The 144,179-nt window shown below is 43.6% G+C and overlaps 1 protein-coding gene across 2 annotated transcripts; it reads left to right on the forward strand.

Annotated features, from left to right (window-relative positions):
• The first annotated feature begins 19,400 nt into the window (after positions 1-19,400).
• On the forward strand, positions 19,401-80,422 carry PLA2G4A (phospholipase A2 group IVA). 2 transcript variants are annotated; one of them, XM_062497585.1, is made up of 19 exons: positions 19,401-19,472; positions 26,277-26,379; positions 26,537-26,645; positions 32,912-32,993; positions 45,812-45,960; positions 48,461-48,574; positions 50,977-51,014; positions 52,712-52,850; positions 57,959-58,095; positions 61,696-61,918; positions 62,641-62,755; positions 65,157-65,294; positions 65,632-65,724; positions 67,463-67,534; positions 69,244-69,495; positions 74,600-74,784; positions 77,620-77,815; positions 77,968-78,125; positions 78,965-80,422. In XM_062497585.1, the coding sequence occupies exons 3-19, from the start codon at positions 26,613-26,615 to the stop codon at positions 79,094-79,096; spliced, it is 2,256 nt and encodes a 751-aa protein (XP_062353569.1). In that variant the 5' UTR covers positions 19,401-19,472; positions 26,277-26,379; positions 26,537-26,612; the 3' UTR covers positions 79,097-80,422. The 2 variants fall into 2 exon arrangements, with proteins under 2 accessions (XP_062353569.1, XP_062353570.1); XM_062497586.1 differs by lacking the exon at positions 69,244-69,495.
• The last annotated feature ends 63,757 nt before the right edge of the window (positions 80,423-144,179 follow it).

Genomic DNA, 144,179 nt, shown 5'->3' on the forward strand with positions numbered 1-144,179 from the left:
GTAGGGTGTTTTTGTCAGGTACTCATGCTTTAGGATTTTTTTCCTGCTTAAGCTTAGAATGGTTTTCACATAGAGAATGCAAAAATTATTTGGTCTTGGAAAAAATGAATGTGTGAATGAGAATTAATTCCCCTGAGGGAAATGATCCCATAGGATTCAGAAAAAATAGAGAAAGTGGCCATTTGTGACCCATTTCAGACCAGCTTTTAAGCATAGAATTAAAATTAAGCATATGTTTCTATTTCTTTGACGTCAGTGGGATTTCAACAGGGTTTAAGTGATGTCCTGACTAGAGAAGCTTCCATCACCTCATAGTGCTGACAATTTAAACCTGGACTGAAACAGACGTCCTTAAAGCCTCCATGCATTTTTATGCAATGTTCAATCCCACTGGCAAATGTGCACACAGTAGAATTAAAATGTAGTACCAAGTCATATTCAGAACAAGAGCTGACTGCAGGATTAATGGCAAGATTTTATACAGCTTTGTCACAGTTTGTCTCCCCAGGAAGCTTTGTTTGGGGGTGTACAGGGAAAGGGCTCATTAGGGAAAAGGCAGCAGGGAATATTTTTACATTCCTTTAATGAGATGCCATCCTCCCACATGAAAAGGGAAGAGGTGGCCAGCAAGGAAACACAGGCTTGTTCTGATAAGCAAAGTGCTGGAATGAGCTCTGTGTGCTTGGCATCAAATGAGAGGGAATAAAGCTAAATGTAAACTGTGCTGAACCTGCTCTCAGGGCTGGTTTGCTGCTTGCTGAGGTCTGGGTATTGACAGTGATTGCTGAATGCTGGTAATGGTTTATGGTACTTCTGTGCTTAAAAAAAAGGCAAGCAGAGAAAAAGGAGAAAGGTTGGGGTCTGCAGGCCCAGGAGTGGAGGGTGAAGCTGCCTGTGAGGGCCCTGCTCTGCACCCAGAGCTGTTCCACCAGGGCAGCTGGGCAAAATGACCCCAAAGAAAAGGTGGGAGAAAGAAAAGAGAAATCCTGCAAAAGTTTCAAGCACAAAAACTGTTTTATCCTCCTTGTTCTCTGCATCCTGACTATTTCTAACAATTTGCATACCTGAGTATACCTTGTTACCATGATGATTCTACTACAGGTCTTTATGAAATTACCAATATTATTTGTGAGCTGTTTTTCTCATGTGTTTCATTCACTTGTTTGCTCCTAAATAAGAAGGACTGTGTCCTTCTGCCACTAGCAGGCTGGTTTGTCATACTGAAACATTTCCATGTCACATAGTGACAAAAATATAGCTTATGCTTCAATCTGTGGGTGTTTTTTTCTTTAACTTTTTTACTTGGCACCTCCACAGGAGTAAGCCCTGTTGGACTCATGGTAAATACAGAGTTATGTCCCTTCACAGAATTTATTTTGGGAAAATCCAGGAATGTAAAGAAGCATAATCATTGAGGACTAAGCTGTTGCACCCATTTAGTCATTAATAAAAAGGATTATGCTCTATCATAAAATAACATCCTCTACTAATTCCTGAATAAGGTTTGTTTTCCTTGGCAAATTGCTGTGTATTCTTTTCCAGTAGATAGTGATACTTGTAAAGGGTGAGTAGATAAGGCATGAATCATTGGGTCAGAGAATATCCCCAGTGGGCCCACAGTGATCATGGAGTCCAACCCCTGTCCCTGCCCAGACACCCCAACAATCCCACCCTGTCCATCCCTGGCAGCGCTGTCCAAACCCTCCTGGAGCTCTGGCAGCCTCGGGGCTGTGCCCATTCCCTGGGGACCCTGGGCAGTGCCCACCACCCTCTGGGGGAAGAAACTTTCCCTGACCTCCAGCCTGACCCTCCTGTTTTGGCATTCTGCACTCTCATCTTTGGTTCTCCCCCAAGGCAGTGAGTAAGTGAGACAGAGATGGTGTTTAAAGGCAGGATTGTGGAGAGAGGTCCTCCCAGAAGAGATACTGCTTGTGGGGAAAAAGCTCCCTTTTACACAGAATCATAGGGATCTCCTCAATTTTCTTATGTAACAACAAACTACCTTATCCTGGGTGGGTCCAGTTCATTACTGTGAGAGGTAACGAGTAAAAATCCCAAGGCACAGCTCATGTTTAGGAATTATCCACCCCCGAGATTTTAATTCTTTAGGAATATAGTTGCCTTAGGCAACCCCCTCCTCTCCCTGGACCCCTCTGTCCCAGCACAGAGCATGAGTCCCTGGAGCCACAGAACAGGGATCACGGGGCTGGAAGCCTTTCTTGCCTCATACTGCCTTGAGCAGAAGCACCAGGGGTGCCAGGCTGGGGCCAGCAGACCCCAAAGTTTAAGAGAATGAGGGAAGATATAGGAAAATTACCCAGAGTATTACTATAACTCAACATTATGCAAAAAGACTAATTGGGATAGTCAGGTCCTGAGACATGAAATGCACTTGTTTTTTCTTGCTGAATTGGAATGCCCAGGTTTGTCTGTAGAGTTGGGGAAAAAATCCTTCTGCATGCACCGTGTATTTATCAGCTGCTCTGTGTTGATCTCTGTGTGATGGTGGCTTTGGATATTTCCCGGTTTTCCTTGTGTTTCTTAACTTCTACTTGCAAAATGATCTCTCTATCATTCTAGGGGGAGTGATGGCTTCCTGCTGGGCATGATGGTGTGGGTGATGTTTGCTTCATCCTAATGTTCTCCAGCTGTTTCTGGGAGCAGATGTCTTTAATCACAAGGATCCTCCACTTCAGAAATAAATAATAGAAATATTCATCCCTGAGTAGAATTGACCGCCAGGGATCAATCTGATAAGCAATAGCAACTCACAAACTCAGCTGTCAGTGAGAAATCTTTAGGTTTGCTCTTAATCCAGAGTGCCTTTGACCATTTATAAGATAGAGAAAAGATTTAATAGTTTCTCAGGGAGAGATGTGCAAGTCTGTACAATACCTGAGAAACAGCTGGCTCCTGATTTCCTTGTTTTTATTTGTATATTAAGGCAAACATGTTTAATCTCCAGTTGATCTATTTCTCAGCATCAAACAAAAACCAAGCTAGAAAAAAAAATACAATTTCTTCATTCTGCAGATGTAAAAAATTGTTCACTTTTCTGTGTATTCTACAAATTTGGGCTCATTTCTTCCTGAAACAGCAGGTTGGGAGATTGTTGCATATAAGACTTATTTTTGATTATTTGATGCTTGGTACCAGACTGAATCAGTACATTGAGGTTCTGCTGCTCAAGAAGTATTTTAAAAATTCAAATTCAGCCTCAGCACACAAACATATCTTTTTTCCTATGGTGGAGAAGGACTGAGGGCCCATAACTCCTACTGATTAAAAATTGTCCTATTTGAGTTTAACTTGTTTTACAGAGTGTTTCTTTGTGGTTAGGGAATGTTTTTATGTGCTTTGCCTTTATCATAACAATATAATAGATTTAGGGCATTAGGGAATAAGATTTCCTGATAGACAAAAACTTTGATGGTAACTAGGAACTTTCCTGAATATTAGGACATATTTAAAATAAACCCAGCCTGTGCCTGGTGTAGTGTCTCATATCAGTCTTTGATGTGGGGTTCTCATGTCTAACTTAGTTTATGGGTATGAGACAAACAAAGTAACAGTCAGGAGAGTGGGGATAAAATAACCCAAAGAGATTAAGTCAGTGTTTGTTAACAGAAGATGCAAAACTCAGCAAACACATTTCTCCAGAGCTTCTCGTTGGTCTGTCACACCTGGAGTTTTGCACTGCTCCTGGATTTCCATTATAATTTCTGATGTGGAACCGAGTCTCTCTTGGTCACAGCAGAGCTCACATTGATTTTACTCAACAGAGAAGCAGAAGAGTCATGGCTTCATGGAAAGTAAAAGAAGGCATTAGACCAGAAATGGCCTCATTTGAGAGAGGAAATGGGCAAGTTACCCTTTAAGTGGAGTGCTGTCTTTGAAGAGCCTGAATGGACCATAAAACCAGCGACCCATGATGTTAATAACAGACTGTGAAGTGAATGTTGATGGTGCCATTACTCTCAAAAGGGCAAACAAGGTTGTCCAAACACCTTCAGCTATTTAATAAAAATATAGCTCCTCAAAAGTATATCTCCAATGTAGTCTCTGGGTTCCTCTCAGTTTTCTTGTGATGTGTGGGGGAGTCCTTTGCACTTCTTAGGAGTGGGATTGACTTAATTTCTTTTGATTTATGTATTGATCACAAGGTCTTCATCAGTTACTGATTTTTAGTTTAAATTTCAAACTGAATTCTATTTCTTGTAGCTTTTTGTTTGCACTGACTTTTTCCCTAATAATGGTTATAGGACAGAGCTGAGACTTCTGGACCTCTGAGTCCTCACTTCTTCCCAGGGAACATTAAATTATATCTGTAAATATGTAATAACCGCATGATTTTTTTCAACGGGAAATCAAGGGGAAATTGCTGGGCACAGTTGTCAACAAGGTACTGGGCAAAAAGGCAGGTGGGAAATGACAGTGAGGACAACAGATGTTCAGAATAATGAGCTTCATGCCATTCATGCTCTTAAAATGTTTGGGTTTTTTTTGTCTATTGCCTCTTTTAGTGAGTGTTTTTTGTTTAGACTGAGGCAACTATATTTACATCCATAATGTAAGTGGTACTCCTGGATATAATTTAATAGAATATTATATTTGATCCTATACTCATCTCATTTAAAATGTCCCAGTACAAATAGGATCAGTCTCAGTATAAAATTATTCTAATTTGTTGAAAAGTCACAAGTCCAAATCACATAAAAATCCAGTTTTCTGTCTAGGAAAGCTGGAAATATCAGGCCCTGGGCAATGTGGTCTGACCCCAGAGCTGCCTCTTTCAGCTGGAGGTTGGGTAGCAGCCTCCTGAGGTCCCTTCTAGCCAGTTCTCCTGTGATCCTATCATTTTATGAGGCCAGACACCATAGATACAATAGCAGGCAATTATAGGGACTGACTTCTCCCTTAATATGAAGGTTTCCCCCCCGACATGCTGCACTTCAAGCACTCAAGGGATATTTCAGGATCACAGGATTGTGACTGAAACCTGCTGTTATTTTAGCCCTTTATGTTTGTTTCTGTAAGTGCCATGGGTGACTCAACCACAGCCCCAGAAAACCACATTGTAGGTGGAGGCAGGGAGAGAAAGAAGAGTAATATCAAGGAATCAGACACCTGATTGAGAACTCCCTTCAGAAGTCTCTTCTGGTGCAAAGTTTTCTCATTCACAGTGGAAAGTCCTCCAGAATTATTATTTATTTTTTATGTCATAGGGGAAATATTTCCATGTGGGAATGGGGTAGTAAGGGCAGAGGCAAATTGGCTTGGAGGAAAAGCCATTTTTCTGCAGCCCTGATATATCTGATAAATGGTCTTAAGGAGTAAAACAGAAAAAAGGAATGCATTTACTCTGCCAGATGTCAATGACAGGAGGTATCAGCTTGAAAATCCTGCTTTAGGCAGAGCCCCAGCTAAACCATGTCAGGATATGCAATGGATAAGCAAATGGCTATTTTGCACTAGGAGAAATCTTAATAACGAGTTTACAGTCCGTCCCTGTTCCCCCCTGCCCACCTCATGGTGCTATAGATAATGATTTTCACCACAGGAGGAGAGATATTTTATCTTGACAAGGGCAAATGTCAGCCTTCCATGGAACACCTCATGTTTGTGCGCCTGATCAAAGAGTGGTTTTCTCTGATACATGGTGAGGTGTCTGGAAGAAAATAGTGGGTTTGTGTGAAGCATCTGACAAAGTACTCCTTTTAGTTTACTTAAGTGCGTGTTTGTCCTGCTATTCCCACTCTCCCTTTTCCATGGTTTGCCTGAAGCTATGCTCTTGAGGACACACTAAGAAAGCCTCCTGTAATTTGGCATGGCTTCCCTTAAAGTTCTGCTTCAGGAGAGACCTCTGTGTGCTTGGTGCCTCTCAAGGCTTTTTTCTGCACCCTGTCATTGCCTCACCGCAGTCCAGGGCTTGTTTCCACTGCGGAGCAGCCGCAGGAAGGGAGGGAAGCCAAGGAGGCAGTGCAAAGTCTGGCGGCTCTGGACATACACACGGCAGGTGGGGTAAGGGACACTGCAGCAGGCAGCTCTTAGTGGGCAGAAATAGCCTGAAACTACAAAAATGAACTTCACATAAAAGACAGGGGAAAGAGGTTTCTTAACCCATTCCAAAGTTAGTTGGTGAGGCGCCCCACAACGCAGGACCTGCAGTGTGTGGGAAAGAATGAGGGATGGGGGAAGGCAGCTGCTAAGCTTCCTTTGTCACAGGGGAGAAAAATAAATCATGAAACCTTAACCATAATTTTCTTGTAGAAACAGGATTAAGACCAAAAATAATTACATATACTAACAAGAACAGTCACAATGTATATAAAAAAATCTTTTTATTTCTCCTTGCGTCAACAAGAAGGGAAGAGGAATTTTTGACATTTAGTTACTCAGCTCCTTATCAGCTCCTTAGGAGTCTGAGTTGTTTCCTTGACCAGGGAGAAATCAGGGTTTTGATAATCAGAACAAACTCTGGGAGTTCGAATGGAAATACTGGAGTTCCCCTGTTTGCTGGGGGTTGTGTTTATTCCAGCATTTGCTATCTGTAAAACCACAAAAACTATAACCAGTCCTCCCCTGCGAATGGTGCATTGGAGAGATTTAAAATGCTAAGAAAGAGAGTCAGAGATAAACCCTGGGTTTGCAGATGCCCCTTTCTCGGCAGAGTTCAGGGGCAGCTGATGAGCAGCACGTGGCTCCACACAAGTCTGTGGCTGGAGCAGGGCTGTACCAGGGAGAAGGTGGAGCAGGATGACCCCCAGGAATGTGGCTCACACCTGCCCAGGGCACTCACGGTCACCTCTGAGCGCTGGAAACTCTGCTTCTCTCGTGCTCAGCAGGGCATCTCTTGGGTCCTTCAAACAAGTACATTTGGAGTATTTAGAGCACGGACAAGGGGGTCAGACCCTCAGCCTTGCTGGTCAGTCCACAGTCAAAGGGGAAAGGGTAACTAACTCAATGAGGACAATTTTATTCATGCTTTTGTCATCTCTGCATGTCTCCAGACCAACAATGAGCTTGTCTGACACATTTCAGAGTCCTTTCCTAACAAGAGGTGGTCTTCAGACAGTGGTTGAAGGGGAAAACAAAAGAAACCAAATAATGGCACCATAGTGGATTCACTGCATTTTTCTGGTTAGTGTTCCCTCAAATGGCACACTGAGGATGTGGAGGAGGAGGCTGCCACATCAAACAGGCGCTTTCTGAGCTGGCAGTCCTAGGCTGGCTTTCTAAACATACACTTGCCCTTCTTTGTGACAGCACTTACAGGGTAGCTCTTCCCTAGCCTGCTTTTTTCCCTCACAAACGAGACAGACCACTAAGTCATCAGTGGTGGCCAGAGAGGCTCAGCCCCTCACTCTATCACAGCAGGGGACCAGTAAGACAATGGAGAAAATGTGGTTTCTGGCTTGCTTTGTGCAGAGGAGTGGCTTGCTGTCCTCTAATTGTGGCTACTGCTTTGCCGGACACTTAACTTTGCTAATATAATGTGAATGCCATCTCTGTGCCCCTCATTTGTAGAATAGTATCCTTTGGTTTGCTGCATTTTGAGGAGGTCTCGGTTGAGTAATTTAAGCTTTTTCTTCCACCTTTTGTCTTTGCTTTTTTATGACCGCATTTTTCAAAGAAGTTAGTTCCAATTTAGGCATTGAGTTTATGCAAAACCCCAGTGTAAAAATGGGTCTTTGGATAGAGCTTGACGTCAACGTTGAAGTGAAACTCAGTCTCGTCTTTGGTGTGTCTGGAGAACAACTGGCATCTTTGAGAGGGTCATATTAAGAGTGCAGCTCATGGGTGAGAAGCAGCTGAGGTTTGAGCCGTCAGACTCTCCCACTGACTCACTGTGAACTCCAAAAGCCCAGGTGGAAAATACTTTTTTAGGTGTTAATCAAAGATCATAGACTCATGGAACAGTTTGGGTTGGAAGGGACCCTAAAGACCATCCAGTGCCACCCCCTGCCATGGGGTAGAAGGTTGGAAGAAGGAAAGAACTCTTTCTACTATCCGAGGTTGCTCCAAGCCCCATCCAGCCTGGCCTTGGACACTTCCAGTGATCCAGGGGCAGCCACAGCTTCTCTGGGCACCCTGTGCCAGGGCCTCCCCACCCTCACAGGGAACAGTTCTTTCTTAAAAGCTGCTCTCCTTCAGCTTAAGGCCACTCCCTGTTTAGCAGGAAACAATGCAGCAAACAATACAATTTAGAAATAAATTTTCCAATTCCAGTATAGTTCAAAACACTTCAATTTTAAATCTTTTAAAGTAAAACAGAAAAAATGCGAATGAATAGAATGGAATTTTAAGGTCTTCTTTAATCATCACAAAGGGCAAAAGTAATAGAATTAATTAAAATTCCACTTTTTAGATGGAAGTTTAAAGTGGACCAAAGGGGACTGAGTGATCAAACAACACTTTGGTGGACCTGGCTGAGATTCACAGGGTACAGTCACCGCTGTTTCAACACCCATCCTTTCAAAACAGAGTCTCTAAGTCAAAGTGTTGTTACACGTGCAGATGCTCACGAGGAACTTGCAGAGAACGAAAGTGTTTTGTGGTCACGCTTGCTGAATTAAACATCTTGAGGAAGGCACATTCCCATAGCAACACGCACCGCCGCCGCGACAGCAAGTGGTTTTTAAAGCAAGGTATATTTTAATGCAAATTCCATTTATTTGATTAATATTTTTCTGTCACATCAGCCGCTCGCTCCGGCTCCGGTCGAGCGCTGCCCGCCAGCCCCTCACCCAACAGCAGCGCCCGGGGCTCCTCCGTCCCCACAGCCCGGTCACCGCAGCGCCCAGAGCGACGGAGCCGCCGCAGCCCCTCCGCTGTCCCCTCACAGCCGCTGTCCCCCCCATGTCCCCTGTCCCCCTCACGCAGCCGCTGTCCCCTCATATCCCCTGTCCCCCTCACGCAGCCGCTGTCCCCCCCATATCCCCCGTCCCCCTCACGCAGCCGCTGTCCCCCCCATATCCCCCGTCCCCCTCACGCAGCCGCTGTCCCCCCCATATCCCCCGTCCCCCTCACGCAGCCGCTGTCCCCCCATGTCCCCTGTCCCCCTCACGCAGCCGCTGTCCCCTCATAGCCCCTGTCCCCCTCACGCAGCCGCTGTCCCCCCCATGTCCCCTGTCCCCCTCACACAGCCGCTGTTCCTCACAGCCCCGGCCAGCGCCTGGATCCTCCTTAAGAGGCGGTGGCGGCGCAGGCCCCTCCCCGCCCGGAGCGCGGAGTCGCCCGCGGCGGGAGCGGGAGCGGGAGCGGGACGCGCCCGGCGGAGCCCGGTAGCCGTAAGCGCGGGGTGGGAGCGGGGGTCACCAGGCCGGGTGCGGCTGGAGCGGCCGTAGGGCGGGCGAGGAGCGGCGCCGGGGCCGGGGCCGTGCGGAGCCGCCCCCGCGGCGAGACAGGACGGTCCAGCCCGGGGCCGGCGGAGCCCCGCGGGGAGCAGTCCCTGCGCAGACACCCCCGGCTGCGCCCGCCCCGCTCGCTCCGCGGCGAGGGCTCCGAGAGGTACGGGGGAGGCAGCGCGGGAGGAGCGGGGTGGGAGCGGGACCGCAGGTTCCCTGCGCAGGTCCCGCAGCTCCATCCCCGGCCGGGGCGGGGGTGATGCCCGGCCCCTGTCCCCGTGGCTGGCACGGGCACCGGCACGGGCACCGGCGGTGAAGCAGTCTGCCGTGCGAGCTGTGGGGAAGTGCGGCAGGGCGGCTGTGCAGGGAACATTTCGCAAAGTGCCTGCGAGAGCAGCTTTTCTCTTGGGTCTGATATGAGAGAAATACTTGTAAGAGTTCCTGGTCACGACCTTTAGCAGGTTTTTGTTCACTTAGATTGGTGTGATCACGGACCAAAATCACAGAACGGTTTGGGTTGGAAAAGACTGTAAAGCCCATCCAGTCCCACCCACTGCCATGCGTCGGGACACCTTCCACTATGCCAGGTTGCCCCAAGCCCCGTCCAACCTGGCCTGGAACACCCTGGTTTTCATGGGGTTCCCTGGGTTTCTTTGGGGCCAGTCTCCCACACTCACAGGTGCAGGGTAATTTGCTCTGTCCGGCCTCTGGTCACTCCTGCTGCACCAGTGCAGAAATTGCTGCCTCAGTGGTGGGACCGGTTCCTGTGCTGGTGGTCGTGCTCCCCCCAGCAGCTCAGGGGTTTGCACTAGGGCTTGGCCCCTTCCCTGTTGAGCTGGTGTGAGCTGGAGCTGCTGGGGCTGTGTGACCCCTGCCCAGAGCTTGTCCACAGGCACTTTGTGCCTTTGCTTTGGGGAAAATCCCTTCGACTGCCTGAACTGCTGAGTGTGGAATTTCCCATGTGGATGATGGGATGAAAACTCCCGGTAAAACCTCCATCCCCAAGGGAGGAGCAGTGGCGTGGGTATGTTCTGTAACTGCAGTGGATGTTCTGGCAGAAGATGCTGTTCTGCACTTTAGTAGGGTGAGGTGCACGTGAAGCTGTTGATGCATTGGATCAGCTGCTTTGTGGTTACCAAGAGTTGTTCAGTCTGCTAAGGATTCCAGACAGAAAGCATGAATCTAAAATTGATGTGCTTATTTTATTTTCTTTTTGTTAGTGAGAGGTTTTCAATATATGATGTAGAGGTAAATGCTCTTCTAGCACTGTTGGCTCCCCAAATCTTTGCACTGGCCCTGTCCACCTTTCTCCACTCTCTTGTCCCCCTATGGCAGGGATCCATGGCAAAAGAGAAATGCAAATATTGATTTTTGCCTGAATCACATAAATTAATATCTTCTTGCATGTCAAATCAATCTGCACTGGAAAAACACCAGTTTGACTCTTGGCACCAACTGCTGTTTATGACTTTTCTTAAAAAAATTAGGAAACAAGTCCAAAAAAAAGGGAAGAAAGAACAATTATCCAATGCTGCTGCGTCACTAGGGTTGCATACTTGATTTCATCCTAACTTGAATATGTTTCATTGAACATTGTTATCATGAATGTAATTTTCATGGCACTTTGAGTAGGTTACTTTTGCCAGTTGGCCTAAACCAGCTATAGTGGGAAATATTTCAGGTTTTGCCATAGTTTTTCCCTTCAGTTCATGAATTTTCATCCTACAAAGGGGAAAAATCACAAGCATGGGGTGAGCACTGAGTATTTCCCTCAGAGGTATTCCTGCAAAGCCATTGAGCAAACTTCACTGACATTTTGGATAACCTCATTTCTTTCTGACGGTGCCAAGGGCCGAGCCCAGTGCCATGCAGAAATGACCTTCTGGGTGCACATTGCTACAGCCAAAATGGGAATGGCTCTGTTGGAGTGTTTGAATTGATGTGCCATATTCAGGGATGTGGCATCCTCGGTGACTTCCATGTAGGTTGGAACAGGACAGTGTTGGCAGTGGAACTGGAGACTTGGGAACTGTGAATTCAATTCACATGAAGTTAATTTAATGGCTTGGGATGGAAAATACCAAGGATTGCAGCAAGTAGCATCCAGAGAAGGAGGTGGCTCCCCCTTGTACCCAGAAGTTCAAGACTACAAAAAATGAGAAAAACTTAGTTTTTCATGGAAAATTTCTAGCTCAAGAGGTAAAAGCTCAGAGTACGGTATGGCCTGTGGTGAATGTGGAATTGAGTGATTAAATTCCAATTTACTTTTTACCTGACACGTAACACTGCTGTGGAGCAGTCTGGCTGTCCATCAGGGCAGGTGTCCCCTGTATCTGAGGAAGGAGGGTGGCCTTCCTTGAGGGAGCAAAACTCAGTTCCTAACTGTTTAGTTGACACTGATGGGCAAGTATGTGTCAAAAATATTGGTGTCTTGCAGTCTGGACATGAGTTAAGCAATAAAAGCAGGTTCTTTCCTACAGCTCCGGTTCAGCTAGGGATTCAGCTTCTCGTTAAAGCCTGGGGGCCACTCACGAGACACTTTTAAACTGAGTATGTAACTGGTCTGGCTTTATTTCATTTGTCTCTTTCTAAACAGAAGCTCCATGTAATTTGTGGAAGAATTTGTCTTTGATTTGATGAGCAGGGGCAGCAGGATCTTGCTGTGAGGTGATGAACTCTTGTCTGGGTTTGCTGTGGCACTGTGATATAACTGTGTCTTTCTCAGTAGTCTGAAAAACAAATCCCAGAACTTGCTTTGGTAATGGAAATTACCTCATCCCTGCCCTAGGTTATAATAACGTGATGTAGTAACAGAATACTTTCAAAAGAACTCTTCCTTTTTTAAAAAGAAGAAGAAAAGCAGCCCCTCACCACCTTGGTATTCAGACTTTCCTGAGGGTTTTCATTTACTGTTTACCTCAGAGAGATGACCCAAATTTCCTGACTGTACCAATTTCCAGTAGCCTGTGTGTCAACGTCTGGGGCAGAGTTACTCAGTCTATGAGGCAGGGATGGGAGGTGGGCTTTAGGACAGGGGAAAGTGGTCCCCAAAGCAGGACCAAACTAATCACCAGAAGCTTCCAATATTTTCTTTTAATTTTTAAACAGATTATGGGGAAAGCCAAGGAAACTTGTGAACATTTAAATTTTACTCCAATGAAAAATATTGTGGCAGTACTACAAGTGTGAATTCATGGACTTGTTTTAGAAATATCAATTAGTTCTCCAGCTTGAACACATTGTGGAGGTGTCCAAGGCCAGGTTGGATGGGGCTTGGAGCAACCTGGGCTAATGGAAGGTGTCCCTGTGCATGGCAAGGGTGGAACTGGGAAGGTCCCTTCCAACCCAAATCACTCTGGGCTTCTGTGGTATTATATAGAATGACACAGTTCCTGTAAAAATAAGCCCACAGTGTTGGTGAGGGGAAAATATTGTTAGTGAGGGGAGGCATATATTGGTAGATTTACAGATTTGATTAATTTTCTCAGAGGTTCATTATGGGCTGTCAGCAGTGGTACTTCCTCAGCCTGTGCTGGTCCTGTCTCAGCTGGCAGCCTCGCCAGGGGACACAGACACTGCAGCTTTTCTCCCAGAATGTTTTCCTTTCCCAGAGAGTGGGTTGTGGGGATGACACTTCCATCTCAGCTCACACGTTTGCTGTGTGCTGGTAATTCCAAGACTCTCAGCATATGTAAGGAAGGATGTTTTTGGGATCTGGACTGACAAACAGCTGGAGTAGGAGTCAGTGTGGGAGTGTCCCAGACTCTTTAAGTGACCCTGGAGGAAAAACAGGTATGATAAAGTCCATCTGATTCCAAACAGATATCTCTCAGAGCACAGAGATGATGTGCTGGGAGTGCCCTTTGCTCTGTGCAAGGGATGGAGTCTCTGGGGTTGGTGTTGGAGCTGGAGTGAGTGGTGCCTGTGGTGTCTCTGAGCACTGGGCTCTGTTGGCAAGCCCTCTTTAATGGTGATGTTTAATCTCCTTCCAGATCAGTGGTAGTACTGAATAATTTGGAGAGAAGGATACAGAGCTGCTTTTGCTCCTGATAACAACATTACTTCATTTTAGGATGCTGAAAATATGTATTTCAAAATACAGCTAAGCCTGCAAACAAGAATCTTTGTCTTTCTATCTTTCCAGCTTCCCTAAATATGCAAGTTTAGGAAGGAGACACAAAATACAGGGTCAGAAGCTTCCACATAAAAAAGTTCTCAACTATTTGAGATGTATCAGTTGCATCTGTGTTTTTTTGTGGTTATCTGATCGTAAAGCTGTTGAACTGACTATCTTTGATACTCATCTGGTATTTTCTTTAGAATGATTTCAGCATAAATCAGTAAGACTCTTAATTTCTTTTTCTGCTAGTATTATCAGTGCTTATATCCTTTGCCAAGATGTGTAGGAATGTGCACTTCTATAATAAATTTTCCTTTTATATTTACTGGGATTATAATGGTCCTTATTTATGCACACACAGAGATCTTAAAATAATGTGCACAAATGTGTATTTCTTGCAGTAAGTGGCAGTCCCAGCTCCCAAGGGATTGCATTTTATTAAACGTATGAAGGAGGCTGCTGAATGGAATGTTGGGATAGATTGAGCTGATGGAGTAAGAATTGGATGCATGTGTTCAGGCTGTCTCCTCCCATCTGCTCCATGGCCTTGGCCAGACCATTAAATAGAAAGATTTGTCTTTACAGGTTTGGTGTGAAGTTATTTTTGATTTGGTGGTGCTCCCCCCCCCCCCCCCCCATGTGTGTTTGTCAAGGGTAGAGATTATAAATAGGGTTTAATTACTAAAACTGTGTTTTTCATGCATTTAACTTACTGCACTGTCCAGTGGATGCTAAAAATAAATGCCCTGAAGCAGAGGTTTCATTTTGCCCCATCTCAGGGGAGAGCAAACAGCACCTGTGGATGATTGCACTGAACAGGGAGCAGCACTGGCTGTGGCATGCACCATCACTTTGCATGCTCCATCCCAAAAACTGTGCCTTTGGACCTCACATGCAAAACTGGAGCTCTATGCAAAGCCACCAGCTGCCTCCTGATCTGGCAGTCCTGTAAGAAACAGCATAAAATGACATTTTGGGGAGAAGATGGTTGTAGACCTGTGGAATGTGACTAAATAGAAACTTTCTGGTTGGATCCTCTTTTGTTTTTCAAAACTAGCTTATAATGGAGAACTTTAAAAGACTTTTGAGGCACATCTGTTCTTTAATTTGATCAATATGGGTGTGTGTTCAAGTGAACATTGCAATAGTGGCCATCTCTTGTAGACAATTTTTATAAAACACAGATCTAACCATTCATGTGCTGGTGTTCTGTTTGAATCCTTTTCCTCTAATCCAAGCCAGAGGGATAATGAGTTTCTAACCATAATACTGAGTGTAACACTCCTTTATCTCCTGATAAAGGCAGGACTCTGTAATTTTCACAAACTCGGTGTTTATTGACTTGTATTGTGAAGAAAAAGTAGATTTTCCCATGTAACCAGAGCCCTACAGCTGTGACTTAAGGACAGTGCTGGTGAAAAACCTGACACAAATGGGAACAGGAGCTTTTACAGCATCTAAGAGGAAGGTGCTGGGAAGCAGGTCCTGGCTTTCCCTAAATCCAGAGTATTTTTATGGGTGTGTGTTTGTTTCAGTGATGATGCTCTCAGACTCCCTGCTTTTCCCAGGCACTGTGAGGTTCCCGTAGGGAGCTGCTGTGAAGCCTGTGCTGACTGTGATGAGAACCAGTTCTTTGCTAATAGCAAAGCCTGCCAACATCTTGCATTTCTCTGGCATTTTCCGTTTGGAATAGCACATGTCCACACAGGCTTTCTTGGTGAGTGATTACATTCAGCTGGGACATGCTTCCAAGTGTTATTTTTCTTTTTAAACTTAAATTCCTTTTTCCAAGAATCCCAAATTCATTAACGCAGTGTGCTATTCAGTGAGCTCTTCAACTTCCCTTTGGCCTGGAGAATGCAGGTGAAATTTTTTTAAGGGTGTTTTTGATATAGAGAAAATTATCTTGGATATTAGGAAGAAGTCCTTCCCTGTGAGGATGGGAATACCCAGGCACAGGGTGCCCAGGGAAGCTGTGGCTGCCCCTGGATCCCTGGCAGTGTCCAAGGCCAGGTTGAACAGAGCTTGGAGCCACCTGAGATAATGGAAGATACCCCTGCCTATGGCACAGGACTTTAAGGTCACTTCAAACCTTCTATGATTCTGTGAAATGAAATAGCTTCTTCTGAGGCATTAAGTCAAATGTAATTCAAAATCACTGTTTGAAAGGAATGGTGTGGGTAGGGCAAGATTGTTGTCCCCCAGCTGAGAGTGACCTTTCCTGGCCACTTAGTGGCTGTTTTCATTTAAGTGGGGTTAAACTCTCCCCCAAAGAGTTTTGTTTAAACTGATGTAGTTCTCTTCTGACAGCTTGGTGCTTTGACAAATTTTCTTTATAAAAAGTCTTGAAAGGTGCTTGAACACCTGCACTGTGTGATCTCTGCCCTGTAATGTGTCAGTCATTTCACTTTCACCACAGAGCCAACACATCCATGAGTGTTTAATATGCTGAGAGAGAGTTTGAGTTGGCAAGGGAGGTAGTAAGCCCTCAGTGTCTTAAGAAATAGTTAAATTAGCAGTTTAGGTAGTTTGGTAAGAGAGTAGTCATAGTTCATTTAAGTTTCCTGAACCAATCCTCTGTGCCTCAGAGAGGAATATGAAAGTCCCCTTTGTGTCCCAGATTTTGCAAAGCTCTTTTAACAAGGGAATATGTAAATTTGGGGTTTCTTCCTCCCTTTGATTGCTGTCCTTTTACTTTTGAAGTCATTGTGGCTCCTTAGTGACTGAGTTATTGTATCACACTCCTGAAGGCCATGTTTAAGTTGCTGTGTTTTCATGGGTTTTGTTACTTGTGTGGATTTTTTCTGCTTTGTGTAACCACTGATGGAATTAACTTCCTGGTACTGCTAGAATCATGTAACAGTAAAGAGAATTTTTTTTTTCTCATGATAGGGAAATTTTTCCAAGAATTGCATAAAAATCTTACTTTCAGTTTTAATCCCTCTCCAAACCCTTAGTTGGGAATGTTGGGTATTCATTTGTAGTGGCTTCAGTCCTTCCCTTCATCATCTCAGGGCTTCACTGTGTGCCTGTGTGGGTAACAGTTATCTAAAAATGAAGTGGCACCTAATTCAAAGCTTTCTTCCTAAATCAGCAAGGGTGGCACTGTAGCTTGTGCCACAGCTTGATGTTTTTGCTCTTGGCACTCAGAATCAGTCTGAAATTGTGGTGCAGAAAGCTGAGGCCCTTGGTAAAGAACAGGAGCAGGGCCTTGTCAGCAGGGCAGGGCTGGCAGAGCTGCCCAGGGAACAGAGAACTTGGGGAAGTTGTGAGAGCCACGGCACAGGAAGAGGAAGGACTCAGGCAGGGGCAGTGAGCACCATACCCAGAGTGGTCTCTGAGCATGAAGGTGCCACTGCTTGCTGTTGGGGAAGATGAAACAGGAAAACCTTATAAATATGATTGCCTGGCAAAAGATTTTGAGAATATGGTAACCATAATTGAGATTGAAATGAAAGCCATGTTTGAGATACCAAACCTTAATTACTGAACAACTGGAAAACAACAGTATGGCCTGCTGAAGGTAATCCCCTCTTGAGTGAACAATTCCCTCTGCTTGCAGACAGGTCCAAGAGTCAGAGCAGACCCTACTAGCTTGGCAGAAGGAGTCCAAAGAGGAGTTTTTAGGATTTAAAATGTAACCCACTATGGTAATGTAATGATTCTTATAGGCTGTATGTAAACACTATAGGATTTGTATCTTGTATTAGATTGGCCAGTGAAAATTGGAATGTTCAACACAAAAGATTTATTGTATTGTAACAGAAACCTCGCTCTCTTGCCCTTCCTTTTACTATTGCTCTTACTCTCTTAGCTCTTTGCTCTTACTCTGTCAGCCTTCTTCTTCCTCTTGCTCTCTTGCTCTCTGGTGCCTGCTCCGAGCTGTGGCTGGCAGCTCCAAGCAGGGCCCTTGCACCCACACCCTTTGCAATAAACCACAAATTCCAAGACCTGGCTTCAGAGATCTCTTGTCTCCATCTGTTCCGACCGTCCTACCCCACAAAGCTCCTACAGCTTGCCCTCTCCAACAGGACAGGAGGGTGGAGGAGAGCCAAGCCAAGTCTTGTGGAGAAAATCAAAACCCCCGTGCATATGCTTTGCCAAATTGGGTTGCTTTCAAACACAAAGATGGCAGCTCAGGAGCTGCTTGCTCCTGAGAGGTTGTGGCTGCCCCATCCCTGGAAATGTCCAAGACCAGCGTGGATGGGGCTTGGAGCAACGTGGGATAGCAAGTGGCTTCCCTGTGGGTGGAATGAGATGGTGATGCCTGGAAAGGCTGACCTGGAACAGAGACTAGGCAGAGCACACGGAATAAAATAGGCATCTATTGACAGGATACACCTTGGGCAGTGCAAGAGCGGGGTCGGGGCTGCACCCAAATAAATTCCAAGATGGATCCCGGTCACGAGATTTTACACTTTAATAAGTTTTGGTTCAGCTACATATTGGGGTCAATTATCCAACCACAGCCCCAGTCCATGAAGTCTCAACCTCCTGGCTTGCCCTCTTTCCCTCATCTTTGTTTTGGTTGTCCTTGATTCTCTATCTAGGAAGGGATTGTTTTGTCTACCCTGTGAAGAGAACGCCTAACATGAAGTTTCAGAGTTATACACCAAGCAGCAGAGAATCTGAAAAATATAAAAGCAAAAACCCAAGGCATCATTTCACCCCTTTAAGGCCCATCCCAACCCAGACCAGTTTGACATTCTGTTTAACAGCTCAGATCCAGGGCTGAAGGTCTGCTTGGCCAGAGGCTTGGCAGTATGGAGCCAGGTGGGGTTTGCTCCAGGTCTGGCTTTGCTCAGCAGCCAAGGGTTGGATACAAGACAAAGATCACTGTTACAGAAGTACTTAATCTCTCCTCTCAAAAACATAATATGTGTTGGGCATGTCTATGTTTGACTTTGTGTCTGTATGTAGAACATATAATTTATGTTACTTACTCAGACTCCAGCTTGTCAATACCCATGAAATACTAACATAAAAATTTTACTCTCAGCATTTAAAGAGGCTGAAAAATGTCAGCGTCAGAAGTTTGTTCATAACTACTTTTACTAGAAAGTCCAGACAGATTTCCTTGAGTCATTCCAACTTTGTCATGCTTTAAGTGCTATGACCATAGAGACCAAAGGAAGTGCTGCCCCATTGTCCCCTTGGCTGCAGACAGTGACCAGAGCTCATGTTTGGAGTGAGGAGTCCAAAACCAGAAAGCTGAGTCACATTGTGCAGACATGACGAGTGGGAGATGACAAAACACACCTTGTGCGTGCAGCCCTTCCTCCAGCCTGGCAATGCCAGCAGCCTGCCTGGGGTTACAGCCTGTGCCAGAATGCTGGGAAATCCCCAAAACTGATACCAATTGAACTGAAAAAGAATGCAAGAGGTATTGAAAGGAAATATTGACCTTAATTCAGCTAAATTTGTTTTATGTGCATTATCTAACCAGAATCTAGCTGTTAAATTTTACCAGCTCATTCCAGTTTTTGCTGTTTTTGTTGGATTTTTGTGTGAAACCGCTGCATAACTGTAGTGGAGGATTGTCAGCTGCAGTTGAAGCCTGAGTGCATCAGGCACCTTTGCATGTTGGATTCTTCCCCCAAAACCACATAAACACCTGAATAAAAGCTTATTCTAATGTTTTCCCTAGAGGTTTTGTTTCTAAACCATTCCTACTTTTTACAGCAGGGAAGCAAAAGAAGGGGAATGAAGATGTGGATAAATTAAAAATACCTAAGAACCAAACTCTCATGATTTTAATAGAATCTTTAAAAGGCATTGGCCCAGAAATACTTAGAAGTTGGCTGAGCTCAATTCTGTCCCCAAGGGACTGGGGTGGATTTGGAATGAGATTTTTGAAGGCTGATTCTAGAGCTCTAAATCATGCAGCAACAGTTCTTTCCACAGTACCAGTGAGGCTTCTGGAAGGAGGATCCTGAGGTTTTGGCAGGAAGCAACTCTTGACCACAGTGCAGCAGAGCAAGTGGAAAGTTTTGCCAATGCTCCAGGTAAGAAAGAAATACAGGGGAGGTTGTTTTTTTTTTTCCTTCCTTTCACCCCTTTACATGAGCTTTAAAGGAATATAGTCAATAAAAAGCTCTGCCCAGTCAGGTGTTGCAGTTGAGATGTCTATCATTTAATTTTAGGAGTTCTTGCATAAGTGTTTGCATTCCTGGCAAGACTTCGGAAGCTGCCACTGGCAATGAGTTTTTCCATTTCAGAGAGCCTGGCTCTGGGTACTTGGGGCACCAAATATCTCGAAATTCAAAAGTGAGCCTTAAGCTAGGCTTCCAGAAGTGAAAATACCCTTAAACAAATAACTGTCAAACATCCCTGGAAGTGTCCAAGGCCAGGTTGGACAGGGCTTGGAGCAGCCTGGGATAGTGGGAGGTGTCCCTGCCCATGGCAAGGGGTGGCACTGGATGAGCTTCAAGGTCCCTTCCAACCCACATCATTCCAGGATTATGTGATGGAAAGTTTATTTGTGGAATAACTAGGTTCCAAATTCCTACGGTATAGAAATGTTGGGCATCTTTCCATCTGCTTTTCCTAACTGCACTGTGCCCATAGGAAATTACCGGCAGAGATGATCTTGAAATGACACAAATAACAGGTGGACTTGAATAGTGCATTATAATTGTTTTAGATCTATATGCTAATAATTCTTTTTCATTGAACTTCCATCAGATATTTCACGTTCCTTTTCGTTCCTTGGCTTTCTTGCTGGAAAACAAGTTAGCTGCTTCCCACATAAGCCTGACCCACGCCGTGGGGATTACTGGTCAGTTGCCCGAGGTTTTTTTGACCAGTTTTGAGATCTGCCATCTAAACTCTCTGCCTTGTGGCTTTGATTTCTGTAGCACGGGATAGTCAGCGTTGCCATTTTTAAAGAGTATTCTTGGCATCTCTCAGCTGAGTTTGTTGTTTCCTCTCAAGACTGTTTTTTATTTTCAGTGCAATTTCAATTGAAATGAAATATGATGTTGAAGAACAGTTATTTAAAGGTATTAACTCAAGGACGTCTTTCATTCCTTGAATAAATGAACTCCTTACTTTGAATTTACTCAGTTCCACTTTGAAATCCCTTTGTGAGTTAGCCATACAGTGAGTTCACATATGGTGACATGGGTTTTTCTCATAACCTCGCAGGCTGTTGCAGTGAGTGGTTCTTGTTAAGTGTCCTTTGCGTAAGCAGGATGATTGTAACATAAACCTCGTGCCCTGAATCAGTTGCCTCTTCCTCAGACCTGCAGATGGTGTCTATGGGGAAACTACAGCACTTGTCTGGGTTTTCAGTCCAGGGAACTTCCATAGCCAATGTGACACAGGTGTGGGTATTCCGGCAGAGATTCTTCCAGCCTCTTGAATATTCCTGTTGGGGAGGCCATTTCCTTCCAAAATGTAACAGAGGGAGGATGTTTCGAATCCAGCCTAATTCAGGTTTATTAAAGGACCATGTCTGATGCCCCTGACTCACCAAGCCCTGCCTCCTGTAACATGGAGTGTGTCTGTGGCCTTATAATTTTGTAACTCCTGTCTTCCTTACTTTTGGCCTCTAAAGTAGCCTTCAGCACTAGAAAAGGTGAAACTTTATGCTGGTGGTGACTGTTGGGACTTCTCCAGAGTTTCAGCCCTGCTGGAGTGTTTACAGCCCTCCTTCCACTGTTGCTGTGTCACCTATACTTTCAGTAATTGCTTAGAGGCTGACAAGTCATCTTTAGAAAAAGATTTGCTATCTTTTCGTCTATTACCTCCCCTGTAGCAGGAAGTCAAATCTAAAAACCTCCCATCTTGCTATGCTGTGTCAACTTCCTTGACAAGCTTCACCCCACAGTATCCTCCAAAAATGTGGCATAAAGGTTGAACTTTTTGCCCTTCTGCTCAGAAACCTTCCTCCCACCCATGCTTTGTTAGCAAGGCATGGGGAGAGCAGTCATAGAACTACAGAATCATTGGGGTTGGAAAAGTCCTGTGACCAATCCCCACCTTGTCACTAGCCCAGAACACTTTCTTGGAAACCTCTAGGGATGGGGACTCCACTATGGGCATTCCGTTCCAATGTCTGACAACTTTTTCCATGAAGAAGTTCCTCCTGATGCCCAGTGGCTTGAGGTCATTCCTTCTCAACCTGTCCCTGTTCCCTGGGTGCAGAGCCTGACCCTCCTGTCTGCTCCCTCCTGTCAGAGAGTTGTGCCTGACAGGAGCCTCCTTTTCTCCAGGCTGAGCCCCTTTCCCAGCTCCATCAGCTGCTCCTGGTGCTCCAGCCCCTTCCCCAGCTTTGTTCCCTTCCCTGGACACACTCCAGCCCCTCAAGGTCTCTCTGGCCATGAGGGCCCAGAACTGGACTCAGCACTCAAGGTCCCTCAGCTGTGCCAGCACAGGGCACAGCACTGCCCTGGGACAGTGGCCACACCAGGGCTGGGACAGCCCAGGTGCCATTGGCCTCTGCTCCACCTGAGCACACCTGAGCTCATTTTTAAGTTGTGTCCCCAGCACCCCCAAGGCCTCTTCCAGCTGTCCAGCCACTCTTCCCCTGAGCCTGGAGCTGCTGGCGGTTGGGGTGACCCAAGGCCAGGACTCTGCACTTGTCCTTGTTGACCCACATACCTTTGGCTGTAGCCCATGGGTCTACTTGGCACATCAACATAACATCTACTTTTCCATTTGTGGTGGAAGTGGGGTGATCGGTGCTCTACATGGAGTCAGAGGTAATCTTTCCTCCTTGTGTGGGAAGCCCTAAATTAAGAAATAACATTACAGTGATTTTCCAGGATGCTAGGCAAAGTCATGTAGAAACAGAGTATTTGTTATTTCTGTTATACAATCACAGGATCAATCTAACCAAATAAAATGCTGTAATCTGATTTGATAGAAATGGAGGGTGACATACAAAAAGCTTGAGTCACTCCTTAGCTTATTCTCTACCCCTTACTCTTCTAATAGATTGGAAGTTAATGACTGTGCTGGTGAGTCACACTTATTATTTTAAAACTGTTTGTGTCTTTGATTTTTGAAAAAGAATTGGACAGCTTGGTATAAACAACTCCCTCTAATGATTTTTCTTACACTTGTGAGGACGTATTCTGGTGATGATATTTATATTGTGCTGTGTTTACTCATTTTCAGAGCTTTTCCACTTGGTGAGACTTAACTCCAGAGTAAGCTTGTGCTCAGCGTGGGGAAAATCTCATTATTCTTCTTATCTTTGGGCATATCCTGTACAACTGAGTTATCTGTAGGAATGTACTGAGAATGAAGATGTTCCAGTAATAATCTCTGTCCATGTATATGTGTGTGTGTGTGTGTGTGTGTGTAGCTTCTTTTTGTGAGTTACTCTGTTGCAATTGGTCTTCCCAGACAGTAATCCCTTCTCCATTTAGGTCTGTCTCCTCAAGTGAGTATTAGCTGAGATCACAGAAGACTCTTGACTCAAGGAATGATGCAGCTATCCACTGATAGCTTGGTACTGACGGTGTCTGAAGCTGTGCCTAGTGATGAAACACCCTTGTCCTGACAGAAGTGGAGTTCACTTTTGGGTGAAAGTGAGATTTAGGCACTTGGGGAAAGGCTGTCTCTCCATGACAGGGCCAGGCTAAACTGTGGCCTGTTTGCTGTGTAATTTGTAAACTTGGACACTGACCAGTAAAACAACGAGAATCAGAGGATCATGGAATGATTTGGGTTGGAAGGGACCTTAATGCCCATCCAGTGCCACCCCCTGCCCTGGGCAGGGATACTTTCCCAGCTTGCTCCAAGCCCTGTCCAACCTGGCCTTGGACACTTCGACGGATGCAGGGGCAGCCACAGCTTCTCTGGGCACCCTGTGCCAGGGCCCCACCACCCTCAGAGGGAAGAATATCTTTTGTATGTTGAACCTAAATTTTCCCTCAGTCAGTTTGAAGCCATTCGCCCTTGTTGTGTCACTACAATTTCTGATGCAGAGTCCCCCCTCTGGCATCCTTGTAGGCCCTTTCACATCCTGAAAGGCTGCTGGAAGGTCTCCACATAACCCCTCTGTTCTCCAGTTAATGTCTTCTTTGATTACCTATAGTATGCAGTTAAATGGTCTTGCCAGCTTAGTTGATGTTAGTGGTGCTGCCTGTGAGGTGCTTTTCCTTTAGGAAGGAATGCTGTCAGCCCTGGCAATAGCACAGTACAGATGGTGTGATACCACCAGGGAAGCAAATCAATCTGTGTTGGTAATATCAGAGTGTCCTTGAAGATGTGCTTAGAGGCACTGCTTCCCCTGCATCTGCCAAGGACAGGGCTCACCAACTCCAGCTGAAGAGCAGGACTTTGTATATGCTTGTGATACAGCCCTGAATTAGTTATGATCAGCCTGGGGAAGAGGAGGCTGAGGGCAGAGCTCACCAGGGAATGCACCTCCTCCCAAGGGGCAGCTCCAATCTCTGCTCCCTGTGACAGGGACAGGACCCAGGGAGTGGCTGGAGCTGGGCCAGAGGAGGGCTTTCCTGGACACCAGGAAAAGGTTCTTCCCCAGAGGGTGGTAGGCACTGCCCAGGCTCCCCAGGGAATGGGCACTGCCCCAAAGCTGCCAGAGCTCCAGGAGCATTTGGACAACGCTCTCAGGGATGCTCCGGGTGGGTATTGCTGGGGTGTCTGTGCAGGGCCAGGGGTCAGACTGGATGATCCTCTGGGGTTCCTTCCCACTCAGGACTTTCTGTGATTCCATGAAGACTTTTCCATTAGGCCATGTGGGATGGACTGTGTGTTGGGTAAGTGTTAAGCAAGATAATTTTGGGAGCACAGTTCTATTTGCTGCAGATGTTTGCAGTAAGCATTCTTCAAGACTGTTCATGGCTCTTGATGAGTGTAATCAGGATTTCCTGGTAATGCTGTATTTGGCTCCTCTACCACACTACGATTTTTAGATCTAGAAATCCTTTTGTGTGCTTTACCCAAACTCCATGGGTAATGTAGTGTGAGCTTCCAGAGGGTGTGGCATAATTAATTGATTTGAATTAAATCCACTGTAAGGGATTAAGTATTGAAGTCACTTCAGCATCTGCTTTCTCTTGAGATGTCTTGTTGGCTCTGGGAAGAGGGTGGATAGCTGTCCCTCTGCCAGCCCTGGCCCCCTGAAATGGCACCAGGGCCTGTGCTCGGTACCTGCCTGTGTTTATTTCGTCCTGAGAGACTGATTAACGCAGCAAGCCAGGAGCTCCATTTGGAGTAACGTGGCACGGGCAGGGCTGGGATGTGCAGTGCAGGTGGTAGGAGCTGTGTGGGAACCTAGGATCCCAGGCTTTGTGTATGAGGTGTCCTTGCTCCCTGGCCCCGCTGCCCCCGCTGAGAGCCCTGCCCATCACCTGCGCTCTGCGCGGCTGTTGGGATGCAGTTGTTGATGACGTGGTTGCATTTTTGTCCATCTGCATGATGCTTACCTCATCCAGCATGGAGGGCGATCGTGCTCGGGGACTCCGCCTGGCCCCGTAGCCAAAGAGACTGTTGTGTGCAGCACCACGAACTGCTTCCTGCAGATGTTGAAATGAGGTGGGGGGGTTAGAAGGACAGAGAGCATGATCTCATGTCTGAACCAGTTAAGGGACCATATGAGGAGCTGGAACTCTTCCTTTCGGATGCAGGACATTAACTCGAACCACGCTTTTTGTCCTGGGTCTAACCTGTTCTCTTATTTCCCCAGACACAGCAGTATCCTTGGCTTGGTTTTGTGTATCCTCTCAAAGTGAGCATGGTAGTTGGCTGTGGGCTTAGGGGAAATTATTATTTTCTGTTTTTACAGATTTCCTCTCTGCTATGTGATTGGTTAGCTCGTGCTCTTCCCTTTCCTGGAGTGCCTTCCAAGATGGCAGCAGTTCCTCCAGAAATTATATAACTGGGCAAATTTACAGTGATTCTCCAATGCTGAAGTCTTTCTTATTCACACTTCCTCAGATAAAAATGAATAAATAAACCCAGGGTGATTCCTAGCCTCAAACTATTGTTAGGGCTGACAGGAAAGGGTGGTCAGGCATGACCAGGGAAGTGATGGAAATCACTGTCTCTGGGGCAGAAAATGTGTGGGACTTTGTGCTTTGGGACACGGTTTATTGATGGACCTGGCAGTGCTGGATTGATGGTTGGACTTCATGATCTTGGAGGGCTTTTCTAGCCTTAATGATTCAGTGATTAAAGAAAGGACATTGTAATGTTCTAGTGATCATAATGAAACTAATTTTTTATTGTCATGCCTTTGTGTAGTTGCTCAAGAGCAAAGGTTTGGGAGTGACGTAAATAATTGTTTAGGGCTTATCCTGCCATTTCAGAATTTAGCATTAGGAATCATTCCCTTGAAGCCAAACTCCACATGGTGCTTCACTTCTATTCACTTTGAAATTTTTGCTGATGCTTCAGGTCTAACCATGGTCCAGCTGGATCTGAGAACTGATCCTGTCCAGCAGCTCCCAGGGTATTTTAGAGATGCAGAAAGGAATAACCTCTATTACTTTGATGGTTGCAAACAGTTCTGACTTTGAAGGCGTCTGATGGCCCCTGATCCTCACAAGGTGCTCAGAAAACAGTGGCCTATGGAGAGCCTGTTGAAGAGCCATGAAGTCCTGGTTTGCAGTTTGCCCCTCCAGGCCTCTGGAACATCTCCAGACAGCCGGGGTTGTCTGGGAGGTCACATACAGCTCCAGCAACTGGAATTCTCTCCCTGGATTTACAGAGGGCAGTATTGCTGCTCCTGCAGAGCTCACAGGGATAAGTAGGATTGTAATGCATGGAAGCATAAACACTACAGTGTATTTATGGGATAAATATAATTCCTCTCTTCACTTGTTTATCTGTAGAGCTGATAGAAGCACTGGGATGACTGGAATTTAAGATACTTGGTTGCTGATCGTACCCTGAGGCAGAGGAAATAAATGCAAGAAATTTCTCCAGCTCAGGCAGGTAAATACCTATATCTCCATAGCTTATGTGAAATTAAGTTCTTGGTAAAAAATGAATTGTGGAAACATTCCTTAAGAGTAGAAACTTATTTGCTCTGTAAAATACAATTTTAAAGGAACGGATTTATTTTAATTATATATTTTTTTTAATTTATTAGTTAAAGGACCGGAAGCCTCTCCTGTGTGGGATTGAAATAGGTACTTGGCAGTCGCCTAGAATAAACTAAGATAAAAATGTCTATCATAGATCCTTATCAACACATTGTGGTAAGTAGCACTGATTCTTATATATATATAATCTTCTCTGATATGCACTGTCTTGTATAATGGCTTCCCTGCTGGAAGTTACTCTAAATAAGTGTATAACATTGGAGGTGTTACTATTTCCTTCAAGAAATGGTAGATGTATCTAGCTTTCTTCTTTACAGTGCAGTTTTGGGGGGGAGTGCTCTTCCTTTTCATTAGTATGAATGGAGAGATAAGTTGACAGTTTGGGATATTTACATCTGAAACTGGTGTATATCACTAATGTTGCTTCAAAGAGAATCCTCAAAATATATTGTGCAAACTCTGAGTGAGGTGATTTGTGCCTCTCAGCAGCACACTGTACCCCTGCTGCCTTCCTTCTGCTTTGTTCCAGTGTTCCTGCTGCATCCTTGTCCCAGCTGTCATGCCCTTGGGATTGCAGTGAGCCTGTCAATCCTGCAGAATGAGAAAAAACTGGTTCAATACAAAAAAAGACAAAACTTTATTCGGGAGAAATCTTTCCCTGTGAGGGTAGTGAGACCCTGGCACAGGGTGCCCAGAGAAGCTGTGGGTGCCCCTGGATCCCTGAAAGTATCCAAGGCTGAGCTAGAAAGGGCTTGGTGCAACTTGGGCTAGTGGAAGGTGTCCCTGCCCATGGCACAGGGTGGCACTGGATGGGCTTTAAGGTCCCTTCCAACCCAAACCATTCTGTGATTCCATGGAAGGGTTAGAAAATCCATTCTGTGCTGTTGGAGCTGGCCTAAGGGGAGGGTGAGCTTAGCCCATGGAAATGTAGAAGTAGGAACAAGGGAAGGAAGAGGGAGATGGGAGCAGAACTGCCCTTTGTGGGGTGAGCCTGTGGCTCAGCATGCTGTCTCTGAATGCAGCTGTGCTGGAAGGGAGTTTCCAAAGCAAACACTGGAATGGCAATTCCTGCCCAAGCCGAAATCTGGAGCCACGCTGGGTGTGTTCCTATCAGGGGCTTCTAGTAACAGTGCCAGGCTGACAGCAGCAACAGTGAGGTGTCCCCCGAGATAGCTGCCACACTCTTGTCACAGTGTTTTACATGGCTAAAAATACTGCCTGTGCTTCCTAGAAGTGATCTCTTATCAACCCTGTGGTTTGTGCCCTATGCACTCACATCCTCCACACCAGTGTACAGCCAGCAGATGTCAAACTGGCTTTTACTCCCTTTCCAGCCCTGTGAACTGCTGGGAGGGAGGACAAACCTTGGGGTGATGTCTGTGTTAAAACAATACTGACTTAATTCCTTTCAGCGTCAGTGCCCTCTCCTGGATGGATTGCTTGGAATGATCTGTACCTTTATGGGAGAGGTCTCTGAGGCACTCTGTTATATTTTATTAAATTATTTATTTGAAAGGACTTTTTTATATCAATGATCAACAAAAAGGAGCTGTCCTGCAGATATAATATAATGAATAAAAATTGTGTATAGTAAAGGTAGCTAGAGCTTCCTGGGAATGCTGAACTGTTGCTGTGGGAATGTTGCTAATTCCAGGATCAACGCTGTTTATGCAAGAGCTGATCCTTTAATTGCTTGGAAAGGGAATGGAAATCTTTGAAGTTTTTTAATTTGGAAACTGAAATCCTGTGGAAAGTTTTACTGAAATGTTAAACAATTGTGGGCAGCAGGCTCACATCAATAGAAAAATCTTGGATTTAAATTATATTTGGCATTAAATTACTCAAAAGGATTCTGCATTTTCCAGAAGTCCTTGTGCTGACTGTTGTGTGTTTGCTGGTCTTTTTTTTCCCTCATTTTATGAAAGACTCTGAGGTATAAATTAAGATATTCAGAATGCTGTTGCAGGTGCAGACAGAACTTACTATTAAAAAAATGCAGAGAATAAAAGTGTGTAATACATCTTCATTTACTTTGATATGAGGATAGATATTATAACAACGAAAAAAAGCACTTCAAGATAAAATTTGTGCGTGGGCAGAAAAGTTTGTCTTAATTGTAATACCCCGTGAAAGAAAAACATGGACTCCGTGAAAATCACTTACTTAAGTTATCAGGCAAATATTTTCATTTGTCCAGCGCCATTGTTAGCTCAAGTGTCCATAACACGAAGGAAGTAAACCCATTTAATACTTGTGCAGTCTGCCTGTGCCAGAGCTTCCTGATTGCCTGGCACACAGAATGGCAGCGTCCTGGTGGAGCTCTGCTCCGTGACTCAGCATTCTGCAAAATGACAGATGTGATATTGAACACCTGCAAGTCCCTGCCTTTCTGGGCACGTCCGGAAGGGCGGCAGGCGCACCGCGCTCCTGCTACGGGAGATAGTGGGGCTGTGTCCCAGCCCCTGGTGGGAAGGGGGTGGTGTTCCTGTGGTCACAAAGGCACAGATGTCTAAAAGAGAGCAAAGCAGATAATTAGGGAAATTTTACTGAGGGGTAGGAAAGCACTCAAAAGGCGAGAGAGAAACAAAGGAGGCAGGGAGAGCTGAGGTGTGAAAACAGGAGATGCTGAACCATGGCTGTGCAGTCACGGAAAACCTTGTGGATTGAGCAGTGAACACTGTCCACCCGAATTTCCATAACTCAGAAGACCCATATTCAGGCAGGGCATGCTGAAAACTTTTTGTTGTTTTTCCTTTCCTCTCTAAATTTATGGAGAAAGAGGAAACAAAATGAAACGTGTAAAGCGAGGTCACTTTGGACAGTGTACTTTTTTAAATCCATAGAGTCCTGCAATGGGTTGAGTTGGATGGGACCTAAAAGGTCATCCCACCTCACTGCCATGGGCAGGGACACCTTGCGCTGGAGTTAATTGTGAGTTTTTGAAATTTGTAACCTGTCCTAAACTTCTAAAGGAATGTAGATGTTGCTCCTCTCAGTGTTGCAACGTTTAAGTGATTTATTTACCATCATCTGTTTTTCAGAAGTACTTGAGGAATTTGTGCAGATTTTTATCAAGACTTAAGGTGAACATAAGTCACTTGAGAAAATGCAGCTTAGTCATCTAAACTAGCAAGGGCTGGATTTGTAAAGGCATTTGGAGTCAATACATTTCTCATGGTGTTTTCAGGGACCTTCTTCAGAACTCCTGAAAAACTAATAAAAAAAATGATTCTGAAATATGGACATTTAGGCCTTTTGATCTCCTTAGAAACTGGATCCTAAGTGGAAAATTTGCCTAATTTCCAGCTGCACTTAATGTGCATGAAAAATGTTTTTTTTGGTATAAGAAGAGATCTAGGCTTTTGAGCTTCCTGTTTGTATCTATGTATTTTTTTTTTTTTTTACTAAGAGGGAAATTGTTTATTTCAGTAGTGGCAAATTCCCTCCAAGTGTATACTATGGCCAGATATTAATAACTGTGCATAATTGTAATGCTCAGTGTGTTGTTTTGGGTGAGGCACAGGGAAAGAAGACACTGCTTTTCTTTTGCCCGGCATCTGTGTTCTCACATGTCTTTCAGAGGATCCCAGTCTTAAACCAGACTTAATTTTCCTGGCAGTACAACGGCTGGAATGATGGGATTTGCTGCTTAAGTCAATAAAAAGCAATTTTTGTGAAGGCATTAGTAAAACACTTACCAACTTATAATAGAAATAGTGGTGATCTCTGTGCTGCTGGGAAGAGAGCAAACTGGCAAGTGGTGGCTTGGCCTTGCTTTGATGGTAGGCATATGAATTTAGGCATATGGAAGGTGCAAGCAAATTACTTTACAGAGTGCTTGTTGTCAGGGAGTATCATGTAGTATCCCCTTTTTCCAGTCTGAGCTGTGGGACATCAGAATTGCACATGGATTTCACCTATTAGCTGAGAACTAAACCCAGCACACCCATGTCCCATCCTTGTCACTTAATTATTACTCCTCTTCACTGTTAAATACTCGATGATCTCTGATTTGTGGTCTCCAGCAAGGACAAGTTCTTTCTTGACAGCAGAGGAAAAGGAGGAGGGTGATGTGTTTGTACTTTGGGCTGTTTCTTTTAATTACAAGGTTGGATATGACAAAGGAAATGCTTCAGTCTGTGTGAAGAAACTGAGGACAGTTATGAAACCAACTTCATCAATCTGACATACTTGGGAGATAATATAATAGGGAGATAATAAAGCAGCTTGGAGCATTTTCAGACAGCAAACTGGAAATAGGGGGCAGCGAGAGCTGGTGATTTCTGGAGAGTCACAGCTTATAAAAGTTCTTGGGGCAGGGTAAATGGCAGAGCTGGGGTGACTTCACATAGCTGGGTTCCCAGCCCTTCCCAGTTACCCACAAAAATCCCCATTTACCCCACTGTGGAGGAAAACTCTGGACTTCCTTTTGCCCTGTGGCAGAGGCAGATTTGTTCAGGGAGGTGTCACATCCTCCTTCCAGTTTATCCATCTTGGAAGCTGCAGTGCAGAAGGTGATGGATGTCACTCAGTCATTGGGATGTCTTCATGCCAGCCCGTGGAAGGGTGTAAGATAGGTGTTACTCCTTAGCACCTCTGGGTTCCCACAGCTGAACCCTCTCTGCTGATGCTTTTGAGGTGAGCAACATCTTACTGGGAGTATTGGGAAGAGTGAATTCCCCTTTTCCTGTGGTTGCTGAAGCACTTGCTGTGCCATTACGGTTTCAGTGCACCACAGCTGGCATTGCCACAGTTTCCCCTGCCTGCTCGCTTGGTCTTGGATCCAGATAACTGCTGTGGATGCCAGGGGAAAATTTCAGAGCCAGGCAGAGAGTCCTGGCCAGACCCTCCAGCAGCTGACACAGCGTGGGCGTGATTACAGCCAGATTAAGCTGATAAACTCGGTGTCTGGGTCAGGCGGTGGCTGCAGTGAAGTTACCTCCAGTATTGCTGTGGGTGTTTTCTCCCGGAGCCTTTGCCATGGGGATGTGGCTGTGCCTTTGCACACCTCAGGCTTCTGCAGGAATTGTGTTGGTATCGCTGGAGGTGCTTTTTAATGAGTCCTGGCTCAAATGCCACTTAAGTACTTACAAGTCACTTTGCTGACTTTGGAAGATTAGTTTTTGCTTTCCTCTTCTTTTTGAGAAAAAGGTATGTAACCTATAAGATATTAAGTTTTTTCTTCATTCATATTAGAGGGATCCAGTTTGGTTCGGGTCTCTGGGTGTGAGCTATAGACACAAAATAATGAGGCTTGGCTGAAACAACCAGTTCTGTAAAAACAAAAAAAAAAGGAAGTATTCAGAAGAAAAAAATAGCAGGAAAGCACCAGGCAGAGTCTGAATAAGCATGTCCCGTAGCAAGAGTATTGTCTATGATTTTAAATTAATTTCACTGAATTTCCTAATGGTGGCCTTCTCCCTGATTGTTGTGGTCCCAGTGACTGATAGGCTGTGTTTATTTTAATGCACTTCACAAGGTGGTTGGTAGGAAGCTAGGAGAAGATAGAAAATACACAGTTGTGTGAGGCCTGATCCTGGCTTTAATACCTCACATTTCCTCCCAATCTTTGTGTCCCTGTAAAGCCAGTATTGGCTGCCCTGCAGTCTGCACTGGTGATTCTCAACGGTATCCAGCAGGTTGATCAAACTCAGGGCTATGTTGATAAAGCAACATATCTACAGCTGAGTTGGTAACCTCTTTTTATTAAGGATTTTACTTTTTGTTTCTTAATTTCACATATTTTCCTACTTCCCTGGTTTGTTGAGGACACACCTCCTCCTAGGCAGGCAGCTCCTGCTGTGTGTTTGGGCTTTGCAAGAAAGGGAACCTCCAGAATGTGCATGAAATGTGCTGGTGACTGTTTTAACAGCTTGCTTTGCACCTTCCTTACATTGTCTTGAGGCTGCTTTCACCCTGAATATTGATGTGTACTAGAAGCTACAGCACTAACTCTACCCCTTGTGTGTGCAGTGTTCATTCATCTGCTGCAGAACACAGGCTTTGAAGTAATTCCTGCCATTCTTTTTAGCAGGGGAAGGCAATTACTAAGACAAACTGTAAGATAGTCTGTTTTTATTTCTCCTTCGCTGTACCCCGTGGTTCCTGCCTGACTAAATGCCTTGAAGCAGGTTCTGTGGTGAGGGGGAGTGTTGTTGGTTGAGATTAGCAGGTGTGGCTGCAGGAAAATCCAGCAGCCCCAGTACAGGTACCTCTTGGTAAAGCTCCAGGGTGCAGTTCAGCTTTAGGATGCTCTATCCAGTATGAGTTTCCCTTACGTTTTGACTGGGTGATTTCTCTCTCTGTTTTTGGAGAAAATGAAACTTTATTTTAATAGATAGTGATTTGTTTTTTGTTTTTTTGTTTTTGTTTTTTTTTTTTGTGTTCTGGAGTTTAATCACTTCTCACTCTCTGACTTTCAGGTGGAGCACCAGTACTCACACATACTCACTGTGACAATAAGAAAAGCCACAAATGTCACCAAAGGAGCCATTGGTGACATGCGTAAGTATTGCTCTTTCTATTTTGCATTTCTTCCATGAGCCTGTTGCCGTGGGCAGGGGGAGATGGTGACTCATTGTGTGTTAAATGGCTGTTAGTGGTCTGGTCCTGGGTTTCTGTGTGTCTTGCTAAAGCTGGGGCAGTGTCCCCATGTCCCTGCTCACTCTCACTCAGAGAGCAGATCTGCTGCTCCTTCTTTACATTGATCCTGAAGGGCTGAGGGAATTGTAAATGATTTGCCTACAAGCCAGCAACACCTACAATTAGCTTTTTGGTTCCCTCAGAAGTGCTGTGTGAGTGCACTGAAACTGGAAATTGCTGCCACCTCACAGGGCTGTGGTTTGGAGGGGGGAAAAAGCCCAGAGCGCTGCTGAGTCAATGCAGAAAGCAGAAAAAATGTAAGCCATTAAAAAAAAAACCCCGCTCGAATGGGTCAGCAAATATTGTGGTGGGGAGATGGATGATACCAGCACTTCTTCCTCTTTCTGAGAGGCTGCTGAACAGGACTGGACTTCATAGCTGAACAGGAAACCACTAAGAACAACTCTGCTCTGATCTTAAGGAGGGAAGAGGCAGAGAATATTGGTTGAATCTGCAAAAAGAATATTCCTGCTTCCTTGGGTCTGTCTGCTTTGGTGCCAGGCCATCCCTCCCTTTTCCCTGTGTTTCCCAAGTCTTGAAAGCTGGGGCAGGGAAGATGAGTGTGACCCTTGGCTCCTGCTCTCCCATCCAGCTAACTGGACATACAAGTGTTTCCCAACTCCTGGAAACTACTTGTGGGTCAAACTACAACAGCTGCTCTGACCCACAGCTTTGTTTCAGGGGGTTTTCATAATTGAAGTCTACTGCTGCTGCTAAAGTTGCAGGAGGGTTACTTGAGAGGGGGATATTCAACAGGTACAAGGGAAGAGAGGGGAGCCCTGGCAAAGTGGAGAAGAGGGAATTGGGAATCTCTCATCCCCTTTGAGTAAGGGGGAGAAGCACATAGAGAAGAAGATGGAGTGATGTTTGTGTGTGCGTACGGATATGTGTAATTTCATATATATGGTGGTCTTTCGATAAGAAGACCTAAGGAAAAGTGCTGGAAGGGTGGAACAAGGAGCCCATGAGTTTGTGTGTGTAAGATGAGTTAAATGGAAAGACACAGGTTCTACACAGGTTCTTGGACATAGGTGTCTGTCATGAGACAGTGTGGGCAACATGGGCAGGGAAAAAGGGGAGGTTGAAGTGGGGACCCAATGATATGATATTAAAGGGAGTAGAGAAAGGGTGACAAAAGCCAGAAGATCATGGCAACTTTGTGCACCAGAGCAAATATGGGTGACCTATAGTATAAACTTCAAATATTATCCATCAATGTAATTGTATTTTTTTCTTGAAAAAGTCCCTCTTATCTTAGCAAGTCATCAAAATCAAGAAGCTGCTCAGGAAGAACATTTTATTTTTATAAAACCTGCCAGAATGATGCTGTAGGGCCACTGAAACCTGCTTGGCTTCTTGTCTGAGACAACTGCCAGAGCTCAGTAGCCTGAGGCACCCCCCAGTCTGGGGCATCTCTGGGTGAGCTTCCAGGGATCCAGGGCTGGTCCTTGGGGTCTTGGCAAATCCCCCGACAGATCATTGCTGCTTCTTTTTTATTTTGGGAAAATTAAAAGTGTTTTTATTCTCTGTTGTGGGAGCCTGGCAGCTACTTGATCAAATGAATGAAGTGTTAATTACTGTGAGGAGGTGCTTGAAGGTGTGAATGGGGAAGGGCCTTTACAGTTTATTGTGCCAACCTATATATATATACATATAGTTGTTTTATTTGATTTGCCAAAAATGAAACTTGTTAAGGGAATTGTTGAACTTTTCCATCAGGTTTTTTGTCTCAAAGACAGAAAGATGTCTGTGACAGACCATGTGTAAGCCCTGTTTGGGGTGGGTGCCTGAGTTTCACTTCTCTCATGGACGCTCCCAAGCTGTTGACTCTTCTGGGCGATTGGCCTTAATTTTATTTTTTTTGTCATTGTCGCTCTATGAACCACAGGTGCTCTGGGAACAAGAGAGTTAATTTTACATTGTGGGGTGATGGAGGCCTGGGGGAGCATGAGGGATTTTGTGTTGCTGTTCATTTTTCTGTATCAGCCTTTTCAAGACTTTCTGGAACAGCTCTGAGATACCTGAGCAAATCTAAGTTTATAAAATATGCTGAAGTGCTTTGTGTGATATTTTTCATCTGGAGGCTCTGAACTCTACCTGTGCTCAAGGAGTTTTAGCTGGCAGGTCTGGTGTGTGTGGTGCCCCACACAATGGGTGACACGGAGGCACTGACTCCTCTGGCATGGCCATCCACACCTCTGTCTCCTAAAACCCCGGCTGGGCAGATAACCAGTATTTCTAGAAAGTTTTCTAAGACTTCTTCATGAATGGGCAGTGTAAGTGGTTGTGTCATCCTCCAACCACCTCAGTCATTCTGTGAATTTGTTTGTGGGGGTGATAAATGAGATTTCCTGTAAGAACTCACCACACAGGATGGTGGGGAGGGGGAAAAATGTTTGAGGGCAAACCCTTTCTTTCCCAGCAGTTCATTCAAGTCCCTTCTTATTTCAGGTGTCTGCCCATTTACTCTAAAGGAGTCCTTCCTTTATTGGTGTCACTTGTTTCAGTTTTAGTGTCCCTGTTTGAGTGACTCCCACATCCTGGATACTATCCTGTCAATATCTAAGTGATGCAGCTGTAGCTTTTCAGAGGTTTAAATCATGTTTTAGAGGCTGCTGCTCTGGTAGGTGTGGTCAGCTCCTTTCCAGGCTGGAAAGTTTGTGAGCTGAATAAGTGCAGCAGATGGGTGCTGGGTGACCTTGGCTGGCCACTCTGTCACTCCCTCTGTCAACAGGACGGGGAGAGAACATGCTGAAAGGGTCAGCATGAAGACGGGGACAGATCTCACCTGTAACCCACATAGGCAAACGGGCTCAGTTTGAGGAAATGACTGTAATTTATTGGCAGTTAATTGTAGCAGAGTAGGATAGTCAGAAATAAAGCTAAACCTACCTCCTGCTGTACACCATTCCTTTTTTTCCTTCTGCATCCCCCTCTACCAGCTATCAGTGGGATTGGAGTTAGCCAGTGGATCCTGCTGAATTGGCCAAAACACAGTTCAGTGGAAAAGAAGTAAAAAAAATTTATTAGGAAGAAATTGTTCCCTGTGAGGGTGGGGAGGCCCTGGCACCAGAGAAGCTCTGGCTGCCCCTGAATCCCTGGAAGTGTCCAAGGCCAGGTTGGGCAGAGCTTAGAGCAATGTGGGATAGTGGAAGGTGTCCCTGCCTGTGGCAAGGAGAGCTCTACAGTCCCTTTCAACCCAAGCCATTCTAGGATTCTATGCCCCTGCTGTCCAAAACCTGCTACATAAAGCTATTACCAGGTGAAAAATCAGAAAATCTACATGGGTTTGGTGAGGATTTCATTATCTTAATTGCTTAGCTTGCTGCTGATTGCAGACCTTGTAAAATCACTTCTCTGACTGGACTCCTTGGAAAAGACCTTTTCCCTGGCCAGTGAGTTTACATAGTAGTTTTGAGTCTTCCAGGTGCCACCTGAACTGTAGAGCCTTTCCTTGCTTGCACGACTGTACAAAAACCTGTAGGAAAAAATACCAGAGTCCCAAACTGCAGCATTGTGGAAGAGAAATGCTTGCAAACTGGGTCTCCTTTCCATAGCATCTCTCCCCTTCTGGACTTTCAGGCATCTTGGTGGCAAACTGTGTTGGAGGAAGCATTGTAAAATTTGTCTTCTATCTGTAAATGTGTATTTAAGTGTACTGGCTTTCACAACAAATGGTGGCATCTACAGAGGAAACCAGTTGTGTGACTCTGCTCTTAATGATCACTCATCTTGCTTAATCCTGTTTGGGATTTGCAGATTTTCCTTGCTTCATCTTCTTTGATGCTGTGGTAGTGAACAATGTCATTACGAGTATTTTTAGGTAAAAATCCCCCTCTTAAAAATGTTTAAAGTTTGATAGCTCACAGCACTGGTACTCAGCTTCTCTGCCAGTTGCTATCCCCCTCGTTGGAATCAAGGATGCATTTCCCTGCAGTTAAGCTGCTCAGATAAACAAGTGCTGGGAGCAGTGCTGTCACCGGAGCTCAACTCTGGTTGCAAAACTTGCCCAAGTAGAGCTGGGAAGCAGCTCCTGGGTGGCTCTTGGCATGGTCAGACCATGTCACTGCAGCCAGCTGTGGACATCCCTTCAAGTTCAGGACATGCCCTTCCTCATTGCTTCCTGCATCTCCAAAGGAAACCGAGATGGGAGCACACCTTTACCTGTCTGGCCCTGCTCTGGGATCTGGGAATGAGGAAGGGATGTCCAGCATGCACTGTTTGTCCATCACACCCCTGTGCCCTGGGGCTGTTCCCCATGAGCCAGAGCTCCTGGAGTTGAAGCTGGCTTGGTTAAACCCAAGTCACAGCAGTCCAGGCAGGTGTGAGCAGGGTTTTAAACCTGGCCTAGCTGAAAGGAAGGAACTGGAGATTTGCCTTCTTGTATTATGGCTTGTGTTACTGCAGCTCATTCAGGACTCATGCAGCTGTTCTCTGGACTACAGCCGGCCAGTCCTGCACCCTGAATTAGTTACAGTGCGCTTACCTGTCAGACTGCCATCAGATAAGGCTCTTCCTGCAAGGCCCTGGAGCAGGTCCTGATTTTTGCAAGGGGAGTACAAGCTAAACTGCTCCCCTTCTCTAGCCTAACTGCCTGGGAAAGGTAGGTCAGAGTTGGGCAATCCTCCACATCCTACAAGCTGCATGTGCAAATCTCCATGTGGCTGAAATACGGATCCATAAAAGATGGATAAAAGAAAAAAATCTTAAATGAACAGTGCTGCTAACAACTGCTCAAGATGTCTACTGCACATCTCAGTCTAACACTTTGCTATTCAAGTGTTTGGAGGCAGCTCCAGGCAGGAAAAAGGGATGTGCCAGGCCCATCCAGGCTGGCAGAGGAATTCTCCCTCTCCCTCTCTTCTCCATTTTGAAAATGTTATTGTAAAAGCATGAGCTGAAGCATCTAAACTGGGGCCCTTCACGACAAGAAAGATACTGAGAGGCTGGAACTAAGGAAAGGAATGGAGCTGGGGAAGGGTTTGGAGTCCCAGAAATGGCTGAGGGAGCTGAGAAAGGGGCTCACTCTGGAGAAGAGGAGGTTCAGGGGGGCCTTCTGGCTCTGCACAACTCCGGAACAGGGGTCGGGCTTTGCTCCCAGGGAACAGGGACAGGATGAGAGGAACCAGCCTCAAGCTGTGCCAGGGGAGGCTCAGGTTGGACATCGGGAGGCATTTCTTCCTGGAAAGGGTGCTCAGGCATGGTCAGGGGCTGCCCAGGCAGTGGTGGAGTCCACATCCCTGGAGGTGTTCAGAAATGATGTGCACGTGGCCCCTGGGCCAAGGTTTTGTGGTGAACACGGTGGTGATGCTGGGCTGACAGTTGAGCTTAATGGTCTTGGGAGATCTTTTCCAACCTCACCCATTCTGTGATTCATCATCTGGGTACTGCCTTGTCTTCTGTAGGATCCCAGCTGTCCCACAGACTGGACCAAAGAAAAGCTCTTACAACTCAACAATGTTCATTTATATATTTCTGACTGCATGTGTTCTGAAAAGGAGAAAATGATCAGCCTTCCTCACATTTACCACCACAGGAAGGAACACTTCTGTGGAGGATGGTTTTTAGTGACAGGCTTTATAAAAGCACCCAGCCAAGAGTATTCCAGAGCAGTTGAAATCCAGGGAATGCATGCTCAGGGCTGGGTTTTGGAAGTGTTCCTGACAGTTGTCTGAATAAAAAAGTCAAGGGAAGAGATTCTTCTCCCTTGCAGGCCCTGAGGCTGTACTTCAGCAATATGGGAAATCAAGCTCTGGGGCTGCTGGGAGAGTCCCCAAACCTCTAAAGCCTCCTGATACCAAACACAGACCCAGTATAAATTTGTTCTGCCAATTCAGAAAATGCTGCCAGTCTAAATTTAGACTAAATCTGGCAGAGTTTATACCAGACTGGGAACAATCTATACTCCATCAGATAACATAAATGTGGACTAAACATCATACTGTGGGTTTGGAGTAATTCAGCAGGAATGTGATGATATGCCTGTACTTAGTGCAGACTGAATTACTCTGTCCAGGTCTGGCATTTCCTTGGACCCACAGTCAGAGCTGTGCCAGGCCTCCTCCTGTCCTGCTCATGTCTTTGGTTGTGGAATGTTGTGGTTTGACAGTGGCCAAATGCCAGGCACCCACCAAAGTCACACGCTCACCCTCACCTGCCACAGGTGGGCAGAGAAAGGAAAAATTTAATGAAGGGTTCATGAGTTGAGATAAGAACTGGGAGTAAACACTCCAAGTGTTTACAGACTTGGCTTAGAAGTACAAAGTGAATTTATTGCTAACAGAATCAGAGGAGGATAATGAGAAGTAAAATAAGCCTTTAAAACACCTTTTCTTGCCCCATCCCCTCCCTCCCACCTACAGCACAGGGGACAGGGTGTGGGGGTTTGGGTCAGTTCATCAGCAAGATTTTCTTCCACTGCTCAGGAGACGAGTCCTTCCCCTGCTGCACCTTGGGGTCCCTCCCTCCCACGGGACACAGCTCTCCATGAACTCCTCCAGCATGGCTCCACTCTCATGAGCAGCAGCCAAACCTCACCTGCCACAGCTGAGTCCCTACACAGGCACACAGCCCTCCCAAAACTGCTGGGACCTGGGGCTCTCTTTCCATGGGCTGCAGTCCTCCAAGGACAGGCTGCTCCAGCCTGGGAGCAGGGTCCCTCTCTCCACTGGGTCTCCCACTGGATCACAGCCTCCTCCAGGCATCCACCTGCTCTGGCATGGGCACCTTTCCAAGGGCTGCGGGGGGATCTCTGCATCCCTATGGATTCCCATGGGCTGCGGGGGGATCTCTGCATCCCTATGGATCCCCGGGGGGCTGCGGGGGGATCTCTGCATCCCCCGTGGATCCCCGGGGGGCTGCGGGGGGATCTCTGCATCCCCCGTGGATCCCCTCTGGCTGTGGGGGCACAGCTCCTCCACCATGGTCTCACCACAGCCTGCAGAGGAATTTGAGCTCCAGCACCTGGAGCACCTCCTGCCCTTCTTCTCCACTGACCTTGATGTTCCCAGGTTGTTTCCCTCAGATGTTCTCACCTCCTCCTCTTCTCTGGCTAGGAAAAAAAGCTGTGTTCTACTTTGTTTTGATTTTCTCCTTAAATGTGTTATCACAGATGTGTTACCAACCTCTAATTGGCCCAATTTTGGCCAGCAGCATGTCCATCTGCAGAGCCATCAGGAATTGGCTCTGCCAGACATGGTGGAAGTTTCCAGCAGCTTCTCACAGAAGACACACCTCTGTGGCCCCCTGGTACCAAAAACAAGGTTGTGCAAAAACAATGCATGGAGTGAGATATTTCACTGGTTTAAAAGTGAAAACTAGGTATTTAAATTAATTAAAAATCCTAAACCCCTTAGAGTCTGGCATGCTACTAGAAAAATGTTATTTTGTTTAATGCTTCAGTCACTTTTCAGTGTGTGTCTGCAAAGGGGCTTATACAGATAACCTAGAGAAGGAAGTGTTTCTTTGCTCTTAGCACTTCTACAAATGTGGTTTGACCAAAAGCTGACTTGTTTAGGGTTTTTTTTCCCCTTTCAAGGCTGGATCAGTGGAAGTAATGGTGTCCTGCACCAGTGAACTGGGTGATAGTGCAGTGCCTGTGCTGGGAGCTGGTTCTTTCCCCCACTGAAGTAATGCCAGAGATGAAAAGCACTGCCATAAAAGGCACAAATCATTTTTAATGAAGGTGTTACCTAATCCCAGGATTTCTCAAAGCGTAGTTGCTGCTTCAGAGCTGCCTTGGAGTCACCTTCCGCTCACAAAATCTGGCACTGCATCACCTTTTTGCAAAATCTCCAAAGCCACCAGCCCTGGCATTCCCTGTGGTGCCTTAAACACAAGCAGCAGTGAGTACTCCTGAGGTTTTTTGGTTGCTGTGGGCTTCTGGCATCTGCTTTACTGCTAGACTATGGATTTGTTCTAGAGCATCTCAGGTATCTATCTGTTCCATGGTTGGAGCATCAGTTATTGATAAGTACAGTTTTTAAGAATTCAGTTTTTAAAAAACTGAAGAATCATATGAAACCGGGAAAACCCATATATTTAAAATTCATTACTTTTTCTCCTGACCACGGCGGAGACACCAACTCATATTTCCATGCTACTGTCAGGCTCCATAAAATTCACAGTTTGAATAGAAATGCTGTTGTTATTTAGCTTCCTTCCCCTTTGAGGAAAGAGAGGTCATCCAGCAATTCCCATTATTGGCTTGACCTCTACCAGGCTGCTCAGCTGCATGTGCTAAACAGGTTGTACTGTGGTGCACCAAACCAAAAAATGGTGGGAAATACACAAAATGGTCATTTGGGACCTAGTAAGTTTTTATAAATGGAATTGCATTTAATGGTGGATAAATTAAGGCTTATTACCACTTTTTATTTTTGAGATAGATATATATCCATCTCAGTATTGTACTTGAGCAGGCCTTCTATAGTTTCTTTATGGCAATTATGCTGTAGAAGTAATTAAAATTGGAATGACTGAAATATAAATCATATATCTGAAATACTAATCATAATAATATGGAGGCCTGATGACAGCCATCTCACCAGACTAATAACATAAGATCAAATGGTTTCCAGTCATTGCAGAAAATTTTACAGGTTTCCCTAATAGCCAGATTGCTTAAAGCATTACTCATTTTTCATTGTGAAAATGTTTGACCCTAATTACTGTCCACTGTGTGTTTCACTTGGTGATTCATAATGTAATTTAAAGGGAGAATCCTATAGCCATGACTTAACCAGGAGATAAATCAAATGGGGAAAAGTCAGAGAATCCTTACTTTCTACTTCTCAGCCATTCCTAAGGCATCAGTTTTAAAACAGCAATGGGGATGCTGACTCTGCTCTTGTTTTTGGATGTGTGTCTTCAGCCCCTGGAGCTTTAGGTGGGGGGGGTTTGTAAATCTGAGTTATCACCGACATTTTGTTAATTACCTGAGACTTCATCTGCCTCCAAGCTGCTAATTACGGGACCCTCCTTGGCATCAGTGCTGAAAGCCTTAATTGTGTTTTTTTTGGTGTGCAGGTGGGGTTTGAGACAGTTGTCCTTAATTGTTGGTTCAGGCTGCCTTGTTTCTGAGAAACGGGGATGGAGTGGCAGCGCTTGCGTAAGGAACAGCCCGAGCAGGACGGAGCTGCACAGAAACTCTGCTTTCCTCAGAAATGTCCTGGGAACGAGTGTAAATTCCCCCGGGTGACTGCTGCTGAGGACACGGTGGTTGGTATCTCAGGCAGCTGCTGCAACAAAAGACCAGTTCCCCAACAGTACTGCCCCTATATAAAATCCTTAAGGCTGGAAAAGACTTCTAGGGTCATCAGGTCCAGATAGAGATAATTCTCAGACATAGACAGTTCTCTTGTCATGACTGAACATCAGCTTTTGACCCATACACCATAACAATTCTTCCTTTTAAAATCAAAATATAGATGTCAGTTTTCCAGTGCCTAAAGGGGCTCCAGGAGAGCTGGAGAGGGACTTGTGACAAAGGCCTGGAGGGATAGGACAATGGGGAATGGCTTCCCACTGCCAGAAGGCAGGGTTAGGTGGGGTGTTGGGGAGAAATCCTTCCCTTGGCACAGGGTGCCCAGAGAAGCTGTGGCTGTCCCTGGATCCCTGGGAGTGTCCAAGGCCAGGCTGGATGGGGCTTGGAACAGCCTGGGCTGGTGGAAGGTGTCCCTGCCTGTGGCAGGGGGTGGCACTGGATGGGCTGTAAGGTCCCCCCAACCCAAACCCTTCTGGAGTGCTGTGATAACAGTGGTGATCAAGCTGTTTTTAGTTGTGTTTTCAGCTTAGTTTTTTTAACATTAGCTGGCAAATCATTTAGCAGAAGCCCAGGAAGGAATAAAAACACCCATGCTGAGAGTGCATGCTGGCTGTTTAATGTGCATTTGATAACTTAAATGTTGTGAAATACATTAAGTGAATACTTCTATATTATTTGCCAGGTTGCTGGTAGTTTTTGGTCCCCATCCAAGGAGTGAGGTTTTGATTAATATATCTTAAAGAAGTATTTAGTATCGCTTATAGCAATATCTTAATCAGAGCAAGCAGTCTTCCCATGTATTTTCTCTTCATCTAAAGAAGGAAGTTAAAAAATACTGGATTTTCATTTTCTTAACTGAAAATAGCTCCAAATAAACTTTCAAACATGAAAGGGCAGGTGGTTAAATCTTTGCCTTGGGTTAAAAAGCTAATAAAGAGATGGCGTGAGGTGACTTGGCAATACTGAACTACCAAAACTGATATTTCCAGATTTAGTTGATCCATGCCTTGGGTTTAGTTTCTGTCTCAACACTTACCAGGGTTTGCCTGATAGGAAGATAGTAATGGATCTGCATGTCAGAGATCTGGGATTTCTACATGCTTGGGCTTTTAAATATAAATAACTTTTGTAAGTTATTTATACTTAAACTTTTGAATATGGATAGGAAACCATTTGTTATTTGTGTTGATAAGAAAAATTAGATTTTTGTAACAGAGTTGGAACTGATCACAGCATGATCTGAGTGGCGAGGAAGGCATTGATGTTTTGCCCAGATCTCTGCTCAGCCATCAGGATTTTGTCTAAAATCCAGGTTTTTGTAGGCAACTTCTGTCTCCTGGCAGAGCAAACCTGAGTGTTTATTGCCAAAGTTGTGCTGGATATCAAGACTTAGCAAATGAGACCTTGTCACTTTGTGGATTTTTAGTTTCAAAGAGCCTTGTTTCTCTTGATTCTTATCTTTGTGTCAGAGCTTTGTGTAGTAGCTGAAAGGAGCTAATAGAAAAGTTGTCAAGTTGGAGCTTCTGCTGGTGGGGAAGGACTTGGGGCTTGATGCCCCAGTTCCCCTGCCCATAACAAAGAGACAAGATCACACTTAATTCCTCAGGAGATAATACGGGTTGCTGTTTAAAGGCTTTCCACACTGATCCCTGGCTTTAAATAGCTGCTTGTTTGTTACTCAAGGAGCCCTGAGACCACCTCAATGTAGCAATTAGCTGAGCCCCACAGGTATGGAGCACAGTGGCAAACTCCTTGAGAAGTTGGATTAGGATAACACTGAATAGGATTTGCCTGTAGACACATTCAAAACTTCCTGAGTTCTCCAGCCTCAGAAAGCCTTTTTTTTTTTTTTTGGTTGTTTGGTCAGGGCTTTTTCCCCAAAATACATTTGATTTGAAATTACCCAACTTCTTTGCTTTCCTCTTTTCCCTCTTCTCCCAGAAGGAGGGAGAAGTGGTTCTGGGCCTCAGGAATCTCATGGATAAGGTCTTATTGAACTCCCAGAGTTTCGAAAATTTGCCTTTATTGAAAAAAGGTATCTTTAGACTTAAAATGTGTACAAGGAGGAATGTTTGGACTTGTTTCTCCTCATGATAGAATTTAATCTCTTTCCAAAACAGGCCTTTAAGGAATTGTTTGTGGTGAGTATTGGTTTGTTTGATAATGTTTCACTAAAGCAGAGGATGTACTTGGAGGAGAGGATTCAACTTCCTCCTGAGGGACAAGTCTGGTCTCTGCTCCCTGTGCCCAGGGCCTGGACCCCAGGGAAATGGCTGCAGCCATTCCCAGGGCAGGATCAGGCTGGAGGTCAGGGAAAGGTTCTTCCCCAGAGGGTGTTGGGAACTGAACAGGCTCCCCAGGGAATGGGCACAGCCCCGAGGCTGCCAGAGCTCCAGGAGGGTTTGGGCAACGCTCCCAGGGATGCACAGGGTGGGATTGTTGGGGTGTCTGGGCAGGGACAGGGGCTGGACTGGATGATCCCTGTGGATCCCTTCCAGCTCAGGATATTCTCTGATTCCATGTTTCAGTGTTGGAAGGACATGGGTGGTTTACCACAGCAGAGCAGGAGGCTTCTCATGATCCACCACAACCACAGAAATAACTTCCCCTACTCTCCTGGGAAGCATCTGAGCCCTGGCCCCATTTGACCAAAACTCCTCCCCCTCGTTGTACAGAAAATCCCTGCATGCTTTAACTTATTAGAAAGTACTTTTTTAGGGCTGCATTCTGTGCTCTCAGGAATGGCTATTTTTAGACACATCCGATGGGATTTGCCAGTGTTTCCTTTTCTCCCCCTGGTAATTCCTGTCAGCTGCAGTTGCCATATCTCTGTTTCCAGTTGGGGTTCTGCTGTGTACATATGGTCCTGATCCTGTGTTGACTCCCCAGAGCTGTGATGGTGGCAGTGTTTCAGAGCTGAGTGCTTCTTATGCTGTGTGCAGCACTGCAGTGCTGTGACTGATTTCTTCCATCGCTCCCAAACCAGTAAAGGTGAAAGAGGATCCAAAATCCCCAGCAAACTGCTTGTTTTCCTTGTTTTGTGGGATACTTGCTGCTGTAACACGAGCCAAAGCCATTAAAGGCTAGAAAGAGAGGAAGAAATAAAAGCTTTTAAAAATGTTTACCAGTTGACTCAGTTTGAGTCCACTTTTACTCACTTTGACATAAACTTGACTCAGTCCCTGTGCCACTATTTGCTCAAGGCTTTTCCCCACCCCTCCTAAAAGCCTAATGTTTCTTTTGGGGAGATTGTTGATATCATGGTATCATTTCTTTCATTACATTTATGTAACTTACAGAGTTGCATGTCTTTCTTTCCTTGACCTTGAAGGGATCTGTGGTTTCACACTATTTTATCAATTATTCCTGCCCAAGCTGGAGTTTTCCATTGCCTGACGTGTGTTCTGCTCCACAGTTGACACTCCAGATCCCTATGTGGAGCTGTTCATCCCCACTGCCCCCGACTGCAGGAAAAGAACCAAGCATTTCAACAATGACATCAACCCTGTGTGGAATGAGACTTTCAAGTTCATTCTAGACCCCAATCTGGAGAATGTTCTGGAGGTAAATCCCATGGCTGGCTGGGGAGATGAAGGGTAAAATAAGAGCGGCTTATATGTGTGTGGCATCTGATGTCTCAAGATCACTCCTTTATTTAAAATGTTAAACCTGGGTTTAGCTGTGATGCTAAGCAAGAGGTGTTGGATAAATTGAATTATTCAAGGATTAGTCTAAAGAGTCATTACAAGATACAGCTGTGAGTCATCTCTTGGACAGCTCCTGAGGGGTAGTAGTTTGTTATTCCTTACATCAGTTGTGGAGTACTCCCTGCTTCCTCCCTGATTCAACTCTTATTGGCAAGGAATAGGTAGGGCTTAAATCAAGTGTCTGCCCAGTGGAGACAAAGCAAAAGGCTGATTCTGCTGCGTCCTCCTTGCCTGGAGCCCACTGGGGGACCACTCAATGTGCAGCCTTGTTGGCCAAGCCACTGTTCAGTCTCAGTGTGTTAAACTTCAGGCTGTGCACAAGAGCTGAATGTTAGATGTCTTTTCTGAGTGGGCATGGCAAGGATATAAGGTTAGCTCTGGTCCTTTGTGAGCTCTGTTCTTTGTAGAGGATGACCCTGCCACCTGCTCTCTTTTGACCCAAGCTTACACAATTCAGTCTAAATTGGCCAACTGGGATGGGGCTGCAGCCTGTGAAGGTTTTCCTTGAGCTTGTGATCATCAGACCTTGGGTCTGAAAGGGAGTTGTGCTTCCTACAAGTTCCCCATGCTCCTGGGGAGCGCTCTACAGTTTGAGCGTTCCACCCATGGTCAGCTTGTTGGAGCATGAAGAGCTATCCCATGCATCCTGCTCTAGAGACAAAAAGTCTTGCGGAATTAGGGAACTCACAGTAATTCCCTGGGCATCGGTCCTTGCCTGTTCCTCTGGTGCCATTGCTGGATCTCCTGGAGCAGAGCCTGGGCTCTGCTCTGAGCTCCCTTACACTTAGGCAGCTTCTCTAGGAATGTTTGAGTTTGTTGAGGACAAAATTTGGTTCAAGGGTTTCGAAAAGGATAAAATTACTACAGTCACAAACACAGCAAGATGGATTATAGGCAGAAATGTATCTTTGCAATAACTAAAGGCTGTTGCTGGTTCTGAGATAGTGCAATAAAATTGCCTGCAAAGAGTAGATGATAACATTCAATAATGGTTAATTGTTGATCTGATAGTGTAGGCAAGAACCTTTGGATTCTGCAGTGGAGTGCAGTGTCAGAAATATGTAAAATCACCTCCCACCCCAAACCCTCTGTGAATTCTGAAGCTCCACAACCCATGTAACTCCTTAGATTTAATCTGCAATTTTAACTATCCCAAGTGCATTTTTCCTTCTGAAGTGTAAGCAGCTCTTCAAAATCCCACCAAGAAGTTTTTGCTTTTGGTTTTAAGAGACAGCACTCAGAGATTGCAGGAATGGGCATAAAGTTCTGCAAGGAAACAGAGCAATGTAAATAGCATTAAAATAATGAACTCTGTCCTAAAATAAAGAGAATTCATAATTTCAAAGGGTTGCTTGTGGCACAGGATGAAGAAGATTCTTTATAGCTGAGAAGAGGCTGATCCCAGATGTAGCCACTGATTATTCAAGTGATTATATCTTGATTCCTTTTGTTTTCTGCAAAAAATACAGTCCAAGCCATGAACATGTGATATTTTAGAAGATACAATGCCACAAAGTGGAAAAAAAACCCCGTAAGTCAAATCAGTTTGGAGATCTCATTTAATAAAAACCATGTAAATGATAATTTGAAATTCTTTCTGAACACCATACTTGGAAAGCAGCCACTGGGGAAGAAAAAAGTCTGCTAAATATAGATCCACATGGATCAGAGCAAAAGCATGGAATGGTGTTCTGCCATATCTACATCCATCTTTGGCTATAACCCCACGTTTTGAAAAGGTCTCTGCTCCAACATAGAGGGTGTAAGAACAGACTTGAAGGTCTGGCTGGATACAGAGAGCAGCTTTGTGTAAATTGGAATGCTGTACACTTTGCCAAATCACTGCTGTAACAATCTTGGTCTGTAGAGTCCAGGCTGGGGTATGTGGGTTCCATCTTCTCTGCAAAGTTACTGGATGGTTTTCTGGCCTGTCACAGTTAGAACTATACAAGTTTCTCCATAGAGAAATTTTACTGACTGGAAATTTGAAGGTACTGTGCTTTATATGTAGAATTTGAAGGTATTAGAAAGATGGTGGGATTTGCTGCCAGAAAGGTGCTGGGATAAGAATCCCATAGTGAATAATCCTGATGTACTCAATGCAGTTCAGTTCCTTGAAGTGCCACCTTCATTGTCCATGTGCTTATCCTGGTTTAAAAGAAATGTCAGTTGGCACTGGGCATTGACTGGGTTGTGTCAGGCCCATTCTTTTGCCATATATATATATATATATATATATATATATATATGTATATATATATTTTTTTTTTTTTTTTTTTTTTACTTCAGGCTTAGGCTTGATGGAATTAAAAAGGGATTTCTTGCAGGAGAACTGAATATCCAGGTATCTCTTCCAGGTTACTCTCATGGATGCCAACTATGTTATGGATGAGACCCTTGGCACATCCACGTTTCCCATCTCTTCTCTGAAACTGGGAGAGAAGAAGGAAGTCCAGTTAACTTTCAATGATGTAAGTTGGAGTTTGCCCTGGTCAGAAGTCTTCTGAGCATTCACTGTTGCACACAGATAAACACGGAGCCTAAAGGCACTTTTAAGCCTTAACTATTTTATCTTCTTACAGCCCTACTGAAGGAAGAATTAGGCAAAACAGTGCCACTGGATGCCTTGGTGTACCTGCTGGAAGACTCCTCTTTTAAAGTCTAGTTTGGAACTTTCTCTGCCTAAAGCAGTTTCTTCTGCTCTCAATGTAGTTTAGTTTCATGGCCTAAGTTATTGTGAGGTTACTCAGAGTTTGCTGGTCAGTGCATTCATTGCCCCTCCTGCTGCTGCCTGTGGCTTCCAGAAAGCTGAAGGAATTCTTTTATTCTTACATGTTTCACTTTCTGTAAGTGGCTTGTTGTAACACAGCCCTGGTTAACATGCAATGATGCAGTAATTGGATTATTCCCTTTAAACATATGTGCAAACCAGATGGAGTCACTTGAACAGGGCTTGTCTGCCTGCACTGGAAACTGTTGTTAAATCTGGGTGGAATTGTTCTGCACATATTAAAATCTATAAATACCGTCTGCATTTCTGATTTGGGCTGTAGTTTATTGTTTGAGCAGGGATCTTGGTTTGTCACCACTCTGCTGTTTTCCATGTGATACATCTTTAAAAGCATAGTTACAGCAAATAACTGGTTAAAGGGCTATTTATTGGAAACCATAGAGTTTCATGTATGAGGTTTAGAATTTAATTTGGCATAGCCTTAGTGCAGTTGAAAACTTGATGCCCTCCTTTATTTTTCTTTTTTAAAATAACAGCATTTTTTTAAGGTTTCTGCATATTTATTTGACTAAGTGTTTCAGTAACTCTTGGGCTTCCAGAGAATGGGCTGAGAGCAGATCCTGGTTCTGCCAGGCATGAGGTGGGCAGTGAGAAAGAACTGATGAATACGTTTTGCAAACACAGTTCACAAAGCTCATTCAATTAATACAAGCCTTGCCTTGCTTGAACTTCTCATCAGTGTTCAGCAAAACTTGGTGGGGAGTCAAAAGGGGAAAAAACAGTGCAGAAATGCAAATAAAGCCTGAAATTTATAAGCAAATAGTTAAGGGGAGAGAAGTCAGGTGAAGCCTGATGTAGACAATGTATACATAGCATGTATTCCTGAAATAAATGTGGCAGCCTGTATAAGGTACAGAAAATGCCATGATACCTCCCTGTTGGAATGCTTGCCTCCAAGGATTTATTTCATGTGCATACATTTTAATAAGCATTGGATCACTGTATGGTTTCAGGAGTGCTTTCTAAATTAGTAATATCAAGTGGGGAATAATGTAATTGCTTCCCTGCCTTTGAAGTGCTTCATCAGTGACTCTTCACTCTGTTTATTCATGTTCTTCCCTTTGTTGTTTCTCTGTCTGTTCTTTTCCCCCCTACCTTGCTCATGCCCTGCCTCATTTGCAATTCCCATTTCAGCATTGGGTCTGCATGTTGGAGTCAGAGGCAGCTTTGCATCCTGGATCCTTCACTGCTGTTTGAGGGTCCAGCAGACATTCAGTCTGACATGTTGTGGCTCCATCCCTAGTGCTCACATGCCCCAAGTGAGGAGGAGAACCTGGTTTTATGTAGAGGACAATCTGAGTCTGTAACCCCTCCAGGGCTGCACCAATGAGGCTATTGCACAGAGAGAGGGTGAAAATACCTCTCCATTCTTAGTTCCACAGCCAGTACTCCTGGATTGTGCCTGAGAGGGAATTGGTGCTTTAATCATAATTTTTTAACTTCTTGCCTGCCAGCAGCCCTTTCTGTGAAAGGCAGAGGAGGCCAACACATTGCTTGTGGCCAGGGAATTCAGTGTGGTTGGCAAGTGAAGCCCTTGTGCAGTGACATCTATTGGATTTGCCAGTAAGTTGTAAGCAGTCACCCTTCCTGATTGCTAATGAAGGCATGTTTGTCTGTGAAGAGACACTTGGTGGCTCCTGTGGAGCACAGAGCAGTGATTCCCTCACACAGGTGGCACTTAGATGTGATCCCCTGGTTCTCCTGCCAGGCATGAGTGGGTGAAGAGAATCAGATCCCCTCAGGACAGAGATGAGTTGCACTGTCAGAAAAGGATTAGCAGTGCAAGAAAGACAAGACAGTGGGATCTGAGGAATGAAAGTCAGCACTTAACAACATTTTCCACTGTGTTCAGTGCTAGTGGTGTATTTTGGAATCACACTGTGTGCTTTAAAAAAAAATATCAAGAAGAATCTCATTCATATGTGCCAAAAATACCTTCCTTTAAAAAGAAAAAAGTGAAGAGGAAAGAAAGAAAGAAAGAAAGAAAGAAAAAGTTCTGACAGTAGTAGTTGATGTTCCGGGTGTTTTTGTGGGTTTTCCCTCTGTAAGTGCTGTAACCATATTTAAATATTTCTTTTTTAGGTCACAGAAATGTCTTTGGAATTGTCTCTGGAAGTATGGTGAGTATCTTTTTTTTTTTTTTTTTCCTTAAGGGTGAAAATATACCAGCAAAAAAAGGAATTTTTTTATTTAAAACTCTTCATTAAAATGTTAATGGAATCACATCCTGAATTGGAAGGGACCCACATGGGTCATCAAAGTCCAACTCCTGGCCCTGCACAGGATACCCAAGAGTCCCACCCTGTTGGGATTTTCTTAAAAATACGTTAGGCAGAGGGCAAAAATTCCTTGTTGTAGCATAGAAACACCGGGTACTGTAAAAATGAGGAAATACTACAACTTTGGTTTATTTTCATGTTGTAATTCTGTTATTGACTAAACACCCTTACTGGACTAAGAGGTATGACCCTGCCAAATGTTTGCAGGAATGAGGGCATCCCATGTAGATCTCTCAGCCTAGTTTATGTGAAGGCCTTTCCTTCTCAAGGGCTTTGTTTCTGAAAAAAATTTCAGGTCTCACTCAGGTGCAGCTACATCCTCACTGTTTTACCTTCTCTGGGAACTTGGCCCCTCACATGAACTTTCAGCTGCTCTTACAGAAGCTGCCCCTAAAATGCAGTTAAATGTAAATACCACACAGGGAAGATTCAGGTGATGATTTAGGGCCAGGAGTTCTCCATGTAAAAGCTAAGCAGATGCCTACCATTATTTGTCTCTTTTCCCCCCCCCCCCCCTCTAGCTGTCTTTCTCCCTCATTCTTCACCTATCCTGGCGAAAGACCAAAAATCACATTGAGGCACAATCAGAACAACACATTTCAAGTCTAAAAGTGATTTTCTGAGAGCAAGGAATTTAAGGAGTCGTTTTTTGTCCGTAACTATAAATAGGAGCACTGAGTGCTGTAAAAGTCAAATTATTTCCTGATTACTCCAGGGACTGACAAACATCCCCCAGGGATAATTTCTGCTCATCATGTTGTACTAGGAAAATGCATTTGTGGGTGGTCCTTGAGACCACCCTAAACCAGTCAGACTTTGTACATTACAAGCATTTCATATCCCTGACATTAAATAAACAGAAGATGCTTGGCTGTGTCTTCTTCTTAGGCTTTGAAATGTAAAGGACCTTGTCAAGTTCTGCTGCTATTCCCTGATATCCATGCAAATTGTGGATATCTTCATGGAACATTGCTTCCAGGGAGTCTTGCCTCCCCAGTTTTCTTAATCCTGTTATTTTATTACATAGTAAATTGTTTTAAAAATCTGGGGAATTATTATCTGTGCATAAATGGATCCATTTCACCATTGTGTGCTTTTCAGTGGGTACCTCTCTGCTGTCCATGGGAAGTGGCAGCTGAAGTTGAACCTTTATTTAAGTACAACACTGAGATCCTTACACAGCCTTGTGAACGTTTTTTTATCCCACCATGTGGGGAAAAATACAGAGAAAAGGGCTTAGTTTTACCTGTGGCTTGCCAGTATGATCTGTGGCATAGATTTATAATGGAATATGAGTGGAGAACTCGCTGTATTTAATTATTTGATTTTAATGAATTATATGTAAAATGCGTCTCTTAAAGACGCATCATTCTTTGCTTCCATCACCTCAGAGCTGATGGGTGGTGTCACATGAAAAATACTATTTCATTTCATCCTATGTGAGTGGGTGAGGATTTTTGGCTTGTGTCTGCTCATCTCCCGTGGTGATGTGTGCGATCCTGTTTGGAGTTGTGACAGCCTGTCCCTTTTGCAAACAGCTCCTCGACGGACCTGCGGTTCAGCATGGCCCTGTGTGATGAGGAGAAGAGGTTCCGGCAGCAGCGCAGAGACAACATGGTGCACAGCATCAAGTCATTTCTAGGGGAGAGCAGCCACAACCTGACCACTTCCCGTGATGTAAGTCTGGAGAGTTCCCATCAGGATTAGCATCCCCTTTGGAATCCTTCATTTGCCTGTGAGAGGAAAGAATGAGGCGTGTGAGGTGGAAGGGTTCAATGGGGGAAGATTATTGTTTATAAAAATTCTTTTCCTCTATGAACATACAGTATTTAGCCTGGAGAGTAATTTTTCTTGGCTATAAATTTATAAATTAAAGTTTATGACTGGAGGAAGCTATAAAAGGAGAGATTTAGATTAGGTATTAGGAAAAAATTCTTCCCTGTGGGGGTGGTGAGGCCCTGGCACAGGGTGCCCAGAGAAGCTGTGGCTGCCCCTGGATCCCTGGAAGTGTCCAAGGCCAGGCTGGATGGGGCTTGGAGCAGCCTGGGCTGGTGGAAGGTGTGCTTGGGGTGGCACTGGATGAGCTTTAATGTCCCTTCCAATCAGATCATTCTGGGATTCTATGATTCATTGGCCCCTTAAACTACCTGCTCCAATTTTTCCCTTGAATCCCAGGCTTTGTTAAGATGTTGGCTCTTCGGGGAGATTGCCATCTGGATAGTGCCTCAGGGTGTGTGAAATACCTGCTGAATCCTGCAGTGGCTCTGGGCACTCACCCAGACAGAATGTGCCCCTGCATGCCCAGTACCCATCCCGTACTTTGTGACCTTCATCTCTGAAAGACTAGGCAGGAAATGAGCTGGTTTAAATTTAGAGTCAGCTTGGAAATGAGTTTATTTCTTTCCTTCCTTCCTTCTTTTCCTTGAGCCAGTTTTACTGGATTAGGGTTATGAAATTTTATTTCTTTGAAACATGAGGAACTGCAGCTTTCCTTGACTTGCTTTGAATCAAGCCAAGAGGAAGGGAAGCCAGTAGGTCTCAGAGGGCTGATGGTGGCTTGGGTCATATCACAGAATCAGGGAATGGTTTGGGTGGTAAGTGACTGTAAGGATCTTCCAGTTCCACCCCTTGCCACGGGCAGGGACATCTTCCACTATCCCAGGTTGCTCCAAGCCCCATCCAGCCTGGCCTTGGACACTTCAGGGATCCAGGGGCAGCCACAGCTTCTCTGGGCACCCTGTGCCAGGGTTTCATACCTCAGTGAGGAAGGGGCCCAGATCTTACTGAGCTCTTCAGTGATTCCATAAAACACTGCCTTATTTAGAGTTAATTAAGAATCCACTTGGTACACCTCTACCTACTTTGTTGTAACTTTTCCATCCTTTTCCTTCCTTGCCCATTCACTCTCCTGTGCTGCTTCCAGAATTGTGACGGGAACACTTTGTGCCTGTGAGGGTGTTAAGCACTAAACAGAATCCTTGAATTAATCTGGGTTGATTCCTTCATTGGCATTGACTCCTTTTGTGCATTTTTAGTATAAGAAGAAGATGACAGTGTTTTGCAACCAGCACTAAATAATAGCTTTTACATTTCCATGAAGTTTTGAGCAGGTGGTAAATGTTTTATTGTTGTGTACTTTTGAACTCTGTCTTGCTTTGTGAATGTTCTTCTGTGAACTTTCTGAGGAACATGAAAGAATTAACAAGTGTTGTACATTTTTTTAATTGGATTGAGATTAAACTGTGTGTATTGAGAGTGAACATTTTCAAGGTTTCTTAATTTTCAGTTCAGTTATTTTAATTTTAACTCATGCAGATCTTATCAGAGTAGGAATCTGTCAGTGTGACATTGGTGTGACCTGGAGCAGAATAGAAATCTTCCTCAGAAAGGATCTGAATATTCTGCCAAGCTCCACTTGGAGCTGGAGTGATACTCAGTGCCTCAGGTCTCAGTTCCATGCGGGTGGTATCTGTGCATGAATTATTACAAAGGATAGCTAAGATCTCTTATTCTTTGTGTCATCATCTTCCCTTGGTGTCCTTCACTGTCTCCAATACTGAAATTTTATCAGTTAAGCTGCATCTTCCCAGACAGTAACTGTAGGTATCCTCCCATTTTTAGTATGCCATATGTGTATTTCTAAGTTGACTTGTCAGAATTATCTGTTTCTTAGCAATGAAAAAAACCTTTTTGTTCAAATTAAACTGTAGTTTTATTGCTGCAGATGGAAGATTGCAGGAGGATTGATGGGATATTTGCAGTCTTAACATGAAGCTGGGAGACACTGAGTAGTTATAGCTGTCTGTGGGCCTTGTTTAATCTTGGACAAGTCACAAACTCAAAGTTCACCCAAGTTGCTTCATCTATGAGTTGCTTGTGCTTTGCAGGGATGCTGAGAGATTTTTAATAACTCTGAATTCATTATTCATGTCTGGATGGGGAAGTGAGTAGTTTCAAATTTCCTAAATTAATCCTGAGGAACATTCTGGAAACAGAGGTAGAGATTTCTTGTTACTGCTCAGTTTATTTTTTTTAATTTTTATTGCTTCAGGCAGTTTTCTAAAAATACCATAGTCTTCTAAAGAAAGCATACAGTTCTCTGTGACTTGCTTTGCAGAACAATTTTTTAATAATAATTTGTGTGCCCTATGGCATTCTTTTTCCACCACAGGTATTCAGATTTTGTGCACTGTGTTTCCAGGGCATTTGGATAAAGACATCCGCACTACTCATTCTCAAAACAAGATTTAGTGTGGTTTAGCTACTTCTTGCCTGATTACTGGAAGATACGATTAAGAATGTTTTGGTTTGAGTGAACTCATGTGCTGGTGATTCTGCACAAAGGATTTGGGGTTCAGTAGAAGAGTGTGCAGCCCTTGGTATCCTCTTTTCTCTGTTCTTCATCAGGACATGGTTTCTTGGTTCTTGGCTCTGGGTGCTCTGGCTGCAGCTCCTTCCCCCCTCCCTGTCTCTGCTGTATTTATCCCACAGGGCAACTTGCAGGATGGGTGTCTTTCATTTTAATTTTTACTGGTTTGTGCCCTTAAACATGTCAGAGACTGAATCAGAGCTAAAAAGCTGGTTTAATGAACCTGTCTGCTTCCTCTGCAGAGCAGGAGATGACTCTGAATCTGCCTCATTTGATTTATGCTGCAGCTCAACTTCTATTGAAATAAATGAGCGGAAATGTGCAGTAGGTGCTTCTCTTCAGTTCCTTTTTATCATAATTTTAAACTTTTCTTTATTGACTGTGCTGGGGAGGTTCATCCTCAGGGGGGTCCTTCTGGTTCTCTGTAACTCTCTGACAGGAGGGGACAGCCAGAGGGGTCAGGCTCTTCTCCAGGGAGCATGGACAGGATGAGAGGGAACAGCCTTGAGCCGTGCCAGGAGAAGGTCAGGTTGGATATTAGGGAAAATTTCTTCATGGAAAGGGCTGTAAAGCATTGGAAGGGGCTGCCCAGGGCAGTGATGGAATCATCATCCCTGGAGGTGTTAAAAAAAAAAGTGTGGTTGTGTCACTTGGGGACAAGGTTTAGTGATGAAGGCAGTAGTGGTGCTGGGCTGATGTTTGGACTTGATGATCTTGGAGGTCTTTACCAACCTGAACGATTTTGTGATTCCATAATCCACCTTCTCCTCATTGTATCCACCCTTCCCAGTGCAGGAATCTGGGTTGCCCAGAGTGCCTGTGGTACCAGGAACCATTTGCAGTCAGGATGTTGGTGACTCTCCTGGACATGCCAGCCCATCTCCATAGCGGATTCCTCTGCCTCCTGAGGGACACTCCCATTTTCCCTGGTGCCAGTGCACTGATGAGTGGAGCAGTAGTGCTCTGGAAGTGTTCTCACATACCTTCTCCAGGCTTGCACCTGCAGGTGACATCTCCATCCTGTTGGGATGTGTCTGCTCAGGCTGAGTAGGCAGTGCTCCTGAGGAGCTTTCAAAGCCTCCCCATGTTATTAAAGGAGTGATTACTGACATGGCTCTTCCTTCAGAACAGCTGCTCCATTACTGGGGTGTTGGCTTAAGAAAACATATCCCAAACCCTTCCCTGGGCTGTGTCATTTTTGGGATAGATCCCTATCTCTGGAGCTGCGCGATGAATGCGGGGCCAGGGAATACTTGTGGTTTCTATTACTAAGGCTGAACATTTACGAAGGAGGTAACAAAATAATCCCACTGCATCAAGAATAAGCAGTTTTGGGGAGTGGAAGCCTCAAGAAACATCTTGAGTGCCTTGGTCATTGTTCATGGGCATTCAGTTGTGACAGTCAGTCCTCAGGGGAGTTTCATGGCTTGGAGCATGGAGTCTGCAGGAAGAACTGCACTCTGTCATCACATGGATCTTTTTCTTGTCACCATTCCCATCTATTGGCACCTGAAATTGCCTTTCAGGGAGATGTTTGACATATTAGCAGTTTGATCAGATAGGGGCTTTCTGCACTTCGTGTGATTCTTTTTATGCTCAGTATCAGTCAAGAGGTGGTTCCTTTGTCACCACTGAACAGTGGAAAATCCTCCTGGGTTTTGGAAACTGGGAGCCAGGTGAGCCCTTTACTTAGGCCAGAACATATGATGGTGGGAGTAAATGGATTTTTGTTTCATTTTGTCTTCTTTTAAGATACCTGGGGAAGCTGTGCAGTTGAGGGGAATGGCCTGGCTGTCTGGGCTGGGCAGTAAGAAGGAGGAAAGTGTGAAATAAACCCCTGTGGACACAATTTTAACCTGGTGCCACAATAAACATGTCTAGTTCTGCTCACTCCTCTCTTGGTGGCTGAGTAGTTGTCCAGATCCCCGTGAATTCCCATTATCCCTCTGGCAGTATTGGTAACACGAAGTGGTGGTAAAATTGAGACTGTCTTCATGCTGTGTAGCAATACTGGATGTTTTTGTTATAAAACTTGTTTTTAAACTCACAGTCAAAATATTATTTGTCTCTGTTCTGTTTCTCATTAGTAAATTTTACTGCCTTTGGCTCTGTCACAATGACATGAATTGGATTAAGGCTGATGTTTAGGTTGCTTTAAGAATCTCTGTGGTCTTGTAACTGTAACTGAATAGTTAATTTAATAACTGAATTGAACATCTCTATTTTGGATCGTGGTTAAGAAGGACAGACATTCTAAAGAAATTCTGAGCATACGTTTGTTTAAAAATCTTGCTACAGGTGGTGACTTCTTCAGATAAATCCTAATTCTTCTTGGAATGTCCAGGGGTTGGACAGGGTGCTCCCAGGTGTGTCCCTTGACACTGATGTGGTGGTTGTGTTGCTCTTACCCCTGCAGGTGCCGGTGATCGCCGTGCTGGGCTCAGGAGGGGGGTTCCGGGCCATGGTGGGCTTTGCTGGAGTCATGAAAGCACTCTATGAATCAGGAGTCCTGGACTGTGCCACGTACATTGCTGGGCTCTCCGGATCCACCTGGTAAGGCCTTTCTCTTGGCTGTCCTCAGCTTCCCTGCAGCAAGTTTTGAAGGAATTGTCACAAGAGCTGACTTATTTCTATGGTTATAATTCACAGCACGTTTTACACATCCAAGTCTGCTGGTGGAGGTGTTTTGCATGCTCCGAAGAGCAAGGACAGCTCAGGCTCCAGGTCCTCTTCCAGGAGCTTTGAGAGCATGAATGGATGGAAAGAGGTGCCACACATATGCACCCACATTTCCATATAAACACCACATTCTATAACACACCTAATGTGTGTTGTTTTATTTCCCTGATGAGATGTGAAAAACCAAAAATAAAATCCCTTGTGGTTTGAAGCTGATGGCTCAATCAACCCAAAGTGTGTTCTATGCTTCGGGAGGGCTTTTAGAGCTCCTCAAAATCACTGAAAGATTACCAGGCAACAACTGACAGAATCAGAGGACGCAGTCTTAAGCTGCATCAAGGGAAATATAGGTTGGATATTATGAAAAAGTTTTTTACAGAAAGGGTGATAAAACATTGGAATGGTTTGTCCAGGTGACTTCACCACCATCCCTAGATATGTTTGAAAAAAGACTGAATGTGGCACTCAGTGCCATGGTCTAGTTGAAGTGTTGAGCTGGGTTGGATTTGATTATCTTGGAGGTCTCTTCCAACCTTGTGATTCTTGTGAAAGATCTCTTGCTCCATTTTACACCCAGTGTAAAATCCTGGTGGATTTACTGGGAACGTCTGTGGCCTGTCTGCAACCCTGCAGGGCATCCCACTGTGGATTACCCACTGTCTGGTCCCACTGGCACTGTTTAATTTAGACAATACATCAAGTTTTAAAATAGTTCATTTGGCCTTGAGGACTAGGCACAGGTATTGGTGGGGGAGATCTTATTGTTGTCTTCAATTCCTGCTCAGTAGCTGTGAAGAAAACAGATTCTTTCTGGGGATGCCCAGGGAAAGGACGAGGAGTAATTGGATTAACTCTTAGAGAAATTCTGTTGCAGTGAGAGTGGCCAAGCACTGGAATGTGTTGAGCCATTCTCACCTGAGTAGGCTGGGGATGGTGTCATCCTCTCAGTCTGACTCAGGCAGTGCTCATGTGAAAGCTGAACTTGACTGAGCACAGCCCTGAGCAGCCTCATCTGACTTAGGCTGGCACTGCACTGAGCAGGAGGCTGGAGCAGAGACCTTGAGGGTCCTTTCAGACTCAGGGATGAGATTGTACAAATGTCTCAGTTCTTTGTGAGAAAAAGACTTGCAATATAAAGGGGCAGGGAATCTGCCTGGGATGAGTTTTATCACCTGGTCTAGCTCTAAGGAAGCACATGAATTTTAATTCCACACTCTAAAGCTGACTCTTGAAGGAGATAATGATCAGTTCTACTCCTTGTATGGCTTTTTTTGTCAATTACTTTTCATTGTGTGAAGCTTGCTTCCCCCCTCCCAGACTAGAGGGAAGCTTTCAGAATGCCAGGAGGTTTTGAAATGCCAGAAGTGTCTGTGAACTAGAGTAAATTTCTCATTTAGATTGGACTATAAAAGGTTGGAACCCGTGTTTTCTATCACTGGTAGTGGGGCAGATTTATCACTGTCCATTGAGAGACATGGATGGACTTCTGTCACAGCTGTAAAAAGCAGAAGGTGGATGAAGAGCAGTGGAATAGTGCTGTGTGGTGTTAGAACATTCCCTGTGATTCTAGGGAAGGGTTTGCAATCCCTGCTCAGGACAGAGGTCACTGTTGGCTATGAGGTCTGTTTTGGGGAAAACCCAGGGGTGAATACATAGTTTATCTAATGTAAACCTATAAAATCTGAGTTAAAATAGGAAGATTATTTGAACTGCTTCAGATTGGATACAGTTGTGTTTGAATAAATTTGCTTTTGCTCTCTGATGTCACCCTTCAGTCTTTCCTTGCTTGATGAGTAAATAAATTGACACTTTGGCACTCCCCTTTTTTTCTTTCTTTTCCATGCAGTCTGTCACTTGGGAATAATTCTCTTTTCTTTTTTTCCTGAAGGGTGGAGAATTCCATGGGAGAGGCAGGTTTTTGCTTGTCCCCTCATCTGCATGCCTAACCTTGGAGCAATGCTTTTCTGCCATCTTGCTTCAACCTTGTGCTGACTTCTCCAGCTGCATTCCCCTTTCCTTGCATCCAGGAGCTGATGTGGAACCCGTGGATCAAGTCCTAGAAGCCCACGTGGGACAGGGTTGGTTGTGCTGCAACAGAAATGGCTCAGGGCCAGGGTGACCCTGTGTGTGTCTCAGAGCTGTGCCTGGAGTAAGGGATGTGTACCTGAGCCAGGTCACTGGGTAAATAATAGTAAATGAGCCTCTTCTAGATTAGAAGGGCCTGTCTTGAGTCTTGCTGTGGCCTAACCCAACCAAGCGGAAGCCAGGGCTGCATGCACACGTCTGAGCTTTGTTGGCAGTAAAACTAAACTTGTTCCTCAGTAACAGACTCATGATTTGCCTCTTCCACATCCTCACAGTCAACTAACTCTCTGCACAGGTTGTAGTTACTGTGCTTCAGTTTATTAAGGAAGCATCATATCCTAGAAAGTGGAGCCATGTCCATCCCAGAACCCCACAGAACCCCTGGGCTGAGCCCCCAGCGTGGGCAGCAGGGGAGGGATTGGGGTTCTGCCCCTCTGCCCTGCTCAGGTGGGACCCCACCTGCAGAGCTGCTCCAGCCCTGGGACCAGCACAGGAAAGACCTGGAGCTGCTGGAGAGAGTCCAGGGGAGGCACCAGGATCATCAGAGGATGGAGCAGCTCTGCTGGGAGGAAAGGCTGAGAGAATTGGGATTGTTCAGCCTGGAGAGGAGGAGCTTTGGAGTGAACTCACTGTGACTTTGTAATACCTGAAAGAGCTGACAGGAAACATGGAGACAGACTGCTTACAAGGGATGGAGGGACAAGACAAGGGGGAATGGCTTCCCACTGACAGAGAGTAGGTTTAGATGGGATATTGGGAAGAAATCCTTTCCTATGAGGTTGGTGAGGCCCTGGCACAGGATGCCCACAGAAGCTATGTCTGCCCCATCCCTGTAAATGTCCAAAGGTCAGGTTGGACAGGGCTTGGAGCACCTTGGGCTAGTGGAAGGTGTGGCTCTAGAGGGGCTTTAAGGTCCCTTCTGACCCAAACCATTCTGGGATTCTGTGATACGCTGGGATATTTTAGGAATTTTTCAGTAGTGATAATGAACTGGAGGGCAGAGAGATGCCTCTTACAGGGAGAGAGCTCCATGTGTCCTTCTAGGACCTCTGGGCTGCCAAGGGCTGTGCTAACTGGATGAGCTCCTTTCAGCTTTGGATGTTCTGTCTGTTACCCCTTAAACAGAAAAATGAGGACTCTTCAATCATTTACTTCATACACTTTATGGAAAATGCGTGTTGAGTGTCTGATCCTATGCTTATATTTAGAACAAATTGCTCAGCTTTCTGTGCTTTGAGAAAAAGGAATTGACAAGTTCCTGTGTAAATGGAGAGTCAATTAACCTGATTTAATCAGTAATTGTATCAACTCATTTATGAGCCTTTTGTAGCTTTCAGGCAGCTGGCACTGCAGCAAGTTTGATGCTCACAGAGCCTGTTTGCATTACAGGTATATGTCAACTCTGTATTCCCACCCGGATTTCCCAGCCAAGGGCCCAAAGGAGATCAATGAGGAGCTGATGAACTCTGTGAGCCACAACCCCCTGCTGCTGCTTACCCCTCAGAAGGTCAAGCGCTACATCGAGGCTCTGTGGAACAAGAAGAGCTCAGGGCAGCCTGTCACCTTCACAGACATCTTTGGGATGCTCATAGGGGAAACACTGATCCATGATGTGAGTGCTTGCTTTTGATGCTCTTTCATAATGCCCACTGTTACTATTTTTTTGAAATTACCTTAGTGACATTTAATAAAGAGTGCATATCTTGCTATAAGAAACAGGATTTGCTTAAAAAGTACTAATTTCACTGTGAAAGATCCCCTTGTTTTTTTTGAAAAAAAGACAGCAGGAGAGCTTCACACTGTTGTATTCTCTAATTGAAAATTTCCTAATTGGCTGAATCAGGCACCAAGACTTGAAGTTCAAATGAGTCAGGTAAGCAGCAGCTGGATTTGGTCTTGTGGCAAGATTGAAATGTGTCAATAGATTTGCAGATGTGTTTTATACACTTCTGTCCCTCACAAGGGTACACTGATAGTGGGTTTTGAACAATGTAAAACACTGAAAAAGAGGCAACACATCTGTTTTTAGTGGCAGATGTGTGGAATTCTGATGCTGAAGGGCTGTTAATGATTGTGTGAGGTTGGTTAGAAGTCCCTGTTCACCAAGGGGTGAAAAAATATACAGATATTTTATTTAAATCAGAACCTGACACATGGATGAAAAGATTTTCTTATGAAATTTCATCAACTGGAGGAGTCTCCCAGGTTTTTATATAAAATAAAAGCATGCGATACTTATTTTAAAATAGAAATAGAATATTGTATATATAATAGATATATATCAGCAGGCCTTCCCAGGATGTGTTTGGGACCGATGTCTGTCTTTCCCTGCAGAGGATGGACACCACTCTGAGCAATATGAAAGAGAAGGTCAATAATGCACAGTGTGCTCTGCCACTCTTCACCTGTCTGCACGTCAAGCCAGATGTCTCAGAGCTGATGTTTGCAGGTGTGTTCCCAATCTGTGTTGAGTCACTTGTGGCAAGGAGAGAGGTGTGTGGCTGGTTAAAAGGAACACTTTTTTTTTTCTAATGTACCTGAGACAAATTGCATCTGACTTCTGGGAATCTGACAGAGTGATAAGAAGTTACTCAGGGGTAGGTGATCACTTATTTGAGTAGGAGTGCCAAGCCAAAGAGAAACCTGGTGACTCCAACAGGGAGATGTTTAAAGCAGTGTATAAAACAGGGAAAGGAAACTGTCTTCAGCCACCTTCTCTTTCAGAGAAGGGTGAAATTAACAGTTAGACTTGATGATCTTAGAGGTCTTTACCAACTTCAGTGATTCCGTGATTAAAATTGGACAAATTAGATCTCTTTTTCACTTCTTGCCCAGTGTGAAGTGCTGTTGGAGCAAGAAAAAAACCCCACCTTTTACTTGTATGTATTCCATAGGTTTTAATCCCCTCTGGTAACTTCAGTTGAGATTGGGTCCAGTTGTGGAAGATACTACACTAAGATAAGGATGTGTGCATCTATATGTAGTTATGTTCAAGACTGGAAAGGGAAATGCCAGGTGATTTGCCTCAGGTTTATACGTCATTGTGTTTCCTAAAATAGTTACTTGGAGAAGTTTCTGTCAAAGCTTTGGTTGGAAATTAAATTGAGGAATTGTAAATTAGGCTAAATATTTCATGAGAAAATGTGTCTTTGACTTTGCCACTTTGGAAAGTGATACCTTTTTGTTTGGAAATAGGAGTATTTTGGGTTTTAGATGAACTTCTGTTTTTCGAGAAATTTTATTTGGATTACTGTTTTAAAACCAAAATTTTCTTTTGTTAGTGATATCTTTCGCTAAGCAAGATTGAAAGCACCTGTAGGCTTTAACTTTGCTCTAAAAAAAAAGGTGTTCCCTGTACCAGTGGATCTTGAATTTGCCTTTTGAGGTTGACATCTCTGTCATTATAGAGGGTGCTAGACCTTGATTGGTTCTTATTTTAAGCTCTATTCCTCCTTCTAGCTGTTCCTGATGTGAGAGCTTTAGTAAATTTTGAACAGAAATACTTAACGCTTCCCAATTTACATTGATTTTTAAGGCAGAAATTTTATTTCCCTGAGCAGGCTTTGTGATTTGAGAAATCTCCTTCCGTGCAAATGCAAGCTGGAGGTCAACTAATACAAATTAATTCTAATTCTCAGTTCAGCTTTGCTGTCACCCTGGTTCTGAAAATGTATCTGCCAATTCATGTCTATACAGCTAAAAGGAAATATGAAGTTCCTGGACTGGGTCTTCAAAGGAAGTTCCTTCTGCTCCAGTGAATGTGAAGATTTGTGGGTGATTTATTTGTAAAATAGGATGTTGTATTTGACTTAACTCAGATAAGCATTACCATATGAGATGGAACTCCCAGCAATCATGATTAAATCTTTCCTTTTCAGAGCAAGTGTTCACCTTCTACTCCACACGTCAGCAGGAATATCCTGAGGGTGGATTGCATTCCATGACGTGGGGATATTTCAAAGCTGTTTCTTTTGCCTTTCTTTTTGAGAAATACTTCTGATTTATTTCCAGTCAAATTAATGCCTGCTTAAAATAGGGAAAATGAAATAGATGAATGGGTGAAATGCTAAAAAGAGATGTGTTTTTTTTGTTATTTGCTCCCTTTTTGAACTGAATTCTCCAATGGAAACAACTCCACTGGTATCAAAAAAGCGTTTCTAAGACAGCTAGGATCCATTTTCAATGCCCTACAACAATAGAATGCAAATCACTTCTGATATTTTCTGCTAAGATCAGAAAATGCATTTGAACATTATATTTATTTCGTATTTTTCTTGAGCTCTCTGTTCAACAAAGTGGACTTATAAAGATATCTTTGGCAGTATTTGAGTTATTAAGTTTATCAACTGCCTCTCAGCTTTGCCTTTTGATATTGGATTTCCTGTAAAACTTTATGCTTGGGTAGAATCCAAATGCCTCTACTAGAATATTTCACAACCCTTTGGATAGTCAATGATTTATGTGCCACCTCTGTCACTGCTCTCCATATTTTTGGTGGAATTGCAGTGAATGAGAAGCAGCTTGAAGCTGAGACCCACATGTGGCAGGGGATCATGCTGAAGCAGGGGATGAAAAAAAGATGTCACTGTGCGTTCCTCATTGTGTGATGTCTCCTTTTATACCTTTGGTTTTCCAACTTCATTCTTTTCACCAAAGTTTATTGTGATCAAAGAGAATGAGGATTCTTTCCCTGCTGAGACATCACTGACCTTGATTTGATATTCCAAATGGTTATTTGGCTTCTCACTTCACTAAAATTCCTTTGCTTGCTTCATTTCTGTGTTTACCTCCTCTCTTTCTATTCAGGCAGAGATTTCTGACTGAGCAGAGTTTTATTTCTGACTTTTCAGACTGGGTGGAATTCAGTCCGTATGAAATTGGAATGGCCAAGTATGGCACTTTCATGTCCCCTGATTTGTTTGGAAGCAAGTTTTTTATGGGGACAGTGGTGAAGAAATATGCTGAAAATCCCTTGCATTTCCTGATGGGTGAGTATGTGACAGAAAGGGGTTTAAAAATAAAAGCAATTTCAGTAGTTTGTGGACTTTTAAATTCAGTCACGCAAAGTGTGAGACAGGAAGTGGACCTCTCAGTTTATTGGAATAATTTGAAAGATTGCACGGATATGGATTGGCATTGTTTATTTGTTTCTTACTTCCATGGATTTTTGTTCTGATTTGGACACATGAGCTTATGACTCGGCCTGCTCCAAACTCAGAGGTGTGTTCAGAGAGCAACCAACTGCTTAAATAGTGCTTATTAAGGTATGTGGAGTTTATTTTCCTTCTGCCAAGCACTATTCATTGTTTATTTTTTCTCTTTCAGGTGTCTGGGGCAGTGCATTTTCAATATTATTTAACAGAGTCCTTGGTGTCTCCAATTCTCAGAATAAAGGGCCCACCATGGAAGAAGAATTAGGTACTATTAGTAAATAATTCCACTATACAGAGCAATTGCTGGCAAGATTATCCCTCTGTGGAAGGATAGCACTGCTGGTAGTCATTTAAGAATGTGGAATTAATTACCTTTAGTTGCTGGCACTGCTGGATGCTGCTGAGATGGGGAAAGAGCATTGGGAGTGTTCTTTCCTTTCTTTCCCTTTTGTTTCTGGTCAGTCAGGGCTGCTGAAAGTCACATGCATCTATCCATCTCTTTACTGGTAGTTAATAGAGTCCTCTATGTTGTGTGATTTTTGGAGAGTAGAAGCTGACAAGTATTTGATAGTTACTTGTGTAGTCTCTTGATAGGGAGCTGGGGCTGTTCAGCCTGGAGAAAAGGAGACTCAGGGGTGACCTTATCACTCTCTACACCTTCCTGAAAGGTGGCTCTAGTCAGGTGGGGTTGGTCTCTTTTTCCAGGCAACAACCAACGGAACAAGAGGACATAGTCTCAAATTACATCAAGGGAAAATCAGACTGGATATTAGGAAAAAGTTTTTCACAGAAAGAGTGATAAAGTACTGGAATTGTCTGCCCAGGGAAGTGGTAGAGTCACCACCCCTGGATGTTTTTTAAAAACGTCTGGATGTGGCACTCGGTGCCATGGTTTAGTTTAGGTGTTAGGGCAGGGGTTAGACTTGATGATCTTGAAGGTCTCTTCCAACCCAGTGATTCTGTGAATTTTGTGATTCTGTGATTGACACTGGGCTGTACTGTTAAAGGGATTAGCAAAATGCACCTAAACTTCTCATCTCTGCGTTGTTAAATTGCTCCATTCAAACCAAAACCTGTTGGTATCTGGTCCTTTGCTTCCAAGTTGAATGATTTTGTTTCACTCCTGGCACACAAATGGCAAGATGGCTGTAAAGCAAGAGTTGTGGCTTGGTTTGGATGGACTTTAAGTTTTATCTGAGAATGTAGTTAATGATGAATGGTTTTTAACACTTTTGTTTCCTATTGAGAAGGCAGCATTACAGGGGAAGATCTAACCAATAAATAAGTTGTCTAGACAGCCAGCATTTTCTGAAGAGCAAGAAGAGAAAAATGTAGATTGAGATAGTTTTAAGATAATAACCTCTGTCTGCCTCCTAATGGATGGAATTCAGCTGTTTGATAATCTCTTCTTTATGGATGAGAATGAGACCTCCAGGTTCCTATTCCTGATACAACTCATGAATGTTAACATCTCTTCATGGACAGTTCCTGTAAATAAATATGATCGTGGAAAAGTCAGCTTTTGAAATATAGTAAGACATAGAACGTTATCTGTCATCTGTGACTCATTTCACATATAATTTAAAAAATATTCTTTGAAGTGGGATCAGATGTGAAAATATTCATGTGATTTGAATCACAGTCTGGTCCCAGTGCCACCTTGGCATCACAATAACTTTTTCCTAGTTCAGTAAGAGCTACTGAGAGGACAGAAGCTAAACATCTACATTGTAATGAAGGTGAATAAAGTGTCAGGTATGTAGTACAGAGGGGAGTGGGAGATACTGCTAAGGTTACATTTTCTTTTCCAGCCCAAAAATTGCAGGCTAAATCCAATACCTGCTGCTCACATTCTGATGTCCACAGTAGACCCAGTCTCTTCAGCTGTATTTTCAAAGACTATGAGACTATGAGAATTTTATGACTTGGATTGTTTTGAAATTCTTAACTGTTCTGCCAGTTAAACCCCAGCAGTTTAAAGGAATTTATATTTCTTTCAACAGAAAATATTAGGCTAAAGCACCTTGTGAGCAACGACAGCTCAGATAGTGAAGATGAATCACAGCATTCAAAAGGTATGGAAATGCTCATATTTCATTTCATCATTTCCTTTTTCCATCAGCTTTTGTGTGGCTCAATAAAATAGAGAACAAGAGACCCCAGGAGGTTCTGGGCTTCACCTCATGTCTCCTGTTCAAGCTGATCATCAGGGGATTCTCTCACATGTCTGGAATTTCACATACACCCAAAAATGTGGTTTGCTGGGCCAGAGTTCTCCAGAAGTCTGTTTCCAGCAAGCTTCTGAGCTCAGAGGCATCTGGGAATTGCTGCCAGCCCCCTAAACCAATACTGTCCATTGTTTTCAAGGGTTTCCTGATCAAATATTTACCTGAGAATGGTTTAATGTGTGTTTCCAGCATTCACAGGTGTCTTGTAGGATCTTTACAAATGACATCTGATACAGGAAATTCTTCGTGCATGGTATAGTGTTTGTAACAATGCCCAAATCCAGGTGCCCAGAGGAGGCACAACCACAAAGGGAATGTTGGGCAGTGGGAAGAAAAGATTATATTGACAATTATCTCTACGTATCTAAAGCACCTGGAGATTTCTGGTGTCTTAGCTTTCTGTATTGGATGATATTTTTGGGGTGATTTTCACCTGCAAAAATCTGGTTCTATTTTTAAAAAGTGGAGCAAAGATGGGAATGCAGCCGATTGTGATTTCAGGATCTACGGAAGAAAAGTCTGTGTGGTGAGACAGGGAATTGTGTCATTAGCTCAGCTCAGTGATTGTTTCTTCAACTCCCCTTATGTGTAAAAACCATAGGTGGTACCAGGCTTTGTGTTTATTTGTGGATTTCCTGTTTAAACACTACAGCCAGCACCAAACACATTTCTTTCCTAGTTTGTACCCATAGTGAGCAACCAACAAATCTGGGATTGTAAACACTTGGAAATCTTTCTTACTTCCATAGAATGTTATTGGACAGATGTTGGACTTTTCTGATGCTTGTTTTCTCTCTACTTATATAAAACTCAGTTCCTTTAAAGCCTGGGTTAAAGAGGCAACTTTAAAAGCTGGATTTAAAGTGTCAAGCTTGAGCCTGAATTACTTTTTTACCCAAAACACCCCAAAAAGTCAAGTTTTGACAGGTGAATGAATGCAGGGTGGTGCCATTCCAGGTCACTTTTACTGTGAGCTCCAACTGCAGACATCTAAGTCTGGATCTTTCCTGTACTCTTTGGTTAATTAAAGCTAGATACTAATTGTAGTTTACAGTTTACTGTAATGATAATTTCAGTTATTTAAAAATTTCCATGCTATAGCATTATCCTTTATGTAGACTAACTCTGCTTTCCTGAGGAAAGCTGAATTTCTAACAGGTAGAAAAGATGGAGAAGGCTGTCAGTGCACACCCAGAGAAATTTATGTCTACATCAGGTATGGATCTTACCAGCTCAGGTCTATCCCTGAACCCAGCAGAGATTAAAGAGAAAGCCCTCAGACTAATTAAGTCTGGTTCAGGTCATTTAATGTTCCCAGTCTATTTTCCTGATGGACACATCTACGCTGCTGTGGTGCAGATGAAAGGTTTCACTGGGCTGTGAAGTTGAAAAGATGGATTCTCTGCACGCCTCTGAAATCATTGTGGCAAAGCTCCATCATCCAGCCCCATTGAAAGAATTTTTTTTGTAGGTCGTTTTTTATAGCTCATGAAATGCTGAGGTTACACTTTCTATGTTTAGATAGCACTGCTGGGTGTTTTCATTTTTGTGTGCAGGCACTGAGGGCGCTGAGGCAAAGCGGGAGTGTCAGGAGAGGCTACAGGAGAGCAGCCAGGAGAGCTGGGTGCAGCGCATGCTGATGGCCCTGGTCGGGGACAGCGCCCTGTTCAACACGCGCGAGGGCCGCGCTGGCAAGGTGCACAACTTCATGCTGGGGCTGAACCTCAACAGCTGCTACCCCCTGTCCCCTCTGGCAGAGCTGCTCACCCAGGAGTCCCTGGAAGAGGAGGAGCCAGCGGCAGTTGCAGGTCAGTTCCCAGAACGCTGGTGCTGTGGTAATTAGTGGTAATGAACGAAGCCGGAGGCAGCGAGTTCCCGGCACAGTAACGTCGTGCCAGGAGGGTCACAGCAGCACCGTGGGGATTGTCCAGCAGTGGGGCTTGTGAGGAGGCTGGGAGGCTCAAAGGGCACACAGTGCCTTCTGTCTGCTCCCTGCCTCTTGGCACAGCTTGTGGAACGGCCACTGGAGGGACAGTGGCCCTTCGTTTGGTAGAAAGGGACCAAACTGCAATTGGGTGTGGTGCCCTTTGTTACATCCGCTTTCTCACTATCTTGGCCTTCTCCAAAGGGTATCCAGGTTGTTCTTTGGCTCTTATTGATGCTAAGCCTGCTGGTAGAAATGAAACCTTTCCTTGATCTTCTGCAGGACTTCCCTGTTGCAAAACCTTTGTAGCTCATCTGCTGACTTAATCTTTTGAAAAACTCCTGGAGGCAACACACTTCTTCACTTGTAGGATTACAGAATCAGTGCATTTTGGAAGGGACTCACCAGGTTAATGGAGTCCAACCCCAGCCCTGCCCAGACACCCCAACAGTTCCACCCTGTGCATCCCTGAGAGCAATGTCCAAAAGCTCCTGGAGCTCTGGCAGCCTTGGGGCCCATTCCCAGGGGAGCCTGTTTAGTTCCCAACACCCTCTGGAGGAAGAACCATTCCCTGACAGGTCCAGCTTGACCCTGCCCTGACACAGTCAATAGATTCTTACTTTGCTGACACCATGTTCTTCCCAGTATGAATCCACCTGAGAAGCCACTCCCATTCCAGGGTCCCTGATGTGCAGATGCATCCACATTCCATGTTGGCTTAAGCAAGAATGCGGATAGAGGCTAAGAATTTCAGAAAAATATGTATTTTCAAAAGAAGTTCCAAGTCTTACCCCACTCCATGAGGGATGTGGGACAGTAGCTGTGAGGAATAATTGTGTTTGGTTAGGATTTTGGAGCCTTTGCCTTAGTGTTCCCTGCAATCTGTTCAGTGAAAGGCAGTGAATTTATTTTGGAGTTCTTTTGGCACTGGGAGTGTCCAAGCCGCGACTGGACAAGGCTTGGAGCAACCTGGCATAGTGGAAAGTGTCCCTGCCCATGGCAGGGGGTGGCACTGAGTGATCTTCAAGGTCCTTTCCAACCCAACCCATCCCATGATTCTGTGATCCATCATGCAAAGAACAGCTACACCCCTCTGAAAGGGGTGTTCCTTCCAGACTGTTCCTCCTTACACAGTCCTAACAACCATCCTTGGTGACAGCAACATTCTCCTCAGCCCTCATTTCCTATTCAGAGGAAGGAGATTGTCCCAGCCACTCATTAAGCAACAGTAAATACCAGATGTCATTTAAAAGCTTAAGTAGCAGCCGTGCTCTAATGTGTATTTGTTAATGTAACAAATCCCTTGCAGGGCTTGAAGAGTAATTTCCATCTGGACTCCACTTTCTAAATATTTCTATCATCTCAGAGGTGTTTACAAACTGGGTAGTCTTAATATTTATAGTACTTGGAAAAGAGGCAGGAAAGTGGGTAGGAAATTTATGGTTGGAAAAAATGACAGTTGATGAGAATTTTGCATAATTAAGACACGTGGATAGTCTTCAGAATCAACTATCAGCTTCCTGGGATTTGATTTTGATGGAAATAAAATGCTGGTTTGACAGAACTCTGCACCTCTGACACAATTACTTTGGAGTGCCTGAAACTTCTGTGGGTTAAAATGGACAAAGTTTGACATGACTGCAGTTTTTTGCTGTTAGCCAAAGCCCACATTCATAAACCTGCAGTAACAACTCAGATCTGACAGCTGCGAGTGGTTGCAATATTAGAATTAAGAACTGTTAAAAACCCCTTGAAACATCTGTACTTAATATAAATACTTAATATAAAATGTAGTCATTCCATAGTGTGATGAGCATATCCACATTTTAAAGCTGTGAATTTTCATAATATGTGGAGGAGCTGAGGAGCCCAGAGGCACAGATAGAAAGGGAGACTGTGGTATAAATTTAAATCCTTAGATTATCATGGCACTGGATACATTTAAGATGTGTTTGTTTATTCCTATCACTGTCAGTTTGAGTGCAGAGAGAAGTCTGTATTGCTTTAAGTCTTACTCTCCTTTATTGGCAGACACTCCAAAGGAGAAATAAGTGAATCAAAAAGGATATCAATAAAACTTTCCATTTCCAGTTGTCCCAAATCCTCTGCAGAGAATGAACTGTGGCTCACCTAAGGCAATCTAACAGTCATTACTGAGGATTGAATTTAGGGTCTGCAGTACCTGCAGCAGAGATCCCAGCTGCTTGGTCAGGAAGTAAAACCTTTGGCTTTGCTTTTCCACAGATTCTATTTGTGGATATAATGCTAAGCATTTTCTTATTTCATCAGGAATTATTTCATTGTGAACTCAGAGTCGTTCTGTTTATTTTCTTGATGTTACAACACACCAGAACAATTTGAGAAAATGCCGAGTGCATAACAATGGGGAGAAAATAACCCCTAATCTCTGCTTCCTTATTTCAGTATTTATAGAAACAGTTGTAGTAGATGGACGTCAGCAGCAAATGCCCTTCTCATTTCCCCTCCTTCCATTGGAGCTGCCATCTGTGGCAGATTTGGTCTCTAGGATGTGCCCTCTTTATAATTTCCTAACAAATATCTGTCTGTGTATCCCGTTGCTGGGAAGTTGACAGGACTGAACTGGCTAAACATGGAGCTGGGCTGGTAAACACAGACCCACAGAGTTGTTTAGGCTGGAAAAGACCTCTAAGATCATCAAGTTCAACCATCAACCCAGCACCACCACTAAACCCTGTCCCCAAGTGCCACATCCTCCCATTTTCTCCCAGTTTGCTGTTTGATGGACTGGAGGGTGCTGGTAATAGGAATACATCTTTCCTAAAAGGCTGAAAATTCATGTCCCAGGCTCTGGGATTCTCTGAAGACTGTAATTACTAAAAGCCATTTATATGACTTTTAGAAATTTATTGACGACATTAAGATGTTTTCTCCTTTAAAATATAGTAAGATTATTTTGATAAATTTGATTTTAGGGTCATGAGGGCTGTAAGCAATAGGATCCATCTCGTTCTTCAATGCTGGGAGGAAGTTTGTGTGGCAATAATAACACTCCCATCACAAACCCTGTTATAGCTGATGCTGTTCTTGATTAAAGGATCTTTCAAATTCAATTTTTGTAACATAAGAACAGAGGAAACTTGAACAAAAATATTTTTGCAATTCCTTAGAACATCTTAGTGAGAATAAGGGTTAAATTATCTTTGACATATTGTCTTTAAAGAAGAAAAGGAAAACCAAATTGGTCTACTTGTACTAAAAGGAACTGTAGTCTGTGTGGGTTTTTTACTGTTTTTTTAAATTGTGATGAATTTGATAAATACCAATACATTTTCATTCATTTATGCTAATTGATGATTATGAAACGTATCTGGTTCTAAAATAGGTTTATAAACACACCTAGCCCTTTAGCAGTAGGCAGTGATTTTAAAATGTTCTCTTCTTTAGAAATCCAGGCAAAAAGTGGGGAAATGGTGCCTCATTACTAGGAAAAGGGTCCTCTTATAAATAACAGCAGAAATAAAAAATGAAATAATCTGTTTTAAGATTTGGTTTGGTGCTCACAACATGCTGCTCCTGAAATGACAGGGACAAAAGTTAGAATTATTTTTGATTGATGGATTTTCTTTGCTTCAAAACAGCTTGTTTTTTTCCAGATGACTATCAATGTCAATAAGTAGGTACCAAGAAATTAAATTATAGCAGAAATAATTGTATTTTTCTGTCCAGCATTCCTTACATTACACTGCCCCCTACAGATATGAGCATTAGATTTTTGTTAAAAAGCTAAACCATTCACTGGAAATATTTGTAAGGTCTGGAACAAGAATAGAGTGTCAGGGGAAAAAAATTAAGTGCAGCAGGGATAGTTTACTAGTGTCCAGAGACTTTCATTTTCTAGTGTCCAGAGACCTGGCAAGTATGAAGATAGCCAGGGAGAATGGATTGGTTTTTTTTTCTGGGCTGCACCTGAGGGAATACTGGGGTTAGAGGGAAACATTTTCAGGTTGGGCTTAGAGAAAAGAGTGGTGGACACCACACTAGGACAGCACCAGCAGCAAGTGGCTGACAGGGAATTCTGTTCAGTGCCTAAATTATGGATACGGATATAGATATGGATATGGGTCACTATTTCTCTTTGTTCCTGGTGGAGTGTGAGTTCATCAGGTCTGGTGCAAGTTGGAAAACAAGACCTGACAGTCTCAACTGAGTGAGCAGAAGCAGATAGAGACAAGTGTTACATGAGGGCAGAATTGAGAATTGAGAGTTTTTGGGTAAATTTGGGAAAGCTGGGAACGATGTGGGGTTGGGAGGGAACCTGGGGGAATAGGTTTGAGCAAGGGCTGTGGGACACTGAGGGGATCACAGAATATTAGGGTTGGAAGACCTCTGGAGATCACCCAGTCCAACCCCTGCCCAGGCAGGTCACCCAGAGCAGGTGACACAGGGACACATCCAGGGGGTTTGGGATGTCTCCAGAGAGGGAGACTCCACGCCCTCCCCAGGCAGCTGTTCCAGGGCTCTGCATCCTCCAAGGAAAGAAGTTCTTCCTCATGGTGAGGTGGAACTTGTTGTGTTTTAGTTTATGGCTATTGCTCCTTGTCCTGTCACTGGCACCACTGAACAGAGTCTGGGACCATTCCCTGACACACGTTATAGAACATTCCGTAATCTTTTTCCTTTGTGTTTTGGTTGTTTGGGATGATGGAGTGAAGGTGGGAGGGCTGGGATCAGACTTGGGCATTTGTTCCTTTTGGTTCACCTCAAGCCACCTCTGGGTCTGCCTTGTGAACTTAGAGGGCCCTTACAGTTCTGGCTGTTCACCTCATTCTCCAGTTCTTAAGAGTTTTAGTTACAATTGAATTCATGGTGTGTTTACCTGGGATACACTGTGCAGTTCAAATTCCTTGCTCTCTCCAGAACTTAGGGAGACACTGGAAAGCTCATCAGAACCTCAGTTCTTAACTCAGATGTCCCTGCTTGGTTTGGTTTTCCCATGTTCCACACAGATCCTGACGAGTTTGAGAGGATCTATGAGCCCCTGGATGTGAAGAGCAAGAAGATCCACATCGTAGACAGTGGGCTGACCTTTAACCTGCCCTACCCGCTCATCCTAAGGCCCCAAAGAGGTGTGGATCTCATCATCTCCTTTGATTTCTCAGCCAGGCCAAGTGATTCCAGCCCTCCTTTCAAAGTAAGTGACACAGGCCCTTCCTTTCCTGGGCTCAGGAGTTTAAGGTGACTCAGTTCTATTCCACATGGTCCCAGCAAGGCCTGGGTGCTGTTCTACACGCTGTATCTACAGCTTTGGAGTATTTCTGTCCACGTCAAGGCAGAATACTGCCCTGTGCCTCAGTTCCTGTTGACGTGCCTTCCATGAGGCAAGTGGCACAAAGAGGGACAATGAAATTCCTTTGAAGCAGGAGCTTGGTTGTTTTTATGGAAGTTTTGCTTTGGAACTGATTGCAGGGTTTTATTTTCTGTCAGAATTAAACAATTAAGTTATTTTCCCTGCTGTACTCTCCCTCTGCCCAGCTGCTCTCCGCTGTGTACTGTGATGTAAATGGATGGTTTCATGTCATCATCTTGCAGAAATGCATCATCTCAGGATTGCTAAATAAATAACCTTTTGGAATCAGGGCTAACTGTTCATCCATCCTCACCAGGATAATCCCAGAACTGGCTTAGGTGGGACTCTTAAATCCATTCAGACTGGAGGAAAACAGGGAGTAAGTGCCATGGCAGTTTTCTGCAGCAGATGTGGAAGGCACAGCTGTCAGTCTATACAACCTGCATGTCCACACAGCTCCAGCTGATCCCAAAGCCTTTACATGGATCATTTTGGTAACTGCCACAGAAAAACCAGCACTTCAGAGACTTACTGTGAGGTTCTCACTTCGTGCTGTGGTTTAGTGGGCATGGTGGGATTTGGTTGCTCTGTGTGATCTTGGAGGTGTTTTCCAACATGAACGATTCTATCATCCTCAAAAAAGAGGCATTATTTATTTCAAAATCAAATGGATTTTTAAAACAAATTTTAAGGGAAGTCAAAAAATACTCCTGTTTGAGAAACATCAGGCATTCCTTGTTGCTTTACAGACAAAATTCAGTTAGAACAAACAGAGAGTTCTTTTCCTTCAGCTGCTATGGAGTGACAAAACCCCCAAAATAACATCAGAAAATAACAGCAGTAGCAAAATGAGCTTGAGATTAGTGCTGCCAACTGCAAAGCCAAATCACAGGAGAATAAAAAGGAGAAATTGCTGTAATTTCTAGGTGTCTTGGGGCTGCTGGGGAGAGTAGAGCACTGAGAAGACTTGGTAGTACTTGAGATACTTTGTTTTTCTTTAAATGACTGAATCTGAGTCCATTCATTTTTTCCTTTAATATTCTACTTGCATGAGAATGTATCTCCTTTTTTTTTGTCAAGAGTGTTTGCCCCAGCAGCTGGACTTGCTGACACAGCGCTGCCATTGCCTCTGAAACATCTTTTTTCCCCCATTTTAGAATTCCACAGGTGGAGTCCATGCAAAAGGCTGTATATGGTCACCCCTGGTACCCTTAGCATTCTGTCTTTGTCAGCTGCAGTTTTCTGGGTTGCTTTGGGGAGCATCGAGAGATTAATTAGCACTCAAGTGGTATCCTGAAGATTTTTCTCAAAACTGTCACTTTCAAATGGCAAAAAATTACTTAACACTATAAAAAATGGTGGGAAAATTAGATGGTGCCTCAGGTGTTCCAGAAGTCTCTGTTGAAGAGAATGGTCCATTATTTCTGAAGCACAAGTAGGTGTGTGCTGAGGCAGGCACAAGTGTGTTCCTGAGGCAGAGGACAGGAACAGGAGCCAGTTCTGTCCCACTGGTGCATTGCAAAGAGCAAATGCCACTTCAGAAGTGGGCCTGTATCTATGGTAGCACTCTAATATTTTGCTCAATGACTCGAGCCTTGGTTTACCATTTTACACCCACTATCTCTAAATCTCTTGCGTATCCAAAACAGTTGTCCAAAGAAGGGTCCTATTTCATTGAAAACCAAGATTAAAGATGTTTGACCTTCCCTCTCCTCCCTCTCACACAACCCCATTACATGCTTTTGAGTCATTATTTACAAATTATCTTGTTTACTGAGTTGTCATGAGGAAAAAGAAGCCTGTTTTCCAGAGCTCTTCACTTGGTGTGCTTGGAGAGGCTGATGTGTGCAGGGGTTGACTGTGAGTACAATGATGCATAGCACAGTGTTTAAGAGCTCTCAGTGGTTGCCACAGCACTGGTACTGCTTTGCAAAGTAAAATTATAGATGGCATTTCCATCACTGTCAGCTCTGTAAATGCGGCCCCAGGTTTGTGGGGCAGACCACATTCCTTCCTGTGACTCATGTGGCAGGTGGTGGAGCCAGAGCAGGGTGAGGTGCTCAGTTGGTCCTGCTGGGTCATCTCTGCTGAGATGGACTTGATTAGTCTTGAGAGCCACAGGCTGTTTTGGGTGGAAGGGACATTAATCTCATCCCATCCTTGCCATGGGCAGGGACACCTTCCGCTATCCCAGGCTGCTCCCAGCCCTCTGCATCCTGGCCTTGAACACTCCCAGGGATGGGGCAGCCACAGCTTTTCTGGGCAACCTGTGCCAGGGCTTCACCACCCTCGCAGGAAGGGATTTCTTCCCAGTATCCCATCTCTCTGGCAGTGGAAAGCCATTCTCCCTTGTCTTGTCCCTCTATCCCTTGTAAACAGTCTCTCTCCATGTTTCCTGTCAGCTCCTTCAGGCATTGGAAGGGCACAGTGAGGTCACCTCAAAACTTCTCCTCTCCAGGCTGAACAATCCCAACTCTCCCAGCATTTGCTCACAGCGGAGCTGCTCCATCCCTCTGATCATCCTGGTGTCTTCCTCTGGACTCCCTTCATGTCCTTCCTGTGTTGGAGACTTAATAATTTATGGATTACATTAACCACCCCACATGATCCCTGTCTCTGCAAACCTCCTGACTTTGCAGTGGAAACTTTTATGCACCCGAGTCTTTTTCCTCTTTCCAGGAAATCCTGCTGGCTGAAAAATGGGCCAAAATGAACAAGCTTCCCTTTCCCAAGATAGACCCCAACGTGTTTGACCGGGAGGGCATGAAGGAGTGCTATGTTTTCAAACCAAAGGACACCTCCTCAGAGAAGGACTGTCCAACCATCATCCACTTTGTGCTGGCCAACATCGACTTCAGGAAGTACAAAGCTCCAGGTAAGCTCACAATTCCTGATACTGAATCCACCTGTTCCTCTGGAATCACTTGGTGGTTATGTAGGGGATTAATTCAAAGGAGCCCTTAAAAATAAGGCAATAAATCCTCAGCCCTAACATTTGGATGGAATTTTTGTATTTGTCCTGTGCAGGCGTTCCCAGAGAAACACAAGAAGAGAAGGATTTTGCAGACTTTGATATTTTTGATGATCCAGATACACCTTTCTCTACCTTCAACTTCCAGTATCCTAATGAGGCTTTCAAGAGGCTCCATGACCTCATGGAGTTCAACACCCTCAATAACATGGATGTAAGTATGGGGGGTTAAAGGGGCTGGATTGTTACAAAGGGAGGTGGGTGATGTGAGTAAAGCCCTAAATCTGCCCTACAGAAGGTACAGGGCTTTGCCTCAGTGTTTGCCTGACTTTTCTCATTCGGTTCTTGCCTTGGTTTTGCCATTTTACCATCCCAAGCCATTCAGGATAACTGAGAAAGGGGACTGTTAAAGATGTAAATATGATGTGCAAGATTTTATGCTGGGGTTTTTTTGGTGTTTTTTTTTTTTTTTTTTTTTGCTGTAATTGGACAAAAAGAACACTGGAAGTTTTCTCTGAAGGAAATTTCTTTATCAGCTAACTCAGTAATAATTATTTGTAATTGATAGTTGGCAAAACATGATATTATTATCCCAACACCTGTGGAGTGACAAGTGTAATGATCATCCTAGATAAAGATATGCAGGTTTTAATCAATAAAGTGAAGAAAACTTGTTACATCAGCACAGAGGAGATAAAAGTGAAGATTTAATCTTTCTCAGCATAATAATTACTTTCTATGTCTTTGAAATTTGGATTTTCTCAATGTTTGGATTTACCCCTCTGAGTTTTACTGGGGCTTTTTAAGTGCTGAGTATTTTTGTGTGACTTTTTCGGTGTTTGTGGCCTCCCTCATATTTTTACTGACCGCATTAAAATCGGTGTTTTATACACTCAAGAAACACAGCTTGTACTAAAACTCATCAATCCATTGGCTCAGTGATGGTGCAGAGCTAATAGTGGGAGCACTGGCTGTTAATGGGAGAAGGGGCTGCTTCTGTCCATTCCAGGGTGGCTCAGATGTGAGTTTTCCTGCTGGCTGTGTTCCCTGCAGGTGATCAAGGAGGCGATGATGGAGAGCATCGAGTACAGGAAGCAGAATCCCTCGCGCTGCTCCGTGTCCCTCAGCAGTCTGGAGGCCAGGAGGTTCTTCAACAAGAGCAACCTCAACAACAACCACACGTAGAGGCTGTGCCTGGCCCTGCCCTGCTCAGAAACTGCTCCTGCCTTTGGAACTGGAGTCAAAAGGACTTGAGTGGAGCATCCTTGCTCCTCACAGGGCTGAGCAACGCTCCTGAACACATCTTCTTGTGAATGCTCACGTCCCAGTGGCATTTTGTACTGCTTTTTAAAGAACTCAAACATTTCAGTAGGCTGAGATCTTCATTTTTAAAACTGTGGGATTAGTTGGAGATCACTGGGTTCAGTGACTTTTTGTTTTCTTATAAAACTGTAAACACTGGTTTCGTTTGAGGGGGTAATTGATTTTTAATTGATGTAAACTGGGCATAGCTTGAAGGGTAAGATGGAATTAGAATAAAAAAAAATTGAAATCCACTTCACTACGATATGAGAATATCTGTACTACTTAGCCAAAAACTAAACCTCTGGTATTTTCTTTTTCTCATTTAATCCTCTAAATTACATTGTTTAAACTCTTGAGCTGCTGGAAACCATGTGTTAAATTATTGTCAGTTTGTGTATTTCTAACCTGAATGTTCCTTCATAAATTGACAGTGATTTTAAATTTGAGCATGATTAAAACAACACATTTCTGCAAAGGGACAGTGGCAATGTTTACTGGGAATTGGTAAAATGTGCCCACTAAGAATGTGAAGCCTTAAGGGCTATTTAAAAAATATATTCTTAGTACTTTGAATAATGAAAGACTGCACAGACAGAGATTGTTTTAGTACCATCTCAACCAGTATTGCTGTAACTCTGCAAGTGCACAGAAAATGCAGCTGCAGATCTGAAAACTTTAATTGCTAAAATCAGTAAATCCCTGGGAAGGGAAATAATTACAATGCATTTCTTTTAACAGCTGCTGCACCAAAAGAATCATGGTGTGGTTGGGGGTGGAAGGGACCTTAAAGTTGATCTCATTACACCCCCTGCCACGGGCAGGGACACCTCTCACTAGCCTAGGTTAGTCCAAGTCCACATGAAAAGTTCTGCGGTTAAATAACATTTCCTGTATTGATCAATAGGTGTTATTTTTGTTTGAGTTAGTGCATGTTTAAAATCAAGAGAGAAAATAAAAGTAACTTAACTTAGTGCTGCATAATTTAAACATTTTCCATAAATTCTGGAATACAGAAAGGAACTGGTATCGTTATATTATTGTAATATTTTCTTTTAAGTGTTGTTTTTCCTTTTAGTAATGTAATATTTCTATTTTTTATTTTATTATATGTACCCACTCTGTTTCATGGAAAAGTTTTATCATGCTTTATACAGTTTATATTATCACAGTGTTACCACCTGGTGAAAAATAAAGCTATATTTGTCACCTGCTGTTTTCAATCAGTTTTATTTTGATAATTTGTGGGCTATTTTCAGTTTTTTTGTGAAGACATGTGGAGCAGCTCGATGGTGGGGCAGCTCATGAGACTGACAGTCCATGGGATGAGTCTTTGCTGCCTTTAATCCTGGATTCTTTATAAAGCAGGGAAGTTCCTTAGACATTATTAAAAATAATGTGGAAGGAGAATAATAATGCAGGAAAACCCCTCTTGACACACAACATGACACCAACCACACAGAGTTTTCCCATGCCTAGAAATGTAATCCTTTGTTTCTCATTTTCCCTCCCTTTAATCCAGGTTCTTCTGCTTTGTGTACAGTATCTTTTTTCCAACCCAGCATGTGGTCCCTAGGAGGCAGAAAAAGGTGGATTTAGAGAATGAATTGTTTCAGGCTTCAAACATTACCGTAGGGGCAGCACATGGAAAATCCTTCATGCCTGAAGGACATGGAAGTGCCACCCTGCACTCGTGAAGGTGGTGAAGCCTTAGGGGTGAGCTCAATTCCTGGAAAGCAGCTCTGATATGGTCTGGAAACCAGCTCTGGTGGACCTTGGAAAACAGAACAGCTCTGGTGAGCCCTGGGACACCCAGCACTGAGCTTCTCTTCCTTGGCACCTTGGGGCAGGCTGCAGTGCCCGGATGGACTTTGGAAATCTCTGCCTGCCTTCTTTACCAGCAGAAGGGAATGCTCAGAGTAAATCCCACTGGAGCTCCAGAGCGGTGACCTCAGCGTGTTTGTGTTGGTGAGAGGAAAATCTGTTTTGGCAGGGAATGGGGCTGCAGCCGATGCCCTTTCCCGTTTCCCTGGGCACGTCGTGTTTGTGGGATGAAACCTGAGTGATCACCTGCAGAGCTGTTCCTACAGAACACACAGAGCCCGTGCTCCTTGCGCACAGGAGCTGGTTGTGCAACTACTTGTGTTGACATCACAGGTTTTGCTCTGGTCCCCACTGGAAGCGAAGCCGAGCAGGCGTTTCCTGGAGCCGTAAATTCCCCCCTCGCTGGCTGCTGGCACCTGGGATGGACAGGTTCGTGTAGGGATGTGACTCATCCAGGAGGTGGAAGGCAGGGGCTGTGAGGGTTCCCAGGAATTCCCCATGGCAACACAAACACAGCACTGCTGTGCGTGAGGAGCAGGCACTGGGGCGAAGCGGGGACACGGCAACTCCTTAACCTTTAGACAAACCAAACCCCGCAGGACTGGGTCCAACAGGAGCAGGAATTCTTATGTGCCTGTGTAACCCATGCGTGCCAAGCCCCACAAACCTGAAATTAGAGAACAAAGGCCGAGCCAAAAGACTCCTGCTTTTTGTTAGGTTTTGTCTGGAAATGTTTGGGAAGAGAAACAAACATCCCAAAGCAGGATGCCATGAGCTTGGAGAGACCCATGAGGTAGGATGGACCTGGAGCTTGGGGGTGCCAGAAACAGCCAGGTCTGAGAAACACTTGGAGGCAAATGGGGCACCGACAGGGGAACCCCAGCTGGGGCAGGGTCACTGGTGCTGGGCTGGGAGCTGGCTCTGATGTCTGCAGAGCGAGCTGTTCTGCAGCACCTGGGGCTTCCCTGCCACTCCATCTTCCCGTGGAGCCAGCAGCTCATCCGTGAGACCATCCTGAGACCTGCCAGAAAAACCTCAGGGAATTTAACATCAAACCACCTTTATATTTAAATATTTTGTCTTTAATCAGTACAATGCTCTTCCAGTGCGTCCTCCTCAAAAGCTGTGCCAGACTGGCCACAGAAACCTGGGAACATTAAGGTGGTTTTAGCCTTCATGTCTCTCTCAAACTCTCAGCCAGGTACATTGTTTTAGGCAAGTCAAAACTGAGCAGGGAAAAATAGGCAGCTCTGGGCTTCTTTGAGTGTGTAGCTGTAAATCTGTCATTGAAGAATAAACTACACTGGCAAAGCTACACCTCCCATCCCTGGAAATGTCCAAGACCAGGTTGGATGAGGCTTGGAGCAAGGCAGGATAGTGGAAGGTGTCCCTGCCTATGGCAGGGGATGGCACTGGATGGGCTTTGAGGTTTCTCCCAGCCCAAACTGCTCCATGATTTTATGATTGTAAAGTTAAATCATTTGTTTGGTACCATTTCATAATTTAGCTACATTTCTGCTCCTCACCCACCTTTTTTGGATGGATTATGGGCATGGATGACTGGGCCAGCACTGACAGCATGGGACACAAGACCTGTGCCAGACAGCCTGTAAATTCTGGGATGGGGAGGAGAACATAAGAGACACCCTCTACATCCCACTGGTGCTTAACACCTTCCAGACGTTTTCTCACAGCTTGTTTAGGGCGTGTGCTGGAAAACACAAACCAGAATGAACGCCATGGCTTTAGAAGAGATTGAGAGAAGTGTTTCTCCAGCATGTTTGGGAAGCAGAGACACTGATGTTTTGCAGCTGTGTAAATCCTTCTGGTCCGGTTTTACCAAACCCCAGGGATTTGCCTGGGGGCGTTTTTGTGGGATGGTCAACCCCTGCTTCTGGCACTAATAAATGCCTGGATGATGCCTGCACAGAGAGACAGCCTGGAGGGCTGGGGTCAGGGTTGTGATGTGAGGTCCCTCTGCTCCTCCGTGGGGCTCCCACGGCTGTGGATTGTGAGGTGGGATGAGGGGTGGGAGCAGAGGCTCAAAGGAGGGAGGTTTGCATCCAAACATGCCGTGGGTGGTCTCGGAGTTTGTTTAGGATGTCCCTTTATAAAGCTGGGAGGAAGCTGTTTTGAACTGATGCTTTTTTGACCTTGCCAAAGTCCAGAAGTTAGTAATGCTGTTTAACTCATTTGCTGTTCCTCCCTCAGCTTCAGGACTTTTTCAACACCTTGTTCAAAACCAAATTTTAAATCCATTTTTAGGTAAAGAAATTTATTCCAAGGTGATAGAGAGCAGGTTTCAATACCCCACCAGACCACAGGCTTTTTCCTGTTGTTTCCTCTGCCTCTTTTCTCTCTCTTTTTTCAAGGGCTGCCAGAAAATAAATGAGAGAATAATTTGACATCTGAAACCCATGCGTCTTTATTGCTCACTTCCTTTTCTTTTATTTCGGAATCTTGGGATCACAGAATCATTAAGGTTGGGAAAGACCTAACAGACCATGAAGTCCAGCCATCGGTCCAGCACCACCACCAGGTTCAGCACTAAACCTTGTCCCCAGGTGCCACATCAGCGTGGTTTTTGAACCCCTCCAGGAATGGTGACTCCACCACGCTCCATGACATGGCTGGGATAGCTGGAAGATCCAGCAGCAGGTGTGGGGTGGTGTGAGGGAGAAGTATTTTGGTGTAAATCGTTTCAAATACAGTAAATGCAGTCTTCTAGATGAAGAACACAGGTATTTATGCAGTTACATATACATATGTAAAATTTATGTTCAACTTATGAACTGTCATTGCTCAAGACCAAACCCACCCCACTTTTCTTCTCACCCCGGGGCCAGTGCACATTTCCAGCTAGAGGAAGTACTTAAAGTCCTGAAGATCATTGTCCTGCTCTTTGGTCCCTGCGCCAGGAAAGGGCAGCTGTGCTGGGCTTGGGCTTGGTCTTTGTGCTTGTAAATTATTTAGTACCAGTGGTGAGAAGGGTGAGTTGTGCAAGCAGCAAAATGTGATGAGAGCAACCTAAATTTAATAAAATGGCTAGAAACAGTGAGGATGTGAAAAGCAGTGAACACTGAGGGACACTGAGTTGCCTGCTGTGGGCTTCACACACTCCCAGAGTCAGAGAGCCTCAGTCTGTCTCCAGGGCTGCAGCCTCAGGTGCTTTGTGCAGCACACACTTTAAGGTAGATGTTTTTCTTCCAGGCAGTGATAACGGCCCACAGTATCAGCCAAATTCCTATCAATTTGAGTGAAAATTGAAGGCACAGAGTTTAGTCTAACACGGGGTTTTGCACTAAACCCGACCCTCCTTCTGCTGTGAGTTCTCCCTCTGCCCACCCAGGGCAGTTCTGACCTCTTGTAACCTGGGACATGAGTGGTCTTTAATCAGTGTCTTATTTAATCAGTGTTTTCCCTTTTTATTTAATGTTTTGTTTTAGAAATTGGTTTTGGTGTACTAATTTAAAAGGATTTAGCAAGAGAGATCTGAACTGGACAAATGGCATGGCTGATACACAGTAGAAAACAGGTCAGCAAATGTTATAGAACCACAGATGGTTTTGGTTTGGAAGGGACCTCAAATTTAGTCCAGTTCCATATGCAGACACATCTTCCACTAGCCCAGATTGCTCCAAACCCCGTCCAACCTGGCCTTGGACACTTCCAGGGATCCAGGGACAGCCACAGCTTCTCTGGGCACCCTGTGCCAGGGTGTCCCTACCCTCACAGGGAACAATTCCTTCCCAATATCTAATTTAGCATTGGTAGAGGAGATTGAAATGAAAGAAACCCCCCAGACCCTGTCTGATTCCTTAAACAGACGTTAACAGAAAGGAAGGCATGCCCAAAAGGGCAAGGTCCAAACCCAGCAGCCCCTTCTGTGTGTGTGGCTGCAAAGGTGAGGCCAGAGCTCCTCCTGCAAAAATACAGCAGGGGCCAAGCTGGACAAATGTGCCCTGGGAGCTGTGCACAGGACAGTTGCTCCCTTGAGCCTGGCATATGGATCTGAAGGGAATTTGCTCTTTGAAATTTGGGTTCCTTTCAAACTGGGACGAGGAGTTGGAGCCCTGCAGCTACACGTCTGAACAGCTCAGTTTGGTGAAATTTGAGAGTTTCATTCCAATGTAAAATTCCAGCATTCATGTTCTGCAGTGTGACCAAAGCCAGTCCTTCTGCTCTGTTGTATAATGTAATAAATGTCAGGTTGACAAATTTAACTCCATTGAAATGTTTTGGTTTTTTTAATAATTGCCTGTGGTGTTGTAAGATGCACTTAACAAATATTTGTCGGCTTAAAGGATGCCACTGAATCACTGTTCTCTGATGGCAAATCCTTGCAGTGGAAAACAGCCCTTGCTCATATTTTCCCAGTTCCCTCTGTGATGGGACATCGAGGAAAGCTCTTACAGAGCAGACAACTTGGTGTTACGAATCCAGAGGTAATAGCCAAGCAATGGTATTTTGCCATATAAATAAACACAGGGTGTTTAGGAAAAAAAAAATAATGTGAAGATCCAGCTTTTTCTTCCCAGCAGGAGGAGGACAGAGTGCTGGAATGGCTCCAGGATGGTTTGGTTATTTGGTGTTCCCACGTCCCCAGCCCCCTTCAAGTGCCGTGGGCTGGAGGTCTTTGGCAGAGTGATGTGACCCAGAGTGGGAAGGGCCGAGCCAGGGGCTGCTCCCTGCAAATCCTGGGCAGTCTCAGCCTCCCTGAGCCCGTAGAGGTGAGACAGCTCTTTGCCAGGCCAGCATCAGGTGCTACATGCCGTGATATACCAGGCCAATAAACGGGGATTTAATGATTCTTGACATTCCTCCTGCAGGCACAAAAGCTTTTTGCAAGGCATTAATGCCAGGTGCATCTGAGCAACTCTGTCCCTCAGAGAACCTCTGTAACCAAATGAGTGGCTCAGGGACATCACAGCCAGTACTTCGAGCTGCAAAAAAAAAAAGGTGATTAACCTTGGAACAGAAATTATTTCAGTGGAAAACTGGACAGGTTTCAGTCGTCCCTTACAGGAAGGCTTGGCTGCCCGTTTGTCATCAGATTTTCCTCAGCAATCTTATCCCAAAACTCGATTTTCTCCTCCTCTACTACTCAGTGATAATGCAGGAAAAATAAATGGGAGTCTTCTCTTTTCTTTTTGCCTCACATGGATACAAGACATTCACGACTGAATAGTTGAGCAGCTTTATATTTTTGGTATTCTCTAGGTAAGTGTGAGGAAAACCTGGAAAAGGCACTCTCAGTGGCCAAGTTTAACCCAGCCCCCTCCACCTGTGCGTGCCGCCCAAGACTCTGAGTTTAGTTAGTTAACTCAGAGATAATTGCCAAATGATTTACATATCAATCCATCCACTTTGTAGGGGGCTGTGGCTGTTACAACCTTGCCAGCCCACAGCTCGAGTTATGCACGAGGACAATGTGTGTAAAAATAATAAGTAAATAAGCCTCTGCATCGAAAAGTAGGAAAATTGAGATTTCCCATGGTTTTGGGGTGCTGACAAACCAAGGGAGAGCTGCTGGCCCTTTCTCCTATCCATCAGGAATTGCAGAAGTCAGTCAGTGCCCGGGAGAGACCTTGGCACTGTGGCTGGGAATTGCAGCGTGGGATCCTCACGTGCCTCTCATTTTTTTTTCTCTGTGCCTTATTGGCTTTCTTGCCTTTAGGTATTTTCAGCTGTAAAGACCTAACACATAAGTGGCTCATAAATTATTGTGTATCACTCTGAGAAGGCAAGAAAGGAAATGAGACTCTTTACTTGGGCTTAGTTTTAATCTATAAGATTTTGAGATGCAGATAAACACATTTATTTATAGCAGTTGGTTTTTAGAAACAACAGAGCCAACGTAACATTCAAGATGTGTCAGATTTGACAGCAAATTTTGGAAGAATCTCTGCCTTTTTGTGGGTTTTGGTTGTGTCTTGGGCAATGTTTTCTGGGTGTGCTCTACTGCAGTACTTCAACTGCTGTGGTTGACAGGCCATACACTCATCCATAAGAATCCCAGAATGGTTTGGGTGGGTGGGACATTTAGGCTCATCTTGTTCCAACCCTCTGCCATGGGCAGGGACACCTACCAGTGGATAAGATCTGTTAGTTTGCTGTTTTAAGAGAAGGACACAAATGTAGTGTAGATAATTTACCTGTGCTGATAGGTATGATGGGAGGTTTGATCTCGACCCTTTTTTTTTGCTTACCAGGAGAAAAAATACCTGCCACTACTTCCTAAACTTGTTTACTCTTCCTTCCCATCTTCATTTCTCCTGCTTTGGGTCCTGTGAAGGTCCTGAGGGTCACACATCCCACCGCACAATGGCCTCGGGCACTTCTCACATCTTGTAAACAGCAAGGGAAAATCTCAGATTAAATATTTTCTGTGTGAGAATTCAATAGTGAGGGGACTCAGAAGCAGGGCTGGGGGAAGAGCACTGGCACAGGGTGCTCAGAGAAGCTGTGGCTGGCCCTGGATCCATGGAAGTGTCCAAGGCCAGGTTGGATGGGGCTTGGAGCAACCTGGGCTGGTGGAAGGTGTCCCTGCCCATGGCAGGGGGTGGAATGGGATGAGTTCTAGGATCCCTTCCAACCCAAACCATTTTGGGATTCTATGAAGAATAGGAGGAATGGAGGCACCAAGAAAAGAGAAGAAATTTCAGCATCTCTTCCCCACATTGCCATGGCCATCCCTGACAGCCTGACATCCATCAAAACACCAGTGGAAGCCATCCAGCCTTTTTCTGTAGCCTCTGGCTGGCAGCACTTCCAAGCTCCTGGACCCTTCAGCCAAACAGGAGCACTAATGAGCCATCAGGTTTTTCCCAGACGTGCACAGCATTGTTTTAAGTCTCCAGCCCTGAACTAAGCAAACTTTTCATTCCTTCTCAGTTAATATTTGCCTGCACAAATGAGGCTGGATTATTTCCCAGGTTAGTTTGTAATCGCTCCCTGCTTTATTTTGTCTTCCTGACAATGAATCACAGAATCCTGAGGCTGGAAGACACTCAAATACTGTATCAAATTGTAGCTCAGATCCATTGGGATTCTAATTAAGGACAATTGTACAGGATCTGTATTTTTATCCTGAGCAACTTTTCTCCAATTAGTGGCTGAATTTGTTTTGGAATTCAGCAAATAACTCCACAATGAGAATTGACTTTAGTAACTCAAGGAACTTTTCAGAATTGTGTAAAAACTACTAGAAATATCTTCATAAGTCATTAATTTTGTTAACAATTAATTTGACACTTCCTTGATTTAGAATTAATACAGGATATGTTTCTTTGATGTGAGAAGAAAAAAAAAGATCATCCTGGTGAATATTTTGTTGCTACTCTGAAACGGACATCAATATAAATTTTCAAAGACAAGATCCTTCCAGCACTAACATAACCCTGGTTAGTGGCACTGTGGAAACGGGGTATTTTCAGTGGGCAGAAAATAAATGGAGGGGCCAAAATTTTTTTCCCCTTGTAATTTCAGGCAGATCCTGTGTTTGCAGCAATGCTCCTATTTTGTTCCTTGTCTCCTAAACAAGATGTTTACTTGAAGCTCTGTCCAGGTGACCGTCCCAAAAGTGTTCAGCTGTCCCCTGTACGTTGTCTCTAAATCACAATGACAATAATTATTAGGCAGACCCAGCAGCACGTGGGGAGGGGGATATGCCATTCCAGGCACTGTACAGATTTTAGTTTTAGCAGGTGAAGTGTCTAAATTCACATGACATTTTTTGGGGAGTACTTCAAAGAAATTTGTGGTTGCTCTGTCTGGCACTGACAGGAAATGGTGTAAATAAATACAGAGCACACCCTGGGCTGGGTAAGGGGTTCATTTTCCATAAAAATGGGAAGAAGAATGTTGCTCTGCAGGAAATTTTGCTAAGGACAGAAATGTAGAAGAAACAAAAAGCAGTAGCATTTCCCACTGGGAAACCCTAACTGTAAATCTAGCCCAAACCCAAACCCAAACCCAAACCCAAACCCAAACCCAAACCCAAACCCAAACCCAAACCCAAACCCTAACTCACAAGGATGTGTTAGCCATGGTAGGCCACAAGCTTTGGCAAAAGAAAGCAGAGCTCTGAGGAAAGAATGCAAGAGATAAAAGAGTGGTTTGTACGATGTGCTGGATATGCATTTTTGAGAGAATACCTCTCATGCTTGAGCTTGGCTGTATGAGGCTCTGATGATGGGGCAATATTACCTAGTTATATGAATATTATTGGTGTGCTACAGCTGAAAAGGTATATCAACTCTGCTTTGTGTATCAGTAAAGGGCTTCATGCATGCAAATCATGAAGACCTCATCTCTTCATTTCCCTCACCACTGAATGGTACCCACCATGTGAGGAATTGGACAGCGGGTCCTGTAGGACAAGATTCCACCGGAGAAGCAGGAAAAGCTGGCCAGTGACTACTAACCCCTCTGGATAAGAGGTGAGCTACAGGGAGCTGGTTGCCCTGAATTCTGATTTACTACAGGGAACACGGGACAGTCAATGTCCACACAAGAAAGAGATGTATTTGAACTCATGCAAAAACTGTTACAGCAGCAAGGCAAATGTCTGCCTTGGCATGATTTAAAAACCATGCTGGAGTGGACAGCAGTTAAGCTGCTGGGAGTTTCCCAGTCCACAGTCTTTAAGACAGATCTGTGGGACGAGGTGGGAGTGAAACTGTGGGAGTGAGACTGAATTCTCACAAAGCAGCTGCAGAAATGCTTCCCTCTTGGAGAGTGATTTTTTGAGGTCCTGAAAGCCCAAGAAAAATCCCATGCTAAAGATAAAGGGGTTGCCTCTTGCCACAGCAGAGGCTCAAAGCTCTTTACAGTCTGAAGAGACTGCACCCCTCTAGATACCCCTGTTTTATGAGTGGAAGGGATAGGATTAGGTTTAGGATCAGGTTTAGGATTAGGATTAGGGTCAGGGTTAGGGTTAGGGATCCCCTCGGGATCCATTGGGATTCTCTGCTGGCTACTGCCTGATGACAAAACAACAGCTGATGCTATGCACTGACTGGAACTCTGTCGAAATTCACCTTCTGATTTCTATAACTGGTGATTCGTCATTTTTAACAGGATTGTTACTAGAAAAATTCAAAGGTGTTTGTGTGGATGTGGTTCTTCCTGAATATCTAACACATCAAGACTGCATGATTTACTGAGTGTAATTGGCTAGGTTGTAAATTCAACATAGTTTTGCTCATATACAAAGCAAACTTTGAACTTTAGCTGCAGTAGTTATTTAAGACTTGGCTGTTATTAGTACATGAAACTCCACTGCCAGCTTTACCAGTTGCTTCCTTTTTATTCCACACTTTTAACATGTTAATTTTACTGTGAATCTTTTGGTACAGCTATTTAGTGATTCAAATGTAATTATTTTTACTTGCCACGTTTAAACTGAAATTGGACTTGATATCAAAACAGTTTAAGAATATTGATGGACCACAAATACAGTAGACAGTAGCTTACACTTTAGAATAATCTAAACCCTGACTTTGTGACCATTTGCATGCAAGAATCACTCTTACACACACACTAACCTAACCAAGTTACTTGTGTAAAACTCATGGCACTACTGCAGAACTAAATTTTTATTATTTTAGCCATCAATATTTATATCCCATTACTTTTATTAAGTTAAACTCAAATGTACTGTACAAGCAATCTTAAAAATCTGCAACAATTTATTCCCTCCAGTAAACTCAGGTTGCTGCTATTTCAGCAGTTGTTTACCTTGATGTTTAACTATTGTATGACAAATTTTCAGTAACCTTTTTGTAATGATAAGGTCTAAATAAGTTAATTTCTGTTAAGATCAATTTCTGTTTAGTCTCAGTGATGTTGACTAAGCTAAATTTCAGCGAAATTGACTTTAAGTTTTGTTGAAATATACTTGTTTAAATTATAAGATGCAATTATTTTGCTATACAAATGAGTGTCATAAAGCCTGAATGAATTTTTATCAAAATTTGCTCTAAATTATGAGACATGGCTATTTTTTTATAGAAATAAGAACAATTTTTGCTTTTTTATCTTTTACAGGTAGCACTGAAGAATGAGTAACAATTCCATATTATGACTTTTATTAGTTGTAAGCTGTTTAATGCTTATTTTGCTTGATTACTACTTAGCTAAAGATAAGTGAAAAAGTCAGCTGCTCTACAAATCTTCACATACCGTTGTATAACTGTCTAAAAGATGTATTATTTTAAGAAACTTTTCCACCTACTTTTACTGAGAGGTTTTTAAAATCTATTAGAGAAACTCTTCCAGGTAAGTCCTGGGCCCTGGACAAGTCCTAGCCTTAGGTAGTCGGGAAGTTTAACCACAAACCCAGGTGTTTTCTGCACCAGAACTGTACTCAGGCCATTTTGACTTGCCAAATTTGGACCTATAATAGCTGGAACTCCTTTTGAAGTGATCTGGGAAATCTCACCCATGAAAGGTTCTCCCAGTCTTCGCTCTAAAATGAGGCTTGCCAGTTACTGCAGACTCTAGGTGATGGTACAACTTTTAGGGAATTGATAATGTGTTGTTTTAAACCACCATTCTATCTCTCATATACAACATATGCATTATCTGATTTGTTTCTGCTTAGTGTGAGTTTATTGTTTTGCCACATGTTGTTTTGCTTTTTATGTTGCCTTCATGTTCATAAGAGAGACACACACGTTGCTAAAAAAAAACAAAAGAAGGGGGAGCATGGCTCTTCAAGAATGTTTACACTAATATTTACACTAAAAATTTTAAAAGCAAATCAAATCTGATCCCTGGCAAAGTAATACTGCTTTAAAGATCTGCATGTGCAGAGGCGATTTCTGACAGTTTCTAGGTCAAGATGTTTAATTGAGAGTAGGTCAGGTCTCCTGGTTTCTGGGCGCCACCTCTTGGTGCTGGGGCAGCTCCTCGGTTTGGTGCTGAGCACGGGGCTGAGGGATGGGCTGTGTCCGGATTTCTGCTCTTACCGAGGAAAAACATGGATGTGAGGGGCAGCTGGAACGCCCCTAAAGCAGCAGCTGGAAGTTTAGTACCACACCTAAGGAAGTACCTGCGTCTCTGAAACCAGTTCCAAACCCGCCCTTGTGAGCTGGCACAGTTGTGAGCTGAAACGGATTTTAATGTTCAGGGTCGGACCAGGTTTGTCCGGTTGGGTTTTGTTGCTGTTTTACTTCTTATTATTGTTTTTGTGGGGGTTTTTAGTCCCCATGAGTGGCCCATGCCAGATCTCCCAGAGAAACCCACGACATCCCACAGGGAGATGAGTTTCAGCCTTTTGTTCATTAGCTCATAGGAGCACAGGTGCATTTCTCTGCTGCCTTTTGTTATAAACGAGAAACAAAAATTCTCGATATTTAGTAGGATTGAGATTGCTTTATTTGATCCAGACGAGCAAGCAGCGCTGGGGAAGGTGAGGGGTCACCGCCCACTCCACGCTCCATCCAACCTTGGTTTGCAGCCTCTTCTTATAGTATGGGCTCTCGTTGTAACTTTTAACTTTGCCAGGTAAGCAGTGGCGGTCAAATAAACATCCATACAGTCTCTGGGCTGCAGTCAGTCTCACAGATCAGCGGCAAAAGTCGGGGAGTCTGGTCTTTGTAGATAGGCAGCAATGATCAAACGAAGGCAGCAAGTCTGATTTTGCAAAATCTATCGGACTATCGGAGAGTCTGATTTTGCAAACTGGTTGTAGATACAACTTATTTAGCATAACAGGGGGATTTAAAACATATTTATGATTTAATCATGTATTTTCCTCTATCTAGTGCCCGTGCTTCACTTCAGACCTTAGTATTCTGGTTTATACAAACCCCAGCACTTTTGTGATTAACATGAGTCTTTTATCAATTATCACACTTTTCATTCATCCCTCCAGGCTCTTGCACAACTGATCACATTTTCACTAAGTGATTAAGACAATGCATTTTGGACCCTTTGGTGTTCTGGAAAGGCAGATTTTGTGGGATAGTGTCTGCTGGAGGGGTTCAAGGGGTACCAACCTCTGTCTTTTGCAGTAGATAATGCCTGGACATTTTTCTGTTCCTCTTTATTTGCAGCTTGGTTCTACCTGGGGGAGCCAACCTTGCCAGGAGGTGGAGAGAGAGCACGACCTGTGTCTGTGGGATGGCTTGGAAAACCACAAGGATATTCCTTAGTTTTAGCCCATCTTAAACAAGTATTAAGGAATTGGTAACAAGAATAAAAACTTTTGAAGGAATGGAGGGAGGTCCATGGACATTTAAAGAGCAGGATGGAAAGTGCAGGTGGCGAAGGCAAAGCAGAAAGCAGCAAGATCAAGCTGCACCAGTGAAAATCTGGTGTAAATGTTCCCTGCCACCGATAGAAGGAAGAAGTTTTTTGTTGTGAGGGTGGTGTGGCCCTGCAGAGGTTGCTCAGAGAAGTTTGCTTTCTGTGGCTTTCTTTTATCCCCCTTTCACCTGCAGTCAAAGTGGTCATTAGGAAGGAAAGGAGCTGGAAATGGGTACAAACAACTCTGAGTGGTCAGTTGTTTGCTCTCCTTGTTGAATTAGCTAGGACAGCATTCCCAGCAGGGCAGGAGCAAAACAATGGAGATCAAAGTGCCAGGGTTTATATTAATTAATTTATTTTATTTTCCTTAAATGAAAATGAGGTCTGTGTGTGCTCTATGTCCCCTCCCCAGCCAAACACAGGATTTTGACTCAATGCTCTTACAGGTCCTTTCCAACCTTAATGATTCTGTGATTAGAAGTGCATAATGATGACTATCAGGTCTATAAAATTTCCTTTTATTGCTTTCTGCTGTCCTTGCCATAATTCAAGGGCCCAGCTTTGTTCCATGAATCTCAAATTTCTGTGAATGCTTGGAGTTGAATAATGACTTGGGAATTGCACACTTATTTCCAGCACTAAAAAGGATCTCACAGGGATTGTTATTCACCTTCTTTACCCTACAGGCCACCCTTAGGATGTGTGTCATTGTCCATTTTCCATATGGCATCCCAGGGAGTGGTGTTCTCCTTGGCTGGCTGGTTCAGGCAAAGCTGGGAGGCTCAGGGACATTGATCAGGCCACCCAGATACTCATAAGGCTTCTAACACTGCACTATATTTCTGAGTATTTGAGCTTATCTTCTTCTGGCTCCTGTGTGCTAAGCAGTAAAACTGAATTATTCCATCAAATATACTTGGTTTTTTTCTTTGCCTCGAATATGGCCAGGTTTTCCTGTGTCTGGAGCAATAGAAGAGGGAAAGAAAAGGAAAACAGGTAGAAATCGTGTTTGTTAAAAATAAAAGAAGTGGTTCCTATTTTCTCTTATTTGGTAGGAGCCTGAAAACAAGCTGGAATAAAATCTCTAATTATAACAGTTTTCTCTGGAGATAAATGAATGAATGAAAAATATTTCATTCCAAATAGAAATTTCTGGTCAATTTGACAAATATGGGATATGGGAGTGTCCAAGGCCAGGCTGGATGGGTCTTGGAGCAATCTGGGCTGGTGGAAGATGTCCCTGCCCATGGCAGGGGGTGGCACTGGATGGGCTCTGAAATCTCTTCTAACACAGAACATTCTGGGATTCTGCAGGTCCAGCAAATGGGAGTCAAGGCACAGAGTGAGGAAATTATTTTGGTAATGTGGGATTTTGGGAAGTGTGGGTGTGCGTTCAGGGCTGGAAAGAGACTGAAATCTTCTTCTATTCTTTTATTCCTATGAGGGGTCAGGAAATCTGCAAACAGCTCATAGGACAATTGGAGTGATTGGTGCTTTGATCCCACCTGGAAAAGCTGGATTTGGAAGGGAGTGTCCCAAGAGGTCAATATGTGTTTGTACATCTGAAACGCTCTGAAAATGCCATGAATTCCCCTTTGTCATCTCACCCTCAGTTTTGACCCTGGGTTATTGTTTAATACAAGCAGTAAAGGAGAGAAGATGGATTAGCATTGACTGAGAGTGAATAGTCCAAGAGAGCAGTAAGGAACAAACCAAATTAGACTTAAACCTGTCTTTTGTGGGTAGGGTCGCCTCTTACCACGTTGTTCACGTTTTTGTTTCTTTGAGGGGAGGGAGTCAGGGAGATAGAGGTGGAAAGGATGCTGATGTGTCACTTAGGGTCCAGCAAGCCTTCCCTGGATGCTGGGACAGAGAGGCTGTGGGATAAATTTTCATTGCACATTTATGGTGCTAAGTTGGTCTTGTAGCTGAAGAGAATTTAGCCTCTTCTCAAGATCACATCTGTCTGTAAAGGTAGAGGAGTAAAATGTGACACTGCTGTCCCTCAGGGCTGCGAGCATTTATCTGGAGAGCCCTGGAAATGAAGTCAGAGGGCCCTGAAATGAAGTGCTGGGGAATTTTGCTTTCAAGGCTGCATTATCCCGATCTGCATGAACTACCCGAGGTGATGATATAAAACTTTCCTGCTTTCCCAGGGGATGGGGTGGTGGAGGAGCTCTGCAGGAATAGATTTACTTCCAATTTGCTTGCTTAGCACACTGTAGCATGCAATTTGTGTTTTTCTGTGGGAACCAGGAGCATGTGCAGCCTCTTTCTCTCCAGGCAGCCTTTAACCTCTGTGCTGTTATTGAGCCCTTTTTTTGGGCTCCCCAGGAGATCCCCAGGCCAACCATGTTTGTACATCACACCCAGGTGACAGCTCTCTGTCCCACAGTGTCCGTGGCATTGCTGGTTGCTATTTCTGAATGCTACTTCAAGCTCATTCCTTGAAGTAAAATTTTAGTGGGAAATTTAATGAGGCTTTTTTTTGTTTTTCTAAAAAGCAATCACTTATTCACAGCAACTCCCATGTATTTTTAGGGATGGCAGGAGGAGAGTAGAGGCAGGGGAAAGGCACAAAATGTTTTTTTGAGCTGTTGAGAAAACCAAAACATGGTGGTTTGACCTCTCCAAAAATGAGAAACTATCAAGAAGCAACAAATCCCACCATGATTTGACCCCTGGCAAAAGCAGCTCCCAATTCCTGATGTATTTAAGAGTTAGGCTAAGGCACCACAGGTGGGATCCAGTTTTTAGGAGGAGCTGATGGAAGCTGTCAATCTCACAAAAACATATGTAGAGGAGATACCAGCCCTCCTGGACCTGATATTGTTTTGTCACAGCTGGAAACTTCCCAGCAGGAGCTGGAGGAAACCCTGAAGTGGGCAATAACAAACACTTGGGAAGAAGAATAAACGAGCCCAAATCTGACAGCCCTGCACAATCTACCCCAGAGAGTGCAAGGGAGAAGAGATCTTTGTGGAAATAACTTGTGCTGATGACTTGTTAGCATTCAAAAATAGGACAACATAGCAGAGAGCCCCCAAAATGCTACCAGGGAAGCTACAGAGGGTTGGGGCTTGCAAACACCTACAAGGAGTGGGCACTAAGGGTCCTTTAGGGATGTGACAAGGACACTGCTAAAGCTGATTTGGGGAATAAAAAAAGGGAACAAAGAACAAGAATCCAGCATATAGTGACTGCCCATAAAAAAGGAAAACAGGATGTAGCATGGGATTTATGCACTAATGAGGAAAAGCCATTCAGAAAGCCACAGACTGGAGAAGAAGAAATTCCATTAGCAGCATCAGAATCCTTCTGGTGAGGAAGGTGGGAGGTTGAGGACAATGAAGGGACATTCAGGGATGGGTGGGTCAAGAAGTAGAAAGGGGGAGCTTCCAGAAAAAGGGGGAGATGTGAGAAAGTTCTGCATGTGCAGCTTGTGACCACCCCATCATTGCAAAAGGGCTGAGACAATTGGATGCTTTGCACCCCAAATGTATCTTGCAGTTGGACTAATAATAATAATTCCTGGATTGGGCTGTCAAGGCCTTAACTACCCTGTCAGTAAATTCTTGGCCCTGCATGCGTTCCTTTGTCTCAGGTGCATTGGCAGGGAGCTGGGGAAGTCATCTGCCCTCTAAAGTCTGGGTGCAACAATAATGTAGGATGATTAAAGGGCTTTTTGTGCCTTTCCAGACCCAGCAGAAACAGCTCCTTGGGCAGAAGTTGTGGTAGTAGCTGCAGCTTTATGTGGACTTCAGTGAAGGGAGAGGTTGATGCCTGCCTGGAGTTTTGCTGCAGGTTTTTTTGCAGTTGTACAGGGTGGGGGGGGGGGGGGGGGAACGAGCTCTGATTTTAGTAAATATGTAATGAAATAGGAAAGGAGGAGAAGGTGCCCTTCCAAAGCTTGTGTTGGATGTCTTCTAGCACAGGCACATTCAGACAAGGTTGCAAACACAGCCAAGGCTGTTTGCTTTGAGGCAGTAGGAAATTATCCTTCCTGCTCAGAGAAGCACAGGTTGGATTGTACAGCCAAGCTCATTGGTGAGTTTTAGTGAAAACTGACTGCTATAAAAGATACTTCTGAAAGGGGGAGGTAAAAAAAAAAAAAAAAAAGGCTTTTTCCAAAAGGATTTCCTAACACCTTGCTCTCAATTTCGTCTCCTGGTTTGGATTGTAGTTTTGTTAAAAAAAAAAAAAATGTTTTGCTAAAAGAGCTGATTGATGTTTTTGCATCCCTTCTCCTCAGAGATGAGGCTGAGCCAGGTGACCAGCCCTCTGCCACTGCTGGCTGTTAATTCCAACAGAAAGGAGAAATAAAATTCACCTGCTAATCACAGAATTCCGGGGTTGGGAGGTACCTTAAAACTCACCTTGTTCCACCCCTGCCATCGTGGGGACACCTTCCACTGGACCACCTCTTCCTTCCTGCAGCCTGGCATCTTTCCCCTCCCGCTGCGGGATTTGTGGGGTATTCTCTGTGTCCGTGTGCATTATTAACTCACCTATTTCGTCAGCAGAAATGCCATCATATCCTGTTTAAATTCGGCAAAGTGGGATTTGACTGGGGCTGTTCAAGCAGCTCTAAGAGCAACGGGGAGGGGGTAAGGGCACGCCTTTATTTCCTCCCTTCATGTGTTCCCATTGCGAGGATGAGCTTTCCTTGCTCTGGAAGTTCTTCCCGCATCCTCTAGATGCTACTCGTGCTCTGCAGGAGCCCAAATTCCTGAGCAAAGCCCCGAGCCCAGCGTGTGGATCTCCTTCTGTGCCAAGCCCAGCACCAGCAGCCTCCCTCCCCTTCCCCTAATTCGCCTTCTCCATTGTTCCTGTCACATCGAGAATTTACAAAATTGTCACTTAAGAGGAGAAAGTGACAATTTGCCTCGAAATCTTCTGGTTGCAGGGACCTCTGTCGCCCTTTTCCTCGGCACATTGAATGCATCCAGTGCAAGGCAACACCTTTGGAGAGCAAAACAGCAAATTGTAAGGCTGCCCATTTTAACTCTTCCTCGAGTCCTGAGAGGAATTCCTAATGAGCTTTGCACTCTCTGTTATTAGTTCAGGGATTAAAGGAATGTGTTGTGGAGTTTGCTGTTAGTTTTAATTTTGAGTTCTCATGTTTTCACCTGTTGTTGGTCTGTTACATTAGCACTTAGGAAAATGTATTTTTCAAAGAGAATTTGTGGATCTTTGTGACTCTTCTGTTGTGTTTTTGCCTGACCACTCCCCCTAGGGGAAGAACATTTTTCTGATACACAGACTAATCCTCCTCTGACACAGCTCCAGCCATTCCCATGCTCAGATTAATTGTAAAACTGAGTTTTATCTCACAGGCTTGGCTTCTACTCTTTTTCCTTCTGTTTCTCTGGGAGACCTTCAGCAAAACATCCCAGTGCAGGAAGCCAAGAGGAGGTTTTCAATCTGCCACCACACTGAGGGGTCTACAGAAGGTAAAACCATCCATATATTCTGCTGAATGCCCCCAAAATTGCCTCAGGCTGCCTGCAGGTTCAGCAAGGTGATGTTGCATGGGTTACCCATAAATCACAAATCAATGGCAAACTCTAAGTGAAGCATGAGGGAGCAGCAACAGCTTCTGGGACTTTACAGAGACATCCTGGTCTTCACAGGGTTAAATCCCAGATTACATTCCTGTGCCAGGGCTTTGCTGGGTGGCCTCAGCCTCTCCAGCCTGGCTTTTCCTTCCCTTCCTTGTCTGTGCCAGCAGTGACCAGAGAGAAGGGCTCATGGGCTCAGCTGAGTGTGGCACCAGTGCTCATCAATGAGACACCACTTATGCTGTGGAAGAGCTGCTTGTGTGCAGTTTTGGATGTTCTTTTCGAAGGTCAGAAAAGACATGAGCAGCAAACCCTCCATCCATATTCTCAGATGGGATGCTGTTTCAAAGTGACTTCGGGCAAAAGCCACAAAATTCTCCCTCAGTAGCCACAACTACATAGTTGTGGTGTAAAACCTCTGGTCACAAGTAAATGTTTTCAGAAGAAAAATACAACTTTTTCAAAATAAATCCTCATTGCTTCAGCTCTGAGTTATTCCCGTTACTTCTGCATGAAGCGTTTTAAAATGTTTATATATAATCTAGTTAATATGAAGCCCTTTATAAATTTTAACTGTCTGTGGTGACAGCTCAATAAACTTTCTTGACCAAGCCAACTGTGTCTCTTGGAGAAAGTATTTGATGTCTGTAAGGAGCTCCAGGCAGGTGGCATTTGGCAGATTCATGGTTGGGTGAGGACAAGCAAAGGGAGCAGCCTGGGAGTGCTTGTCCTGCTCCAGGCCAGGTTGTGCTGGATCTGCCTCTGGTTCCTGGGGCTGGTAGAGAAGGGAGTGGTAGGATCATGATGAGCTGGTGTTAAAATGTGGGATCCCTTTCTTAGGAAAGTCATCCTGGGCTCATGGACATCAAGGTTTGGACCTTGCTGGTCTAGTGGAAGGTGTTCATGCCCATGGTGGAATTGGATGAGCCCCTCCAACCCAAAGCACTCTGGCATTCTGTGGTGACCCCTGTTACAGCTATCTCTTCTCTCTGAAAGGTTTTAACTCATGCCTCCAAGAATAGGAGGTTCCCCAGCAGGTTGGCTCTTCCTTGCTGTCTGGAAGCTCAGCTTCCCTTGGGGGGTAACCTCAGTGTGATATTAGCTGAGGATCCCCACCCAGAGGTGTCAAAGGCAGTTCATTTCTTAGATTCCTTTCAAAAGCACAGAGAAATTCTTATGCCAAACAGTTCTGCTGGGTCACCAGCCCCAGATAATTAGTATTTGTTGAGGTGAGGGAGGTGCTGAGCATGACCCTACTGCACAGAGCTCCTCCTGGTCCCCCTGTGGTAGTGTGTTCCATGTGGACAAATTTCTCTTCTTACATGTTGTGTTTGCACAACACTTGGTTGTGTGCCCTGTTCCAGCTTAAAATGTGCAAAGTGTTGAAAACCCTTCATTTTTCTCTCCTTGTAAGATACTAATTTCTATTTTCTCTACCTGGCTGAGAATCCAATGCTCTTCCAAGTGCTCCTGGGAAAAAAACTATGCCAAAGTGCTGGATCTCGTCCCATCCCCAATCATTTCCTTCCTTCAGCAGATCATGAAAGAAAGAAAGAAAACAGAGCACTTCAGAGGTGGTTTTTATATCAGAAACAATTCCCTTTTCTGTGGATTTAACTGTGCACATGGTCCCTGCACACCCTGGAACCAGCACCTGCGGCTGCTGGACTGCCCCAAACACCCCAATTATTCCCAGAAGAATAAAATGAACAATTTTGGAGAGTGACTTGGGAATGCAGGCTGTCAGCCTTTTTCAGATTGTTGTGCTTTTGGTTTTATTGAGGCTTTTCCTGGCCATGGCTGTTCCAAATGATCCCAGAAGGGATTTTACACAGGATATAAACACAATCTGATGGGTGGGGACTTTGACAGTTTGGAGGGGTGTACTTTCATGTAGGTGTTTTGCAGGTTTAATTTCCATTTGGTTCGGTTTGGTTTGTGTCAGGAACTGGAGTTGGATGGGGATTTCATTGCTACAGATGGTGCCTTGACAGAAATCTTTGGTCTAGTACAAATGGAACAGAAATTTCAAATTATGCCCGCAGGCTCTGAAGAAAAGAATCCAGATCAGTAATGCAGCAGGTGTTGGCCATTTGTAATTCCTGCTTCCCCATTTGGGTGATATCAAGCAGCCCTTCAGTTCTGGGACTTGTGCAGCTTTGGCTCTGATGTACTGATGTCAGCAATACCTTTTATTTTCCCTGAAACACATTGTCAGCACGTGTCATGCAAACAGGCTTCAGCCTGAGTGCTAGCCAAGGCTTTGTTAACTTTTTTAGCCCATCCTTTGGGAACAGCTCAGTTTGCACCTAAAATGAGAAAGTTGAGCTTTCCTGGTGCCTCTACCTAGGATAATCCTGATTTAAAAGCCCTGACTGGAAACTTCAGCAGCCCTTGGCTCTGGTTTTTAGAAATGTGGAGTATTTTGATGGTCTTGGTCAGCTTAGTGTTTCCTCCTTGAGAATTAAAGGGGAAGTTTGAGGATAGATATTAGTCTTCTGTTTTTCTAGTGCTGTACCATGGTAAAATTTCCAAAGCAAAGGAAACATCAGTCTTGGCACCTTGCTGGGGTTTATTTTAGATGGTGCTGATTGTACATCTGCAAACATCAGATTTCAGCTATGCCACATTTTTGGTATGGAAGAATGGAATTTCTTAAAGCAAGGTGCAGAAAATATTTACTCAAAGTTGACCATAATGGGATAATAATAATGGGAAGTTTCTGAACCTTGTGGTTTTTTTTAGAAGTTACTTTATGCCAACAGTTCTTCCTAATTCGAGGCATAACATAGCATGTTTTGTTTAAAAATAAAAAGTGTATGAAGAAATATTCTTACCATTTAGTTTAACCTAAAACTTTAAAAAAGGGGTAGATACCTGTTTAAAAAAAAATAGTGAAAAGTTTAGAAACTATTTAGGTATAAAACATTCTAGGATCATTCGAAAGGGCCAGCACCAAAACCGTTAAAATACATGAATCTCATCTTCTACCTTGGTTTATTTGATGACTGTTCTTGTATCTTGGAACCTTCCTGCAGATTTATTATATAAAATTGAATAGTCCAGTGCCACATTCCTCATATTGGTGCTTTTGCTGCAGAACTCCAGGATTCAGGATGAGGTCCTGGTCTGCTCATGTGTGACGTGTGTGCTTTGGCTTTATGGCCAGGTTTCAGCCTTTTCCCAAAGCTTCACTGGAGGAGGGTGTTTGTGTGTCACAGTTGTCTGAGGGGTTTCCATCTGAACTGCTTTGTTAGCTGAAATTAGTTCCATTTAATTGGTTTTGGCTTGTGCTTCCTGGCTGCAGCTGGGAGGTCCTTCCTGGTCAGACCCCAACCTGTGTCTCTTTGAGGGATAATCCTCTAGCATTTACCTGGAGTATGCTCGTGAATTCTGGTTGTTCTCAGTCTTGCCAAACTGCCTGTCCCCCCATTTGTCACCTCTGCATGGATGCAGTCATGTGAGACACAGGGAATTTCTTCCCTCTGCTTTCCAGTCATCACTTGTTACACAGACAGAATTTTTTCTTTAGACAATGACTGCGACTTGGAAACTGGGATTTTACTGCAGATAGCACAGAATCACTGCCTGGTTTGGGTTGGAAGGACCTTCAAGATTATGTAGTTCCACCCCTGCCGTGGGCAGGTGAGAGGTCCTTCTCGGGAGGGAACCTTCCACTGTCCCAGGTTGTTCCAAGCTTCATCCAGCCTGCCTGGAGCTGTCTAAACCACCGTACAAACCAAATCATGGGGAGTGGAGAGATGTTTTCTGAGCTCTGAGTGGAGCAACACCCACAGAGGAGCTCAGTACAAACAAGGATCAATCATAGGAATGTAAACTTTGAAATAAAAACAGAATATTGCTTTAGGTCTCACAGGAAAGTCAAACAAAAATGCCCTGAAAGCAGCAAAGGGAGTGTGAGGCTGATACCAGCTCCTGTTGCTGTAGACACAGAATTCACTCTGTCATTCTTGCTCATTTTTTATTATTCTTGTTATTTATTACTCAGAAGGGATTATGCAAATGGATTCATCAGCATTTCAGCACAGATCCAGCTGAACTGCTGGAAAAAGAACACCCTCAGACCTTTGAAGGAAGGAAGGAGTTTTTCTTATCACTCACCCCATCTCGTGGTATCTGCTCTTTGCATATTATTTTGCACAAAGGTGGACAGGAGACAGTTGGAATAGAGCTCTTTTTCCCAAGTTGTGTTACCAAAGCTCCTTGTTCATGGATAGTTATCCTTAAATGCTTGATATACAGCTGAAAGATGAATTGAAAGCCTCGGTGGATTTCTTGGTTCCTCTCCTGGTTGATGTGAAAAAAATCCTGCCAGGGTTGACACGGACTGGCCAAAGGGCTTGTCATAGAATAACAAAGCTGAAGAGAAAAATATCCTTCTGTCTGTTGAGGTTTAACCTCTCCTCCCAGGTGGGGAGGAGGATTGGGAAGAAAGTAGCAGTCTTGTAGTTGAAACAAAAGAAAATGTAGTAATAATTGAAGTGAAAAGTAGAGATACAGAGGAAAACAACAGGAAATATGAGTGATGCCCAATATCGAAGTCCCCTAGCAGTGATTGTTCCCTCCCAGTCAGCTCCCCCAGTTTTTGCACTGGTCATGGCATTCCATGGTATGGAATATCCCCCTGGCCAGTTGTGGGTTAGGTGTCTGGGCTGTGCTCCTGGCTTCCTGTGCACCTCCTCAAGGAAAACTGCACCATCTACCCCAGTTTTGAGAAGGAGAATAAATAATACATTGGCAGATACACAACACAGGTACCTGTATGTGATTTTAATGAGTGTGGAGCTGGAATTTAAGTGCTGTTTTTCCATCACACCTCTGCACATACTGTGGAACAGGTGAGGGATTGTGCAGGGAGTGGGCCACTAAAGGAATGCAGTTATGTGATCTTGGAGGTCTTTTCCAACTTTGATGATTCTGTCTTGCAAATCAGAGTGAGATTGCTTTCTACAGTTTGGAAAATCATGTGCATGAATTCCTAACTCTCTGTCCATTAACTCAACCCAAAGCATTGAGCTGGCCTTTATTTGCATAAACCAGTAAGCTTTTTTTTTTTGTGGAGAGACCAAGACTTTAGAAACGCTACCATATCACCGTGGCAAGAAAAAAAAGAAAAATGCACTTCTAAAACACAGTGTCTCAGAGGATGAAAGTTAACATTCCTGAGGGGAGGGGTGGGGCTGGCAGCACACACAGAGCTGATGCTGTTCAAAGTGCTTGAACCCTGTCATGGTTTCAGATGTGACTCAGGAAAGGACAGCAGAGCTGACCTACATCCCTTTGAGTTTAAGGATGCTGACGAGGAGTTTAGATAAACAAGGACATAACTCCTTTAAGCTGCTGGCAGGTTATTTGATTTTTTGATGTTTTAAGAAGAATTCCTTCTCTCTTCACTCTGACTGCTAAAACTAAGTTGCCTGGGAAACACAGAAACCAAAACTGTTCTGTGCATCGCTGGTGCTCACTTGGCAATCCAACAAAAAAAATATGCTCCCAGGAAAAGCAGCTGTTCACTGCGTGGTTGGTTTATTTTGCTGGGTGTTAAAATTTTCAGAGCTGCAAGATAAAAAAAAAACTTCGAGAAATCAACTTTAAGTCCAGAATGGTTTTTATCTCACCCTAAGTACGAGAGGGTCTTAACAGCCCCATTTTCCACTGTACTACAAGCTCTTTCCTACCAGTTAATCTCCTTCCAATTCCTCAGCAGTTTATTAACTTTTTTCTTTTTCTCTTTCTTTTTTTTTTTTTTCTTTCAGGTTTTTTTTTTTATGAGAGAGAGAGAAAAATCAATATAAAAACTTGATAGCTTTTATTTATTTTATTTTAAGAAAAAGCCTTTAACCCCTCAGTAAATGAGGCTATAGGTTCAGGCTGAGCAACAGCCTGTCCTTGCCATGTTTTATTTTTAGAAGCTCCCGTTCTGGGCTTTGCCATTTGTGCTTCAGATCTGATCTAATTGTTGAAGACAAAGAACTGCTCTGGAGGCCTCTCCCAGGGATAATCTCTTATGCTGAGAAAATCTTTAGACTTAATTAAGACAGTTTTATCATTCCTGTGAACTTGCAGAGTGGCACAAAAAGGCCCTATTAATGCTCAGAAAGTCTCTCTATTCTAATCCAGTGATATTAAGCAGAGGTTTATTTCAATGAAGGCAACTACCCTCTCCAAGTGGGACTTGTTTTGCACAGAGCTGTGGATCATTCCTTTATCTCCTCTACAGAGTAACTTGAAAACTTATTCTACAAATAATTATTTTTACATCTTGAAAGTGGTGCTAAACTTAAGACCCCAATTGAGCTGTCATTGGGAAAGTATAAATATCCTCTGGGTTTACCTCTTATAAGGCCTTTTTATTTTTATAACTGTTTAACAAGAAATGTAAAGTTATGCATCTGATCAAAGAAAGTCCCCTGATGTTTTATGCAACGTGTCTGCCGTTGACTGGAACAAAAAATAGATCTGAGAGTACTTTAATCTGTTGAAAGCAGAACTCTACTTACAGTAAGTGTCAGATCTTGATTGTTTGAAGTGACTTAGGGTTCTCTCATCTGACTTGACATTGTTTTACTTCATTGTTCGTGTATTTAGGATAAAATAAAATCATTACTATTTAAAAGTTAACACAGAGAAAGTAGTGATGATCAAGAGCAAAGGTTCCCAGCTCCTTGTCTCTGGGCTTTGGGGATGCTGTTTGTGAGTGACTCTGTGTATGCTCCTTATGTACATTTATGTATTTATGTTGAATTACTAGTGCTCTACACTGTGGTACTAAAGAGCTGGAGGACAGTGCTGTATAAACAACAAAAAGTCTCTTTCAGGTCTTCACTTTGGTTTGCAAATTTGGGCTTAGATTCTTGCAGAAAGATTAGTGCTGTTTTCTGGTGCAGTTTACACGCTGGTTGAACATGAAGCCTCCAGTAAAAAGGGAAAATGTGTACACTTCAGAAACTTGCTTTTGGCTTGAGATGCTCATCACTTCCTCTCCAGTTATCAGAGTCTGTTTTACTGACTCTCAAACAGAGGAATTTGGAGGATTTTCTTCCACCTGGATACCCAGCAGCTCACTGGCACAGGGTGCCCAGAGAAGCTGTGGCTGACCCATCCCTGGAAGTGTCTGAGGACAGGTTGGATGGGGCTTGGAGCACTTTGGGATAGTGGAAGGTGTCCCTGCCCATGGCAGAGGGTGGAATGGGATGATCTTTATGGTCTCTTCCAACCCAAGCCTTCCTGGGATTCAGGTATAACCCCACCCTGTACAACATGAGGCTTTGGCAGAGGGGTTTCCTGGGAGGAGAGCAATGGAAATGGCACGAAGGTGTTGCACTCCAGGGGGAGGCTGAGTGTCCCTGGGGCTTGGCTCCATCCCATTAATGTCCCCCTGCCACGGGTCCTGGGGATGGTTGTGTGCTGCCTGTAAGGCAGCTTGGCTGCACCTCCTGCTTTTCAGGTTACAGATTTCTTACAGTTTTGGGTCATGGTTGAGCCAGATATGCCAGCCATAATGTTGGGAAGTTCAGCTCCTGCATCTTGAGGCTCTCCCCTTCCTACTCCCTCATTTTCTCCATTAGCCCTTCATTCCAACCAGTCATTTCATCCTGAAGAAAGATTTCTGTAGAAATCATTCCTTGAAACTCATCCCCCCCCCCAGTGAAAAGTTCTGACCTCAAATAATCTGCAGGGAAGGAAGATGTTTTGCAAAACCCCTCCCATTTGCTCTGCTCTATGTTTACTGCTCAGTCTGTGTCTTAGGAGCCTTTAAGCACAGATCATACCAGTCTGTGGGGTTTGTGCCTGCCCAGTGCAGGGACACTGCCCCCTGTTCTGTGACAGTGACTTTCTTTGTGGACAAGGACTCGTTCATATCCAGTCTTTGGGCCATCCCCCTCTGGCTGTTGCAGATATCAAAGGGAAAGATCCGGTAAGGACTTCTGACCTGCCACAACCAAAATCTGCTGTAGCCTTAGGTGTTCCAGTAGTTTTGTTCCAGGGCTTTGCTGAATTACAGATGTTGGACAGGCAACAGAGAGGTGGTGGGTGAAACATTCTTCAGCTGCACAATTAGAATAAAACCAGAACACATGAAGACCAGTAAAATTTCTGTCCCTGCATCGTGCACCTGGCTCATCCTGTGAGTTCTGCCATTGTTTTTTTTTAATCTACTTGAGCTGTCATTGCATGGGGCTTTTAACATGAGAATTCCTCCCATTCAGGAAGTAATTATAATCACAGACTGAAATATTTAATGGAACAACAATCACAGTTTTATTTATTTTTTATTGCAGCATATGTTTCTCTCCTGAGTTTTGGAAGATGTTGCTACTTCCTCTTCAATCACAGAAAGGAATGAGCCATGACATTTCTTTTTAATGAAAATGCTGATCTAGTGTTATCTTTGTAGAACTAAATGAAAAGTTTCTAAGGCTGACTTGGTTGAATACATTTATTCTTTAACCTGTGGAGTGCTGATTTAGTGCTGGTGGGAAGTTTGATATCTTTTTTCATGTTGAGGCTGATGTTTAAGAGCCAGGGAAAACTTGGCTGTCTTGGTATTTGGTAGGATGGTTTTATATGGTAGGAAAACCCAACTGTTGAGCAGTGACACATGTCTGTTAGGGCTGTTTAAAAGGATTCTTTCCTGCCAAAGGGGGAGCAGTGCTCAGGTTTGTCTTTATGGAAGAAAATGGATCATCCAGGATGAAGTGTGGATTGTTGTCTGGGATTCTTTTTAAGGTACTCTGGTGTGGTTCCTGTTTGGCTTTTTCTTTAGTTATTATTTTTTATTTTTAGAGAGGACAATATTGTAGAGAGATAAAACCAGTTGTCCTGTTTTCCCCAGCTCTCCCTCAATCCAGAAGAAAAATCTGGTTAGTCTCTCCCAGTTCTTCAGAAAGGTCATTATCCCTGGCAGCTACCTCTGCCATCCTTCTGCCCTGCTGATGCTTCTGGGGAGGGTGGTGGGGCTCACGAGGACGGCAGGGTTCGTGTCCCTCCCAGCCGGAGCAGCTCTGGATCCTTTGGAAGCTGGGACACCCCAGGACAGGCTCTTTGCTCTGTATCTTCCTTCTGTGCCTGAGGTGGCCATGGCTGTTCTCTCAGCACAGAGTCCCTGGGCTTGGAAAAGCCCTCCCAGCCCATGGAGTCCAAGCTGTGCCTGATCCCCACCGTGTCCCCAGCCCAGAGCACTGAGTGCCACATCCAGCCCTTCCTTGGACACCTCCAGGGATGGGCACTCCAACACCTCCCTGGGAAGCCCCTTCCAAGTCCTGACCACCCTTTCCAGGAAGAAATTCGTGCTGATGTCCAGCTTGAGCCTCCCTGGCACAGCCATTCCCTCTCCTCCTGTCCCTGTTCCCTGGGTGCAGACCCCAAACCCCCCTGGCTGCCCCCTCCTGCCAGGGACTTGTACAGAGCCATGGGTGCCTCTAACAGTGGCACCAAATCTCTATAAAAAGCCAGTCTCCATAAGATGTTCTTAGGTGATTTAAAAAGAGAATATTTAAGTGTCTGGCAGGAGCTGCTTTTCTGCTGTTTGCAATAAAGTGCTTGAATACCTGACTGCAGCAGCCCTTTCTCAGGGCCCAACGTACACAGTGCTGCTAAATACAGAATTTTACTTCGCTCAGTGGGTTTTCAAGAAGCAGAACACTTCCCATGATAATGGTACAGCACACACACCCACACACACAAACACACTGTGCCAAAGGACTACAGATAATGTGTGGTTGGCCTGGGGAAAGCACCATTTGTAAAGAGGAGTGCTGCTTTTAATGCAGGTACCCAAAGTCATTGAGGCTGGCTGGGCTGTCTTCAAATAAGTGGTTTCATAGCCCATTATCAAATAGTAACTGGGAGGGTGAAAAAAAACCAAAAAAAACCAGCAGTATTTTTGTTGGTTGAAATTTCAAAGCTCTCACAGTTTTAATTAACAAAAGTGTGAAAATTAACATGGGTGATCTATTAGCTATAGCTCTAAAGCCTTAGGGATACTTTAAGAAGTGACCAGTAAATCCAGTGCAACAAGGAGAAAAACCTTTCCTGCAAGTTCAAACCCTTCCCTCACTCATATTCAGCATATTTAGAAACTATTTTTGGTGGTTTTCAAACACTTTCTGAATTGATTTAAACTAATTGCAACAAGTTAGGGTAGTACCTTTAAAGGAAAAAGTTTTGGTCTTTATTTATTTATCCAAAACATCTCCTTAAACTTAGATGTCCTCATGCAAATAAGAACATGGTGAGACTTTTTAGCCTTTCAGAATTAAAAGAGAAACTTGCATTTCTTTTTTTTCAGTTCAAGCAGTTTTACCTTGCTTCAGGTGATTTCAGTTTTTGCTTCTGCATTGCAAATATAATGATAAAAGTTTTCCTTCCTTTTGGTTCTTTGCCCTTCTCTTTTCCTATATTAAATTTTGCTGGCATAGATTTTGGCATTGATGTGTGTTATCAGGGTAGCTTTTCCACTGGATGTAGTTGGGAGGAACTGGAATGAGATGGAGCCAGGCTGGATCCTTGAACTCTGTGCTTACAGTCAATGATGCAAAGTTATAATCAGGCTCTTTAGATGGGAACAGAATCCCACTAGCTCCTTGAAGATTTTCCCTGCCTGAAAAGATATGTGCAGGATAATCATATAGGCAATATAGCCCTGGAACATCTTTTCCCCCTCATTTGGTAAATAATGGAAAAATCCCTCCCCTACCTTCCTGAAATTTCAAGTTACGGGTTTTTTTCATCCTATAAATCTCCTGGTTGATGTGATCGTTGCCAGCTAAAATGAGACAAGCTCTTGTACATCCTTGGTTTTCTTCCCATCTTAGCATCATTTTCTTCAGATATATGCCAATATTCTTTTAAGATATTATGATCTGCCTTCTATTTCCATCTTTTGTTCCACGTGGCCTTAAACCATCCCTGTTCTCACACGTGTTCTTTTAGAATCACAGAATAATAAAATCATTAAGGTGAGGAACTTCTCAGATCACCCAATCCAAGCAATCTTTCCAGACTTCTCGGCCCTGAGGACTGAAATTACATCAGTAGTGATAAAAGAATGTGTGTATGTGGGTTATGTAGGTGAAAATGATATAGATAGATAGAAATTATATTACACAGGAGACTTTTGAACTGCATGGCTTTAGCCATAAGTCATAATGTTGCTAATTATTACCAGTTTTTCTCACTGCAGCTAAACAAGTCCAAAGGAAGAATAGGAAGAAAGGAGAAGTGCCCTCTGTTTGGACAGGTTCTACCAATTTTGGGCAAGTTTCTTTGACTTTCTTTCACTGACCCTACTCCAGTAGCTGTTACTGGCAAAGATGTATTTCTAAATGCCCATATTAAATATATAAATATACATGGCACGTATTTCTCATTGCTTCCCTCTCACATGAGGTTCTGCTCTGGTATCTGCTGCTCTCATGCAGTAAATTATTTTTCTGCTCTACACTACCAAAGCTGCAACATTCAGTGCCAGGGGCAAATCCTGATGTATCTTCACTCCTGGATCAGGGTGGTGATGAATGGTGAGAGTTTTTAAGAGCACAGTGTCCAAATGATCCTATTCCCCAGCTGAAATATAGATAATATCACTAAAAATACACAATACTTCATGCTGGTTTGCCCTGGGAAGATGGCTTTTTGCTAATGAGGTAGAGGGGATTCTGGTGGGATTAATAGATCTATGGATGATGCAAACTCAACAGAAGGTTGTGCCAAACTCTGTCCTTTCTGTCTGAAATCACCCATCTTTGCAGCTGGCTGTTGTCCTGCCCCGAAATGCGTCTTCCTCTGCATCCCACTGTGTGTGTGGTGATTTCATGGGATGGAAATCCCCTGACTGACCTTGAGTTGTGTTTGTTCCCTCCAGGTAAGACTAAGAAGCTGAGGATCCTCATCACCCTTTCCTTGCAGCTCCAGGTAATCCCACAGGAGTCTGGCCAAACTCCAGAGAACTCCGTGGAAGCAGACTGGGACACTTCACTGGGGTGAGGCTGAAACTGGACTGAGAGGATCCTCTGTGTCTGTAACAGCAAGACAATTCCAGCCTTTTCCAAGGTCCTCTGTGCTCCACACGTGCTCACATTTGAAATGGCTACCCAGAATCCCTTCAGATCCAGAAAAGCAAAAAAAAAAACCAAAAAAACCCAAACAAACAAACCCAAAAAACCCAAATGAAAAACAAAACAACAACAGAACAAAACAAACAACCCCAAACAAACAAAAACCAACAATCCAACAAAAAAAAACTAAAGAAAACCCACCACCACCACCAAAAAAAACCAACAAAAAACCAAAACACCTCTCTCCAAACCCCAACCTGTTACTTTTGAAATTCCAGAAGTCCAGTTTGTACAATGTGCTGAAGTCCTGAATTTGTCATATTTGCCATATATTCCCTCCACCCTTGCTCTGACGTGATCCTGTTGAGGCACTATTAGCAGAGCAAGGATGTAAGAGGGTTTTCCTGATGGAATGTCAGAAGGATAAAGGGAATACACAACAGAGGGAGATTTTCTGCCTAAATAGAAGCTGCATTTTCATCCCACTTTTCAACTAATTTTAATGAACACATTAAAAAATGTAAAGCAAGATAAAGAGGGAAAATACTTTTTACAAACCACCTCAAGTCTGAATTTAGAGCCTTTTATACTGGGTAACATAAAGTACAAGTGAATGGCAAAGTAGCAGCAAATCCCTAGAGTAGGCCCACATTCCATGTTTTATGAGAAAGATATTATGAAAACAAGCATCTGATAAATAATTAGTAGAGATGATTTACATTTGTACAAAAAACATCATCTTTACACAATTCTAAGAGAAGGAAAATAATTATAAAAATTCAGTTTTAAGGCTGCAACAACATAAAGGCGCCTCAGTGTAGATATGAAAATATTGTCTTGGTTGGATTGTCAGCCACAGCCTGAGCTTCAATTCCTTGTTTGGCTCTTCCTCATGTTCAAAAGCTTGGAAATTCCAGGAGAATGCAACTATTCCCCTTGTAAGGAAAAGATACAAACACAGGTCAGGACCCAATTTAGCCAAAAGATGGTGCTAACGTATTTATGGAGTTGGTTAGATCCAAAATGGAACAGGGAAAACACAAAATTCACCATGCTGTGCTGCATTTTAAATAATGAATGAGCATTTTTATTTATGGCAAGCCATGGTGAATGTAAACAATTTAATTTTTACAGATAACATTCAGCTTCTCTAAATGGATTATTAGATATTAGCAGCTTGGTGGGATATTTCAGAGCTAAAGAGGATAAATGAAAATATACTTGGATGGTAACCTTTAAGTTTCACAATTATGTTGCAATTCCTGAGACTGGCCTCTCTTCTCATTAAAAAAAAGTGTTTGAAACTGCACAGAAGGTACTAGAAATGTGTTAGTAGGATAGAGACAAACTGTACTTCCTACCTAACCAGATTTGCATGTTTACCTTGATTTATATTAGTTTAGATTTGACTCACATCATCCCTGGGATGTAACACAGTTTTGGGAGTCCTGCTAAGGTCCATATTTCCAAAAGACAAAATTCCCCCATAATACTGGAGAAGAACACTGTCACTTGTTGTTAGAGTGTTGCAGCCTCTCAAATTCACTGTGGATTTGAATTTCTCCTGGGTCCTCCAAGAATTCTGCTCTCAAATCCTAGAGGAGGAAGTGTTGGCACAAGGTTTTCGCTGTGCCACTTCTGTGTCCCTTTCCTGAGTTATTGCCATCACACAGAAGGTCCTTCAGCCTCTCACAGTGCCACTCCACGTGCACAATTTACTCTCTGATTTCACCAGAGCACTCTAAAATTTAAGTAAAATATAATCCTGCGGGAATATTCCTGCCCTCTCATACCCTGAGGTTCCAGATTTTTCTGCCCTGCTCTTACTTATGATGACCAGGAACCGGTGCAGGGAAATCTTTGGTGGAAAACAGTTCCTCCGTGTCCTTTTATCCATTTTGGGGGCATTTTGGGGGGAATCCTTCCTGCCCGTGTGGGCAGCTCCCAACAGACCATCCACAAGTTGTGCCATGCATTGTTGAGTTTCACCTTTGATTTCCAAGGTAATGGTTTAAACCATAAGAGGTGACTTCCCAACCTTGTTTTTTTCCCATCGCTTTGGTTTCTAAGCAGTGTTAGCATCTTCTCAGACATGCTTGCTCTACTTTTTTTTTTTTTATTTGAAAAGATGGAAAACCCAAGACTTTCAACATCTCCTGGTGCCTTCCTTTCAGCAGGAATGCAATCCCCAGAGCTGGCCACCAGCTACATGGAATAAAAAATGATGAGCCATTTTCCAAAAATCTGTCAGCATCAGTCCAGTTATTGCTTCCACTCCAGGTTTTAATTAATAGTTGCATTTTTGACAGGAAAGAAGGGCAGACAAACAGTCTTGAATTGTCTGAGCCTTTAAGGATGAAAGGTGGTCACGGACTGAGCTGTGGTAGTGACTCACAATTTTTGAGATTTCTGGCCTCAGAGCAGAAGTTCTGTGTATTTAGCAAGAGGTTTAATTGCGAAGTTTGAGCTAAATTCATATGCATTTATGCCATAAACCTGTGTTTTCCTGCAGATCTGTGTTAAGCCAAGATGACCAGGTAGAGGAGATGATAATTTTACACTCTGACTTTCACCTTCCCCCTGGAGGTGTGGTCTCAATTGTTATTTCTGTCTTGTTTGCTTTGCAAACTTACCAGTCTTTAATTGAAACACCTGATGATAAATATAACAAAAAAATGCTTCTGTACCTTCATCTTAGGTTTTTTTTTGTTTTTTTTTTTTTTTCCGAATGCACAGAAATAGCCTCAGCATCTCTATCCCCATCAGTGGAACAAACTTTGGCTTCCCCTCATTATGTCCCAAAGGAATTGCTATCACAAATGGGCAACAGAAAAGATATTGAGCATCAGGAAATAAAATGTGAGGGGATATCTCAGGTTTTAAGACCTCTACATTGCAGAGTCTAAAAATACTCATGAACATATTTTTCCTGACTGCAAAGGGCAGAAACTTTTCCATCTGACTTCTCATGGAGCAGGTCAAATGCTTATAATAGAAAATGAGCGTCAATTCTAAAACAGCTTAGAAATTGAAAAGATTGATTTTCTTTATGCATGCAGCAATTTACTGGGATAAAGAAGCCAAAAACTACAAATATGCACCACTAGAAATGGTGCACATTGTTTTCTTGTGATGGCATTTTCAACAGCTGCAAAACAAAAGCAAAATGATGCATGGAATTTAAATCCAGGAGTTTTATTAGGCTTTTCAAATGAAATTATGGCTGACTAAAACTCCTTCAATTCCATTTTAGGACATTCACCCACTTCATTTAAATATTCTTACTTCTGAAAAACGTAGAAATGTCTGCATGAGTCGATTTTTTTTTTATTTTAAATTCCTGGCAAGTTTCTGGTTGCTACCTTTAGATTTCTTCCATCAGAAATGCAGGAATTTGCCCGAGTTTCTGTTCTACCTACCTAGTTTCTACATGATTTATGAGGGAGGAGTGAATTGGTTTTTCTTTCCCTGTGTGCTGAAGCTCCCCTTGCTGCCTCCTGTTTCTCTGCAGCCTGATCTGGAACAGAAACACGAGCTGGGCCTGCTTTGCACAAATGAGATGGACTGGCAGGAAATCCAGGTGGGAAATGAGCAATGTATATGCACTGAGAGCCATTTACACAGCTTACAGGCAGCACTGAGCCCTGTGGTTTAGGTTGTGTCTAAGCTGATTTAGGAAACACAAATCGGGACAGTTTGTGCCCAGAGACTTTTGTTGGTTTTCAGAGATGACTGTAACTGCAGAGCTGATTCAGTTCTGTCCAAAGCTGTGGACACACACAGAGGATTTTTGCATCCTTGACATTTTTATGATCTTTGCAAGTCGGGTGCAATGGGAGAGAAGGGGGTGAAATTGCAACCAAAAGCTGTTAAAAGGACATTCTGACACTTTTGTTAGACACAAGCAGATCAGGGCAGTGCTCAAGGCTGCCAGAGCTCCAGGAGGGTTTGGGCAACGCTCCCAGGGATGCACAGGGTGGGATTGTTGGGGTGTCTGGGCAGGGACAGGGGCTGGACTGGATGGCTCCTGGCAGTGCCTTCGAGCTCGGGATATTCTGTGATTCAGTATTTCCTAAGCATGAACACCTTGTCTATAACCCCGTTTTATTCCCAGTTCAGTGCTGTTCTGAGCTCTGATGAGTTCTGAGAGGCAGTGAGCTGCTCTGTGTCCCAGCCACCCCAGACATGGTGTCTTTATGGACAGACCCCACAACTTCCACGTGCAGCTGCACAAGAGCAGTGCTCCCATCTCAGACTGTTTTATGCTGCAGTTAATCCTTAACAGTGGAAGGAGATGCACTTCTCCTAATTTAATCCAAGGAGTAGAGAACAAGGGAGCACCAAATGGGCAACAGCTCCTTAAAAAGTCTGTGGGATGAGCCATGTGTTGAGGTGAGATAGGGGTTTAGGAACATTGTGGTAAACAGCATGGTTAGCTGCAATCAATTAAGGAAAATAAAATTAACTTGCAGCTCCGCCGCTGAAAGTGGCCTCAGTTTAATGGTGCTCCAGGGCAGCTATGGAAGTGCTGCTTTTATTGGAAACCATTTCAGATTTTGGGGTTTGTGCTAAGATTGGTGCCAGCAATGGCTAAACTGGAGATATGAAATAGCACTGCCATCCAGGTGAATATTTCAAATTGCTCTTGCTCTTGGTTGTTTGGCTTCTCCTGCTGAAGGGAACTATGTGTGGTGAAGAGATTTTAAAGGAGTTACTGGAATTTAAATATTCCTTCTGCTTAGCAAACTGAGAAGGGTTATCTTCCCCACCCTACTAGGAGAGCTCTTTGCAAAGAGGGATGTTCAGGAGCTCTCAGGCAGGGTAAAGGCTTCTTCAAATTATTTGAGGAAGGTTTCTTTCCTTTCCTTGCTCCACCAGTGTGCCCCTGACTGGCCTCTGTTGTGCCTTTTCCTCACCCCATCGTCCCCCCACTCTCCTCAGAGCTGTGTCATCCCAAGCCTTCCCTGCAGTGGAGTCCAGCCTCCCTCCCCCCTGGTCCCTGCCTGCTTTCCTGCTGATCTGTGCCCACCCTGTCTCTGGTACTGTGGAGATGCCACAGCTCAGCACAGTGGAGCTGCAGTTCCTCCTGCCCCCTTCCCAGGCTGGGAGCACCTGGTTGTTCCTTTGTCCTGCCCTGAAATCCCTGCAGCCTCTCCTGCTCCTGCTCCTCTGGCTCCTTTTGGTGTGTGAGTGAGAGCTGTGGCTGTGGCCATGCTGGGAGGGACAGCAGCTTTCTGTGACAGCCTGCAGTTGTTACAGTGAGCCCAGTCAAAACAAAATAAAACAGTGACTAAGATTTATGAAATAATTGTCTCACAAAAGCCTACTGAAAAGGAGAAGTGATAATAAAAAGGCTGGAAAAAAAAATTGCTTGTTGCTGGGACAACTGAAAATGTATCAGCAGGTAAGGCTATTGCTGATGGGCTGAAAATCTGAAATTTAAATGTTCTCTCTGCTTTCAGCAAGTGCCACGAATGAATTTTTCTGCATGCCTGACCTGCTTTGTAGTCGGCTGGCGTGGGATTGTGACTTGCATGTAGCTTCATTTGCTAATGCAAACCCCAGTGTTGGTAATGCCTGACTGAGTGATGCTTCACTGCCCTTCTCAGGCTCCTGTTGGAGTGAAACACTGACTAAGATGATCTGAGCTCCTCTGTTGCTACCTGAATCCGTGTGCAACTGGGCTACTTTCAATTATAGAATAGTGAAAGCTTTGAATTCCTGCTCCAGATGAGTTATTAACGTCAGTATCACACTGTGATAAAACCACATTTTTAATCTTGCAGTACTTAAGGTACATAAAGCATCACGGCTGCTTGAGATTTACTGGCTTCCCACTGCTCAGGTTCACTTTGTCAGCAGCAGAGGAAACTCAGCTTTGAGCTCACAGGTAAAATGGAAAGAACTGGAAGAAGTTGTTGTTCAAAGCTCTTCTGTGGGCGAGGTGAAAATTACAGAGTTAGTACAAATTGTCTGCTTTGCTTAATTAAAAACAGAACAAAACAAAAAAGCAAAACAACACCTGCCCCTCAAATCTCAAAAACATATGGGAACTATTGAAGCATCAGTAATGGTTGAGAAATGATGAAGTCTTATCTCTTCACCAGTTAAGGTTATCTTTGGTTCCTGTGGATGGAATTTAGACCTTAATGGCAAATTCTTTCCCAGGAAATATGGGAAGAGAAATAGTGCTTAAATCCAAGACTGTTACAGTCTGGGTATTGGAGAGCTGACCTGAGGTCGGGCACCCTTACCTCAGCACCCTGGAAAACTCGAGTTTTAAATTATCCAACTTGCGCTCGAGCTCTTAAAGCTCTCCCCGCTTTTCCCTTGCTCCAAAGGCTTTCTGTCAATGCTATTTTTTGCTGCAAAAAGCTTTGGCCGACCCTTTTGGGGGGTTTTGCAGAGAAGAACATGAGCTAGAGCTGCACAGCAGATTAAATAATGGACTCCTCTGCTGGCAGCAGCTCCAGGCTTTGGGTGTTGGTAAAGGCTCAGAGAATGTCTGATTGTACCAAATTCCCCACTTCTGCTTCCCACTTGGACACCTGTGGGCAAAGAGGTTAATATTCCAGTGGATAATTGGGTATTTCAGCACCAGCACCTCACTATTCAGTGGTAGCTTTCTATGAAATGCTGCAATTTCATCACCGTCGCTTTTCTTTTTTTTTTTCTGACAGTCAGTGTTAGAGCCAGACTTTGCCAGACTGCTGCCTACTGCAGTAGGCATTAAAACTGCTTTAATTACTCTGCTTTACCCCGACGGAGGCTGCTGGGACTTTGACAGCTTCTCTTCAGTGCAACCTAATTACTTTTACATAGGCAGCAATTTTCTCTTCACAAACCAACTGACCTTGTCAAGTGGGTTCATTGTTGACCACAATATTCTCCCCAAACTTCCAGCTCCTTAAAAAAAGGTGATTATAGGCACAATTTTCTACACAGGAGCTAATTTGAGTTTTCCCTGGCTTGCACAGGAAGGATGTTTCCCACCAGGCAATGCAGGGAGAATTGGACACACTGGGACATTGCAGCCAAAATAAATTTATTCCAAAGCTGATAGAATGTCAGAGTTCTGGTGCGAGGCGTGATGACCTTCAGATATCTCAGCTATTTTATGCAGGTTTTAAAATTTATATACTGTTTTATGCAAATGGACATCCATTTAATGGATGGACTTGTGGGATGTGAGGGTTTTTAGATCTAGTTTGCTGTAGTAAGATGGTGTCACACTACTACAGATTTTCAGATTATTTTGTCTAAAGTAGATACAGATGGAAGAAACAGGAGACCAGGATCTACAGAAAGTGCAGAAAAATATCAGAAACCAAAAGAGAGAGAGGTTTTGTGATGACCACAGCACGACTCCAGCTTTTATCTTTGCAAAGAGATAATATATTCGTAGTATCACATTGTTTTTCCTTTGAGGCAGTGTCAGGGATACCTGTGGAAGGTTCCTACTGTCTGATAACTCTGATTATCAAACTTTATCCAAAATTAACCTGGGCTGCTCTTCCAGTCTGAGGCTTTTCAATATCCAGTTTGGAGAGCACTGTGGGTGTGCAGGAGCAATGTGTTGGGAGATGGGAGATGGAGCCCTGTGACTCCATCACATTCCTTGGAAAAATGCCCTCTATCCTGTTGGTGAGGGACGTCCTGGTTTATTTGCATGTTTTGGGATACAAAAGGTGACCTGAGCAGCTTGTAAAGGATGGTTTAAATCAAATGGTTGAGGTGTGCAGGAAGAAGGAAAATGGGGCTTCTTCATTCCCTGTGTTGCGGAGGAGGAAGGAGGAAGGGCTGAATGGAGAGACAGGGAAAACTCTGGAAATCTCAGCTTCAAAACTGAACTCAAGTTTCCCGAGTATAATATTTCAATCAATAGTTTTGTTGGGTGCCTCCTATGAGCAGCTGCACACATCTGTCTCTACCGTTTTGGGAGCCACATTCCCTCCATACTTTCACATTTCCACAGTGCCTGGCTGTGTCATCATGGTGTTTCAAAAATTATGTACCCCATAGGCAATTTAATTTGCTTATTCCTGCATTCCAGGCAAGCTAATATTAATTATAGCTGGGCTCTAGTTAAATAAGTGTCAGAGGCCTCTAAATTGGCTACAGCTCCTCAGTACTGATTTGGGGAACAACCTGATAAACATTTTGTCTCGCAGAAAGGAAGCAGCTTGTCAACTTTTTGCCCCATATGTGGAACAGGCAATGCTTGCTCTATGCACAGGCTGCCAAATTGAATTTTAATTTACAGGCGTTAAATTAATATCTGCATGGTTGCAACCATCAGACCAAAATATTCTTTGAGAATTTAAACTTGGAAATAAAATATGCCTTTGAGTGGACACGTATCTGTATGTTTGGGCTTTCCAGGTGGGAAATCCTCAGGGGGTGAATCCAGAGCCCCATGGCAGCCCACTCTTGTAAAAGAGTGCCAGATTTTATCCAGACCTGTGTGGGTTTTCATGTTTTTGTTATTATTTTAATGAGTGCATTATTTTGCTGTGGTTACCCCACAAAACCCTGTTAACCAATGCATGAATGTGCTTTGAACTCTGTGTTCCTCTCTTACTTCATATTCTATGGTATTCTTCTCTATTTTGGAAGAGGCTTGTGTTAGGCAAGGCTTCAGGGTGTCTTAGTGTATGAGATAAAGATCTGAGTGTTTAGTTGTCCACTTTACCCCTTTAATGGATTTTAGTCACTCTGTTACTTGAGTAGCAGGAGGGAACGAGCATTTGTGCATTTGATTTTTTTTTATTCACTGTTATTATGGAATAGATTAATTGGTATTATTGAAAAATTAAGCCAGCAAAATACACAGAGGTTGGTGGATTTGAAGTTCCAGATTTGTATTCTTCCAGGATCAGAACAAGTTACTGGACTTATAGTTGCTAAAGGAGAAAGTATTGCCAACAGCATAGACAAGGCACATGCTCTAAAGCATATTTTTTTTGTTCCAATAAAATCTTAGGATCACTCCATCAGTGCTCCAGATTTTTCTTTGCGTCTGAGTGTTGCCAGCGGCAGCCAGCCTGGTGTTAGCCAGCAGCCAAGGCTCCCTGAGGATCTGCTAATGGCTGGAAGGGGTGAATGAGAAGGGATGTTGAGCAGGGTGGGCTGAGTCTCTCCTGCACTGGGATCACAGAGAGGCAGCTACAGGAAATCTTGTCCTGGGATAAAACCAAAGGGTCTCTAACTGCTGCAATTTCCTTGTAGCCTTTGCTCTCCTCTTAGTCCCGCAGTGGGGATGGCTGGGTGTAGTTTCAATCTGATATTAGGAGATCTTTAAGAAAACCAGAGTTTCTTGAGAAATCCCCCTTCTAGCTTTCTTCTGAAATAAGAGCAGCAGTGATAATCCCCCAAAATTGTATTTCTTTTATGTTTCATTTATTGCTACTTTGTCCAAGCCAACTTTTTTTATCAGTGCTCTGGGCAAAAGCAATGATGCCAGTAAATCATGGAACATTTCCGCTGCTCTGGGGTGTTCCAGGGAGGCTGGAAGAGCTAATGCCCTGCACAACATAGGCTGATCTCCCTCCTGATTCCCTGTGTGAGGCTGGGACATCCTCTCCAGCCTTGCCAGACATGAGTTTAACAAGGAACTGATCTAAGATCCTGTGATAATTGATTAAAGATTCATGTTAATCACAAAAGTGCTGGGGTTTGTATAAACCAGAATACTAAGGTCTGAAGTGAAGCACGGGCACTAGATAGAGGAAAATACATGATTAAATCATAAATATGTTTTAAATCCCCCTGTTATGCTAAATAAGTTGTATCTACAACCAGTTTGCAAAATCAGACTCTCCGATAGTCCGATAGATTTTGCAAAATCAGACTTGCTGCCTTCGTTTGATCATTGCTGCCTATCTACAAAGACCAGACTCCCCGACTTTTGCCGCTGATCTGTGAGACTGACTGCAGCCCAGAGACTGTATGGATGTTTATTTGACCGCCACTGCTTACCTGGCAAAGTTAAAAGTTACAACGAGAGCCCATACTATAAGAAGAGGCTGCAAACCAAGGTTGGATGGAGCGTGGAGTGGGCGGTGACCCCTCACCTTCCCCAGCGCTGCTTGCTCGTCTGGATCAAATAAAGCAATCTCAATCCTACTAAATATCGAGAATTTTTGTTTCTCGTTTGTAACAATCCCCTCGCAGGTAACTTGCTCTTGCCCTTATCTCCCAGCGTTAATGAGAAGGTCAATGAGCTATGCACAGAAACTCTCCAAACCTCCCAGAGCTGTGGGAAGGGCTACTCCAAGTAGATGCTCTCATAACACCTGAGGGATGAAGGGTTCGGGGTGGAGATGGACACCTTGGCTTTTTTAAAGTAAAGGCTTTCCTGGCTCCCTGAATTGTTCCTGAGCTCCAGGCACAGAGCAGCTGCCCTGCCAGGTTTGTGGCAGTGAGTGCTTCTGTTAAATTCCTTCTTTCATCTCTGGCTCCACACAGGGGTTTTTGGAGGAGGCTCATTTATCCTTTTTGGTTGCTGGTGTTAAATCCTTCCGTCCTGGCGCTGATTGTGGAGATCCTGACTCGAGTTTTCTTCTCACATTTCTACTTCAGAGAAAATGAAAAGTGCCTGGAGAGAATTTTTAAATCTGGCTAGTGCAGAGTGCTGAGTTCCTCAGTCTCCTTTTTAAAGGCAGTGAAAGCTGCCACTTGTGTTAAAATCAAGAGGGATGTGAATCTCCAGGTTTCAGTAAATTATTGCTGTCACTTGGTCTCTGACTTCTGCATTGGTGCTTTTCTGAAACTTATTAAACATGTCTGAAAAGTAGAAGGGAATGCAGCACACTGCAGGTCACAGTAAATGATGTTGTTTATATTTTGTCTAGACTAGGAGAGGCAGTAAATTAGTTTGGGCTCCTTACATCAGGGAGACTTTAGATGACATTGAATATCCAGGTGTCCCTCTGCAGGGACAAGGTGTGCTGCCACATTTCCTAACTTTCATCTAATTTTGTATGAAAAGGAATGGAAGCGTGTGATATCTATCAGCAAATTAGGACATGGATAGACAAATAACCTTGGTCTGGAGAAGGAGAGCATGGCCTCATGTTGGTGATGGGGAAGAAAAGGATTTTGCTCTGGTTGTCACAATGCTCATGGGACCTTACATGAAACAGTAAATGATCCCATCTTTTGTCTTCCCCTCTTTTATAGCAGTCCCAAACCACACACTAAATGTGGGGGTTTTTTTTGTTTAGCTTTAACTGAAGTGTTTGTGGTTTTCTATAGCAGATCAGATTTGGTGGCATTGCCCTTCTTACTATTCCCACTCAGAGTGTCATCTCATATGTAGGGTCAACACAGGCAGGATCTCGCAAACACCTGAAAAATTGGTTTGTTTTCTTTTTCTAAACATGGGCTGTGGAAACCACACATAGAAAAGACACAGAAAGAAAACATTAAAAAATCTGTGGCTTGCCCAAAACCAACTGTTATTCTGGAACCTGTAGTTGTTCCCAGAATCCTTTGTCTAATGGGAAACTCTTCTTTCTGCATATTATTTTCCTGAATTAAATTGAGGACTCCTTATTATGTTCCTTCAGTGAGCAGACAGAGCATTCCTTCTCCTAGTCCTCCTCCTGGCTTTGGAGACTGCATGACCAACCTGAACTAGGTCTTTTAATCCTCAGTCTGTTATTTTGGAAACTTTCCTCAGAAAATGAATTGTGACACAATTAGTCCATATAACCTTTTCCATTCCCTGGTAGAGAGTCTTAAATTGTATTTTAAGTGAGAAAAACATGTGAATATACCCTTGTTTTGGAAAGAAAAGAAAGGATTGAGTTCTTCAATCCTTGGAAATTGCTTATTACAGAGGACAGCTCCTGGTTTATTTTGTGTGTAGGTGACACGTGTTTGTGAAGTTTTATTGCCCAGTTCAGGCTCATTAAAGCGCCCTTTGGAGGTGTCAGTTCTGAGAAGGGAGCAGGAGGGATGGAGGACAGAAAGCCCTCCTGCATCCAGGCACTCCCATACTCCAAGTCCTATTACTCATGTTAAATCCTAGCTCTCCAACATTTATCTTGCAAAATGTCCCATATTTTTTCTAAAATTATTAGATTGACTAAAGAAATAGATTTTATATTTTATATCTATTTTATATGATGATACTTTGTGAAATTAAAGTTGACAGGCGATAGACTTTGTCTGGAGAGGCACTTTAGAGAGAAAAGTAATCAATGGAGAAAGTTCTAGGGAAATGTTAGCATAAGAATGAGTGGTTTCAAATAGTCTGCTCATAAATTCCGGCTGGACTTCAGAAGTTTGCTCATAGATAGAGGAAATGAGGTTCTGGAATGACTTTCCAATAATAATGGGAAAAGCAATCAGGCGAGTTGTGAAGATTAAATAAGTTTTGTGCAGGTAACCCTGCCATAAAATTATAATCTCATTCATACCCTGGGAACTTCCTCATGGGCCTGTGTTTCTGTCCTAGTGGAAATTCCCCAGTGAGCAGGACTGGGGCTCTGTTGGCAGAATAGCATCTTCTAAAGACTCTTATTTCTCTGAAATTTCATAAAAAGACTTCTCCTAAGCTTTCAAAAATCTCTGTGGATAAAAAGTGGGTTGGGGTGGCCCTGGCTGGCTGTTCTCTCACACCCCACTCCTCGACACATCCCATTGTTCATGTGCTGGTGGAGAAGATGGGATGTAATAAGTTGATTCTTCTGCCATTGTGCCCTGAAGTGTAGAAAAAAAAATTCCTTTGTTTTTGAGCATTTCTAACTTTCTTCACAGTTGGCATCTCTAAAGGCCTCTGAGAGACACAAACAGCAACATTCCCATTTCCATATGAAAATAAACCTTGCCAGCCTGGTTGGAACTAATTTTCTAATTAATGGCTCCCTGATTTTCTCTTTTCCTTAGAAGCTTGGTATTCCTGTGGATAACAGCACTTTTGTTGTTGTTAGGCTTGATTTGGTTATTTTTCCCTAGTGAGTGTCTCTTTTGATTTAACTGTAGACACTAAGGGGAACAATACGGAGGAGATGAAAGTGCACAGAAAATATTCATTAAAAATATAGGTCCTTGTCTCACTTGCCATGGAACAACAAGATGTAAGATTGTTTCTCTTTAGATCCTTTTCTCAGAGCCTATCAACAACACCTTTTTTCTTTTTAAACTTTATCTTTCTTTCCCAAAAGTCAGCAATGTATTTAACGAGTGAAAACATTCTCCTTTAAAGGTCATCCCACTCTCAGATTGACTTGACTGTTGATTGCACTTGAGCTCATAGCTTTAATTCACATTAACCCCATTTGTTTTTAATTAAGCAATGTCTTTTGAGCAAAGACAGTCCATCACTGCTGTCAACAGGTAAATTTTGCTCTTTAATACTGAGTCTTTAGTTTAACAGAGATGAGGCTTTGAGGGAAATTTACTCAGACTAGAGATTTTTAACCAGGAATGCAAATTGTCTTACAATTTTCCATGGTTCAATTTAATCTAATAGCTTTCAAAGTGAATTCTAACAGAAACAACTCCCTTAGCCATAGATTCAGCTATGCACATTTTCATGCATTTCCTTGGTGTCCAGTGTGTACCAGGTAGCATTTCTGTTTATTAACACTGACCCTGTCCTGTAAAGACAGAATTGGTTTCTCAGGCTGTCAGCAACTAAACCAGCTTCCAATTGGTCCCAACTTTTTCTTGTCTCTCCTGCCCCTGTTGTTTTTGGGCAGGGAAAAGATACAAGGTATTTAACCTTTTTTTCCTGCTGGCATAAAAAGATCATGAGAGCAGGTCAGACTTTATTATCTATTATTTTTATCTGAATGGGGGGGATCAGGCTACAGATCCAAAGATGGGGGATCACACATGTAATTTTATAGGGTTTGGGGGGATCACAAGTAAACCAATAAAAAACAGGGTTGACACATCTTAGCCAACTACATTATCTTTCTTTGTTTTGGACAACCAATTATAAAGAGTCAAACCTAGCCAATAATATTCTAGAAAGATATGAGGAAGAGCTTACATTTTTTCGAGCATGAGTCATTCTAAGCAAGTAGTTTTTCTTATCTCAGAGAAAGTGCCAAGGGGGCCTCACAAGGGTATCTGCAGAGGGATTTGTCTCCTCTACACCATCAGTTCACAGGGGAAGTTCTCATGGACAAAAAACTTCCTAGTTTGCCCTCCTCCCAGGTGCCTTCAAGGCAAAGCCAGCACACTCCATCCCTCATATCCGTGAATACACATTTCAAAATTATTATCAAAATTACATTCAACTACATTAAACAGAAAATAAAGGAAATTTAACATTAACCACCACCCCTAGATATTTCACCATGATTATAGCATAAACTTTCCACCATCATTTCTACCTTAATTTTATAATCTAAGACATGCCTTGCTTTCACTCCTTTTTATTGATTGTATTTCACAACTTTATTAGTCTGCCCGCATTCTCCACCAAATGTCTTGGTTTAGTTTGAATTTCCCAGGGTTTACTTGCTTTAATGTGATTCATGGAACTAACTAACTAACTAACTAACTAACTTCTCCAATTGGTTTCTCAGGATGTCAACAACTAAACCAGCCTCCAACTGGTCCCATCAATTCACAGAGGAAGTTCTCATGGAGAAAAATTTCCTAGTATGCCCTTCTCCCAGGTACCTTCACGGCATAACCAGTACAACAAACAAAAAAAAAAAACCAAACCCAAAGACCCACAGATTTTTGGAGTAAGCCCTGGGTTTGTGGTTTTCATCAATGTACTTAAGTTTTCCTGTTTTCTGAAGTGCATCAAAGAAGAGAACATGAAGAAGGTTGTCTGGGATCAATTAGCAGCAGCTCTCTGAATTAGTAGTATAACAAATTTGGATGATACTGTGTCAGGACCTGCTCATGATGAAAACATTGTTATCTTTTCCATTAATGATGTTAAATTTTCTGACTGATAGGTTTTTGATGATGATTATTATTATATTGGAATTTTTTCCCTAATGGTGGCAGGAATATGGCGTTTTTTCTCTATCCTACACCAGTTTGGCTGCTACCAACACCATCCACTGAATCACAGAACCACAGAATAGTTTGGGTTGGAAGGGACCTTAAAGCTCATCCAGTGCCACCCCCTGCCACGGGCAGGGACACCTTCCACTATCTGAGGTTCCAGCCTGGCCTTGGACACTTCCAGGGATCCAGGGGCAGCCACAGCTTCTCTGGGCACCCTGTGCCAGGGTCTCAACACCCTCCCAGGGAACAATTTGTCCCCAGTATTCCATCTAACTCTGCCCCTCTGGCAGTGGGAAGCCATTCCGCCTTGTCTTGTCACTCCAGCCCATTTGAAACTGTTTGTTTGTGTTCTTTCTTGTCTGTGTTAATTACATAATGCTGATTTCTTGCATAGAGCACAGTTTCTGTGCAAAGAAACCAAGCAAGAAAATGTAATCCTGTCTAACATTTGCAAGTGAAAGGGCAATAAGGGTCTTGGAGAGTATTAAAACATTTCAGATGATATTTGGCAGCTGAAGGCATACAAATTCCTAAATCCTGCTGAATTAGTTGTGATTAGTAAATATTATACATGCATTTCTAGGGTTTTTGCCTTTTCTTTTAAGCCACTTCTGTGTTCTGACAGCACAAGTGGAATCTGTGGCAGTTGTGACTGGAATGCTGATAACTCTTTTCGGCTTTGGGATTCATTAGCTGGTTTTGCTTGAGCTGTATGATATAATATAGTATTACATGTATACTTACACAATTATTTTACTTTGCTTTTGACAAGACAGAACAGAATTTCTGACATATTTATTTTTTTCCTCTTTTGCTTGTTGTTTTTTGGCAGCAGAGTAAAATTTTCCTGTTGAGTAAACCCTTTCCTTCTAATAGGAGGTTCTGCTCAAAACATCTAAATTATTGTTATTTCATTTGTTCCCTCTTCCTTCTCCCCTCCTTTCTGGACTTTTTGATAATAGAGTGCTGGCTTTTTCTATTGGTTCTTGGGGAAACTATTGAAAAGGAAGTCAACAATAGTAATCAAACTGAATTGTAGCAAAGCTCTGGCTTTCGGCTCACAATTGCTACAGAAATGGGGCCCAATTCATAAACTATAGGCACATATAAGTGAAATTTTCTTTCCTTTATTTAGCTGTTTACTTGATGATTTCTTTCTTACAGGTTCTTTTTTGCAGGAAAATGTAACAGCCAAGTCCTGTCTGCCTACATGGGAGACCCCATGGCCCTTAACTTTGAGAGAAACAGGTAGGAAGTGTTTCCTTCACTTAAATTCTCAGGTATTTTTTATTTTTCTTTTTTCTTTTTTTTTTTCCCCCCACTTAGCACTCTGCTCCAAAAGGTGTGCCTTTTACTGCCTCTCACAGCCACATTTCTAGTGCTGCTGCTGCTCTGTGCCTGCATTTGTGCTTGCTAAGGAAAAAGTGCTGGAGGCTGCTTCCAACATTTTTATTGCATCCCTATATTTCTTGTGTGCAGACCTCTGCTCCTGGTTCATGGAATCACAGGATCTCTACACCTGGAAGGGACCCTCAAGCACTATTGATTCCAACTTCTGGCTCCAACAGACTGTTGGAACAATCCCAGCTTGTGCATCCCTGGGAGCATTGTCCAAGTACTCCTGGAGCTCTGGCAGCCTTGGGGCAGTGCCCATTCCCTGGGGAGCCTGGGCAGTGCCTACCACCCTCTGGGGAAGAACCTTTCCCTGAGCTCTAACCTGACCCTGCCCTGGCACAACTGCAGCCATTCCCTGGGTCCTGTCCCTGTTACAGGGAGCAGAGATCAGCCTCTCCCTCTTCCTGAGGACCTTGGTCACATGTAGGTTTTGCATTTTCACCCCAGCAGGTTTTGTAGCCTGCTACCCTTCCTTCCTTATGCAGACTGAGTTGAAGAAGATGAGGTTTTGGTTTTTAGCTCTGCACAAATTTCACCCCATGGGTAGTGCCTGCCTCTATCAGTAATGTTTGTGGTGTCTCAAATGGCAGCTCCTGGGTGTGATCACACAGAAGAAGAAGAAGAAGCAATAAAATCACTGTTCAGTTAGATGGAGTGGGTTACCTGCTTCATCTTGGGCTTCCTCGCAAGATGTTTTTGCACCAGTGAAACCAGTTGCATTTTGCTGCCTTTCCAATCTGCTTTTTTCCCCTCTCTATTTTCTGTCGTGCTCCTTACCAAAGTATCTACTGGGCTCTTTGTGAAGAGCATGGGTTCCTCTCGGCTATGTTTCCTGCAGGGACACCTTTGGCATCCCCACCTTTGGGGCAGCAGAGGGACAGCTCCAATTTCTTTTCCCTCTGACCAGGGCCTGGACCCAGGGAAATGGCTGCAGCCATTCCCAGGGCAGGATCAGGCTGGAGCTCAGGGAAAGGTTCTTCCCCAGAGGGTGTTGGGAACTGAACAGGCTCCCCAGGGAATGGGCACAGCCCCGAGGCTGCCAGAGCTCCAGGAGGGTTTGGGCAACGCTCCCAGGGATGCACAGGGTGGGATTGTTGGGGTGTCTGGGCAGGGACAGGGACAGGGGCTGGACTGGATGATCCTGGTGGGTTCCTTCCCGCTCAGGATGTTCTGGGGTTCTGTGATTCTATCCCAGATTTGCCAACAAACATTCCCTGCTGGAGGTTCTGCACTTGCAACTGTGTCCCAGGGGCAGTTCCAGAGAGGCTCTGCTGACATCCTGGAGGGCACTTAGGGTTAAAATTAAGGCAGATTCGTAGCCACTGCATTGCCAATATGACTTCCCAGAACCACAGAATGCTTTGGGCTCTATGAGACCTCAAAGATCATCCAGCTCAGAGCAGCTGTGGCTGCCCCTGGATCCCTGGAAGTGTCCAAAGCCAGGCTGGATGGGGCTTGGAGCAACCTGGGCTAGTGGAAGGTGTCCCTGCCCATAGCAGGGGTTGGCACCAGGTGATCTTCAAGGTTCTTTCCAACACAAACCATTCCATGACTTTCTGATTCTGTTTTCTTTCTAACAAATCATGTGCCACATTAAAGCAGAGACCTCCCACATGAAAAGTGTTTAAATTAAAAGCTAAGGTGGTGCTTCAGAGGCATCACTAGAACTGGCTGGAAGGACAGGGCTGGGATTTGGGGGAAGAAGGCAGCACTGGAAGCACCGCTGCTTCCTTTGGGTCTGGGATTTCACTCTGAATTCCAAAATATTTCATCCTGCAGTGCATTGTGCCTGTCTGTGGGAGGAAAAGAGCAAACTGGGAGCTTTGCAGATCCCTGAGAATGGTAATCAGCCAAATTTGTGTTTTGGAGGGGAAGAGGAAGCTCTTGCTGATAAGAAAGTATCTCTTTGATTCTAATCTCTTTCACCTGTTGAACAATTATTGATGACTTTCATTATGGTGCTTTGTTGTCCTACTATGAAAGGAGAATAATCAGTGCTGCATTAAGGTACATGTAAAAAGCCTGTCTCTATTTGCATGGTAATGAAGTACTACCTAAGGTGTTAGAAGGAGAATCAATAGGCTAATGAGATTTTATGCAAACAATCTCAAGTAACAACCTGGGCTCACCCTTAGATAAAAGGATTTGTTTGAAATAGGAAAATACTTATAAGGTGGGTTTTCTTAAAAAAATTGTAATTTTATATCAGTGCAAATTGAAACATGAAAAGAGATCTGTTTTTTTTTTTTTTTTTAAGAATTACAGAAAATAATTCCAATCTACCTGTATGCTGTAGAAATAATGGCCCAATCAGGCTCATCCTTACAAGTTTTGTGTATCAGTTTCATTCTTTTTTTTGGTGCTGGTATTTAGCCTTGAGGATGAAGGGTGTAGAAGTCCAGAGCTGAAGGCAAGCCATACTGTCTGGAATAAAAAATAAAATATTTAATATTATTGCCTAGAGCTCATCAGGTAGCAACCACTGACTGTGCACTGGGGTAGACAACTTTTTGAGTGAAGAGCTGACCATTTGGGGACAATGCTTAGACTGAGATGAACACACCTCACTATTCTGGAAAAATGTGTAGATTTGGTTTCTTAGCTTTGTGTTGGTGGCTTTCTTTTACAGTTGATTTTTGGTATCATTTAAGCACAACAGTGTTGCAGAAAGTACATTTTTCAGCTGGGCTGTTGGGCTGAAAATTAAGATTTGCTGCAGATTTTGGTAGGAAGAGGGAGATGATCTCTGTGTTTTCTTGGAGAGACAGAGAAAGCTGCAGGGAACTGCTGTGCCAAAACCCCCTCTGGGTTAGCTTGATGCCTGGGAAAGAACTGGGGAAAACATGCTTTTATGCATGTAAGGTGCTGTGTAATAAGGTACAGAAATTTGGGTTCAGCTGTGTGAAACCTCACAAAGTGTGGGTTTATCCACCACACACAAAAAATGCATTGCAAACTCTGATAGTTCATAAGAAAGACATGGGAAAAGCAGAGGCACCATCAGGGACCTCAGGCAAAAACAAAAGAAAATTTAGGAAAGACAGAACTAAATGATTCTCTTTTTTCTATTTTCCCAGTAGCTCAAGCGTGAGAGAGAAATACATGTTTTTATCCAGAAATCTGCCTTCCCACCAAAAATCCTCATTCTCTTTGTGCAAGAAATGAGAGTTTTCTATATTTTCTCCAGTGTTTCTGACTGGGTGTGTTTCCACCAGGCAACACCATAGGTGCAGGAGGTCTATGACCCCAGCCAGGGACAAACTCTGATGGACTGTCATGAACAGGACAGGGAGGAGAGGAAGGCTTTCTGCATCCTTAAGGATGCATTTTTCCTGTCAGCTTCTCCTGCTGTTCTGTTCCTAATGGCATTGGGAATGTCCAGCTCTGAGATAGCAGAAGTGGTGTCCAGCCTGTGCTGTGAAGCCCTTGCTGTTCCCAAGGACTGGGATTTTTTTGTTACTCTGAGTGTTCAAAACTAAGTGGAGGGAAAGAACCAAGTTACCTTCAGAATCCCAGAATGGTTTGGGTTGGGAGTGACCTTAAATCTCTTCTTCCACCCCCTGCCATGGGCAGGGACACCTTCCACTTGGTTGCTCCAAGCCCCATCCAGCCTGGTCTTGGACACTTCCAGGGATCCAGGGGTAGCCACAGCTTCTCTGGGCACCCTGTGCCAGGACCTCATCACCTTCACAGGGAAAAATTCCTTCCCAATATCCCATCTAACTCTGCCCTCTGGCAGTGGGAAGCCATTCCCCCCTTGCAGTGTCCCTCCAGCACTTGTCCCAGGTCCCTCTCCAGCTCTTCAGGCACTGGAAATTCTCATCAGGTCTCATCAGACCCTTCTCTTCTCCAGGATCAGCAATCCAATTGTCTCAGCCTTTCCTCACTGCAGAGGTACTCCATCCCTCTGATGACCTTTTGCTGAAGAACAGATAAATGGAGTGAATTTCCACTAAAATACAATTTTTTTCTTGCTAAAAATGCCAAGGAATCGGGTTCCTTGTAAGAATAAAATAGAAATGTGTCCTTTCTCAGTTATTGCTTCCTTTTTATATTTACCTTTGCTTTCTAATGAAATCAAGCTCCCTAAAGGTGTGGGCAAAGCAGCATTTCATGGCAGAGCACTTGTGAAAATGCCCCACAGTGAGATGTGTCTACTTTGAATTTCCTTGGGATACTGCCAAGATGCTCTTTCAAGAGTGACAAGTGACAGGAGAGCTGCTTGAGGTGTGTGGTGCTTCATTCCACTGGGAAACTGCAGGCTGTGTTTGGGAACGGGGTTTGAAAAGCCCTAACATCTTTTGGGTAATAGTTGTGGGGTTTTTTTTTTTTTGCTGTTGGGAAGAGAGTAACAAAGCTGGTATAGGATTTCCAAGCTGTTGTCTCACTGATTTCTTTTCACTCCCTTCCCTTCTTCCACACCCGTGGATTGCAGAGCAGGTGAGACCTGTGCAGTGTGAACACAGGAATGCTGCCCTGACAGGACGTGTCTCGTTCCAGGAGCTTCCCAGCACCAAACCCCACCGGTTTGGAAACAAAAGGCAGAGTATCTGAGGTTTGTGTGCTGTGGCTGCTGGACATTGGCAGGGACACGTTCCCATGTCCCTGTTATCAGGAGGAAGGGAACGGGGTTTCCCTGACTCTCTGGGATAATGATGGAGTGCTTAAGCTTTTGATTTGGGCCTTTTAGCTCAAATCTGAGTAAAACTGGAGAGAAAACAGATGGGAGGGGAGACGAGATTTGGCTGGCATGTTGTTTTTCCATCAGCTCTCACCACAATTTTGTTTAGTGAAAACAATATAAGATTTCCATTATGTATTTATTGGATTTTTAATTGAAAGGATCATTATTAAAAACCCCTGACAAGCTAAATTAGGCTCTCTGCTTTGGTTTTAACTGGTCTGATGAGAACTTGCAATATAATCTATAACTATTTATGAGTCAATTTTTTCAATGATATAAATCCCTTTTTAATTCTTCTGTGAGGTCCTTCAGTTTCTCCCACTGTGGAGCCCAAGGGAACCAGAAAATTAAAATCTAAGGCAGCAATTACAGTGAATTATCATTTAACTGTTTCCCATACGAAGAATTAGTTCCCCCCATTTCCTGTTCTTGTTACAACCTTTGTCAAGAACATAAATTATCAAAATTCTTCATCAGTTAATATTCTATGTAAATTCATGGGGAAGTGAGACTGTCTCTCCTTTGTGCTGCATTGCTTCCTGGGCTGGATTTCTTTTTAAACAAAAGGATGATATGAAGTTAAATTCTTGCTGTTTTATGCAGTGGAGCCATTGAGACATTTATTTCTTTTGCGGTCCTTAGGTGTGGAAATACTTCAAGTGAAAAGGTGGTGGCAAAGGGGCAACCTGCATGGGATAATCGTGACTTGATTTGATTCCTTATACAGCTCCACAGTTAAATGGAACTCATTCTGCATGGGACAGGGACAGATTCAATGTCCTTGGCACTTGGGGAATTGGTTTAATGGTTAACATGGGGTTGGTTCTAGAATGAAGATTTGGATTTGGTGATCTTAAAGGTCTTTTCCCACCTTAATGATTCCATGATTCCAGTGAACACCCAAATAACTACCAAATAACCACCTACTCCCTACTGTTCTATCATCAGTTGGGTAAAGAACGTAAAATGGTTCTTGGGGTTCCTAAACAGGGAATTTTGGTAGTTCAGTAAGGCTTTTTTCAGGTGTAGGAAATCTGAACTGAGCTTTCAGTTGACTACAAAATGTCATCAGGAACTCTAGGGACAGGAGCAATGGGTTCAAACTGAAAGAGTGGAAATTTAGGTTAGATATTAGGCAGGAATTGTTCCCTGTGATGGGAGAGAGGCCCTGGCACAGGGTGCCCAGAGAAGCTGTGGCTGCCCCTGGACCCCTGGAAGTGTTCAAGGCCAGGTTGGATGGGGCTTGGAGCAACCTGGGATAGTGACAGTAGTGGGAGGTGTCTTTGCCATGGCAGGGGGTGGCACTGGATGGGCTGTAAGGTCCCTTCCAGTCCAAACCACTCTTTTGTTTTATGATTTCCAATCTTAAGCCATCCATGGTTTTGTTCTGGACTTGGAAAGAGTATTCTATGGAAACCTGGAATGAGAAACACATTTTTGTACTTTTTAAATCAATAAAAGATGGTTTGGGAGTTCTTTTTTTTTTTTTTTTTTTTTGTGGGGAGGGAGTTTGATCCCCTCAGAATTTTCAGTAGTGTGTCGTAGTCACAAAGTGAGGATCAACCAAGGACCCACAATCAACCCAATGCTGAGTTGTGTTTGACATCTTGTATATCATTGCTCCACGTACAGGCAGAATGGTTTCTTACTTCAGAATAACAGAGAACCATTATTCACACATACTTTCAGCACTGGCACTATTTCCCCACATTGAGGCCATAACCCTTCCCTGGAGGGAAACCCTTAAACCATGAGCCCACCGCCAGCCCCTGGAGACAGAGCCCTCTTGTTAAAGGTGAGAGAAAAATTTGTCCCACAGTGCTTCTCGATTACATATAAATACTTTTTACCTCACTGGCCCTTCCCCTTTGCTCCACCCTGAACCCTCGGATGACCAGCCCTGTTGCTCTACCCAACCCCTCCTGGAGAATCAATGGAAAACCTGCTGCTCTTAGAGCCAGCCTGCCCGCATCAATGCTGGGAACAAAAACTCTCCTCACTTAATTTCTTGTGCTGTATTTGCCATTGAGGTGACCATGTGAGGAGCTGAGGGGAGAATGACCTTCTCAAGCTCTTTTGCAGTGACTCCAGATCATTTATGGGAGATGTTTCAGAGCGTCTCGAGTGCTATTTCTAGGGCACTTCTCACAGGGTGGGCAGTCGGTTTTATGGGAAGCACAGTACAGATGGAGTTGAGGGAGTATGAAGAACAGTTGTGGAGTGAGGGAGCCAACTCACAAAGCACCATAAACCCTCTAATTTCTAAGGCGCTGGTTCTAATGTGATCCATTTACTGAAAATAATCTGCTTGTGACAGGGAGGGCAAAAATCTTGAAGAATTTAAGAACCCTTCTGGGGTTTCAAGATGTGTAAGCACAGAGTAAGTGCCTATGTATTTTTTCCACTCTGGACAATGTGTGCTGGAAAATTTTTCTCTGAACTGGGGACTCCTATAGCAGTGCCATAGCTGATTTTTCGTGTGCTTTTCTCTCTGTGTATGCTTAAGGGTTTCCATGAAGAGCTTTGTTTTCCACAATCCCAGTGAGCAAATTTTACTTGTAAACCAGTCAACATTTAATGCAAAGTGGTTTTATGTAGTTGTGAAATTCGTACAAGACAAAATTCTTTCCACTTTGTAGACAAGATGGTTATTGGTATCACATTATTATTCTGCTTGAGAACTTTGATAATAACATTTGTGTCTCTAATTCTGGGTATTTAATTTTGGAGTAATATTGAAAGGTAAATCAATGTACAAGTTGTGTTGTAGCTCAGAAACAACCAGTATTTTAAATGAAATTATTAATTAGATGAAGTTGAAAAATGTTATCTCATGAAAGCCTTTAACATAAGAGTTTAAAAATAAATAAAAGAATGTAAGGGGAGGTGTTTCAAAGAGTAAGAGAGAGAAAAATCACTTCCAAGGAGATGCAGAGCAAGGGATTTCTTTGCAAATATGGAGAGTTCCAAACAAATGCAGAAACTGGGAGTGCAGAAACCCTTTCTCAAGTAACAATAGAAACATATTATAATTTATTTTACCTTAGTCTTAGATAAATTCTCCTGTTTGGGCAAAACCAGATGTTAAAGACTATTTCTGTTCTTTCCCTAATTGTGTTGTTTGTTTTTTTTTTTTTTAATTTTTAGCTTGTGGGCCTGAGAGTAGAGAGTGAGAATAATAAGGGGAACAATAAAGGAAAAAAAAATCTTAAAAATTAAACTGCATAACAATGACAACAACAACAACAACAACAACAACAACAACAATCCTCTGTAAATTGCACAGGCATAGACACAAACCACAAATTTTCTTCTCAGGATGTGTTGCTGAAGAATAAACCTGAATTGCTGCCCCAAAACCAACCACTCCAGGAGCAGGGTAATTTTCACATACAGTACATAGATGTGTCAAGCATATTTATTGTTCTTTATTTCCTTTGATTTCATTTCATAGAGAGGTCCTAGATAGAATTCTATAGATCCCTCTCTCTCACACAGTTGTCTCTATAGAGATCTCACCTCTGAGCCTCACCAAATTTTGATCACAGGCCATGGAAAAATGTGGTTTTCACATGGCTCATTATGACGTGGGATTTTTTTGCACATTCTCTTTAACGTTGTAATGGGTGAAACTCAACCTCAGTTTGGGACCTGCCCTGAGTATGGAGTTTGGAATTGGATCCAAGTGAAAATCTACAGGTTGGCCAGGCCCAGCTGCTTCACATGGGCTTACCTAGACTGTAATTAAAAAAAAAAAATAATTGAAAAGTATTTACTCTTTATTTCAGCCACAAATCCCAGAGTTATTTCAAAGATAAAACCTGTTTTTTTTTTTTCCTTTATTTCAGCTTGTATCCAATTCCAGCATATTACAGAACATTTCCTAAAGAATCCAGTCTTCTCAACCTGCCCTGCTGCTGTCTCTTCAGGTACATTTCTGCAGCTTGGTCCTCTGTTCCTGTGGCAATATCAGGTTTAGCTCCTATTTCCAATCAGATTTCATTGCCTGCAAAATTTATCTCCAAAGCTCTTGGTTTTTATATTGAAACTATGCATAGATTACTGTTTCCCTCCTCAAGTGAGACTTCCTTTTCATCCATCAAAACAAATGTGTCCACTGTAATTCCTTCAAAACACCATGCTGTTCTGTGTGGTAATGATTGCTTTCAGTTTCCATGAAAGCAGAGAAGAATTCCAGGTCTCAGGGAGGCTGATGGGAGATTTGTAATCCAGTGGAAGCAAGATTCTCTGGAGAGTTCTCTAACAAAAGGAAGAGAGAGCTCTCACTCTGAGTCAATGAAGTCCCTAACAGCAGGTTTAATAGATATGGCTCAGCTGGGAAAATAATCCAAAGGGCAATAAAATTTTCTGATTGTTTTTCATTGTCAGAAGCTCCTGTCCACAGTGTGTGAGCAAGAGAGAAGGGAACCATTGTGCTCCAGGTGAGATGGGAAGGGTCAAAACTACTGGAGGATGTGGGAGTCCAGGGTGTTCCCCTGGCTTCCCTGGATGCCTCGAGACCCTCCAGGCAGGGGACTCACAGGGCTTGATAGAGTGCCCAAGACCCCTGGGGACTGGATTTTAGTCCCTGGAAAAAATTACCAACATTGCAGGAAGAATTACAAGTCAAAAAATTAAGTAGAGTATAAATTAGATTGTTAGAAGGTAGAAAAGTGAGTTTTTAGAAATGTTTATATTAGGGGGATTAAAACTAAGATGGAGGATTTTGGACGTGGTATGTCATTCCTTCTTCTTCTTCTTCATGTCATCCATCTTCTGAGTTGGGATGGCATCACTGGATTGGTTTGGGACAAAGTTGGACAGTGTAATAAAGGTGTCATGTATTGGAAAGTAATTGTAAACATTAGGTACGTAATTTATAGTATAAAAGATAAGTCCTGCCCCAAGGGCAGAGAGAGTGTGCCTTGGATCGACGTGCTACACAGACCTCTGTTAGCTAGAGAAAGAATTTCTTAGATAAGAAAGAAAAAACAACCTTGGAAACCTCAGAAAACGGCTTCCTGACTCTCCTTCGGTGCTCGAGCTGGGAAAACTTGAACTCTAAACCAGCTAAATGTCCTGTTGTGGGGGATCTCAAGTTCAGGAGACCCCACAGACAGTGACAGAGGATGCCTCACCCCAGCCTCACAGCTGTGAAAAATAAAACAGTTCCATTCTGAAAGCTTGAAAGCCTGGGATAGTGTAAGTGTCCCTTCCCATGGCAGGGGGTGGAACTGGATGGGCTGTAAAGTTCTTTTCAACCCAAACCAGCCTGGGATTCTGGGATTCCATGACTTAAGTCCTTAGCACAGAATGATCTCTGCCCCAGGGCAGCTCTCCAGGAGGAGAACTGGACACAAATAAAGGGGGTTTTGCATCAAACAAATGCCTTGTGCCACACGTCACCAGGGCCTGGTGTCCCCACATCCCTCCCAGCCCAGGCTGTGCCTTTCTCCTCTGCCCCACACAGCACACACTGCACTGCCCCAGCACCCAAAACCCTTTGGCCTTCAGGATTTCCCCCCAAAATCAATGACTACAGCCCAATGACAACAGCAAGCACTTCTGATTTATCAATTCAATAATTTTATTTCAATAAAAACATCTAACTGGACATGTTCTAATTTAGCAAAAGCTACAACTGAAGAGCCTAAGGAACACACTCCAGAGGAACATATTCCATGCCAAGTGCTGAATGAGATGATATATCAGAAAGAAAAAGAGCTTCCTATGGCTTTGTCTTGGTTTGAAATATAGGTGTCTGCTAAGAAAGGCAGGACACTCTCTTGAAATGGAAAATGTTAACCCTCTCCCTCCAAATTATAATAAATTTTGAAATTAAGGAGCTCTCAGGTAAAAATATGGGAATAGGAATAACTGTTCTTTACTAGAAAAAATAAAATAAAAATACAGTAATACCACAAACCAAAACACTGACAGAGTCAGAATACAGCCTGACACCCCATCAGTCAGTCAGGATGTTGGCAGCAGTCCCATTAAATGGTGGCTTCATCCTCCTGCAGTGACAGATGTGGTTCTGTTGGAGCAGTGCTCCTGTAGAAGGTGCAGATTTCCTCTGAAGGTCCAGTGATGATGTAGAAGGCTGAAATGTTCACACAGCTTCAGTTTAAACTGGAAAATTACAAGAGGAAATAATGGTGAATACTCCAATTTAAGAGGGTTTAGATGGGATACTGGGAGTGAATTGTTCCCTGTGAGGATAGAGAGGCCCTGGCACAGAGAAGCTGTGGCTGCCCCTGGATCCCTGGAAGTGTCCAAGGCCAGGCTGGATGGGGCTTGGAGCAACCTGGGATAGTGGAAGGTGTCCCTGCCCCATGGCAGGGGGTGGCACTGGATGGGCTTTAAATGTCTTTCCAATGCAAACCATTCTTGGAGTCTGGGATTCTACAAAACAGAAAGTTTTAGACGTTTTCCAGGCTTCCTAATGAGTTTTGCCCACACACGTGTTTCTACCTCACTGGCAGTATCAGAGAAAGTGCTTCAGAGTCCACAAGCTTTACTTAATTACTAAAATTGAGGAATCACGTTGATATGACTAAATTTAAACACTGACCTGCATTTCTGAGGAAAAGAAATCTTTAACTTTTGGAAAAAGAGGTTTAAATTTTAAAATTTTTAAAATTGCGTTTTTTCGTGGATTTTTCATGACCTATTTATTTCACTGTTTTCAGATACATTGTGGTTTTGTTGATTCCTACAATATTTATGTATATGAATGTATAATTCCCAATTTTAATGTATAAATGTATAAACAAAATGTTTATACATTTATACAACCTTCCCAATGTATAAACCAATTTTTTTGGACTGTTCTGTCCGTATAAGATGATCTCCTTTTTATCTGGTATTCCCATTTTCCCAGGTATGGCACCTGGGAATTTTTTGTCCAGTCATGCACAGATTTCAATCTGATACCACAGAGTAATTTTGGTCTTTGTGTATGTATTTTCAAAAATATATAATGCAGGCATTAAAAAATATAAATTAGGGAAATGCTCTTGAAATTCAATCTTAAAGCTGTAATTAGGAAAATTATTAAATTAGACTATAATTTAGTTAATAATCACACTACATTTCTTTAACATAGACTTTATAGCTGTTTTCCAGTTATATTTTAGTCTCTCCCCTTGATTAAACATTATGCAGCAATATACAGCAGTGCAAAACTCTGAGTTGTAATGATAATTATAATTCATTAAATATTGATCAAATTAAATCTAAAATTGCTTGGATGCCATTCATGTGCTAAGTACAAAATAAAATCCTATAGCATGCAAATAACTTGGTGGGGATGTACATAAACTAATAAAATGAAAATATGCATGGTAATGTTCTCAGTTAGTAAAGAAGTTTTCCTTAAATTAAAACTGTAATTTGACCAAGATGATTATCCCTGCTCCTGCCCTTGAAAATCTGCCATTTGACTGCTGTCACCAGCAGCACAATTCAGAATGTAGAATTACATTCTTATTTCTCTTTAAATCACATAGAAGTTTTATCAGCACTTTGGAGCTGATAAGTGCATACCAAATATCTGATTTTTTACAGACAAGGAGGTTAAAAGGAACATTTAGTACAAAAAATCTGCCACTTTGAAGTACCAGCTCTCATGTTTTTAAGCAGTCATAGAACCACAGAGTTGTTTGGGTGGAAGGGACCTTGAAACTCATTCCATCCCACCCTCTGCCATGGGCAGGGACACCTTCCACTATCCGAGGTTGCTCCAAGCCCCATCCAGCCTGGCCTTGGACACTTCCAGGGATCCAGGGGCAGCCAGAGCTTCTCTGAGCACCCTGTGCCAGGGCCTGCCCACAGGAGGAGAGAAGAATTCCTTGCCAGCAATAAATAATAATAATAATGATAATGATAATAATTGTTATTTCTTGGTGTTATTTGGGTTTCTACACTACTGGTATTTTAAAGGGTTGGAGGCCCAGCTTCAGTGCCTCACGCAGGATCTTCTCCAGGTGCTGTCCTACCCCATTCCTCGTGCAAGTCACTTCCATCCACTCTGGCTCCATGGACAGCACCAGCATTCCCATGGGATTTACCAAGCAGTGCAAGCCTCCCAGCAGGACTCCCAGGAAAGCAGAGCCATCCGCACAGTTGCATTTGGGATAGGCAGGTGCAGGAAGTTGCTGCTGCTTTCTTCTCAGGATTTTTACCCTTATTTGTAAAGGTGCTAATTCAGGGATGAGTAGCACGTTTACCTTGTTGTGTGGGACAGGATCCCTTGAGCATTTGATGCTGCCTTAGCTGCTTCCCTGCATTCCTGGGATGCTCAGATGTGGCACAAGAGCCTGAATACTCTGAACCCAGACACTTCATCTTTACGTTTCCTTCCCAGGCAGTTCAAATCCATGTTCCCTGGGCCTCCAGCAAGGACCATGTGCTCTGCCTGACATCAGCACAGGTCACTCCTGTCCCACTCTTCACAGCATTCCAGCAGGCAGTGAGCCTGCTCTCCAGCCCTGCATGCAGAGGACAAGGTGTTTAAGAACATTTGGAAAGGAGCTTGATGTATGAAAGCACTTAAATGTCCCTGAAATTTCTGCTGGCCTTTTCTCTTCAGTCGGGCATGGTAATTTTTGCCTTGGTTCAATAGATTTTTTAATTCACTCATAACCTTTAGAAAATGCATCACAAACAACCGAAAATACAGGCTATTTTGGAGTTTGCTTTTTCTCCCTGAGTAAAGACAAGTGTGAGGTTTAAAACAAAAGCAGCTCTTGGATTCCAAAGGGAGTCAGATGTTCAGGGATGCTTTGCCAGCACCTGGTGTAGGGAGAGTTGATACCTCAGTAGAAATGCTGTAGAGATTTATTTTCCATGGCAAGTTACCCACAACTGGGGCATGCCCAGGAATGATTGCTAGTCAGGGAATCGTGTGGAATGGCAGTACTGCGAGGAAGAAGGAAAAACCCTGGCAGCTGAGGGAGGGGCAGGGCTGAGCAGCACCAATAGAGAACACCAGTAGTACAGAAGGTGAGTTATCCACACAGTGGTGTGGAAAGTGAAACAATTTTGTTAAGGACAGAAGCTGGAGAGTGGGAATGACAGGCACACACACACACAATTACAGGGAGCTTCTGAGGCCAAAATGCACCATTATTTGGCCAAAGAGATCTCTTCTGGCAGCCTACAGCTCTTGAAACCCAGCAATTTCCTACATTTTCCATGTGTTTCAACAAGAGACATGTAAGAGTCATCAATTCTTGTCACCAGCTCTGTGCGTGCAGCAGAGGACAAACTGATTGGCAAGATCCACAAACCTTCCACACGTGGAAACAAACCTGAGCGTCCACAATCGAGGAGGAATAAAGGACAGCAAGAAAGAAATGTTTACGTGAGGAATTATTTTAACAAACCAAATCAATTGGTCATATCACAAAATTTCACAGAGATGTGACTCTGTCAAACTTGACATATGTATATGTGTATATGTATGTATATGATATATGTATATATACATATGTGTATATGTACCTTGAGCATGCCAAAGGAGGGAAGGGTAACAGCAAAAAAGAGGCACCAGAGCAAATATCTGTGCAATGACTGGAGCAGGACTGGTTTGCTTTTTAGACAGAAATTTATATGAACAAGCAGCAACCTGACCTGTTTTTTCAGAACAATAGTACATAACAGCAGAAAAGGGAGGATTTATTCTCCCTGGGCAATGTAATTTCTGAGAGTTAACGCACCTCAGCACTTACAGGCTGCTGCTTCTTCAACAAACCAGAGAGCAAAGCCAGTGATGCTCAAAAGTTTGCTCCAGTTAGATCAATAAATACTGTGGAGGAGATGGATATCAGTCCTTGTGCACCAGGGCTCACTCACTTGGAGGTAAAGCAGGGTAATTACTGACCGTGTCAGTGATGTGATCCTTCAAGTGGCAGAGAAAGTGTGAGAGACTACCAGGAAATCTGAGTTACACCAGTTAAAATCTAATACTTGCTTCGAAGAAAAAAGTTTTACAAAAAGACTAAAAATCCAGATGAAATTCCTCTAATTCATCTGGAAATTCTGGAATTCATACTGGAAATGTTGCCTGAAACAAGCTCCTCTCTCCAATGATGAGTGCAGACTGTGCCCTAAATTAAAGACGATTTGGTTCACACCTTGAAAGTGAGGATTTCAGCTCAAAACAGGCTCTTCCCTGCTCTTTGGGAGGAGTTGGTGCTTCTCCCAGCCTTGTGAGGGCTCTAAAGGAATAAAAAGAAGTTTGGGGGTCCATCCCTCCTGGCTGGCAGTGTGGCAGACAGGCACTTTTATGCCGTGTTTAATTTTCACAACCCTGTTGTATTTCTTTTCTCCCTCTGTGAAATAATGCCACCCATAAAAACTTGGATTGAAAGATTATTGAAAATTATTACAGAAAAATATAATTTAAGGGAAAAATGGAGTACTAGCAATGTATATCAACATTGTAATGAAAACAAGATGAAATTGTCACTAAGACTGCCAATCAGTTTCTTAATATTAATTATTTTTCCACATTCTTACTAATTTTACAGATCATATCTTGGATGTAACTACTTAGGAATATTTGGATTTATGTCATAATGCCCTAAAAGCTCTAGCTGGAGTCACTATAACAAAATACACCTTGATGAACAATTAAATTTAATTTTATTGCTCACATATAAATAGCAGATTACCATTGCAAATAAGTAATAGATTGTTAATAAATTCAAGTCTGCAGCTTGTCTTTGTTCTTACACATTTTAGTTGCTGGGCAGTTATTTTTGCGTTTAATTATACACAATGGGAAATAGGATGCCTGACAGAAATGAAACTTCATTAAATAAGATTATTTTAGTATGCTTTGTTACAGGGTTTAATTCTTATTTACAGCAGTGTCTGTTCATACCACACTGGCAATAGATGTAATAAGCACTATATCAGACCCTGAAATACTGGTGTGAATTAGACACAAACTACAGGCCTGTTTGATGTGGGAGTAAATCATCATTCAAAATTAGATTAGAAACTGAAAATCTCATTTGTGCTAAAAAGCTTCTAGATAATAGAGACCCAATGCACTGGCTTGGAATCAGGGAAATTATCATGTTCTATATTGGGAAAATGGACAAAAGACAAAAAAAAAAAAAAATCAGCTGGCAGGGTGTTCTTAAGGAAAGTTCCCATCTTTACCAGCCTTGTTTAAGCAAATGAACCAGCAAATTCTGTGACAGAAATACTGGCACAATCAGTACCAAAGCAAATATTTTCCATCGAAAATCAAGGCCAGTTTTAGCTACCAAAACTCTCCTTTGAAACAGCTCCTGTCCTTTAAAACCCCTCCTTCGTGGTGCTGGTGGCCCAAGGCCACCCCCTGCCCACCTGTGCCCTGGGAGAACCCAAGCACCCGAATTTGAGACTGAAACAGAGATTTGGGGGAAGGGGTTAAAGTCATAGAAGCTGGCCAGACTGAGAGAGGAAGTCTGGTGCAAGTTTTAGCCCACAAAGTGGAAAGGTTTAGGAACAGCTTAGGGCAAGGCTGGATTCAATTCCCCCTTCTACCCTTGAAGGTTTGGAGAGGAGTGAGGATATACCAGAAATGCATCAATGCACATAATTTAGAGGATTGATCAATGTGGCACACAGATGGAGGAGACCTCATTGCATGCCAATAAGGGAAGAAAGCCTGCTAACAAATTTGCATACTAGGAATGATACTCCTTTTAATTTCCATGTTACTTTGAAACTATGTGAAAAAATTCTCTATCCAAACTCTATCATACCCCTTTAGAAATGGAAACCTATTCAAAGGCAATAGCTTATCTTTTACAGAGTTTATTAGCTGTCCAGCCATTCATTTTTTAGGATTTTTTCAAGTGATCTAATGAAAAAGATAATCACAAGTTAGGTCATTAAGTCCTGTTTACCTTTACCTGTCTACAAAACCTTGAAATATTTTCAGATGTTTTATCTGTAAGTGCTCAACCTACTCCAATATTTATTTTAAGATTTTAAGTGCTGCTAATGGCATAATAACTGCTCCACAATTTTCTGTTACTTCCTTTTTCTTTTTTTTTTTTTGCCAGGCAGGAGGGAAGAAAAAGAGGCCTCAATGAAGAAACCTTTTTTTAAAGGTCACCTTTATTATGGCAGAGATTATCTCCCCAGGTTATCAATGTTCAACATCACTGTTTTGATTA

This window comes from Cinclus cinclus, chromosome 8 (assembly GCF_963662255.1).
Source record: "Cinclus cinclus chromosome 8, bCinCin1.1, whole genome shotgun sequence".
In the NCBI taxonomy this organism is placed as follows: Eukaryota; Metazoa; Chordata; class Aves; order Passeriformes; family Cinclidae; genus Cinclus; species Cinclus cinclus.

Bases quoted from the DNA above. Each gene is read 5' to 3' on its own strand.
- PLA2G4A (XM_062497585.1), top strand. From the start codon at position 26,613: ATGTCTATCATAGATCCTTATCAACACATTGTG. The intron at 52,851-57,958 runs GTAAGTCTGGAG...TTACCCCTGCAG, and splicing joins ACCTGACCACTTCCCGTGAT to GTGCCGGTGATCGCCGTGCT. The intron at 74,785-77,619 runs GTAAGTGACACA...TCCTCTTTCCAG, and splicing joins ATTCCAGCCCTCCTTTCAAA to GAAATCCTGCTGGCTGAAAA.